The 144,179-nt window shown below is 43.5% G+C and overlaps 2 protein-coding genes across 5 annotated transcripts; both read left to right on the top strand.

Annotated features, from left to right (window-relative positions):
* The first annotated feature begins 9,380 nt into the window (after positions 1-9,380).
* Positions 9,381-12,772, top strand: LOC118371852 (slit homolog 1 protein-like). Its single transcript, XM_035757481.2, has one exon. It carries the CDS (start codon positions 9,577-9,579, stop codon positions 10,648-10,650), a length of 1,074 nt encoding a protein of 357 aa, XP_035613374.1. The 5' UTR covers positions 9,381-9,576; the 3' UTR covers positions 10,651-12,772.
* Positions 12,773-43,057: 30,285 nt separating this feature from the next.
* LOC118371850 (SH3 domain-binding protein 4) lies at positions 43,058-128,905 on the top strand. Of its 4 annotated transcripts, none has more exons than XM_035757478.2 (5): positions 43,058-43,202; positions 85,079-85,305; positions 85,475-87,864; positions 124,026-124,214; positions 127,256-128,905. In XM_035757478.2, exons 2-5 carry the CDS (start codon positions 85,182-85,184, stop codon positions 127,478-127,480), a joined length of 2,928 nt encoding a protein of 975 aa, XP_035613371.1. In that variant the 5' UTR covers positions 43,058-43,202; positions 85,079-85,181; the 3' UTR covers positions 127,481-128,905. The 4 variants fall into 4 exon arrangements, with proteins under 4 accessions (XP_035613371.1, XP_052378907.1, XP_052378905.1 ...); XM_052522945.1 differs by having other exon boundaries at positions 43,069-43,202; positions 85,058-85,305; XM_052522946.1 differs by lacking the exon at positions 43,058-43,202 and adding an exon at positions 79,107-79,241.
* Positions 128,906-144,179: the final 15,274 nt, after the last annotated feature.

The raw sequence follows: 144,179 nt of genomic DNA, 5'->3' as shown, positions 1-144,179 counted from the left end.
ACTTTCTGGCATTGTATTTATCATGATAATCTGTGAATTTTAAACATTTGGATTAAAGTTATGCTAACTCACTAAGGAACTCTGACCTCACACTTTACATCAAAAGAAGTGAAATACTAAATAGTGCATAGTAAGTGAAACACATACATTTGGCACTACCATATTCTATCTCAATCACGTCATGCTGCTTGCTTAGAGAGTATCGCTTCCTCCTGATTCGACTCACACAAAGGTTCGAACACAAGACATCTGCCTTGCTTGCACAATTGACTTGTCCTCCCGAAGCGTCTTACCAGCTATTCGGCGGTGCAAATGGGGACACTTCAGGCTGAGGAGTGAGTTTCATAAATCCCCATGTGCTGCAGTACATTCACCCCACAGACTTACTCCACAGTAACCCAAGTGTTGGGCTGAGTGGGTTACGGCACCATTTGTAACTGCCGTCACGATGCTTGCTTATCGAGTACCACTTCCTCCTGATTCAGATCACACCAAGGAACTCTGCCTTGCTTGCACACATGTCCGCACTCCCGAAGCATCTTAACCTACAAGCTAACTATTCAATGGCACAAATGTGGACACGTCATGCAGGCTGAGGAATGAGTTGCACACATCCCCATGTGCTATATCAGCACACAGTCCCAACCCACTGGGCAAAAACTGGTTGAATCATTGTTGTTTCAAACGTAATTTGTCAACATATTGAGATGCAGAATCCACGTGAAAAATACATTGGATTGAATAAAGTCGTCAACGTAAACTGTTGTTTTGAGGGTGAAATTTCAACCACAGGATTATGTCATCATGGTAACTAAATTTCAAAATAGAGAAACCTTGTATAAAATATATGGAATTTGGACATTTAAAACAACATCAGATATTCAACGTTATATCCACTACCAGGAAATAAAAAAACCTTAGGCTGGTCAACATCTCCTACTGGAGATTTAATATATCCACAGCTGCTCTTTGGTCTCCCATCCAGGGTTGCCCAGCTTAGCTATGATATTTGGCATTGACTATTACCAATTTGCTATCGTGTCAATGATTGTTGAGAAATATCCACTTAAACACTTTATAGATTCACTGTTGCTGTGTATGTCCTTCCGAAGGGTATGTTTATTAATAACAGAGCAAATTAAATCACTCATACATCATCAATGATGCTATTTAGGCCTACAGTATATAACATTTGCAAATCATCAACAGCTATTGTTTCAATTCAACCCATAATTATTATTATTATTATAATTAAACTAAAACTATACAATCAAATAGGCCTAGGTTTTCAAGCTCTGGTTGATTTAAAGTGTAATGATATTTAGTGATGTTGAATTGTGTTTGGTTGTCAACGCAACCAAATATTAACATTTGAAGGCTTTAATTCCAGTTAATAAATTAATAATTAATAATTAATATGTTGGATTCACGTCTCCATCCCAACCAAAAATCTTATTTAAATAATACGATTTTTAAATAAAATTGAAATAAGATCATCTAAATGTATTTAGAGCAGTGTTTCCCAACCCTGTTCCCCAACAGTACACATTTTAGTTGTAGCCCTGAACAAACACATCTCATTCAGCTCACTGAGGGCTTGATGATTTGTTGACAAGTTGAATCAGGTATGCTTGTCCTTGGTTACAATACAAATGTGTACTGTTGGGGGTACTCAAGGACCAGGGTTGGGAAACACTGATATGAAGTACATGTAAAGTTTGATGTGATTTAGTGATTCAGATTTTTGGTTGAGAAGGAGATGTGAATCCAACATATAAATGATTCATTTGTAGACAAACTGGAATTATGGCAGACCAAATCAGTGGCTGAGATTGAAATCTCTACCAGATTTGAAATAGCCTTCAAATGTTGATATTTGGTTGTGTTGACAACCATACACAATTCAATAGGGCGGCAGGGTAGCCTAGTGGTTAGACCGTTGGACTAGTAACAGAAAGGTTCCAAGTTCGAATCCCCGAGCTTACAAGGTACATCTGTCGTTCTGCCCCTGAACAGGCAGAACGAGGCCGTCATTGAAAATAAGAATTTGTTCTTAACTGACTTGCCTCGTTAAATAAAAATATCACTTTTGAAATACAATAAATAGCCTATTAACTTGTCAAAATATTAACAAATGATTTCTGGCATTCACGTCTCCAACTCAAACAAAAATAACGATTACAGAATGGGTTTAAGCCAGATTAAGATACTTCCATCTGAGCGATGAAACTCTCCAAGCAGTAGACACATCTCCTTGATATTTGGTTGCATTGTCAACCAAACACAATTCATTATTACTTTTGTAATACAGTAAATAGACTAAAGTTAAGGCTGCCTTACAAACTAATGTAACATTCAACCTTAAAATGAGTAACACATCCATGGTCATATTCTGAGGTTACTATGTTGATATTTGGTTGTGTTGACAACCATACACAATTCAATAGGGCGGCAGGCTAGCCTAGTGGTTAGAGTGTTGGACTAGTAACCGAAAGGTTCCAAGTTCGAATCCCCGAGCTGACAACGACAGGTCTTCTTATGTAATCATATAAAGCATGCAGGTTAAATAAAGATACCATGCAGGTTTGTAGAGATCTTCACAATTGCTGCAATAATCTGGCAGAATCTCAAACAACATTGATCGCTTGCACCATGTACTTTTAATGCAATCTCAACTACAATCCAAGTTATTTGGTTCTGCTATGAGATGAAGCACAGTGATAACACATTCTTTTATTTAACCTTTATTTAAAACAGGGAGACAAATTGAGATTAAAATCTATTTTACAAGAGAGCCCTGTACACATTACAATAAAAACAGAATATTAAAACAACATACACATGTGTATAAAAGCAATCAATCATTTAAACTGCCTGAGTGACACCAGCACATCTAACTACAGTGAGCTTTGCTGATTATTCCACAAATTTGAAGGATAAAAACAAAACACAGATTTTCCCAAATCTGTAGAGACTGGAGGGACCTCTAGTGTTATCCAATCCTGTGAACAGGTTTGGTAAGTTATGATTTTTAAAATCTTAATTAATGATGTCACATATAAAGGGAGTTTCTGTAAGATTGCTTTGTAAATAAATGAAATAGAATTCAGCTTCCTTCTTACAAACAGAGAGGTCCATCCCACATTGTCCCCTGGGATAAAACGTATTGCTGAATGGTAGACTGTGTCCAAGGGTTTTAAAACAGAGGTTGTGTGTACAAATTATTACCAAAATCCAATACAGGGAGAAGTGTTGTTTGAACAATCGTTCTCCTATTTTTAATACTAAGGCATTATTTATTTCTATATAAAAAAACAATCTTAGCTTCTTAGTCAGATTTTGTATATATGCGTTACGAAGGGAAACCCAGGTACTGATATTGAGAAACAAGCTCAGTTTGGGCAACATTTATAGCACAGATATGCAGGTCCTCAGGGTCAACATTTCATGACCAAGAGAACAGCATGAGCTTGGTTTTTACTCAAACTAACTTAAAATCTGTAAGTGATTTCTGAATTGAATCAAAGTCATGCTGAAGTTCACAAATGGCCTGCTGCATCGAGGTGAAATACAAAACTGTGTCATCTGCATAGAGATGAATGTTACAAGTATTAAAAGTGTTTCCTATGACAGCAATATACAAAGTGAACAATAATGGACCCAAAATCGAACCCCGAGGAACACCTTTTTCAATCTCAAGAAATTCAGATTTAACCCCATTTATCAAGATGGCCTGAGTTCTGTTTCTAAGATAATTCTGAAACCTTAAACAGGCTGCACATCCCAGGCATATTCTTGATCATTTCCTCAGCAAAACAGAATGATCAACAGTGTTGAACACCTGTAACGATCTGAGTGTAGTGGGTGAGGAGTCAGGCGCAGGAAGCAGAGAGTTCTGGTGAGTGCTATTTTAATGCACAGACAAACAGCGAACATAAGCCAACCCTCACGAACACACAGGGCGTAATGAACAAACAAATGCCCCAAACAGGGGGACTTAAACTGTCCAGGGAAAACCCACAAAATGGGAAAAACACAAAACCCCATAGACGTGCACACAAGTACACTAAACAGATGGTCACAATAATTAATCCCGCACAAGGAACCCTGCGGGCCGGCTGACTAATAAAGACTTACTACCTAACTCAAAACAGGTGCACTCAATCAACACATAAGGAGGGGGAGGAAATAATCAGTGTGATTAACAAAAGGCTAAGCTGTGTCTCAATATATTTCATTTGTGATTTTCATGAATAGGAACATTTTCGAGGAAGATTTCTGTCTGCTGCGTTATGCTAATTAATTTGAGGCTACGTTATGCTCCCGCATGCGGGATGGGTAATATTAAGTTAACCATTCAAATATAAAGGGTAATATTAAGTTAACCAGGGTTTCAAGAATCTTAGCTTTAACAAGGTAGTCTTGAAATGGTGTGATAGTTGTCAAGATCATTTGTATCCCCACCCTTATGGAGTGTCAGCTCATATGCGGATATCCATGCTGTTGGAATACTTCCTGATAACAATGTTAAATTGAAAATGTGGGCTACCGAGCCAGCAATAAGGGGTGCTGCACACTTAAGAAGACAAGGCTCCAAATGCTCAGCCTCTGTAGATTTGTTTTTGTCTAATGTTAACATCCAGGACTTCTTTATCAGTGAATTTCTAAAAAGAAAACTCCTGACTAGTATTTTCAGAATCATTCAATATATTTTGACCATCTACATCCAAACTACTCTTTTCAAGAGCTGGCTTTGAAATACATTCAAATATAAAGCCTACAGAGATAAATGGTGATTAAATGCATTAATGATATCACATTTTGTCAGTAATAGGCCAGAATCTAAATACATTTAAGGGAAGAGAAGAGGAGACACAACACTTAAGTAATTTAAATAACAGCTTTCCAGAATTTAGCTGGGTTCCCTGTACATTAATCTGTTGTATTAATAAAACAAAGCTTTTCTATGGTTTTAAATAGTTTAAAGCAAGTTGATTGGAAATTCAACTAATTTTAAACTGTCTTTTTGAGTGGGTGAATATCGGTCGTAATCTCATTGTTCAATATCTCAACCAAATATTACCCAATTATCCACATTGAAATTATGTAATGTGCCCAGTGGGAAGCCTCACACTCAATTCTTCCTATGTCTAATGACAGCTCGACCAGCATTAATATCCCAAGCCCCAGATGGGATGGGTTAATTAAAAAGAGCTGGGAGAGCATGCATTGAAGCTGGGAAAAGTGCTGTACATTGTCAGTCATGGAGCTTAGTGCTCCTGTTCCACAGGTAGCAAACCTATGCTTTGTTCTCTGTCTACAGTATGTAAGAGAGCTCTTTATTTCAGAGGCACGTTCAATAGGCAGGCACATTGTTTTTAAACGTCCCTCTAGAGTCCTTGAGGACAGATGAGGAGTCAGCGTTAGATCCTGCCTCATTTAAGAGCTCAGATGAGGAGAAATGAAAAATCCACCCACAGCCCCAATTATCAGAAGAAAGAGACGCTTCATCGTCATTCATCTCATGCATGAGAGCTAATGACAGATGGTGAGACGTAACAGATAAGGAAATTACATTTTCCCCATGTGATCATTCATATCAGTCACAAGACAATAAGGAAAACGTCTATTCATTTTCATCTTTGTCATATCCAGATTGACCAGGAAGTTATGAATACGAAGTAGCTCTGTTTAAAGATTGCAACGTGCATAATTAACAGCAAATTGTCAAGAAGGGAGTGTTTTTGAGACTTGAATCTTAAACCTGCATCACATCGAAAGGGATCACACATTTTCAGACCAAGATTATTCTCAGGGCACACACCATTCAGGTAAACATTTCCTATTGAGCAGCACCTTGACATTGCTTTCTCCACATTAGTATTGTAGCTCTTAATCCATTCAGTCTCATCACTTGCCAAAAAGGACCAGACACCATATTGATTAGTCATCCTTTGAAATGTGCAATGGGATGAGAAATGTCCCAATGCCCTCGATTCCTGTCTGAACAGACACACATAGAGACTACAATCATTGTATCATGCTATTAGACTCCATTACTCTATGGAGAGCTCATTCTCTCTCATCTTCTGTGTTTTGCACCAAAGAATTGCCACAGTTATTCATCCCTCCCCACAGACTGCAGACAGTCTACCCAAACCTGCCCAGGCTCCAGTGCAGTCATAGCAGAGCCGTGTGAATATACTGGCCTCTCCACCCAGAGGGATCTCCTCCTCCACAAAGTCAGGGAGTGAAAACAACAGTGACTAATGCCCATACACAGAGAGAAAAGTGTTGTAATTCTGAATCATTTATGGCCCTGCTTCACTTGTATTGGCACGGGGCGCTGCAAAGATGCACATCTAAATCATTGATTTTGTGAAAAGTACACTTCAATGGTAAGTAAATGGATTTCATAAAACTTTGCGAGGTTGGACAGTGAGATGATATCTGCTAGAAGAGAGCACAGCGGCTCCATTTTTATATATTTTTCTCCTGAAAGCAAAAGCTTAAGAATCTGCATGTGCCTGTAGCCTTGAAAAGTCCCCCACTGAAGGACAAGAAGAAGCTTTAGCATCTGCCCTTGGTACAACTTACACTTTCCATTCTCAATAATCAATCCTGATCTAATTAAGTGTTAAGGTTATGTCCACCACTTTGCCTCTATCTCAGGTGTTTTTGATGTTGTCTGGTCTTATATTACTGCTGACTAATTTGAATGTGTTGGTGAGAGGGATGACTGGTGTTATTATCGATGCCGATGCTACTGTGTGATTCTTGACGTAGTTGTTTCTTTGAGGACAAAAACAAAAACTCAGCTTTTAGTTGACGGTACACTGAAAAGCTATTTTATACAATGCAGATCTATTTAGAACTTTTCCTTTCAACAGAGTAGCCTATGAAGTGAAATTAAACAACCAGTCTAATTTCATGTTGAAAGCTATCTGAAACCTAACCTGCCACAAACGGTGATGTATGTCATAGTTGTATACAGGATTACTGACATAGGACCAGGGGGGCCTTAACACACATCATACGAGCCCAGGTTCGAAGGGCCAGTGCTGACAGATTATCAATGAAACTATTATACAACCTGCCAAAGGAGATGACCGACAGCACTACCACCATGTCAGAACACAACAACTGGAAAAAAAACACCAACTTGAAAACACCAACTAGAAAACAAAAATTGGAAACGACAACTGGTAAACGCAACAACTGGAAAACAACTGGAAAACATTCCAACTGGAAAACAACAACTGGAAAATTCCAACCGGAATAAACAACAACCATCAAAACACAACAACTGGAAAATACCAACAACTGGAAAACAACAACAACTGGAAAACACCAACAACTGGAAAACACAACAACTGGAAAACAACAACAACTGGAAAACAACAACTGGAAAACACCAACAACTGGAAAACACCAACAACTGGAAAACAACAACTAGATTAAACAACAACTGGAAAAAACAACAACTGGAAAACAACAACAACTGGAAAACAACAACAACTTGAAAACAACAACAACTGGAAAAAACAACAACTGGAAAACATAAGAACTGGAAGATACAATAACTGGAAAACACAGGTTGTTGATTTCAGTCTTGTGTTTTTTGTTTTCAGTATCAACCCACTGGGCACACACTGGTTGAATCAACATTGTTTCCTCGTCATTTCGAAGAAATGACATTAAACCAAAGTGGAAGTGAAGTTGAATTGACATCTGTGCCCAGTGGGAACCTTGACAGTGGTAATACATTGAGTTACTTTAAATTAAAACATCTTTGTATTTGTTCGCATAATAGAAGATGCAACCATTGCAATAGTAATTGTTTTATAATGCTAATGGAGAATTAATAATTAATAGCTTTTTTATCGCATCTAGGTATAGAAGCGCTTTACATTGTATAGGAGTAACTATTGTTTCTGCACTCACTGGTTTCCTTTAGCTACTGCTGTACATGGAGAAAAGGTTCTGAACCAAACATTTATTCTCTTTCTCAAAACAAATCATTTTGGGGCAGTGCTTTGTATCATACTAGTTCTACTCAAAAGTGCTATTTGTATAGATCTATGAATTGCCGTAATAATGTCTTCCATTGCTAATTTAAAGTAGCTTTGTCTTTCTCTTTTTGCAAGTCAAGTGCTACCACGTGGCAATGCTGCCATCTGCTGTGTTTGTCTCTTAATGAAACCCACTCAGGAAGCCAGCACAACAGCCTTCAGTCTAAATACAAAAATAGATGGGTTAAATGTCATGGTGAAATGAATTGCAATTACACAATATCCTTGCTGATCACGCTGGTAGGAATTTCCTGGGTGGTCTGCATGTTTTCCCTGATAGAGTCTGGTTTGATATTCAGCACTCATCTGCTCCCATGGTGTTGTGCCCCAGCTCACAGTGGTTGAGTAATGAACCTCTTTTCCAATCATGTTTCCTCCACTTGATAGCTGGGCTGGGTTTAGCTGTGGGGATCCAGCACAGCACATCTTTATGGAGCAGAGGAGCAGCCGACTCCAGGATCCAGGCAGCTAGTAGCATACTCCTGCTCTGTGCTGGGTTTACAGAGTAAGCATGTGACTTCTAAATGACACGGAGTGAAATAAGGTCTAGTCTACAAGGAGTGGAATAACAATGTAGCTGAATTAACCACGTGTGCAACACTTAATGATGCTGGTAAAGATAACAGACAGCTGCTGTGTCTGTCATTGGCTAGTCTACTGTAGACACCTGCTGTGTCTGTCATTGGCTAGTCTACGTAGACCTTACTATCGAAAGTGTTGTTTATTGATGCAGTGCCATGTCTTCCTCCTCTTTCAAATCAAATCAAAAGTTTATTGGTCGCATACACAGTTTAGCAGATGTTCTAGCGGGTGCAGTGAAATGCATAAGTTACTAGCTCCTAAGAATGCAATAAAGAACCACTCCACCGCCATCACTTCCATCTCCATTGGTACAGTATGTGACTTTGACCAGGCAGGGTGGAAAGTCGACTCTCTTCCTGCCACTGTGTGAATTATTCACACTGCCATTGTCAGAGTGGCCCTCACCTGTCAACAGGTGCACTAGAGAGGAGTGGAAAGGTTGAAGGGTGGAGGGGGAGGGGGGATGTGAGGAGACCACCCCTTCTTTTCAGAGGTTGACAGATGGATAAGGTCAGCTGTCTGGTCTGTCTGCTCCGTGTGGTTCATCTGCTGGCAGTCCGGGATAGACGCAGACATATGCTCCATGGTGTGCTGACTTTTACAATTAAGCTACCGCAGACAACAGGTAAGGCGTGGGTTCTTCGTCTTGTTTTCTTTGCTTAATAGTGTGCTAAAATAAATGGCTGTTCCTGTCGCTTTGTCTGTTTGACATAACTGTTGTTAATTACAGGCTAACACTCTAAACCAACTCAAGGTATATACAGTTGTTGTTTTTAGAAAGGGTAAAGTATCTGATGCTTTTCTCAAGCTTGTGGGAGTAGTGTTCACATAAACACGAACAAATAATTCACCTTCATATCATTTTTCAGGATATGTTGTGAAATGCATAAGCCTTTGTTCTTTTATTTATTTCAGGAACAGGATGGATCCATCCCATTGGTTCATATTCATCATGTATGTTATCACTTTTACATTCAAGAAAATTACTGCATGCTATGACGGGTGCAGCTGCCTCACAGATATAAAATATATCAACTGTTCGGGTGGGAATCTTACCACTCCTCTTAGGAATGTCCCCCACAACACAGAGTACCTGGACCTGTCCAGAAACCTGTTGACAGTGGTCCAAGCAGGTTCATTTGGGACCCTGTGGAGCCTGAGGGTGCTCCTTTTAAAAGAGAACAACCTCAGCCATGTAGATGACGGAGGTTTCTCCTCCCTCCAGGGGCTGAGGAGGCTGGACCTGAGCCGTAACCACCTTTCTGCCCTGGGGCCTGGCTTCTCCCTGGGCCTTGAATCCCTAACCGAGCTCCTGCTGGATCACAACCATCTCACCGTCCTGGAGAGTGGGACCTTCCACAGCCTGGATAGCCTCCAGAAGCTGGACCTGAGCAGCAACCTAATCTCCACAGTTAAGCCCAGAGCCCTGGGTTACCTGACTGGCCTGCGCCAGCTCCACCTGGAGGGGAACCATCTAACCTCCCTGGGTTCAGGCCTCTTCTCCACACTGCGCTCCCTGGAGGTGCTGGGCCTTCGGGGGAACTTGATCAGCTCCACTGAGCCAGGAGTCTTCGCCCCTATGTCTTCCCTAACTCTGCTGGACCTGGCCCTCAACCGTCTAAGCACCTTGGGCTACAGGACCCTGTTGAGCATCCACACGCCCAGCCTCCATGTCCTGTTGGAGGGCAACCCCTGGCACTGTGATTGCGACCTGCAGAGGGTGTTCAGGAAGTTGTCCAGCATCCACAGGGTCTTCCTGGATGACTACCAGGAGCTGAGGTGCAGCCAGCCTACCGAGCTACAGGGCAGGTCTATGGGAGAAGTGGATGATGAGCTGTGTGTCGGAGAGACTGTGACAGTGCTCATTCTGACGGTCACCGTGGTGATCACCGTGGTAGCTGCCATTATCATGGCGGAGAAGAACAAGAAGAATAGCGTGGCTAAGAACTGGGAGGAGAGCGTGGGGTTGGACACCTACTGTGACAATTACAATTAAGGCTGTCACCTCCTCATGATACAATAATGAAAACTCACTGTGCCTCAGTTCCCAATGTGGTTAGATCTGATCTGATTAACAACATGGAATGCAAGCAGATTTTCTTTAGATAACTATAACTATTCTCAAAGAGATTCACCCTCTTAGCTTGTAGAATAGGAAATCTCGTATTGATTCCCTATATAAGGCAGTGAAAGACTTGCTTGACAAGTTACTATTTTGCTGTGACAGTTGACATGGCCACCGTTAGGGGCAGGATAACTAACCCACCAAATGCCATAAGACTGTTCTTTAGTAATGCAATCATTACAGTACAATAAGGGAAGATGAGAGTTTAAAAGTTATTGACAAATTCCAATCATGCATAATCATTTCCTACACCTCAAAATGACAATGTTGAATATATCCTTTACAGTGCCTACAAAAACTATTAATACCCATAGAATGATTCCACATTTTGTTGTGTTGCAGCCTGACTACAAAATGGTTTAAATAGAGTTTTTCTCTCACCCATCTCCAAACAATACCCCATAATGACAAAGTGAAAACATGTTTTTAGAAGTGTTTGCAAATTTATTGAAAATGAAAAATAGAAATATCAAATTAAAGGAAAATCCAAATTTTTGTCCATTAAAATAACATAAAATTGATCAGAAATACAGTGTAGACATTGTTAATGATGTAAATAACTGTTGTAGCTGGAAAACGGCTGTTTTTTAATGGAATATCTACATAGGCGTACAGAGGCCCATTATCAGCAACCATCACTCCTGTGTTCCAATGGCACGTTGTGTTAGCTAATCCAAGTGAATCATTTTAAAAGGCTAATTGATCATTAGAAAACCCTTTTGCAGTTATGTTAGCACAGCTGAGTACTGTTGTTCTGATTAAAGAAACAATAAAACTGTCCGTCTTCAGTCGAGTTGAGTATCTGGAGCATCAGCATTTGTGGGTTTGATTAAAGGCTCAAAATGGTCAGAAACAAAGAACTTTCTTCTGAAACTCGTCAGTCTATTCTTGTTGTTTGAAATGAAGGCTATTCCATGTGAGAAATTGCCAAGAACTGTACTACTCCCTTCACAGAACAGCCACAAACTGGCGCTAACCAGAACAGTAAAAGGAGTGGGAGGCCCCGGTGCACAACTGAGAAAGAGGACAAGTACATTAGAGTGTCTAGTTTGAGAAACAGATGCCTCATAAGTCCTCAACTGTACTTGTCCTCTTGCTCAGTTTAAAACATTAACAATGTCTTGTGGCGTACAGCAGGTCAGCCACCAGGGGGAGACTCGTCGAGGCGATGGGTCCCTCTGCTGGACGTGCCAGGTCTCGACGGGCTCTCCTGCCAGGACTAATTGGGGCTGATTGTGGTTTGTGGGTAATCAAGGACTGATTGCTCACCAGCTGTATGAGTCCCATAAAGCTGCCAGAAGGGCAGCACACAAGGAGAGGGATTGGGGGAAGAAAGGTGACTTCTGTATAGTTTGAGACGGTGCCTGAGCTAAAAGGAGGGAGTTCAGTTTTTGTGGCCGACAGGATACAGCAAGACTCGGACCCCAGAAGACGGTATCCTGGATACGGTCTCATGTGGGAGACCTATCCTTTTGATTTATTTTTTAAATAAACACCCTTGAAACCGAGCTAATCCTACTCCGTCCGTGTCTGATCTGTGTAAACGTCTTGAACAAACCCCCTGGTCTGCCACATTCTACAGTGTATTTCTGATTCATCTGATGTTATTTTAATGGACTTTTTTTAATCAATTCTATCAAAAACAAGGACATTTCTAAGTGACTCCAAACTTTTGAACAGTAGTGTAAGTATTCACACCCCTGAGTCAATACTTTTTAGATCAACATTTGACAATGATTACAGCTGTGAGTCTTGCTGGGTATGTCTGGATTGTGCCCCATTTGCGCATTAATAAAATGATTCAAGCTTTGTCAAATTGGTTGTTGATCATTGCTAAACAACTATTTTCAGGTCTTGCCATAGATTTTCAAGTAGATTTAAGTCAAAACTGTAACTTGGCCACTCAGGAACATTCACTGTCAACTTGGTAAGCAACAGCAGTGTAGGTTTTAACTTGTGTTTTATGTTATTGACATGCTGAAAGGTGAATTAATCTCCCAGCGTCTGGTGGAAAGCAGACTGAACAAGGTTTCCCTCTAGGATTTAGACTGTGCTTAGCTCCATTCCATCGATTTCTTTTTTTATTTTTATTTTTTATTTTATCCTGAAAACTACCCAGTCCTCAATGATGACAAGCATACAAATAACATGATGATGCCACCACTATGCTTGAAAATATGAAGAGTGGTACTCAGTAATGTGATGGATTGGATTTTCCCATAACATTCAGTTGAAATTTAAAAAATTAAAACTCATTTTTCAACCACTCCACAAATGTCTTGTTAACAAACTATAGTTTTGGCAAGTCAGTTAGGACATCTACTTTGTGGATGACACAGTCATTTTTCTAACAATTGTTTACAGACAGATTATTTCACTTATAATTCACTGTATCACAATTCCAGTGGGTCAGAAATTTACATACACTAAGTTGACTGTGCCTTTAAAGACAATTTAAAGACAATGCTACTAAATACTAATTGAGTGTATGTAAACTTCTGACCCACTGGGGGGTAAAAAAAATAAATAATAATTCTCTCTACTATGACATTTTCACATTCTTAAAATAAAGTGATTATCCTAACTGACCTAAGACAGGGAATATTTCCTATTATATGTCAGGAATTTTGAAAAACTGAGGTGTAATGTATCTGGCTAAGGTGTATGTAAACTTACGACTTCAACTGTAACACTTTTTATTGAGGACAAAAAGTGAAATGCTTTGCCACATTAGCAATTTTACTTTAAAACCTTGTTGCAAACAGGCTGGATGTTTAGGAATATGTTTTATTCTGTACAGGGTTCCCTCTTTTCTCTCTGTCATTTAGGTTTGTATTGTGGAGTAACTACAATGGTGTTGATCCATCCTCAGTTTTCTCCTATCACAGCCCTTAACTTTGTAACCATTGGCCTCATGGTGAACTCCTTGACCGGTTTCCTTCCTCTCCGGCCACTGAGTTAGGAAGAACACCTGTATCTTTGTAGTGACTGGGGGTATTGATGCACCATCCTAAATGTACAGTAACTAAGAACTTCACAATGCTCAAAGGGATATTCAATGTTTGCTTCTATTAATTTTACCCACCATGTTAAACACAATTATTGCACAAAGAGTGAGTTCATGCAACTTATTATGTGACTTGTTAAACACATTTTAACTCCTAAACTTATTTAGGCTTGCCTTATTTAGGCTTGCCTTATTTAGGCTTGCTTATTTAGGCTTGCCTTATTTAGGCTTGCTTATTTAGGCTTGCTTATTTAGGCTTGCCTTATTTAGGCTTGCTTATTTAGGCTTGCCTTATTTAGGCTTGCCTTATTTAGGCTTGCCTTATTTAGGCTTGCTTATTTAGGCTTGCTTATTTAGGCTTGCCTTATTTAGGCTTGCCTTATTTAGGCTTGCCTTATTTAGGCTTGCTTATTTAGGCTTGCTTATTTAGGCTTGCCTTATTTAGGCTTGCTTATTTAGGCTTGCCTATTTAGGCTTGCTTATTTAGGCTTGCCTTATTTAGGCTTGCCATAACAAAGGAGTTGAATACTTATCGACTCAAGACATGTCAGCTTTTAATTTTTAAATAATTGATCAATTGAAGAAGAAAAAAATGTTTAATTCACTTTGACATTATAGGGTATTGTGTGTAGGCCAGTGAATAAAAAAAAAAGTTTAATCCATTTTAAATTCAGGCTATAACACAACAAAATGTGGAAAAAGTCAAGGGGTGTGAATACTTTGGCAGTAAACTCCATTATAATTAAAAAGAGGAAGAATGAGATGCATGGGAAAAAATAGTCTTTGGAATCCTTTCTATGACCCAACCATCCATTACCGTATAATGTATGATTAATAAATGTATAATGACTTCTTTTTTTAATAACCGGGTCATTCGAGCCCTGGATGCTGATTGGCTGAAAGACGTGGTATATCAGACAGTATACAACGTGTATGACGCAAAACTACTTGTTTACTGTTCTAATTACGTTGGTTACCAGTTTATAATAGCAATAAGGTTCCTAGAGTTTGTTGTCTATGGTCAATATACCACAGCTAAGGGCTGTATCCTGGCACACCGTGTTGCATCATAAGAACAGCCCTTAGCTGTAGTATATTGGCCATATACCACACCCCCTCGAGTCTAATTGTTTAATATCACACATAATGCTATAACCATTCATTACCTGACATCTGGTTCATATAGGCTAAACATGCATTACACACAGACAAAATTCATTGAATTGGTAATCAAGGGTTTTAAGATATCAAATGACCTTTTTTTCCCCCTCACCTAATGGCATCTTGATTAGAATTGTGTTAGTCTGGTACTTGTATCTGAATTATTGATCTTACTCTACTTCAGCCTGCATGTTTTATCATCATGCCCCATATCGCTGCTACCGCATCCTGGTTGGCTCGCATCCAGCATGTTTCACAGCTCTACTTTGCATCTCAGAGAGTGGTCAAGGTGTTTCCAATAATTCGCACAACATTACATAATTAACTCTGCTTGTTTCAAGTCAGATATATAATTAAATATGGGGGTATTTATACAATTTGCATTTGAACTTGGCCTGCATGAAATCTTAAAAATGTCAATAAATGAACAATTGAAGAAAGCACCCTGACTTATCTAGGAAAGTTTTTCATAGATGCGTATGTCTAACCAAATCCAATCTAACCAAATGCAAATGTATATAGGTTTTATATAAGTAGTCTTAACCTTTTGGTTAACAGATTAACTAACTTTTCGCAGAGGTTGGTGTAATATCATTTCTCAACACCAGAGGTCACTAAAGATGGTCATACCATATATTTTTATTCAAGGACTTATTTGACTAAATAGTGTACCATCCAAGATTACCACTAGAGGGTAGTAGATCTTAAAGTGTGAGAGGCATACATATCCTACCTGTATTCCAGGAGCTGGTGGTCCTTCACTTCCTTGATTCTATTGCTGCTTGCTGCTTTTGAATTACAGGATGATCCAAATCAAGTGACTTTAAGGAGAGTTTGACACGGATGCAACTCGGCACAATTTGGCACGACCATCTGTAAAACACACAATCAGCGGTTAATCCACTTCAGAGGGCACAATACGAACAGGATATCCTTTCATAACAACAACATCCGATGTGGGGGCAGGCCACAGATTTTTGCATCATGATCATTTAAACCTTTTATTGGCCACCATACTATTTGGATTCACACTCTAGAAATGCCAACAACAACAACAACAGAAACACTCAGATTAGACGCCAAGACATTCAGTGTAGCCTGTGTCCTTGTCTCCCAGCTGACAGGAGCGAAGATAACTGATCAGGTAAGTATGTTGTTGTCTGATGAAGGATGTTAAATGGAATGACTGGAATCCTCACAACACTCTGGCAGACAGACAGTGTATTGAATGTTGTCTCTAAGATTAAGACTGAAGCATTATTATTATTATATATTACTGAAGCAAACAGGGGAAATCACTGAGAAACCCCTTCAATGCATCTGCATTTTGTGAGACAAATGACTTGTGCATAATATCTCAAAATCCATCACTGAAGGCTTTCTTTGTGTTTCAATCCGTTCAGCTGCTAAATTATCGCCAATCTTGCAAAGTAACTCAAATCTGTTCATGGGTTGTTATTTCAAATGAAGACAATTTATCCAAATAATATATACTTGTGAGACTGTTTGATATTTGAGATTACTCAGGTAAAGATAGATTAAATATTTTGTGATTGTGCATGGATGTGAAATAACAAATGGTTATTGCTTTCCATTTTATATTGCAAAATGCAATTTTCTGTCTGAGATATTGAGCGAGAATACAGCAATATACGTTGACACCAGCTGTAGACAGGATGAGAAAATCCACTTAAATGTAATAAAGTCACATGAAACTTTTCTATCCGCACGGCATTAAAGACCAAAATTGGCTAAAGAAAATTGTGATAAATAAAAAAAAGTACAGCAGTTTAATTTAAGAACCAAAAAATTGACAGCTGTGCTATATAGATCTCAAAATAGTTGGGAAGAGAGTTTCCATGTAACAATTCCTTTGGTACATGGTTTATGAACTGATACAGAAAACAACGCTGGATTCAAAACATAGAGTTTTTCTATTGAAATGATGATAAACATTCTTGCGAACAATAGAATGTTATATATATATATATATGTGGGATACAACCATCCCAGCTCTGCAGATTTAGCTGTGAAGAGATAGAATCATTAGATCATTTGTTTTGGTACGGTCCATGTGTAGCTTGTTTTTTGTCACAGAGGAATGGCTGAAGAATTGCACAATTTACCTCTGCAAATAACACTCCTGGGTGATTTAAAAAGTCATAGTCAATCAATAAATATTATAATAATACTCTTAGCAAAAAAGTTTTCACCTCCTTGGCATTTTTCCTATTTTGTTTGTATCATTCGATTTACACAAACATGCCTACCACTTTGAAGACGCAAAATATTTTTCGTTGTGAAATAGACAAGAAATAAGACAAAAAAAACAGAAAAGTTGAGTGTGCATAATTATTCACCCCCCAAAAAAAAAAAAAAGTAAATACTTTGTGGAGGTACCTTTTGGCGTATGTCTCTATAAGCTTGACACATATTATATTATCTAGCCACTGGGATTTTTCCCATTCTTCAAGGCAAACCTGCTCCAGCTCCCTCAAGATGGATGGGTTCCACTGGTGTACATTAATCTTTAATTCATAACACAGATTCTCAATTGGATTGTGGTCCATGTTTTGACTAGGCCTTCCAATACCTTTAAATGTTTTCCTTTAAACCACTCGAGTGATGCTTTAGCAGTATGCTTGGGGTCATTGTACTGCTGAAAGGTGAACCTCCATCTCAGTCTCAAATCTCTGGAAGATTGAAACAGGTTTCCCTCAAGAATTTCCCAGTATTTAGCGCCATCCACCTTTCCTTCAATTCTGACCAGTTTCCCAGTCCCTGCTGATGACAAATACCCCCACAGCACTACCTGCCACTACCATGTTTCACTGTGGGGATGGTGTTCCGGGGTGATGAGAGGTGTTGGGTTTGCCCCAGACATAGTGTTTTCCTTGATTGCCAAAAAGCTCCATTTTAGTCTCATCTGACCAGAGTGCAGTCTTCCATATGCAAATGTTTTTCTTTAAACAATGGCTATTTTCTGGCCACTCTTCTGTAAAGCCCAACTCTGTGGAGTGTACGGCTTAAAGTGGTCCTATGGACAGATACTCCAATCTCCGCTGTGGAGCTTTGCAGCTCCTTCAGGGTTATCTTTGGTCTCTTTGTTGCCTCTCTGATTAATGCCCTCCTTGCCTGGTCTGTACATTTTGGTGGGCGGCCCTCTCTTGGCAGGTTTGTTGTGGTGCCATATTATTTCCATTCTTTAATAATAGATCTAATGGTTCTCAGTGGGATGTTCAAAGATTATGATATTTTTTTATAACCCAGCCCTGATCTGTACTTCTCCAAAAATGTGTCCCTGACCTGTTTGGAGTGCTCCTTGGTCTTCATAGTGCCGCTTGCTTGGTAGTGCCCCTTGCTTAGTGGTGTTGCAGACTCTGGGGCCTTTCAGAATAGGCGTATATATACTGAGATCATGTGACAGATCTTGTGACACTTAGATTGCACACAGGTGGACTTTATTTAACTAATTATGTGACTTCTGAAGGTAATTGGTTGCACTAGATCTTATTTAGGAGCTTCATAGTAAAGGGGGTGAATACATACAGTATGCAGGCACCATTTTTCAGTTTTTTATTTTTTAGAATTTTGTAATTTTTTTCATTTCACTTAACCAATTTGTACTATTTTGTGTATGTCCATTACAAGAAATCCAAATAAATATCAATTTAAATTACAGGTTGTAATGCAACAAAATAAGAAAAACGCCAAGGGGGGTGAATACTTTTGCAAGGCACTGTAGAGTCTATGAGAATAGAAAGGTTCAGAACTTTTGTGTAACATTACAGCACAGTTTAAAAATACATGGCAAATATAAATTAAAACGTGATGGTCTTCAGAGATAGATAGGAGGGGTTAAGTGGCGCTGAAGGTTGGGACTAAAAACAAACAAAACTATTGTAAAATATACTTTGTCTGTAAAATATATAGTATGTACAGTATTTGTTGGAAGTAGAAGCCTAAGAGTTGTTGTCCATTAGTTTACTCCAATAAGGGGAGGGATGGTAGGGTTAGGAGAAAATAATAAAGGAAAATATATATATTTGTAACGTCGTTCTTCTTTGTTGAAAGAGAGTCGGACCGAAATGCAGCGTAGTGGTTACTCGTGACTTTAATGAACAAAGCGACACATTAAATAACTTATACATATACAAAAACAACAAACGGAACGTGAAACCTATTACAGCCTATCTGGTGAAACTACACAGAGACAGGAACAATCACCCACCAAATACACAGCGAAACCCAGCTACCTAAATACGGTTCCCAATCAGAGACCACGAGAATCACCTGACTCTGATTGAGAACCGCCTCAGGCAGCCAAGCCTAACAACACCCCTACTCAGCCGCGATCCCAAATACTACGAACCCCAATACGAAAATACAATAACCCCATGTCACACCCTGGCCTGAACAAATAATTAAAGAAAACACAAAATACTAAGACTATGGCGTGACAATATTAATATATACAGTATATACATATTTATATATATATTTACAAAACAATATATGGGGGATTGCAAATGATGCAGACAATTACATTGATGGAAGCCACAATCTATCTGCAATATTAAAGCTGATCTACCCCCTGAAAAACAATTGTAATAAAATAAAGTCCCTTGGTATATCTTCTTACTTATGAGGAACAGGGGCGGCAGGGTAGCCTAGTGGTTAGAGAGTTGGACTAGTAACCGAAAGGTTGCAAGTTCGAATCCCCGAGCTGACAAGGTACAAATCTGTCGTTCTGCCCCTGAACAGGCAGTTAACCCACTGTTCCTAGGCCGTCATTGAAAATAAGAATTTGTTCTTAATTGACTTGCCTAGTAAAATAAAGGTAAAAAACAACAATTAGTATTACTCAGATCACAGAGAGAAGTAGGACTGAAAGAATGATGGAGAAATGTCAACATAGACAATCACAATTAGTATTACTCAGATCACAGAGAGAGTCAGAATGAAAGAATGATGAAGAAATGTCTACACAGACAATCACAATTAGTATTACTCAGATCACAGAGAGAAGTCGGACTGAAAGAATGATGGAGAAATATCTACACAGACAATCACAAGAGCAGACTAATGAGCCTGTTGATGTTTGCTTTGGTTTTACGCTAGTCTACAATAAGCTCACTTAGGCCATTCCGTGTTATTTATCTGGCTATAAGAGGCCCTTCACTCTTGTGTTAGTTTAATGGACAAACGACCACTCAGCAGAATCCGCCGCAACAAGTCTAAGGGAATAATATAGTCTCTCCGTTTCTGGGTCCCAGTGGTCAGAATGAAACAGTGGAGAGAAACACCCTCTGCAGCCTGGTCAAGCTCCTTACAACTAGGACCTATAATTCTCTCAGGGCATTTAACTCAACCCTAGCCAGCAAACATGCCACTAACTCAAAGGATGGATACGAGTAGGACAATGCCAACCCAATAGAAAGTAGTGGCATGGCCTTTATTGAGTATTGATGAACCTGAAGAGTACCACAAGCATCTTCTCTGCTGCACTTGACCAGAGTGAAAGATGGTTACAAACACCCTTCCTTAGATTGTAAGGACACTTGAAGAAAAAAGTGTATGTTGAATTGTCCTGTAATCTGGTACTTCATCCCGTACAGCCTATTGTTTACATTGATATGAACAACATTCCATGACATTCCATGACATTCTTAGGCTGTGAAGTATGATATAATTTAGTGGACTTCCTGCCTTTTCCACTCCTGAGCCAGCAATATGTCACTCTATCATCAAGCCGGGCGATATGGCCAAACATTTATATAACAATAAATTGACTGAATTTTCACCATAACAATAAACTGAATTATACGTTTATTTAAAAAAATTGTATAATACCCTTAAAACAACTACTAAAACTTTGAATGTTGTAGCTATCAATTTTCACATTGACAATCAACCATAGCAAATTAATTTCATTTATTTCATAGGGCCCTATAGATTGTTTATGGTAATGAACGATATCAGCAAACTGTCCACGATAAGTGGTCGATTTATCATCCCAGTTCTACTCTATCACTGTCTATTCCTCGTGGTCTGTGCCTGGTCGTGGCATCCACCTTTCACAATCCTCTATCCTGGCCACCAATCTGACTCTCCGGTTACACTAAGCTGTCACTGTCACCATGCACGGTGGGACAGCTCTGTTGTTGTTATTGTTTTGTTCGTGGCTGTTTCTTTGCCTGGCTGGGAGCATATTGGCCTGCTGTGGTCTGCCTGGCTGGGAAAGCTACGATTCAGTATGACATGTTGCTGGAATACACTACTTTAAAATTATTTTTAGAGCCCAGATCCAGAAGGTCCAGATGCTCAAAGACTTGAATCAGAGGCTTCAGTGTTACAACTACCATTCTGTTTTCTTGTTCTGAATCTTCCCTAAATGTCTAGAGGTGCGTTAAGGACTGTAACCTTTACCCATGCTGTTGACTTATACTCTGTGATCTATTCCCTCTGAACTTGTCAGGCAAACAGAAGAGAAGGGAGGATGAAAACAAGCAGTTCAAAGCATTCAAATGATTTGACTTCTCACCAACGTGGGGTCTGGCCTGGGCCTGGGAACTTCTATTGTCAAAAACTGTCAAAAGGAAATGTCACATCGCCAAAGTCACATCCAGCCTGAGTGTAACCGACATCAAGCCATAGGCTGAATATTGACTCAGTTAGCCCCTTGGCTCCCGTGTCCATAGCAACAGCTGAGGAGGTAGTTGTCACAGCTTGTTTGGCCTCAGTGGGCTAGCATGTTTCCTCTAAAAAGACCCTTGTTTCCAAATCGGGTCAGAGAGAGCACCGAGGAGTGGAGTGAAGTTTGAATGCCCTTGTGTCCAAGGGCTGAGATTCCATTCTTGTTTTGTTATTGTAATAGTTATAGTGTGTACTTTTACATGACCAGACATAAGCTACAGTATGTATGGATGTTTGTTTGATTTACTGTTATTAATGACCTTGAAGACAAGCTCTGGAAATAGGTAACTTATCCAGATTGTTGCCCTTGTTACGCCTTTCTTATTTCTCAGGACTACTTTTATTCAATAGTGCATTGATTTGGTATTCAGGAAGTGAACCCATTTAGCAACAGGAACCACATGAAGCACGCATTATCTATTATCACAATCTATCAGGAGGATTAACAAAAACAATACCTCTTTGGCCTTCCCACACATCTCTAACCTTTTCTTTCAAAAGCGTTCAGCAAATAGTCCTAATACCACTCACTTGTTTGCAGATGATTGTGAATACCACTAGCTCTTCCGTTTTTAATGAACAAACAGTGTAAAACTCTACAGGGTAAACTAAGTGTTTTTAGTGAATGTAGGATAGAGAAAATAATACATGACTGTTCTTTTTAATGTACTAACACATCAATATGTTTTTCTTCGACTAGGAGTACTGCACGGGTGTGTGTGTGTGTTGACAGGTGTCTCCTTGTCGAAGAGGTCCCTGAACAGAACCTGTTCCTACGAGGCTCCTGGTGACGTGAGAAGTTTGCACTCTTCCCATCTCCTGTGAGAGCGCTTGAACTCCAATTTCCTGAGAGACATGCTGTACTTCTGCTAGTACTGTGATCAGAATTTCAATGATTTTGGCCTTGCTGCGAGTGCGGATATTTCTCATATCACCACTCAGTGAGTGTCTTAGGCTATATCCACTACATGAACAGACTGCTATGGGACTGGTGTCGAGTAAGGGACAGTGATGGATAAAGAGGAGGGCAAGTTTATACGTTTGCTTTTACTGCAGGATGAGATTGAACTATCATGGGCGAACACTGATCTGATGATTATTCCCCTTGCAGAGTTAACATCCAGCTGTCAGTATTTCCTTGAAATGTATTGTGATGTAATATGTAATGTATTGTGATGTAATATGTAATGTATTGTGATGTATTATGTTATGTATTGTGGTGTATTATGTCATGTATTGTGATGTATTATGTAATGTATTGTGATGTATTATGTAATGTATTGTGATGTATTATGTAATGTATTGTGGTGTATTATGTAATGTATTGTGATGTATTATGTAATGTATTGTGATGTACTATGTCATGTATTGTGATGTATTATGTAATGTATTGTGATGTATTATGTAATGTATTGTGATGTACTATGTCATGTATTGTGGTGTATTATGTAATGTATTGTGGTGTATCATGTAATGTATTGTGATGTATTATGTAATGTATTGTGATGTATTATGTAATGTATTGTGATGTATTATGTAATGTATTGTGATGTATTATGTAATGTATTGTGATGTACTATGTCATGTATTGTGGTGTATTATGCAATGTATTGTGATGTATTATGTTATGTATTGTGGTGTATTATGTCATGTATTGTGATGTATTATGTAATGTATTGTGATGTATTATGTAATGTATTGTGATGTATTATGTAATGTATTGTGGTGTATTATGTAATGTATTGTGATGTATTATGTAATGTATTGTGATGTACTATGTCATGTATTGTGATGTATTATGTAATGTATTGTGATGTACTATGTCATGTATTGTGGTGTATTATGTAATGTATTGTGATGTATCATGTAATGTATTGTGGTGTATTATGTAATGTATTGTGGTGTATCATGTAATGTATTGTGATGTACTATGTCATGTATTGTGGTGTATTATGTAATGTATTGTGGTGTATTATGTAATGTATTGTGATGTATTATGTCATGTATTGTGATGTACTATGTCATGTATTGTGGTGTATTATGTAATGTATTGTGATGTATCATGTAATGTATTGTGATGTATTATGTAATGTATTGTGATGTATTATGTAATGTATTGTGATGTATTATGTAATGTATTGTGATGTATTATGTAATGTATTGTGGTGTATTATGTAATGTATTGTGATGTATTATGTAATGTATTGTGATGTACTATGTCATGTATTGTGGTGTATTATGTAATGTATTGTGGTGTATCATGTAATGTATTGTGATGTATTATGTAATGTATTGTGATGTATTATGTAATGTATTGTGATGTATTATGTAATGTATTGTGATGTATTATGTCATGTATTGTGATGTACTATGTCATGTATTGTGGTGTATTATGTAATGTATTGTGATGTATCATGTAATGTATTGTGATGTATTATGTAATGTATTGTGATGTATTATGTAATGTATTGTGATGTATTATGTAATGTATTGTGATGTATTATGTAATGTATTGTGGTGTATTATGTAATGTATTGTGATGTATTATGTAATGTATTGTGATGTACTATGTCATGTATTGTGGTGTATTATGTAATGTATTGTGGTGTATCATGTAATGTATTGTGATGTATTATTATTATTATTATATTATATATTATAATAGGATATCCTATATTATTATATATTATTATATTATTATATTATTATATTATTATTATTATATTATTATATATTATTATGTAATGTATTGTGATGTATTATGTAATGTATTGTGATGTATTATGTAATGTATTGTGGTGTATCATGTAATGTATTGTGATGTATTATGTAATGTATTGTGATGTATCGTGTAATGTATTGTGATGTATTATGTAATGTATTGTGATGTATTATGTCATGTATTGTGATGTATTATGTAATGTATTGTGATGTACTATGTCATGTATTGTGGTGTATTATGTAATGTATTGTGATGTATCATGTAATGTATTGTGATGTATTATGTAATGTATTGTGGTGTATCATGTAATGTATTGTGATGTATTATGTAATGTATTGTGATGTATTATGTAATGTATTGTGATGTATTATGTAATGTATTGTGGTGTATTATGTAATGTATTGTGATGTATTATGTAATGTATTGTGATGTATTATGTAATGTATTGTGATGTATTATGTAATGTATTGTGATGTACTATGTCATGTATTGTGGTGTATTATGTAATGTATTGTGATGCATTATGTAATGTATTGTGATGCTTTTTGTAAATATAGTGTGATCAAGTACAGTGCATTTGCAAAGTATTCAGACCCCTTGAATTTTTCTTCATTTTGTTACGTTACAGCCTTATTCTAAAATGTATAAAATATAATTTTTTCTCATCAATCTAAACACAATACCCCATAATGACAAAACAAAACAATAATTTTTTATACCATTTTTGAAAATGGATTAAAAATAATAACAAAAATACCTTATTTACATAAGTATTCAGACCCTTTGCGATAAGACTTTAAATTGAGCTCAGGTGCATCCTGTTTCCATTGATCACTCTTGAGATGTTTATACAACTTGATTGGAGTCCACCTGTGGTAAATCCAATTGATTGGACATGATTTGGAAAGGCACACACCTGTCTATATAAGGTCCCACAGTTGACAGTGCATGTCAGAGAAAAAACCAAGCCATGAGCTCGAAGGAATTGTCCATAGAGATCCGAGACAGGAAACATTTCTAAAAAACAGTTTTGCTTTGTCATTATGGGGTATTGTGTGTAGATTGATGAGAAATACAACAACAGTTCATCCATTTTAGAAGACGGCTGTAACGTAACAACATGTGAAAAAAGTCAAGGTGTCTGAATACTTTCAGAACGCATTGAATACCATTAATATATGAAAGTGTAGTTAATCTGTAATATAAAAACGTGGTTACACACTTTCGTCCTCACTGTCCTCTGTGGTATTTGGCAGTAATAGCTCCATTACATTCTGTATCTGTGGCACTTCCACATTTGTCATTGAAGTACAGAGCATAGATCCCAGAGGATTGACAGAAGAGGGTTAAGGTAAATGCATACGCAGCTGACTGAGATTCTTATTACCCTTCCTCTATTTTCCAGTTACTTAAAAAGTCAATTAAAAAGGCCATTATCTTTTCATTTTCCAAATGAAATAGGAAAACAAATTAATTTGACCCTCTGGTTTTTTGCTGGCATTACGTTCGGTTTTTGTTTTTGTTTACTATTTTTCATCTATCTGGTTTATGAGCTGTTTATAGAACTGGACCATTATTTTTCTCTAACTCCCCAAGGTGAGGTTTGATGTCTCTCCATCCTTTTTATTCCCACTTGTCCAACACTCAATGTCATCTAAATGTGTTTTTGTCTTTCTATATTCATGATATCCCATTTTATACTCTTCGACCAATTTCGTTGAAATTGCAATGGAGCAAATTGTGTGGATATTTAATAGAAAAAAGAAAAGTCTGACTTCACATACTGAACACAAATATAAACGTACCATGCAACAATTTCTAAGATTTTACTGAGTTACAGTTCATATAAGGAAATCAGTCATTTGAAATAGATAAATTAGGCCCTAATCTATGGATTTCACATGACTGGGCAGAGGCGCAGCCTGGGGGGGCCTGGGGGGGGCATAGGATCACCCACTGGGGAGCCAGGGTCAACCAATCAGAATAAGTTTTTCGCCACAAAAACGGATTTATTACAGACAGAAATACTCCTCAGTTTCATCAGCTGTCCGGGTGGCTGGTCTCAAGATGATCCCACAGGTGAAGAATTCCACTCCAGCCATTACAACTAGCCCATCATCCTACAGCTCCTCCCACCAGCCTGCGCTGCTGCTGGTCTGTGGATGTTTGGATCATGTTGCTGAGGACCTCCTCAACTTTTTGAATATATTTTTTTGTAGTCATGCTGAGACAAAGGACGCAATTCTATCAGGTCCGCTTTAGCCAACATCCGCATAGCGATTGTTTTCGTAGTGTCAGAGTTTGAACTTTGTTTGAGCTGTCAAATCCACAAGTGTCTCCTGGCATTCAACTTAAAGCGGGCATTGCCATTGTTGCATAAAGATAAATCCCATGAAGCCTTGTTTACAAGTCCGAACAATGGAATGTGAGATGTAATCTACACCTCCATTAGGATTATATATATCCTCATTATTTTGTTTAGTGATTTTCAATTTCAGTGTAAACATTTCTACATAGCCACCACTTTCTCATTTTGAACTTCTAAGCGAGTGGGGCGGATGCGACTTTGTGACAATGATCACAAGAGCAGCTGCACAACGATTTGAGGATCCAACCTCGAACTCCATTATCAAATTCACTGATAACACGACAGTAGTACCCTGATCACTAAAAATGACGAGACAGCCAACAAGGAGGAGGTAGGCACTTCTGACGGTGTAATTCCAGGTAAACAACCTCTCCCTCAATGTCATCAAGATAATGGAGCTGATTGTGGTCTTCAGGAGGAACCAGGCAGGGTATGCCCCCATCCTCATCAACTGGGCCGCTGTGGAGACAGTCAAAAACATCAAGTTCTTTGGCATACACATCTCAGAGGAGCTGAAATGGTCAAACTACATGGACACCGTGGTGAAGAAGGCACGACAGCAACTCTTTATCATCAGAAGGCTGAAGAAATTCAGCCTGTCCCCGAGGGCCCTTAGTGTTCTATTCGAGCACCATCGAGAGCATACTGTCGGGCTGCATCACAGCCTCTTCTCCCCACATCCATCACTCAGACGCAAACAGTACTGGAGTATAATGGCTAAAAGTAACAGACTAGCCAATAGCTTCTACCATCAGGTTGCTGAATAGCCACCACAAGTCAGGAACTTGCTCCCCCTGTCCCCCTCCTGCACACACCTCCATATGAAAACAGCAAATTTGAGGTATTTGAAGTTGAGAGATTGTTATATACGTAAAAATACAGTTGAAGTCGGAAGTTTACATATACCTCAGCCAAATACATCTAAACTCAGTTTTTCACAATCCCTGACATTTAATCCTTCTAAAAATTCCCTGTTTTAGGTCATTTAATTAAGATCACCACTTTATTTTAAGAATGTGAAATATCAGAATAATAGTAAGAGAGAATGATTTATTTCAGCTTTTATTTCTTTCATCACATTCCCAGTGGGTCAGAAGTTTACATAGACTTAATTAGTAATTGGTAGCATAGCCTTTAAACTGTTTAACTTGGGTCAAATGTTTTGGTTAGCCTTCCACAAGCTTCCCACAATAAGGTGGGTGAATTTTGGCCCATTCCTCTTGACAGAGCTTTGCTTTTTCAGTTCTGCCCGCACATTTTCTGTGGGATTGAGGTCAGGGCTTTGTGATGGCCACTCCAATACCTTGACTTTGTTGTCGTTAAGCCATTTTGCCACAACTTTGGAAGTATGCTTGGGGTCATTGTCCATTTGGAAGACCCATTTGCGGCCAAGCTTTAACTTCCTGATTGAGACTGTCTTGTTGCTTCAATATTCCCACATAATTTTTCTTCCTCATGATGCCATCTATTTCGTGAAGTGCACCAGTCCAACATGATGCCGCCACCCCCATGCTTCACGGTTGGGATGGTGTTCTTCGGCTTGCAAGCCTCCCCCTTTTTCCTCCAAACATAACGATGGTCATTATGGCCAAACAGTTCTATTTTTGTTTCATCAGACCAGAGGACATTTCTCCAAAAAGTACGATCTTTGTCCCCATGTGCAGTTGCAAACCATAGTCCGGCTTTTTTTTATGGCGGTTTTGGAGCAGTGGCTTTGCTGAGTGGCCTTTCAGGTTATGTCGATATAGGACTCGTTTTACTGTGGATATGGATACTTTATTACCCGTTTCCTCCAGCATCTTCACAAGGTTCTTTGCTATCGTTCTGGGATTGATTTGCACTTTTCACACCAAAGTATGTTCATCTCTAGGAGACAGAACGTGTCTCCTTCCTGAACTGTATGACGGCTGCGTCGTCCCATGGTGTTTATGTTTGCGTGCTATTGTTTGTACAGATGAACGTGGTACCTTCAGGCGTTTGGAAATTGCTCCCAAGGATGAACCAGACTTGTAAAAATGGAGACAGAAATACCTTATTTACATACGTTTTCAGACCCTTTACTATTAGAAATTGAGCTCAGGTGCATCCTGTTTCCATTGATCATCCTTGAGAGGTTTCTAAAACTTGATTGGACATGAGTTGTAAAGGCACACACCTGTCTATATAAGTTCCCACGGTTGGCAATGTATGTCGGAGCAAAAACCAAGCAATGAGTTTGAAGGAGTTGTCCGTATAGCTCCAAGACAGCATTTGGTCGAGGCACAGATCTGAGGAAGAGTAGCAAAACATTTCTGCAGCATTGAATGTCCCCAATAACACAGTGGCCTCCATAATTCCTAAATGGAAGAAATTTGGAACTACCAAGACTCTTCCTAGAGCTGGCCGCCTAGCCAAAATGAGCAGTCAGGGGAAAAGAGCTTTGGCCAGGGAAGTGACCAAGAACCCGATGGTCACTCTGACAGAGCTCTAGAGTTCGTCTTTGGAGATGGGAGAATCTTCCAGAAGTACAACCATCTCTGCAGCACTCCACAAATTGGGAGTTTGCCAAAAAGGAACCTAAAGACTCTCAGACCATGAGAAACAAGATTGTCTGGTCTGATGAAACCAAGATTTAACTCTCTGGTCTGAATGCCAAGCGTCACGTCTGGAGGAAACCTGGCACCATCCCTATGGTGAAGCATGGTGGTGACAGCATCATGCTGTGGGGATGTTATTCAGCAGCAGGGGCTTGGAGACTAGTCAGGATCGAGGCAAAGCTGAACGGTGCAAAGGACAGGAAGATCCTTGATGAAAACTTGCTCCAGAGCGCTCAGGTCTTCAGACTGGGGTGAAGGCTCAACTTCCAACCGGACAATGACCCTAAGCACACAGCCAAGACTACGCGGGAGTGGCTTCGGGACAAGTCTCTGAATGTCCTCGAGTGGCCCAGCCAGAGCCCGGACTTGAACCCGATCAAACATCTCTGGAGACACCTGAAAATAGCTGTGCAGCGACTCTCTCCATGCAACCTGACAGAGATTAAAAGGATCTGCAGAGAAGAATGGGAGAAACTCCCCAAATACAGGTGTTCCAAGCTTGTTGTGTCATACCCAAGAAGAATCGATGCTATAATTGCTGCCAATGGTGCTTCAACAGGGTACTGAGTAAAGGGTCTGAATACTTCTGTAAATGTATATTATTATTATTTATTTTTGTCTAAATTCGCAAATGTTTTAGCTTTGTCATTATGGGTGTTCAGATTGACGAGGGGGGAAAAAACGATGTAATCAATTTTAGAATATGGCTGTGGAAAAGTCAAGGGTTCTGAATATTTTCCGAAGGCACTGTATATATGTATAGATAGAGAGAGAGAGAGAGAGAGAGAGAGAGAAATAGAGAGAAAGAGAAAGCGGGAGGGTGAGAAAGAGAGAGAGGGGGTGGGGGAGAGAGAGAACGATAGAGAGGGGGGAGCTTTAGGTAAGTGATACATTAATTTGGAGATGATATTCAGCCATTGGGCTATAAACTCCAAAGCACCTCTACAACTCCAGAGCACCCCTACAACTCCAGAGCACCCCTACAACTCCAGAACACCCCTACAACTCCAGAGCACCCCTACAACTCCAGAGCACATCTACAACTCCAGAATACCCCTACAACTCCAGAGCACCCCTACAACTCCAGAGCACATCTACAACTCCAGAGCACCCCTACAAATCCAGAGTACATCTACAACTCCAGAGCACCTCTACAACTCCAGAGCACCCCTACAACTCCGGAGCACATCTACAACTCCAGAGCACCCCTACAACTCCAGAGCACATCTACAACTCCAGAGCACCTCTACAACTCCAGAGCACCCCTACAACTCCAGAGCACCCCTACAACTCCAGAGGACCCCTACAACTCCAGAGCACATCTACAACTCCAGAGCACCCCTACAACTTCAGAGCACCCCTACAACTTCAGAGGACCCCTACAACTCCAGAGCACATCTACAACTCCAGAGCACCCCTACAACTCCAGAGCACCCCTACAACTCCAGAGCACATCTACAACTCCAGAGCACCCCTACGACTCCAGAGCACCCCTACAACTCCAGAGGACCCCTACAACTTCAGAGCACCCCTACAACTCCAGAGCACATCTACAACTCCAGAGGACCCCTACAACTCCAGAGCACATCTACAACTCCAGAGCACCCCTACAACTTCAGAGCACCCCTACAACTTCAGAGCACCCCTACAACTCCAGAGCACATCTACAACTCCAGAGCACCCCTACAACTCCAGAGCACCCCTACGACTCCAGAGCACATCTACAACTCCAGAGCACCCCTACGACTCCAGAGCACCCCTACAACTCCAGAGGACCCCTACAACTCCAGAGCACATCTACAACTCCAGAGCACCTCTACAACTTCAGAGCACCCCTACAACTTCAGAGCACCCTACAACTCCAGAGCACATCTACAACTCCAGAGCACCCCTACAACTCCAGAGCACCCCTACAACCCCAGAGCACATCTACAACTCCAGAGCACCCTACACTCCAGAGCACATCTACAACTCCAGAGCACCCCTACAACTCCAGAGCACCCCTATAACTCCAGAGCACCCCAGAGCACCAGAGCACCCCTACAACTTCAGAGCACCCCTACAACTCCAGAGCACCCCTACAACCTAGAGCAACTCAACAGAGCACCCTACAACTTCAGAGCACCCCTACAACTAGAGCACCCTACAACTTCAGAGCACCCCTACAACTTCAGAGCACCCCTACAACTTTTTACAACTCCAGAGCACCCCTACAACTTCAGAGCACATTTACAACTCCAGAGCACATCTACAACTCCAGAGGACCCCTACAACTCCAGAGCACATCTACAACTCCAGAGCACCCCTACGACTCCAGAGCACCCCTACAACCCTCCAGAGGACCCCTACAACTCCAGAGCACATCTACAACTCCAGAGCACCTCTACAACTTCAGAGCACCCCTACAACTTCAGAGCACCCCTACAACTCCAGAGCACATCTACAACTCCAGAGCACCCCTACAACTCCAGAGCACCCCTACAACCCCAGAGCACATCTACAACTCCAGAGCACCCCTACAACTCCAGAGCACATCTACAACTCCAGAGCACCCCTACAACTCCAGAGCACCCCTATAACTCCAGAGCACCCCTACAACTCCAGAGCACCCCTACAACTTCAGAGCACCCCTACAACTTCAGAGCACCCCTACAACTCCAGAGCACCCCTACAACTCCAGAGCACCCCTACAACTTCAGAGCACCCCTACAACTTCAGAGCACCCCTACAACTCCAGAGCACCCCTACAACTTCAGAGCACCCCTACAACTTCAGAGCACCCCTACAACTTCAGAGCACATTTACAACTCCAGAGCACCCCTACAACTTCAGAGCACATTTACAACTCCAGAGCACATCTACAACTCCAGAGCACCCCTACAACTCCAGAGCACCCCTACAACTCCAGAGCACATCTACAACTACAGAGCACCCCTACAACTCCAGAGCACATCTACAACTCCAGAGCACATCTACAACTCCAGAGCACCTCTACAACTCCAGAGCACATCTACAACTCCAGAGCACATCTACAACTCCAGAGCACATCTACAACTCCAGAGCACCCCTATAACTCCAGAGCACCCCTACAACTCCAGAGCACCCCTACAACTCCAGAGCACCCCTACAACTTCAGAGCACCCCTACAACTTCAGAGCACCCCTACAACTCCAGAGCACCCCTACAACTCCAGAGCACCCCTACAACTTCAGAGCACCCCTACAACTTCAGAGCACCCCTACAACTCCAGAGCACCCCTACAACTTCAGAGCACCCCTACAACTTCAGAGCACCCCTACAACTTCAGAGCACATTTACAACTCCAGAGCACCCCTACAACTTCAGAGCACATTTACAACTCCAGAGCACATCTACAACTCCAGAGCACCCCTACAACTCCAGAGCACCCCTACAACTCCAGAGCACATCTACAACTACAGAGCACCCCTACAACTCCAGAGCACATCTACAACTCCAGAGCACATCTACAACTCCAGAGCAACTCTACAACTCCAGAGCACCCCTACAACTCCAGAGCACCCCTACAACTTCAGAGCACCCCTACAACTCCAGAGCACCCCTACAACTCCAGAGAACCCCTACAACTCCAGAGCACCCCTACAACTCCAGAGCACCCCTACAACTCCAGAGCACCCCTACAACTCCAGAGAACCCCTACAACTCCAGAGCACCCCTACAACTCCAGAGCACCCCTACAGCTCCAGAGCACCCCTACAACTCCAGAGCACATCTACAACTCCAGAGCACCCCTACGACTCCAGAGCACCCCTACAACTCCAGAGGACCCCTACAACTCCAGAGCACATCTACAACTCCAGAGCACCCCTACAACTTCAGAGCACCCCTACAACTTCAGAGCACCCCTACAACTCCAGAGCACATCTACAACTCCAGAGCACCCCTACAACTTCAGAGCACCCCTACAACTTCAGAGCACCCCTACAACTCCAGAGCACATCTACAACTCCAGAGCACCCCTACAACTCCAGAGCACCCCTACGACTCCAGAGCACATCTACAACTCCAGAGCACCCCTACGACTCCAGAGCACCCCTACAACTCCAGAGGACCCCTACAACTCCAGAGCACATCTACAACTCCAGAGCACCTCTACAACTTCAGAGCACCCCTACAACTTCAGAGCACCCCTACAACTCCAGAGCACATCTACAACTCCAGAGCACCCCTACAACTCCAGAGCACCCCTACAACCCCAGAGCACATCTACAACTCCAGAGCACCCCTACAACTCCAGAGCACATCTACAACTCCAGAGCACCCCTACAACTCCAGAGCACCCCTATAACTCCAGAGCACCCCTACAACTCCAGAGCACCCCTACAACTTCAGAGCACCCCTACAACTTCAGAGCACCCCTACAACTCCAGAGCACCCCTACAACTCCAGAGCACCCCTACAACTTCAGAGCACCCCTACAACTTCAGAGCACCCCTACAACTCCAGAGCACCCCTACAACTTCAGAGCACCCCTACAACTTCAGAGCACCCCTACAACTTCAGAGCACATTTACAACTCCAGAGCACCCCTACAACTTCAGAGCACATTTACAACTCCAGAGCACATCTACAACTCCAGAGGACCCCTACAACTCCAGAGCACATCTACAACTCCAGAGCACCCCTACGACTCCAGAGCACCCCTACAACTCCAGAGGACCCCTACAACTCCAGAGCACATCTACAACTCCAGAGCACCTCTACAACTTCAGAGCACCCCTACAACTTCAGAGCACCCCTACAACTCCAGAGCACATCTACAACTCCAGAGCACCCCTACAACTCCAGAGCACCCCTACAACCCCAGAGCACATCTACAACTCCAGAGCACCCCTACAACTCCAGAGCACATCTACAACTCCAGAGCACCCCTACAACTCCAGAGCACCCCTATAACTCCAGAGCACCCCTACAACTCCAGAGCACCCCTACAACTTCAGAGCACCCCTACAACTTCAGAGCACCCCTACAACTCCAGAGCACCCCTACAACTCCAGAGCACCCCTACAACTTCAGAGCACCCCTACAACTTCAGAGCACCCCTACAACTCCAGAGCACCCCTACAACTTCAGAGCACCCCTACAACTTCAGAGCACCCCTACAACTTCAGAGCACATTTACAACTCCAGAGCACCCCTACAACTTCAGAGCACATTTACAACTCCAGAGCACATCTACAACTCCAGAGCACCCTACAACTCCAGAGCACCCCTACAACTCCAGAGCACATCTACAACTACAGAGCACCCCTACAACTCCAGAGCACATCTACAACTCCAGAGCACATCTACAACTCCAGAGCACCACTACAACTCCAGAGCACACCTACAACTCCAGAGCACATCTACAACTCCAGAGCACATCTACAACTCCAGAGCACCCCTATAACTCCAGAGCACCCCTACAACTCCAGAGCACCCCTACAACTCCAGAGCACCCCTACAACTTCAGAGCACCCCTACAACTTCAGAGCACCCCTACAACTCCAGAGCACCCCTACAACTCCAGAGCACCCTACAACTTCAGAGCACCCTACAACTTCAGAGCACCCCTACAACTCCAGAGCACCCCTACAACTTCAGAGCACCCTACAACTTCAGAGCACCCCTACAACTTCAGAGCACATTTACAACTCCAGAGCACCCCTACAACTTCAGAGCACATTTACAACTCCAGAGCACATCTACAACTCCAGAGCACCCCTACAACTCCAGAGCACCCCTACAACTCCAGAGCACATCTACAACTACAGAGCACCCCTACAACTCCAGAGCACATCTACAACTCCAGAGCACATCTACAACTCCAGAGCAACTCTACAACTCCAGAGCACCCCTACAACTCCAGAGCACCCCTACAACTTCAGAGCACCCCTACAACTCCAGAGCACCCCTATAACTCCAGAGAACCCCTACAACTCCAGAGCACCCCTACAACTCCAGAGCACCCCTACAACTCCAGAGCACCCCTACAACTCCAGAGCACCCCTACAACTCCAGAGCACCCCTACAACTCCAGAGCACCCCTACAGCTCCAGAGCACCCCTACAACTCCAGAGCACATCTACAACTCCAGAGCACCCCTACGACTCCAGAGCACCCCTACAACTCCAGAGGACCCCTACAACTCCAGAGCACATCTACAACTCCAGAGCACCCCTACAACTTCAGAGCACCCCTACAACTTCAGAGCACCCCTACAACTCCAGAGCACATCTACAACTCCAGAGCACCCCTACAACTCCAGAGCACCCCTACAACTCCAGACCACATCTTCAACTCCAGAGCACCCCTACAACTCCAGAGCACATCTACAACTCCAGAGCACCCCTACAACTCCAGAGCACCCCTATAACTCCAGAGAACCCCTACAACTCCAGAGCACCCCTATAACTCCAGAGCACCCCTACAACTCCAGAGCACCCCTACAACTCCAGAGCACCCCTACAACTTCAGAGCACCCCTACAACTTCAGAGCACCCCTACAACTTCAGAGCACATTTACAACTCCAGAGCACATCTACAACTCCAGAGCACCCCTACAACTCCAGAGCACCCCTACAACTCCAGAGCACATCTACAACTCCAGAGCACCCCTACAACTCCAGAGCACATCTACAACTCCAGAGCACATCTACAACTCCAGAGCACCTCTACAACTCCAGAGCACCCCTACAACTCCAGAGCACATCTACAACTCCAGAGCACCCCTACAACTCCAGAGCACCCCTATAACTCCAGAGAACCCCTACAACTCCAGAGCACCCCTACAACTCCAGAGCACCCCTACAACTCCAGAGAACCCCTACAACTCCAGAGCACCCCTACAACTCCAGAGCACCCCTACAACTCCAGAGCACCCCTACAACTCCAGAGCACATCTACAACTCCAGAGCACCCCTACAACTCCAGAGCACCCCTACAACTCCAGAGCACATCTACAACTCCAGAGCACCCCTACAACTCCAGAGCACCCCGACAACTTCAGAGCACCCCTACAACTCCAGAGCACCCCTACAACTCCAGAGCACATCTACAACTCCAGAGCACCCCTACAACTCCAGAGCACCCCGACAACTTCAGAGCACCCCTACAACTTCAGAGCACCCCTACAACTCCAGAGCACCCCTACAACTCCAGAGCACATCTACAACTCCAGAGCACCCCTACAACTCCAGAGCACATCTACAACTCCAGAGCACCCTACAACTCCAGAGCACCCTACAACTCCAGAGCACATCTACAACTCCAGAGCACCCCTACAACTCCAGAGCACATCTACAACTCCAGAGCACCCCTACAACTCCAGAGCACATCTCCAACTCCAGAGCACCCCTACAACTCCAGAGCACATCTCCAACTCCAGAGCACCCCTACAACTCCAGAGCACCCCTACAACTCCAGAGCACCCCTACAACTCCAGAGCACATCTACAACTCCAGAGCACATCTACAACTCCAGAGCACCCCTACAACTCCAGAGCACCCCTACAACTTCAGAGCACATCTACAACTCCAGAGCACCCCTACAACTCCAGAGCACCCCTACAACTCCAGACCACATCTACAACTCCAGAGCACCCCTACAACTCCAGAGCACATCTACAACTCCAGAGCACATCTACAACTCCAGAGCACCCCTACAACTCCAGAGAACCCCTACAACTCCAGAGCACCCCTATAACTCCAGAGCACCCCTACAACTCCAGAGCACCCCTACAACTCCAGAGCACCCCTACAACTTCAGAGCACCCCTACAACTTCAGAGCACCCCTACAACTCCAGAGCACCCCTACAACTTCAGAGCACCCCTACAACTCCAGAGCACCCCTACAACTCCAGAGCACCCCTACAACTCCAGAGCACCCCTACAACTTCAGAGCACATCTACAACTCCAGAGCACCCCTACAACTCCAGAGCACCCCTACAACTTCAGAGCACATCTACAACTCCAGAGCACCCCTACAACTCCAGAGCACCCCTACAACTCCAGACCACATCTACAACTCCAGAGCACCCCTACAACTCCAGAGCACATCTACAACTCCAGAGCACATCTACAACTCCAGAGCACCCCTACAACTCCAGAGAACCCCTACAACTCCAGAGCACCCCTATAACTCCAGAGCACCCCTACAACTCCAGAGCACCCCTACAACTCCAGAGCACCCCTACAACTTCAGAGCACCCCTACAACTCCAGAGCACCCCTACAACTCCAGAGCACCCCTACAACTCCAGAGCACCCCTACAACTCCAGAGCACCCCTACAACTCCAGAGCACCCCTACAACTCCAGAGAACCCCTACAACTCCAGAGAACCCCTACAACTCCAGAGCACCCCTATAACTCCAGAGCACACCTACAACTCCAGAGCACATCTACAACTCCAGAACACCCCTACAACTCCAGAGCACATCTACAACTCCAGAGCACCCCTACAACTCCAGAGCACCCCTACAACTCCAGAGCACATCTACAACTCCAGAGCACCCCTACAACTCCAGAGCACCCCGACAACTTCAGAGCACCCCTACAACTTCAGAGCACCCCTACAACTCCAGAGCATCTCTACAACTCCAGAGCACATCTACAACTCCAGAGCACCCCTACAACTCCAGAGCACCCCTACAACTCCAGAGCACCCCTACAACTCCAGAGCACATCTACAACTCCAGAGCACCCCTACAACTCCAGAGCACCCCGACAACTTCAGAGCACCCCTACAACTTCATAGCACCCCTACAACTCCAGAGCACATGTACAACTCCAGAGCACATCTACAACTCCAGAGCACCCCTACAACTCCAGAGCACCCCTACAACTCCAGAGCACATCTCCAACTCCAGAGCACCCCTACAACTCCAGAGCACCCCTACAACTCCAGAGCACCCCTACAACTCCAGAGCACCCCTACAACTTCAGAGCACCTCTACAACTTCAGAGCACATCTACAACTCCAGAGCACATCTACAACTCCAGAGCACCCCTACAACTCCAGAGCACCCCTACAACTCCAGAGCACATCTACAACTCCCGAGCACCCCTACAACTCCAGAGCACATCTACAACTCCAGAGCACATCTACAACTCCAGAGCACCTCTACAACTCCAGAGCACCCCTACAACTCCAGAGCACATTTACAACTCCAGAGCACCCCTACAACTCCAGAGCACCCCTACAACTCCAGAGAACCCCTACAACTCCAGAGCACCCCTACAACTCCAGAGCACCCCTACAACTCCAGAGCACATCTACAACTCCAGAGCACCCCTACAACTCCAGAGCACCCCTACAACTCCAGAGCACCCCTACAACTCCAGAGCACATCTACAACTCCAGAGCACCCCTACAACTCCAGAGCACCCCGACAACTTCAGAGCACCCCTACAACTTCAGAGCACCCTACAACTTCAGAGCACCCTACAACTCCAGAGCACATCTACAACTCCAGAGCACCCCTACAACTCCAGAGCACATCTACAACTCCAGAGCACATCTACAACTCCAGAGCACCCCTACAACTCCAGAGCACCCCTACAACTCCAGAGGACATCTACAACTCGAGAGCACATCTACAACTCCAGAGCACCCCTACAACTCCAGAGCACCCCTACAACTCCAGAGCACCCCTACAACTCCAGAGCACCCCTACAACTCCAGAGCACACCTACAACTCCAGAGCACATCTACAACTCCAGAGCACCCCTACAACTCCAGAGCACCCCGACAACTTCAGAGCACCCCTACAACTTCAGAGCACCCCTACAACTTCAGAGCACCCCTACAACTCCAGAGCACATCTACAACTCCAGAGCACCCCTACAACTCCAGAGCACATCTACAACTCCAGAGCACATCTACAACTCCAGAGCACCCCTACAACTCCAGAGCACCCCTACAACTCCAGAGGACATCTACAACTCGAGAGCACATCTACAACTCCAGAGCACCCCTACAACTCCAGAGCACCCCTACAACTCTAGAGGACCCCTACAACTCCAGAGCACATTTTCAACTCCATACTGTGTGAGGTAAAGTGTATGATCGGGACTCTCTCCTTGCCTCATAGGGGGGAAAGCAAGGCCCTGGGGATTCCTCAATCAATATTTAATGTTGTTTTTCAGCATTTCACTCAAGGCAGGCCTTTTTCTTCCTTGCGAAGCGATAACTGCTTTTATTACCATTTTGAAAAGTGTTCCAATATTATCTGCGTTAAAGCATGTCCGCTGTCTCGCAGACTACTTAGGCGAGAGGAGACTAAGGCTATGTTTAAAAAGGCATCCCGATTCTTGATCATTTTTCCACTAATTGGTCTATGACCAATCACTTCAGATATTTTCACGTCAGCTCTTTTTCAGTGCTTATCTGATTAGTCAACAGACCATTTATCATGAAAATAAAAAGATCAGATTTGGGCTGCCTGTCTAAGCGCAGCCATACAGAAACTTTTGGAAGTTGTATAATTATTTACACTGCAGCACTCAGTTCTAAAGGTAGGTATTGTGTGTGTGTGTATGTGTGTGTGTGTGTGTGTGTGTGTGTGTGTGTGTGGGGGGCTATATTTTATATTTTATTCTACCGTACCTTGTTAATGACCTAATTCAATTTGAGTACAGCAGGAAGTGGAGAAAAGCACAATGTGTGTTGCTTATCAATGGCTGTGGAGGGGTTGGTGTTCCTGTTCTTTGTGCGACTGCTTCCACCTTTTCATCCAGACGTGGTACAGTAGTTTCCCTCTCTTAGGTTATGCCAGATGTAATGAGTTTTTTTAAATGGCCATGTTTACGATTGTTCACCACTGTATCTTGCCTATGCCGCTCTGTACCATCACTCATGCATATATCTTTATGTACATATTCTTTATCCCCTTACACTGTGTATAAGAGAGTAGTTTTGGAATTGTTAGTTAGATTACTTGTTGGTTATTACTGCATTGTCGGAACTAGAAGCACAAGCATTTTCGCTACACTCGCATTAACATCTGCTAACCATGTGTATGTGACAAATAACATTTGATTTGATTTGTTGTTGTTTTATGTCCTCAAATTCAGCTATGAAATGTGCTATTGAATATACTAAATCAAATCAAATCAAATCAAGTATGTATCTACAGTATGGCTGGAGTGCCGTTCGACAATTTACCAATTTCACATAAACAATCCTTTAACCTGTAGAGGTTTACTCGCAGGACAAGAACCGATACCGAAAACTGAGTCAAACACTTAGACATGAGTGATGACACTCACAGTTTATGCTCCAACATAAGCAAAACCACAAACCAGTTTTGAGGACATGACAGAACACGTGCTCCCCACTGCGTTGTGTAATTCTGCCCATGCACATATTGCACCTGAGCAGCTCCACCTCCTTGCAAGGGTCACATCCACAAGTACAGTGGAATGCCCATAATAGTGTCAGTTGTATCTGTATAACGGATTCATTAGCTAATCAATCACACAACTGGCAATATTTTAATCTGAAATGCAACAATTACCATGTGAAACAAGACTAAGATCAACTGTATATCAACTTGAATACCACACTCTCTCTGCCAAGGAAGACAGTGGTCCCACCCAGAAACACTTCCATTGAATTTAATTTGGATTGAATTGGGCTTTCAGTCCGTAGAAATAGAATAAGTATATATCTATGCCTCAGACTTTACACAGGCGGCATCAGGTGTCTGTCTTCCTGTCTTTGTTCTGTGAGCTCAGTTCCATTGCTGGCGCAAGCCTGCTGCTGTTGTATGTTTAACTAGCAGTTCTGTCACTCAGGATGTGGTGTCAGACAAGCAGCCAGGTCCCACTCTCTGGTTGATTAGACACTGGCTCCCAAAGCCAATTACTCAACACATCCCTAACTCGTCATCTATCAACCGACCCAGCTGATTTAAAACGTTTGTATAATTTCACCCAGTAGTTTTAAAAGTGGTGCTCATGAGCCAACATTTTTGTTGTTGTTGTGTACTACGTCATCCAAATGTGTAACACGTGTCATCCATTTACCTACCATGTGTCATCCAATTGTGTACTACGTCATCCATTTACCTACCATGTGTCATCCAATTGTGTACTACGTCATCCATTTACCTACCATGTGTCATCCAATTGCCTACCATGTGTCATCCAATTGTGTACTACGTCATCCATTTACCTACCATGTGTCATCCAATTGTGTACTACGTCGTCCATTTACCTACCATGTGTCATCCAATTGTGTACTACGTCGTCCATTTACCTACCATGTGTCATCCAATTGTGTACTACGTCGTCCATTTTGTATGATATGTTACGTCCTGCAATTTTTAGCAATTCTTATTATATGTTATTATATGCTGCTAATGTCTAGTTGATTAACCTACATGTCACATTGGTTTTGCAAACACCATTTGCATATGGTCAGATAAGCCTATTTTGCCAAATTGCAGCCAAATAGGTTCTGTTACTCCTGCATACTCCCAAAAAGAGAAATCAAGTAATCTGCAATGAATTTTGACATTTTCTGCCAAGGAGGTTTTAGTCGCAAAATGTTACATCAAAATTTGACATCCAGCTAAGATGTTTGTTGCAGTATTTCTCAAGTGAAAAAAAGCTGCATGAAAACTAGTCGTCTCTCATTGAATGACAAACAAACACTTAATTGAAGAATCCTCTCCATAGTTCCCGCTCTTACTGGGAGTAGTACTGTTGACCAATCACAGATGAAGGTGAGTAGACTTTGGTCATCGAACTTCGACTTGCCTTAAGAAAAACATGTGGTGGGCGCAAACAGCTGAAAAAAAAACCTACCGAACACATAAACTAACAAAAAAGTCACAAAATGTGGTTATAATACTGTATATGCACAAACTATTTCGATTGGGAAGCCACAGGCATTATAACCTCCCTTGTCTGTCAGACACAGGTTTGGCCCTGCATGCCTTTATCTCACCTCATTTGCACACACTGTATATAGACTTTTTCTACTATATTATTGACTGTATGTTTGTTTATTACACGTGTAACTCTGTGTTGTTGTTTGTGTCGAACTGCTTTGCTTTATCTTGGCCAGGTCGCAATTGTAAATGAGAACTTGTTCTCAACTGGCCTACCTGGTTAAATAAAGGTGTTCTCAATTAGCCTACCTTGTTAAATAAAGGTGAAATGAAAATATATAAATAAATGCCTGATCGGTAATCTGGCCATGGGTACGCTACCCTTCCTTCCTACTATCCTCACTCACACCTTCCCATAAACCCAGAATGGGCTACTAATGGTTAGCAATAAACAATATCATAGCCTACACTGCAAACAAATCAAGTAAAAAAAATCAAGTATGTTATTTAATGGAATTACTTCCAAGAACCTGTTTCTTCTTCTCTCTTGCATAAAATACAGGAAGATTGGTTGGATAGTGTGATTCACTGAGAATAAAATGCAACCAGACATTACCAAGATAGTCATAGCTCTAGCTCCTGATAAAGTACTTCTGTACTTCGTACATCTGATTTTGACATCCAATGGGTCTGTTTATGAGAACTATATGCCTATTGATCTTACAAATCTCTTCCGTGGTATTTTCAAACAGTGAGGTATGATGAGAATGAGAGTAGTAGGCCAGTATATTATATCTTTTTTTATGACATTACAGTAGTACAGTGAAAAGTAATCTGAAACTCCTAAACTGACATCATATCCATATGAAAGTACTCTGATCCATGCCCCTCCCTCGCGGTGACATCAGCAGGGTCCTGCTCTCTCTTCCCATCGCCAAAGACTCACAAAGGACTACAACTGGATAGTCGGGAACTCGCAAAACTACGCCCGTTTGATGCATTTATTCCAAAGGATTTATTTAAGGGACTTTTACTAGGTGAGCTAAGATTTTAAAGTTCTTATTCCCACGTTTTCAAATGTTAAACTTATGCTCTCATCCAAACAGAAGTGCTCGCGTCGACAAAAACAGTTTGCATGATGTAGTTGCGTTCTCATAGTTTAGGAACCTCATTAGCTCATTTATGAATAACTTTAAAAAACAATCAGAATGGAGACCGTCGTTGTGATGTTATTTTAATGGAAACTATTATAATTTTTATGGCTGGATATTTTTACGAGCCGAAGGGGCAGTGTAGCCACTTAGCTGACCAAAGGTGGGTGGGTTTTTCTGTCTTTGCGGTGCTAATTTGTAGTTCTTACCTACATTGTTTCTTCTTACCACGTCATGCACCCTATAAATCACTATATCTCTCTGCCTCCACACAAGTTTTGCTGCCAATTATAAAAACAGTTTTGCCTTGAGTAATAGCAGTCATAAATTGTCGAAATTGTCTCCACTCTCCATCACCTATTGAAAACAACAATTTAAAACGTTTTAAGAGTGGTGCATTAGCAACATTGATGTAATGCAGTGACAGTCGGTGCCGATCAAGATTAGGGAGGTCGATTTTTTTTAATGATCATTATTTCTATCACAATATATTGGATGACTGATTAATATTCCATTCACCCAGCTCAAGGCTCCTCGAATATGCTGTATACCCATCATGAGCTTACTAGAACCTAGCCTACAACTGAAAGTTTATAATTTAGGTGAACAGGTCTATAGATAAATTGGGAGTAATCAAGGTGACACATTCCATAATGCCTTGTATAGTCTTGCCTGTATCGTGCTGATCTTGTCTGTAAACATTAGTACAAACAGTTGAAATTAGAGTTTCTATTGGAAAAATTAATATAGGCCCCTCCCCGTTTCATTCCGTTTGCTTCCGTTTAAGAAACATTTTCGGCAGGAATGAATACACCCCTAATCACCTGCGTGCGCACACAGTTCTTTCGTAGCAGCCACATTCAGCATTATCACTTTGCTCAATGTAAACTCAGCAAAAAAAAATAACATCCTCTCACTGTGTTTATTTTCAGCAAACTTAACATGTGTACATATTTGTATGAGCATAGCAAGATTCAACAAATGAGACATAAACAAGACATGAACATGTTCCACAGACATGTGACTAACGGAAATTGAATGTGTCACTGAACAAAGGGGTGTCAAAATCAAAAGTAACAGTCAGTATCTGGTGTGGCCACCAGCTGCATTAAATACTGCAGTGCATCTCCTCCTCATGGACTGCACCAGATTTGCCAGTTCTTGCTGTGAGATATTACCCCACTCTTCCACCAAGCCACCTGCAAGTTCCCAGACATTTCTGGGGGGAATGGCCCTAGCCCTCACCCTCCGATACCAACAGGTCCCAGACGTGCTCAATGGGATTGAGATCCGGGCTCTTCGCTGGCCATGGCAGAACACTGACATTCCTGTCTTGCAGGAAATCATGTACAGAAAGAGCAGTATGGCTGGTGGCTTTGTCATGCTGGAGGGTCATGTCAGGATGAGCCTACAGGAAGGGTACCACATGAGGGAGGAGGATGTCTTCCCTGTAATGCACAGCGTTGAGATTGCCTGCAATGACAACAAGCTCAGTCCGATGATGCTGTGACACACCGCCCCAGACCATGATGGACCCTCCACCTTCAAAACGATCCCACTCCAGAGTACAGACCTCATAATCGTGGTATACAGTCTGATCTACCACAGCTGTCATCCAATTACCATTCAGGGCTCGAACCAACCAGTTTATAATTCCTTCTTGCATCTACTCTCCTCCTCTCACATTTTCCTTTCGCTTGTGGACTTCAGTGCACAACACAACAGCTGTCTTTGACCAGGTGCAAAAACCTGTTCAAGCCAAACCTTCATACCTTAACCGCTAACCACTACACAGCCTACATCATTGCTACTAGGTCCTGGACCATACTAGTATCACTATACTTATTAGTATTGTGGCAAGGAAACAAAATACAAAGCAAATTTTACTTTTTTAGGAAAATAGCCCTAATGAGAAAAAAAGAAACAACAAACATAATTAAATTGTCATCCAGAGTCACATTTATTTCCCAAGCTATAGAACACAGTACTTTTACATACTGCAGGTTTTTTTGATGGACCATAGAGTTTGGTCTGCTTCATGTTTGACTTTTTGCCATGGAACAAATATTGCAATACTGGGATCTTTTGGTATCAAGTTGTAACCATATTAACGTTATAGTCAACAAACTAGAACTAATGCATTAGTAAACCTACTATCCAATAGCACTCCTCTATGTCTGAGTCGGGTTGTTGAGTAGGCTAGAGTAGCTGCATTCCCTAAGGGAAGGTCAATTAAGAAGAATAGAAAATACCACACAATAATAGCTCTCTTTCTCTCTGCTGCTTCTCCTTTATTTAAGAACTTAATTTGTTCAAATCTGTTCAACTATTGTCTTTCTCTCTGAGTAAACTACTCACCACACTTTATGCACTGCAGTTCTAGCTTGCTGTAGTTTATTTGTTCAGTTCTAGGTTCCTTCTCTGGTCCTTTCATTGGATGGACAACATGTCAGAGAGTGCTGTTGAGGCTACTGTAGAACTTCATTGCAAGAGAATATTTTAAGCTGTTATTTGGTGAATATTTTTAGTATTAGTAGTTTTATCCAGAAAGGATTACTTTTTTAAATGTTTCACTATTTTTCTTTTCATAAAATTCACTGAGGAGGATGGTCCTTCCTTTCCTCCTCTGAGGAGCTTCCACTGACGGAATCAAGTCTCCCCGCCATTGAAAAGCTGGTCAAACAGCACTGGCTCGCATGCATGATATTCGTTGCCATGGTATCAATCAAACCAACTCACGCAACATGTAAATTAGGAGTTTGAATAGGAGTGAAATTGTGTCATATGGATATGGTGCACTTTCTCCTGTGATGTGTACGCCGAGGAACTTAACTTACTACCCTCTCCACTACTGTCGTGGCCATGCACGCCTCCAACTCAATCATCAAGTTTGCAGACGACACTACAGTGGTAGGCTTGTTTTTTGGTTACATCCACCTGACAGGCGTGACATATCAAGAAGTTGGTTGTACAGCATGATCATTACACAGGTGCACCTTGTGCAGGGGACAATAAAAGGCCACTCTAAAATGTGCAGTTTTTCCCACAACACACAACGCCACAGATGTCTCAAGTTTTGAGGGAGCGTGCAATTAGCATGCTGACTGCAGGAATGTCCACCAGAGCTGTTGGCAGAAAATGTAATGATCATTTCTTTACTATAAGCTGCCTTCAATGTCGTTTTAGAGAATTTTAATGCACAGAAAAACTGTGCCAAGATCCTGTGGCCCATTTTAAGGTATCTTTGACCAAAAGATGCATATCTTTATTCCCACACATGTGAAATCCATAGATTAGGGCCTAATTCATTTCAAATGACTGATTTCCTCATATGAACTGTAACTCAGTAAAATCATTGAAATTGTGGCGTTTTTAGATTTTTGTTCAGTATAAAATAAATAACTTATCTTGGAGCAACATTAATCCATGTTTTTGCACAAGACAGGGATCTATTTCAATGGATTAAAACGTTTTTCAGTTTGTGGGCCTGAGAAGAGTCTTGTTCTTTTACTTGGACTGAAGTTCATATTGAATAATGCATAGACTTGGTTAGTCCTTGTATGTTTTATTTCGTCACCCGGGGCAGAGCGTCTTCGTGCACTAACGGGTGACATGGAGATTTTTGACCCCCTTTTTTTTCTCCCCAATTTTTCAACGGGAGGCGATGGTTGAGTCATGCATCTTCCAATCTTCTGTTGAGTCACTGCACTTCCTAATACCCAGTCCTCTTAACCCGGAAGCCAACCGCACCAATGGTCACTTGTATAATACCAACGTCTCTGCCTACTTTCTGCTATTTCTCAGGTCACTTGTATAATACGAAGCCTCTGCCAAAGCATAACTAATTTTTCCGTCTTTCAGAGCTCCCTCTTGAGTGACAAATGATTTAAATGGAGTTCATTGTGTGAGTGAATGTGCATGTGATTCTAGATAAGCTGCTCCCACAGTGAGAACGTGCCTCTCCGCACTCTCTCTCTCTCGCTCCGCACTCTCCCCGTGGACATTAGTGCTGGGTCCAGCTGGTTATTTACACCGTCCTTTACAACAGAGGGCACACTGGCACAATTGGAATCAGACAGTGCAGCTTTGTTCGCCCCGGGGCACCCTGGGACCCTGTCTGACTCATGGATAATAGTCACTTTTTGCCAGGTGTCACTCATACTAGAGGTTTGGTTGGGTCATTCTGTATGGTTCCATTCCGCCTGGGTTGTAAGTGATTGTGTTCTCTAAGTGTTGAACAGTTTTAATCAACAGTGATTTCTTAAGATGGAGGAAGCCGATCCCTCTAGTAGCTTCTGTTTGATTGTGTCCATGTTTCTAGTGCCCGTGTCCACAGGGATGTATTAACTGGATTACCCAGGCAACACTTCTCTCAGCTTTGTTTGTGTAACATTAGCCCCATCAGCTTTGTTTGTGTAACATTATCCCATCAGCTTTGTTTGCGTAACATTAGCCCATCAGCTTTGTTTGCGTAACATTAGCCCATCAGCTTTGTTTGCGTAACATTATCCCATCAGCTTTGTTTGCGTAACATTAGCCCATCAGCTTTGTTTGCGTAACATTAGCCCATCAGCTTTGTTTGCGTAACATTATCCCATCAGCTTTGTTTGCGTAACATTAGCCCATCAGCTTTGTTTGCGTAACATTAGCCCATCAGCTTTGTTTGCGTAACATTAGCCCATCAGCTTTGTTTGCGTAACATTAGCCCATCAGCTTTGTTTGCGTAACATTAGCCCATCAGCTTTGTTTGCGTAACATTAGCCCATCAGCTTTGTTTGCGTAACATTAGCCCATCAGCTTTGTTTGCGTAACATTAGCCCATCAGCTTTGTTTGCGTAACATTAGCCCATCAGCTTTGTTTGCGTAACATTAGCCCATCAGCTTTGTTTGCGTAACATTAGCCCATTAGCTTTGTTTGCGTAACATTAGCCCATCAGCTTTGTTTGCGTAACATTAGCCCATCAGCTTTGTTTGCGTAACATTGGCCCATCTGCTTTGTTTGCGTAACATTGGCCCATCTGCTTTGTTTGCGTAACATTGGCCCATCTGCTTTGTTTGCGTAACATTAGCCCATCTGCTTTGTTTGCGTAACATTGGCCCATCTGCTTTGTTTGCGTAACATTAGCCCATCAGCTTTGTTTGCGTAACATTAGCCCATCTGCTTTGTTTGCGTAACATTAGCCCATCTGCTTTGTTTGCGTAACATTAGCCCATCTGCTTTGTTTGTGTAACATTAGCCCATCTGCTTTGTTTGTGTAACATTAGCCCATCTGCTTTGTTTGTGTAACATTAGCCCATCAGCTTTGTTTGCGTAACATTGGCCCATCTGCTTTGTTTGTGTAACATTAGCCCATCAGCTTTGTTTGCGTAACATTAGCCCATCTGCTTTGTTTGCGTAACATTATCCCATCTGCTTTGTTTGCGTAACATTAGCCCATCTGCTTTGTTTGCGTAACATTAGCCCATCAGCTTTGTTTGCGTAACATTAGCCCATCTGCTTTGTTTGCGTAACATTAGCCCATCTGCTTTGTTTGTGTAACATTATCCCATCTGCTTTGTTTGTGTAACATTAGCCCATCTGCTTTGTTTGTGTAACATTATCCCATCTGCTTTGTTTGTGTAACATTATCCCATCTGCTTTGTTTGTGTAACATTAGCCCATCTGCTTTGTTTGTGTAACATTAGCCCATCTGCTTTGTTTGTGTAACATTAGCCCATCTGCTTTGTTTGTGTAACATTAGCCCATCTGCTTTGTTTGTGTAACATTAGCCCATCTGCTTTGTTTGTGTAACATTAGCCCATCTGCTTTGTTTGTGTAACATTAGCCCATCTGCTTTGTTTGTGTAACATTAGCCCATCTGCTTTGTTTGTGTAACATTAGCCCATCTGCTTTGTTTGTGTAACATTATCCCATCTGCTTTGTTTGTGTAACATTAGCCCATCTGCTTTGTTTGTGTAACATTATCCCATCTGCTTTGTTTGTGTAACATTAGCCCATCTGCTTTGTTTGTGTAACATTATCCCATCTGCTTTGTTTGTGTAACATTAGCCCATCTGCTTTGTTTGTGTAACATTAGCCCATCTGCTTTGTTTGTGTAACATTAGCCCATCTGCTTTGTTTGTGTAACATTAGCCCATCTGCTTTGTTTGTGTAACATTAGCCCATCTGCTTTGTTTGTGTAACATTAGCCCATCTGCTTTGTTTGTGTAACATTAGCCCATCTGCTTTGTTTGTGTAACATTAGCCCATCTGCTTTGTTTGTGTAACATTAGCCCATCTGCTTTGTTTGTGTAACATTAGCCCATCTGCTTTGTTTGCGTAACATTAGCCCATCTGCTTTGTTTGCGTAACATTAGCCCATCTGAAATAAAAAAAAAAAAAAAAAAAAAAAAAAAAAAAAAAAAAAAAAACGCCCATCTGCTTTGTTTGCGTAACATTATCCCATCTGCTTTGTTTGTGTAACATTAGCCCATCTGCTTTGTTTGTGTAACATTAGCCCATCTGCTTTGTTTGTGTAACATTAGCCCATCTGCTTTGTTTGTGTAACATTAGCCCATCTGCTTTGTTTGTGTAACATTAGCCCATCTGCTTTGTTTGTGTAACATTAGCCCATCTGCTTTGTTTGTGTAACATTAGCCCATCTGCTTTGTTTGTGTAACATTATCCCTTCTGCTTTGTTTGCGTAACATTATCCCTTCTGCTTTGTTTGCGTAACATTAGCCCATCTGCTTTGTTTGTGTAACATTATCCCTTCTGCTTTGTTTGTGTAACATTATCCCTTCTGCTTTGTTTGTGTAACATTATCCCTTCTGCTTTGTTTGCGTAACATTAGCCCATCTGCTTTGTTTGCGTAACATTAGCCCATCTGCTTTGTTTGTGTAACATTAGCCCATCTGCTTTGTTTGTGTAACATTATCCCTTCTGCTTTGTTTGTGTAACATTATCCCTTCTGCTTTGTTTGTGTAACATTATCCCTTCTGCTTTGTTTGTGTAACATTAGCCCATCTGCTTTGTTTGTGTAACATTAGCCCATCTGCTTTGTTTGTGTAACATTATCCCTTCTGCTTTGTTTGTGTAACATTGGCCCATCTGCTTTGTTTGTGTAACATTAGCCCATCTGCTTTGTTTGTGTAACATTAGCCCATCTGCTTTGTTTGTGTAACATTAGCCCATCTGCTTTGTTTGTGTAACATTAGCCCATCTGCTTTGTTTGTGTAACATTAGCCCATCTGCTTTGTTTGTGTAACATTAGCCCATCTGCTTTGTTTGTGTAACATTAGCCCATCTGCTTTGTTTGTGTAACATTAGCCCATCTGCTTTGTTTGTGTAACATTATCCCTTCTGCTTTGTTTGTGTAACATTAGCCCATCTGCTTTGTTTGCGTAACATTAGCCCATCTGCTTTGTTTGTGTAACATTAGCCCATCTGCTTTGTTTGTGTAACATTATCCCTTCTGCTTTGTTTGTGTAACATTATCCCTTCTGCTTTGTTTGTGTAACATTATCCCTTCTGCTTTGTTTGTGTAACATTAGCCCATCTGCTTTGTTTGTGTAACATTAGCCCATCTGCTTTGTTTGTGTAACATTATCCCTTCTGCTTTGTTTGTGTAACATTGGCCCATCTGCTTTGTTTGTGTAACATTAGCCCATCTGCTTTGTTTGTGTAACATTAGCCCATCTGCTTTGTTTGTGTAACATTAGCCCATCTGCTTTGTTTGTGTAACATTAGCCCATCTGCTTTGTTTGTGTAACATTAGCCCATCTGCTTTGTTTGTGTAACATTAGCCCATCTGCTTTGTTTGTGTAACATTAGCCCATCTGCTTTGTTTGTGTAACATTAGCCCATCTGCTTTGTTTGTGTAACATTAGCCCATCTGCTTTGTTTGTGTAACATTAGCCCATCTGCTTTGTTTGCGTAACATTATCCCTTCTGCTTTGTTTGTGTAACATTAGCCCATCTGCTTTGTTTGTGTAACATTAGCCCATCTGCTTTGTTTGTGTAACATTAGCCCATCTGCTTTGTTTGCGTAACATTAGCCCATCTGCTTTGTTTGTGTAACATTAGCCCATCTGCTTTGTTTGTGTAACATTAGCCCATCTGCTTTGTTTGTGTAACATTAGCCCATCTGCTTTGTTTGTGTAACATTAGCCCATCTGCTTTGTTTGTGTAACATTAGCCCATCTGCTTTGTTTGCGTAACATTAGCCCATCTGCTTTGTTTGTGTAACATTAGCCCATCTGCTTTGTTTGTGTAACATTAGCCCATCTGCTTTGTTTGTGTAACATTAGCCCATCTGCTTTGTTTGTGTAACATTAGCCCATCTGCTTTGTTTGTGTAACATTAGCCCATCTGCTTTGTTTGTGTAACATTAGCCCATCTGCTTTGTTTGTGTAACATTAGCCCATCTGCTTTGTTTGTGTAACATTAGCCCATCAGCTTTGTTTGTGTAACATTAGCCCATCTGCTTTGTTTGTGTAACATTAGCCCATCTGCTTTGTTTGTGTAACATTAGCCCATCTGCTTTGTTTGTGTAACATTAGCCCATCTGCTTTGTTTGTGTAACATTAGCCCATCTGCTTTGTTTGTGTAACATTAGCCCATCAGCTTTGTTTGTGTAACATTAGCCCATCAGCTTTGTTTGTGTAACATTAGCCCATCTGCTTTGTTTGTGTAACATTAGCCCATCTGCTTTGTTTGTGTAACATTAGCCCATCTGCTTTGTTTGTGTAACATTAGCCCATCTGCTTTGTTTGTGTAACATTAGCCCATCAGCTTTGTTTGTGTAACATTAGCCCATCAGCTTTGTTTGTGTAACATTAGCCCATCTGCTTTGTTTGTGTAACATTAGCCCATCAGCTTTGTTTGTGTAACATTAGCCCATCTGCTTTGTTTGTGTAACATTAGCCCATCTGCTTTGTTTGTGTAACATTAGCCCATCTGCTTTGTTTGTGTAACATTAGCCCATCTGCTTTTGGGGTGTTCCAATTCTGAGTCTTGAATGTACAACCGGTGTTGTTTATAACCTGGAACACGCAGTGTCTTTTAGAACGGGAGATTTAGGAAGTGAAACCAGAGGCTACATTTCCCTTTTTGGATTCCAATGTTACCATAGCATTCCTCCTACTTCATGGTGAGACTAGCGATGTGTTGAGAAGAGAATTCTACTTAAATGTCTGATTTTATAAAGCCTGCATTGACAGTTGGAAGACACCCTATTTTTTTTATTGAAAGAATGATTCCTTTTCACTTCATCCCTTGTGCCAATTCACAATGAAATATGTATGTTCAAAGCTTTCAAGTGAATGAAGTGGAGAGGGATAGCCAAAGCTAGTAGCCATTTTCCCCTCTTTTTAGCAAAAAGGGGTTTTCCACAGTCATTTAATAAGGCATAATGCCAGTTTTAGACTCTTTGCAATGTGATACACAACCACAACATAGTTTTAATGCATTTTCAGTTAAAGTGTTGAAAGGAAATTGTATTACCATGTATGATTTGCAAGATAGAAGTTTGCATGCATAGAAATGTCGGGCTATTAGACAAATGTTTACCAACCCATTCAAATCTCCTCACTGGCTGTAAACCAATCTTAGTACCATGTGAGACAGATGATGTCACTGAATAATCTAGAATCTGATGCTGTCATCAGAATCAGTCAATGTACACAGTGAGGCTTCTGTTATGGTTCTCCGTCAATATTGGTCTTTGATTACATTATCTTTGACTGGCCAATAGTCAATAGAGCCACACATAGTGTCATGAAGAGTGTCTCTGTATTATGTTGGAGCTAAATTTGTAGAAAGTTTTATGGTCTCCTAGACCACCGTTTATCTGCAGGCTATAAGGACCACAGGGTGGTTATAAAACTCACGTCACCGAGGACTCTAGACCGCTGCTGAAACATTCACCTCTGGGATAACACCTATTCTTTAGTGCAGGGATCAAATCAAATGTGTCACATGCGCCAAATACAACAGGTGTGACCTTTCAGTGAAATGCTTACTTACAAGCCCTGAACCAACAGGTGTGACCTTACAGTGAAATGCTTACTTACAAGCCCTGAACCAACAATGCAGTTTTAAGAAAAATAAGTGTTAAGTAAAAAATAACAAATGGTTAAAGACCAGCAGTAAGATAACAGTAGCGAGGCTATATACAGGGTCAGTGTAGAGACTATATACAGGGTTTTACGGTACAGAGTCAATGTGGAGGTTATATACAGGGTGTTACGGTACAGAGTCAATGTGGAGGCTATATACAGGGGGTACCGGTACAGAGTCAATGTGGAGGCTATATACAGGGGGTACCAGTACAGAGTCAATGTGGTGGCTATATACAGGGTGTTACGGTACAGAGTCAATGTGGAGGCTATATACAGGGTGTTACGGTACAGAGTCGACGTGGAGGCTATATACAGGGGGTACCGGTACAGAGTCAATGTGGAGGCTATATACAGGGGGTACCGGTACAGAGTCAATGTGGAGGCTATATACAGGGGGTACCGGTACAGAGTCAATGTGGAGGCTATATACAGGGGGTACCGGTACAGAGTCGATGTGGAGGCTATATACAGGGGGTACCGGTACAGAGTCGATGTGGAGGCTATATACAGGGGGTACCGGTACAGAGTCGATGTGGAGGCTATATACAGGGGGTACCGGTACAGAGTCGATGTGTGGGGGCACCAGTTAGTCAAGGTAATATGTACATGTAGGTAGAGAAAGTGACTATACATAGATAACCAGAGAGTAGCAGCAGTGTAAATGTGCGGAGAGTGGGCACACAATACAAATTGTCTGGGTAGCCATTTGATTAGCTGTTCAGGAGTCTTCTGGCTTGGGGGTAGAAGCTGTTAAGAAGCCTTTTGGACCTAGACTTGGCGATCCGGTACTGCTTGCCGTGTGGTAGCAGAGAGAGCAGTCTATGATTAGGGTGTCTGGAGTCTGACAAATTTTAGGGCCTTTCTCTGACACCACTTGGTGTAGAGGTCCTGGACGGCAGGAAGCTTGGCCCCAGTGATGTACTGAGCCATACACACTACCCTCCAATATCCAGAAGGTCTTTTTAGTCATGAGATGGTGGCAGAAACATTGTGTAAAAAATAAGTTACAAAAACGTGAAAAAATACACACAGTAGAACAATTGGTTAAGTGCACAAAAAACGGCAGCCATCTCCTCCAGCGTCTTTTTTTCCAAAATCATATTTTTCTTGAGTGGGTGGTCGGGGTGCCAGAACATAATATATTTTTACACTGCAAATTGACCGCAAGAAGCATAAACCGATGTAATATTTGAGTAAAACACAATACTTTCAAACCAATTTTGATTATATTTGGCAACATTGTTCTGCACGGTGGCGTCTTTCGGATGGGACGTTAAAACGGGTGTCCTGACTCCGTGGTTATTCAAAATCACATGGTGCTAATTGTAAGAGTAGGGGTGATCACCCTGGTGTCATGGCTGTATTCAAAACCTTGCGCATTCCATCATGGCAACCTAATCTTCCCCCTCGTTCCTAATTGGCATATACTGTATCACTCCTCACCTCTCCACCTGATAGCTGATGTGTGGTGAAAGTTCTGGCACAAAAATGGTCTCTGTGAATCACCCAGGTGGGTGCTACACATTGATGGTGGATGAGGTGAGTTTCTCCCTACAATATAAAGTGATTTAAGTACCTCAGGTGGTAGAAAAGTGCTATATAAATCCAATCAATTACTGTGCCTTGCAAAACTATTCACCCCCCTGGCCTTTTTATGCACAAAATAGTCCAAATTGTTTAAGTGAAATGAAAAAAAATAACTTGTTTCAAAAAATTATTAAAAATGGAAAAGTGGTGCGTGAATATGTATTCACCCCCTTTGCTATGAAGCCCCTAAATAAGATTTGGTGCAACCAATTACCTCCAGAAGTCACATAATTAGTTAAATGAAGTCCACCTGTGTGCAATCTGTCACATGATCTGTCACATGATCTCAGTATATATACACCTGTTCTGCAACACCATAAAGCAAGGGGCACCACCAAGCAAGCGGCACCACCAAGCAAGCGGCACCACCAAGCAAGCGGCACCACCAAGCAAGGGGCACCACCAAGCAAGGGGCACCACCAAGCAAGGGGCACTATGAAGACCAAGGAGCTCTCCAAACAGGTCAGGGACAAAGTTGTGGAGAAGTACAGATCAAGGTTGGGTTGTAAGAAAACATCAGAAACTTTGAACATCCCACATTAAAAAATGGAAAGAATATGGCACCACAACAAATTTGCAAAGAGAGGGCCGCCCACCAAAGCTCATGGACCAGGCAAAGAGGGCATTGATCACCAAAGCTCATGGACCATGCAAAGAGGACATTGATCAGAAAGACAACAAAGAGACCAAGATAACCCTTAAGGAGCTGCAAAGCTCCACAGCGGAGATTGGAGTATCTGTCCATTGGACCATTTTATGTTGTTCACTTCACAGAGCTGGGATTTACGGAAGAGTAGCAAAACAAAAATAAGCGAACATGTTTGTTGTTTGACAAAAGTCATTTTTGGAGACCCAAACATATGGAAGAATGTACTCTGGTCAGATGAGAATCAAATTGATGAATCAAGGAAAACACTATGTCTGGAACAAACCCAACACCTCATCACCCTGAGAACCCCATCGGCAGGGACTGGGAAACTGGTCAGAATTGAAGGCATGATGGATGGCGCTAAATACAGAGACATTTTTGAGGGAAACCTGTTTGTCTTCCAGAGATGAGACTGGGACGGAGGTTCACCTTCCAGCAGACCCTAAACATACTGCTACAACAACACTCGAGTGGTTTAAGGTAAAACATTTTAAATGTCTTGGAATGGCCTAGCCAAAGCCCAGACATCAATCCAATTGAGAATCTGTGGTATGACAAAGATTGCTGTGCACCAGCGGAATCCATCCAACTTGAAGGAGCTTGAGCAGTTTTCCCTTGAAGAATGGGCAAAAATCCTAGTGGCTATATGTGCAAAGCTTATAGAGACATACCCCAAGAGACTTGCAGCTGTAATTGCTGCAAAAGGTTTCTCTACAAAGTATTGACTTTGGGTGGGTGAATAGTTATGCATGCTAAAGTTTTTTTTGTGTGTCTTATCTGTTATGTTTCAGAAAATATATTTTGCTTCTTCAAAGTAGTAGGCATGTTATGTAAATCATGTGATTCCCCCCCCCCCCAAATAGGAAAAATTCCAAGGGGGGTGAATACTTTCACTAGCCACTGTATTCATATTATTATTATTTATTTACAATCACATACCTCTCTATTATGTGTGGGAATACTTGGGAACAGATTTCCTAAATTAAATCCATTGGACGTGATTTCCTGGTGTCTTACACTCTGATGTCCAACTATGAAAACTCATCCGTTTTTTTTTTTTTCTGCTCAGAGTACTTGGGGGGCCAAATAAAACCATGCACAAGCCAAATTCGGCCCACAGGCCACCAGTTGGGGGACCCTGCTTTACTGTATGCTTTCAGTAGATTTGTGGTAGCCAAAGATAATCAAGTTTCAGGAAGACTGGTTACAATGTATTTACAAGTGAGCTTATCATTATTTTCAACTTTATTGCCTTAGATTTTTTAAAAACTTCTCAATATTGGCTTGCAGTTTATTTTTAATTTGCAAGAGCTGAGAACAATGCACAGTCAAGCTGAGTCACAGTTGAAGTCAGGGGATGTTTTGGAGGAGACAGTGAGGCGCATGGGGGATCTGGCTTCCCCTCATCACAAAGGCATTTCCTTCTTGTTGTTGCTCCTCGGGCATGAACATGAACAGCCCTCTTTAGACAGAGGCAAGAACCTCCTCTGTTCCTATGTTCTAGGGATGGACATTTTAAATTATTTCACTATTCAAACAATATCATAGTATTTTAGGGGGATATTCCGATAGTTGAAATGCATGTTTGAAAGACATGTTTATTTTATTAATTGTTTTACTTCAATGGGGGCTTGTTTGAGCGACTCAGAGGCAATGCACTCAGCATGTTGTTAGACTCGCGCAAGTTAGACTAACGTGTCACTGCAATAGGTTATCAATAGGTTGTCTATAGGTTACCTATCATCTCATCTGGTAGGGTCTGTCTTGACTGCATCAAATCGATGTAAACAATCTTCAACAATAACAAGATAGGTGTGAATAGTGTTTAGGCTACCGGCAATGGTGTAAAGTACTTAAGTAGAAACACTTTAAAGTACTACTTAAGTAGGTTTTCGGGGTATCTGTACTTTTTTGACAACTTTTACTTCACTACATTCCTGAAAATATTGTACTTTTTACTCCATACATTTTCCCTGACAACAAAAAGTACTCTTTATAGTTGGAACGCTTAGCAGGACAGGAAAATGGACAAATTCAAGCACTTATCAAGAGAACATGTGGTCATTCCTATTGCCTCTGGCCTGGCGGACTCACTAAACACAATTGCATCTTTTGTAAATACTGTCTGAGTGTTGGAGTGTGCCCAGGGCTATCTGTACATTTCACAAAACAATAAAATGGTAGTCTGCTTTGGTTATTATTATACTATATTATTTATACTTTTACTTGTATTTTTTAATACTTAAGTATCAAAAGTATGGGTTAGGGTTAGGGGGTGGCAGCATCATGTTGTGGAGGTGCGTTGCTGCAGGAGGGAGTGGTGCACTTCATGAAATAGATGGCATCATGAGGAAGGAAAATGTGGGAATATTAAAGCAACATCTCAAGACATCAGTCAGGAAGTTAAAGCTTGGCCGCAAATGGGTCTTCCCAATGGACAATGACCCCAAGCATACTTCCAAAGTTGTGGCCAAATGGCTTAAGGGCAACAAAGTTAAGGTATTGGAGTGGCCATCACAAAGCCCTGACCTCAATCCTATAGAACATTTGTGGGCAGAACTGAGAAAGCGTGTGTGAGCAAGGATGCCTAAAAACTTTTAAAAATATTTTTATTTCACCTTTATTTAACCAGGTAGGCTAGTTGAGGACAAGTTCTCATTTACAACTGCGACCTGGCCAAGATAAAGCAAAGCACTGCAACACAAACAACAACACAGAGTTAAACATGGAATAAACAAACAGCCAATATTACAATAGAAAAAGTTTATATGCAGTGTTTGCAAATGGGGTAGGATAATGGAGGGAAGGCAATAAATAGGCCATAGTGGCGAAATAATTACAATATAGCAATTAAACACTGGTGTGGTAGATGTGCAGAAGATGAGTGTACAAGTAGATATACTGGGGTGCAACGGAGCAAAAAATAAATAAATAGATAACAGTATCGGAATGAAGTAGTTGGCTATGTACAGGTGCAGTGATATATGAGCTGCTTTGACAGCTGGTGCTTAAAGCTAGTGAGGGAGATATGAGTCTCCAGCTTCAGTGATTTTTGCAATTTGTTCCAGTCATTGGCAGCAGAGAACTGGAAGGAAAGGCGGCCAAAGGGGAATTGGCTTTGGGGGTGACCAGTGAAATATACCTCCTGGAGCGTGTGCTACGGGTGGGTGCTGCTATGGTGACCAGTGAGCTGAGATAAGGCGGGGCTTTACCTAGCAAATACTTATAGATGACCTGGAGCCAGTGGGTTTGGCGATGAATATGAAGCGAGGGCCAGCCAACGAGAGCATACAGGTTGCAATGGTGGGTAGTAATATGGGGCTTTGGTGACAAAACGGATGGCACTGCGATAGACTGCATAACATTTGCTGAGTAGAGTGTTGGAGGCTGTTTTATAAATGACATTGCCGAAGTCAAGGAGTGGTAGGATAGTCAGTTTTGCGAGGGTATGTTTGGCAGCATGAGTGAAGGATGCTTTGTTGTGAAATAGGAAGCTGATTCTAGATTTAATTTTGGAATGGAGATGCCTAATGTGAGTCTGCAAGGAGAGTTTACAGTCTAACCAGACGCCTAGGTATTTGTCCACATATTCTAAGTCAGAACCATCCAGAGTGGTGATGCTAGTCGGGCGGGCAGGTGTGGGCAGCGATCGGTTGAAGAGAATGTATTTAGTTTTACTTGCACGTAAGGAGAGTTGAATTGCAACCGTGAAGCACGTGGTTAGAAGCATCATGTTGTGGGGGTGGTTTGCTTTAGGAGGGGAGGGACTGGTGCACTTCACAAAATAGATGACATCAAGTGGAGGGAAAAGTATGTGGATATATTGAAGCAACATCTCAAGACATCAGTCTGGAAGTCAAAGCTTGGTCACAAATGGGTCTTCCAAATGGACAATGACCCCAAGCATACTTCCAAAGTTGTGGCAAAATGGCTTAAGAACAACAACAGTCAAGATATTGGAGTGTCCATCACAACACCCTGACCTCAATCCTATAGAACATTTGTGGGAAGAACTGAAAATGCATGTGCGAGCAAGGAGGCCTACAAACCTGACTCAGTTACACCAGCTCTGTCAGGAGGAATGGGCCAAAATTCACCCAACTTATTGTGGGAACGTTGTGTAAGGCACCCAAAACGTTTGACCCAAGATAAACAATTTAAAGACAATGCTACCAAATACTAATTGAGTGTATGTAATCTTCTGACCCACTGTGAATGTGATTTTAGAAATAAATGCTGAAATAAATCATTCTCTCTACTGTTCTGCCATTTCACATTCTTAAAATAAGTGGTGATCCTAACTGACCTAAGACGGAATTTTTACGAGAATTAAATGTCAGGAATGGTGAAAAATTGATCTAAAATGTATTTGGCTAAGACCTATGTAAACTTCCGACTTGAACTGTATGTATTACTAATGAGGTACGCACAAGTGAAATCTCATCACTGGACCGCTCTGTCCATCTGGTGCCAGTAAACATTTTTGGAGCACAATCTGTCAGGGACACAGTGCCACTGTCAATAGGGAGCAAACAATGAGCCAACACAATGTATCCTCCAACAGAAGAATAGCTCTACATGGAAGGCGAACCACATCACCTTGGTATATGAGTCTTTATTCTGTGTGGAGGGTGATGGGGGAGTATGTCAAGGGCCTTTTAATTTTTAAATCAAACAGCAAAATGATCCCTAGTATGACTTTAAAACATTTCCATATAGCTTAGTAGGACCACCCCCTCCCATGGTGTATGAGTCCAAATCCTGTGTGGAGGATGATGGGGTATTGAGAATAGCTTTATACCTGAAGACATACTTGTTTAGGTGGAAATGACTGGAAATGATGTCATTGTTGTTTTGACTGTTGGAAACATTACACAGTACACAATATCCTTTGTAGGCATTGTTTTACTTTGTTTCCTTTGGACACGTCATCCCTTTGAAATGTGATAGCAGGGTCACACTTCTCTTCCCTATTTCAGTTGGACCTCTCAAGACCTCTTCACACTAATCCTCTAATAAACTGTAGGGCTGCTATCTTTTTCCATTTTCACATTCAGCAGATTCAGTATGAGAACAGAAAGTAACCTCGCTATGCAGGAGAGCTGGATAGATATGGTGCCAATTCAAGAACACTGTTTCAGGGATTCTTTAATTATCTTTTCACTTTCTTATGCACCTATGGTTTTTGTGAGCATAAATATATTCCTACAGTATGAATAATGTCAGCACCAGGGCCCATTTCATTTACATTTCAGTGGACATATTGATGACTTTTTTTTTTTTTGCAGGATCTATTTAATGACATATTTCCTCATGTCACACCTTAGATGAGGAATATGAGCACCTGTATCTGACCTGGAAGTAAAAGACAGGCGTAGTATCGTCATCCGCTCCTTTGTAATAAAACCCACTTGCACCAGCGCTCCCCTGGGGGCCAGAACACAGCAGGAACCAAATCACTGGATAAAATGAGTGGTTCTGGAGGAGATTCATAGTGTGTTTCCTCTGTGGGGATTTTTAGCGAAAAGGGACAGAGCATTTTGGCTGTTCTGTCATAGCCTCAGAGCTGTATCAGAGTTTGATAGGCTAATCCGCTTACGCTGCCTTCCTGGTGCTGCGGTTGAGTTACCCGCCACCATCTAGCTGCCTGCCACTCTTCTCTCTCACTCATTCTTCCCTTTGAACGTAGGTTTAAACTCACTAACACATACACAGGCAACAGGCTACACACGCTGTAGACAGATCTTGGCAGGCAGAGTTATAAGGCAGCCATTTGAAGTTAAGACTGCTGACTGGCCTGCAGTAATGGTAGATATCAGGTTTACTATGAGGCGATGGCCTGCAGTAATGGTAGATATCAGGTTTACTATGAGGAGATGGCCTGCAGTAATGGTAGATATCAGGTTTACTATGAGATGATGGCCTGCAGTAATGCTAGATATCAGGTTTACTATGAGATGATGGCCTGCAGTAATGCTAGATATCAGGTTTACTATGAGGCGATGGCCTGCAGTAATGGTAGATATCAGGTTTACTATGAGGAGATGGCCTGCAGTAATGGTAGATATCAGGTTTACTATGAGATGATGGCCTGCAGTAATGCTAGATATCAGGTTTACTATGAGGATATGGCCTGCAGTCAAGATTTAATTAAAGGCATCACCTTTAGGTTGATTTGATTTGTTTTAAAAGACAAATGAAGAAACCTCATGCAAACCGCATCCCCCTCACTGTCATTCATTAGTCCAATTCATTTTGTTTTGTAAACATTGGCTACTACCGCTTGCCTGACGATTCATCCTGCATTTAATTCCACTGCTCTATCCATCAGTTTGAATGTGTTGTCATTCCAAAAGTCATCGTGGAAAGGAAACGTTAGAGGGTGTGGCGTTTGACCAGCGCCATGTGGAAGGGTAGCCAGGCAGTATTACCACTGTCTAAGGGAGTTATTTTGACTGACAACGTGTCATATTTAAAGCATATTTTTTTTAAATATGCACTTTTCTTAAGTTGTGGGCTAGAATAGATGCTGGTGCTTTGAGAGCAAGACATGGGAGAAAACATGTAAGGAGCAGTTCATCCTGTGCTACGTTGCTGTAATATCCTGCTAAAGCATGAAATAGTCACAAGATAAATCCCTGATTAGTTGTATGAAGTAGCCATATTAACTTTCTCCCTATTAGGTGAACCAAGGAGGCAGAAAGACAGGCTAAGCAGAGCAAAAATTGTGTCCCACATCCAGTGGGACTCCAGGCGACATGAAACCTCATTTAGCTCTCTCTCCAAACGCTTTGTTACGGAGTGTGCTACATTTGCAAATACTTAGATTGAAGTCTCAGGTAACATCCTTACGAGTTGTTTCTGTTTGTTGAATTCCAGACGCCACTTCCCGCTATTGTCCTTGAACTGCTGCTGTGAGGTCAAGTATGGTATGGTGTCACTGGTCAAGGCCAGGGGATGGTCTAGAGATGTACATTGGCTTGCGAAAGTATTCACCTCCTTAGCATTTGTCCTATTTTGTTGCCTTACAACCTGGAATTAAAATGTATTTTGGGGGGGTTTGTGTCTTTTGATTTACACAACATGCCTACCACTTTGAAGATGAACAATATATTTTATTGTGAAACAAACAAGAAATAAGATTAAAAAACAGAGCTTGAGCGTGCATAACTATTCACTCGCCGAAAGTCAATACTTTGTAGAGCCACCATTTGCACCTTTCACTCGAGTGTTGCTTTAGCAGTATGTTTAGGGTCATTGTCCTGCTGGAAGGTGAACCTCAGTCTCAAATCTCTGGAAGCCTGAGACAGGTTTCCATTTACATTACATTTAAGTCATTTAGCAGACGCTCTTATCCAGAGCGACTTACAAATTGGTGCATTCACCTTATGACATCCAGTGGAACAGCCACTTTACAATAGTGCATCTAAACCTTTTAAGGGGGGGGGGGGTGAGAAGGATTACTTTATCCTATCCTATCCTAGGTATTCCTTAAAGAGGTGGGGTTTCAGGTGTCTCCGGAAGGTGGTGATTGACTCCGCTGTCCTGGTGTCGTGAGGGAGTTTGTTCCACCATTGGGGAGCCAGAGCAGCGAACAGTTTTGACTGGGCTGAGCGGGAACTGTACTTCCTCAGTGGTAGGGAGGCGAGCAGGCCAGAGGTGGATGAACGCAGTGCCCTTGTTTGGGTGTAGGGCCTGTTCAGAGCCTGGAGGTACTGAGGTGCCGTTCCCCTCACAGCTCCGTAGGCAAGCACCATGGTCTTGTAGCGGATGCAAGCTTCAACTGGAAGCCAGTGGAGAGAGCGGAGGAGCGGGGTGACGTGAGAGAACTTGGGAAGGCTGAACACCAGACGGGCTGCGGCGTTCTGGATGAGTTGTAGGGGTTTAATGGCACAGGCAGGGAGCCCAGCCAACAGCGAGTTGCAGTAATCCAGACGGGAGATGACAAGTGCCTGGATTAGGACCTGCGCCGCTTCCTGTGTGAGGCAGGGTCGTACTCTGCGGATGTTGTAGAGCAGGGGTGTCAAAGTCAAATGGACGGAGGGCCAAATAAAAAATTTAGCTACAAGCTGAGGGCCGGACTGTTCGAATGTTCATTGAAAATTTTTTAAATGACGCATATAGTCTAGTGAACCTAATTGAACCTACTGAAAACCTAACAAATATATTCCAATATGATCAGATAAATAAAGCAATATTTTCTTATGGCTCTGTCAGTAATCTTTAATTTTCAACAGACACAAAAGACAAATTTCCTTTATATAAAAATCCCCATAACATGAACATTAAATGAAAGAAACCGGTATTCAAGGCACCATCAGTAGCCTATATTTTCTATTTTAGCAAAAGTGGGCTAAATTTACTTCAAAGAAAAAAACAATAATAGCAATTTTCTATCATCCACTCAACTGAAATATTTTTAAAATATAATTGGATTGAAATACAATAAAATAAAGTGCAAAAATCTATTAATCAAAAACAACACTTTGTTTAAGGAGAAGTAACATGCAGTGAAAACAAATATTAAACTTGAACTTTTAAACTTGAACTGAGTAAAAACTCTAAATATGTGATTGCACAGTAATGTTCACTTGTTTGAGGTTGAGGGTGATACTTGGTGGTGTCCCATCTTTTCCACAAGTTCATCAATGTTCGGGGTAAGGCTCTGAGCTGAGGAAATCCTCAGAATTGAGTGGAGGTGTTCAGCAGTAAGTCGACTTCTGTGTGATGTTTTGTTCAAGTTCATCAAAGAAAACAGTTGTTCACACAGGTATGTGCTGCCAAACATAGACAACGTTTGAGCAGCCTGGATGCGCAGCTGGGGCATTGTGTCGGGAGGAAACGGGCGAACTCCGCAGCACCCACTGCCGCATATTTTGCCCTCAGTGCATCATTGCATTGGAGGTCAATCAACTCCATTTGGAGGTTTGGTGGTGAGCTTTCCACGTCAACAGCAAATGGGTTACCGAGCAGTTCCAACCTGCTTTTTTGTGCTTCAAAGTCAGCAAATCGGCGTCGAAAGTCAGCGGCAAGCATACCTATTTTATCAGCCAACTGTGCGCTCGGGAACGCACTGGTAGAGAGCTTCTCTTTCATGGTCTGGCAGCTGGGAAAGTGGCTCAAATTTTCTTTCCGCATCTGCGTCTCCCACAGAGTCAGTTTGGTTTTAAATGCCTTCACTGTACTGTACATATCAGAGATGACACGATCCCGACCCTGCAGCTGCAAGTTCATTGCATTCAGATGACTCGTAATGTCACACAGAAAAGCCATTTCACACAGAAACATTTCGTCTCGGAGTTGTGTTGTGTCTTTCCCTTTGCTGTCCAAGAACAGACAAATCTCCTCACGAAGCTCGAAACATCTTTGAAGCACCTTTCCCTGGCTTAGCCATCGCACCTCTGTGTGATAAGGCAAATCACCATGCTCCGTTTCTAACTCCGTCAGAAATGCCTTGAACTGGCGGTGATTCAAACCTTTGGCTCTGATAAAGTTAACTGTGCGCGTGATGATGCTCATTACATGCTCCATTTTCAAGGCTTTACCGCACAACGCTTCCTGGTGTATGATACAATGATAAGCTGTCAGCTCACCTGTCGCGTTTTCCTCTTGCATCTTTTCCCGTATCTTCGCCACCAGTCCGCTCCTGTGTCCACACATCGCAGGTGCTCCGTCGGTTGTCAAACCCACGAGTTTTTCCCAAGGCAGCTCCATCTCATTTACACATCTTGACACCTCTTCATACAAATCATGCCCCGTAGTTGTGCCATGCATAGGACGTAAAGCCAAAAACTCCTCTGTCACGCTTAGGCTGGAGTCCACTCCGCGGATGAAAATTGACAACTGGGCAATGTCAGAAATGTCGGTGCTCTCATCCACAGCCAAGGAATATGCAATGAAATCTTTTCCCTTTTTCACAAGCTGCTCTTTTAGATTGATGGACAACTGGTCTACTCTCTCGGCAATGGTGTTTCTGCTCAGACTCACATTTAAAAAGAGTTGCCTTTTTTCTGGGCAAACTTCGTCACAAACTTTAATCATGCAGTTTTTGATGAAATCCCCCTCCGTAAATGGCCGGGCTGATTTAGCGATCTCTTCTGCCAAAATAAAACTGGCCTTGACAGCAGCCTGGCCTTGTGATTTGGCTTTTTTGAACAGAGCCTGTCGAGATTTGAGGCCTCGTTTTAATTCCTCTGCCTTTTGTAGCCTTTGTTCCATGTCCATATTCTTGTTTTTGTCCGCGTGTTTCGTTTCATAATGTCGTCTCAGATTATACTCTTTCAGTACCGCCACACTTTCTCCACACAGAAGACACACAGGTTTTCCAGCTACCTCCGTGAACAAATACTCCGACTCCCACCTTGTTTGAAACCCCGGTTCTCAGTGTCCACCTTCCGTTTTGCCATTTTTGATGGGTATCTGAAAGTTAATTTTACTGTGATGCTGACAACTGCTGTGCCAATAAATATTGAAATGAAGCAGCCTACTGCTCGGTGCGTCACCGTTGCATTGTGGGAAATGTAGTATTGGTGCGTGTAAAAGATCTGCGGGCTGCCGGCTTGCTGCGGTCTGCGGGCCGGTTCTAATAATAAATCAAGATCATCCCAGGGGCCGTAAAAACCTTCTCGCGGGCCGGATGTGGCCCGCGGGCCTTGACTCTGACATATGTGTTGTAGAGCATGAACCTACAGGAACGGGCCACCGCCTTGATGTTAGTTGAGAACGACAGGGTGTTGTCCAGGATCACGCCAAGGTTCTTAGCGCTCTGGGAGGAGGACACAATGGAGTTGTCAACCGTGATGGCGAGATCATGGAACGGGCAGTCCTTCCCGGGAGGAAGAGCAGCTCCGTCTTGCCGAGGTTCAGCTTGAGGTGGTGATCCGTCATCCACACTGATATGTCTGCCAGACATGCAGAGATGCGATTCGCCACCTGGTCATCAGAAGGGGGAAAGGAGAAGATTAATTGTGTGTCGTCTGCATAGCAATGATAGGAGAGACCATGTGAGGTTATGACAGAGCCAAGTGACTTGGTGTATAGCGAGAATAGGAGAGGGCCTAGAACAGAGCCCTGCGGGACACCAGTGGTGAGAGCGCGTGGTGAGGAGACAGATTCTCGCCACGCCACCTGGTAGGAGCGACCTGTCAGGTAGGACACGATCCAAGCGTGGGCCGCGCCGGAGATGCCCAACTCGGAGAGGGTGGAGAGGAGGATCTGATGGTTCACAGTATCGAAGGCAGCCGATAGGTCTAGAAGGATGAGAGCAGAGGAGAGAGAGTTAGCTTTAGCAGTGCGGAGCGTCTCCGTGATACAGAGAAGAGCAGTCTCAGTTGAATGACTAGTCTTGAAACCTGACTGATTTGGATCAAGAAGGTCATTCTGAGAGAGATAGCGGGAGAGCTGGCCAAGGACGGCACGTTCAAGAGTTTTGGAGAGAAAAGAAAGAAGGGATACTGGTCTGTAGTTGTTGACATCGGAGGGATCGAGTGTAGGTTTCCCTCAAGAATTTCCCAGTATTTAGTGCCATCCATCATTCCTTAAATTCTGACCAGTTTCCCAGTCTCTGCCGATGGAAAAACACCCCCACAGCATGATGCTGGTTCTTGGGATGATGAGAGGTGTTGGGTTTGTGTCAGACATAGCGTTTTCCTTGGTGGCCAAAAAGCTACATTTTAGTCTCATCTTACCAGAGTACCTTATTCGATATGTTTGAGGAGTCTCCCACATGCCTTGACCCAACCCTGATCTGTACTTCTCCACAACTTTGTCTCTGACCTGTTTTGGAGAGCTCCTTGGTCTTCATGGTGCCGCTTGCTTGGTGGTGCCCCTTGCTTAGTGGTGTGGCAGACTCTGGGGCCCTTCAGAACAGTATATATACTGAGATCATGTGACTTAGATTACACACAGGTGGACTTTATTTAACTAATTATGTGACTTCTGAAGGTAATTGGTTGCACCAGATCTTATTTAGGGGCTTCATAGTAATGGGGGTGAATTCATATGCACGTACCACTTTTCTATTTTTTATTTTGTGAAACAAGTTTATATTTTTAATTTCACTTCACCAATTTGGACTATTTTGTATGTCAATTACATGAAATACAAATACAAATCCATTTAACAGGTTGCAAGGAAACTAAATAGGAAAAAGGCCAAGTGAGTGAATACTTTTGCAAAGCACTGTAGGCCAACCAGGGTTAGTGTGAAAGTAGATGGACACATGCATTTGATACAGACCATCAAATTCCCCCAAACTCTTTATCAAAGGCTTATGTTGGCAGTCGTAGGACAGAATGGGCTCATCTTTACCACTTTGTGGAGCAACGCTGCATTCCTCTTCTTTCACAGCCTGGGGGAGTAGAATCACTCATGCTTTAGTAAAAACATATCAGTGGTATCATAAGTCATTTCTCCCATGAAAAAGAGGTTATTGAATTATAGATGGGATGTAAAAAAGCTCAGAGTAGTTTGTTGGTATGTGTCGAGACAGAGCTGGGTTCCATTGACCCACATCTGGTTTCAAAGATAGGCCAAGAGTTAAGAGATACAGGTAAAATAATGGAAAAACACTAGAATAAATGAGGGATACAAAGTAGGGATGCACGATATATCAGTGAACATATCGGAATTGGACGATATTATCGAAAAATGGCAACATCGGTATCGGCCCGATGTCTATTTTAACGGCAATGTGAAAAACCGATGTCAAATCTGACGTGCATACCTATATAACGTAGATACATGAAATATGACGCCACATAAAATGTTGCGCTACACGTGCAAAACACCATTCCTAACCTAGCCCACAATGTCTGCTGTGTGGATTGAGCGGTCAACAAGTCGAGCAGTCAACAAGTCAAGCAGTCATTTGAAAGAGTAAGAACATTTCAGAGAGACAACTCAAAGGTGAAATCCATTAACGACAAGATAATTGTATTCATTGCCCTTGACAATCAACCGCTCTCTGTCGTGGGTGATGTTGGCGAACGGGTGATGTTGGCGAACGGGTGATGTTGGCGAACGGCCCAGCACATCACTGGGGCCAAGCTTCCTGCCATCCAGGACCTCTATACCAGGCGGTGTCGGAGGAAGGCCCTAAATATTGTCAAAGATTCCAGCCACCCTAGTCATAGACTTTTCTCTCTGCTAATGCACAGCATGCGGTACTGGAGCGCCAAGTTTAGGTCCAAGAGGCTTCTAAACAGCTTCTACCCCCAAGCCATAAGACTCCTTAACACCTATTCAAATGGCTACCCAGAGTATTTGCATTGCCCCCCCTCTCCCCCTCTTTTACACAAAATCCAAATCAAATTTATTTATATAGCCCTTCGTACATCAGCTGATACAGAAACCCAGCCTAAAACCCCAAACAGCAAGCAATGCAGGTGTAGAAGCACGGTGGCTAGGAAAAACTCCCTAGAAAGGCCAAAACCTAGGAAGAAAGGCTATGTGGGGTGGCCAGTCCTCTTCTGGCTGTGCTGGGTGGAGATTATAACAGAACATGGCCAAGATGTTAAAATGTTCATAAATGACCAGCATGGTCGAATAATAATAAGGCAGAACAGTTGAAACTGGAGCAGCAGCACGACCAGGCGGACTGGGGATAGCAAGGAGTCATCATGTCAGGTAGTCCTGGGGCATGGTCCTAGGGCTCAGGTCCTCCGAGAGAGAGAAAGAAAGAGAAGGAGAGAATTAGAGAACGCACACCTAGATTCACACAGGACACCGAATAGGACAGGAGAAGTACTCCAGATATAACAAACTGACCCTAGCCCCCCGACACATAAACTACTGCAGCATAAATACTGGAGGCTGAGACAGGAGGGGTCAGGAGACACTGTGGCCCCGTCCGAGGACAACCCCGGACAGGGCCAAACAGGAAGGATATAACCCCACCCACTTTGCCAAAGCACAGCCCCCACACCACTAGAGGGATATCTTCAACCACCAACTTACCATCCTGAGACAAGGCTGAGTATAGCCCACAAAGATCTCTGCCATGGCACAACCCAAGGGGGAGTAATATGATCACATTTTTTGGTTCTAGTCAGGATTCTAGCAGCCGTATTTAGCACCAACTGAAGTTTATTTAGTGCTTTATCTGGGTAGCCGGAAAGTAGAGTAGTCTAACACCGCTGCTACTATTATGTTATCATCTATGCATAGTCAATTTAATAACTTGAATAACTCTACCTTCATGTACATATTGGTTCAAAATGGTGCCGGAAGAAATGGCAGCAGTTTTACCGGTGCCTAACCAATTGTGCCCTTGTGCTTACGGCAAAAAAAGAGCTTCTGGATATCAGGACAGCGATCACTCCCCTCAGATTAGAGTAAGATGTTTTCTTCAACAAGCAGGAAGCACAGGATATACTGCGAACACGCAACAAGGCCGGCATCCCCGTTATTGGCAAGAGAAAGAGAGTTACAAGAGGACACAGAGCGGGGTGCCTCATAAGGATCCGGAGAAGAAGAGTGGGAAAACTGCCATTATCGTCAATATTACTTGCCAACGTACAATCATTGGACAATAAATTAGACGAGGTAAGATCATGAATATCCTACCAACGGGACATCAAAAACTTGTAACATCTTATGTTTCACGGAACCATGGCTGAATGATGACTAGGATATTCAGCTAGCAGGATATATCGGCTAGATAGAACAGCACACTCCAGTAAGATGAGGGGGGGAGGTCTGTGCGTATTTTTAAACATCAGATGGTGCACGAAATCTAAGGAAGTCTTGATTTTGCTTGCCTGAAGTAGAGTATCTTATGATAAGCTGTAGGCCACACTATTTACCAAGAGTCTTTTCATCTATACTTTTCGTGGCTGTTGATTTACCACCACATACGGACGCTGGCACTAAGACCGCACTCGGTCAGCTGTATAAGGAAATAAGCAAACAGGAAACCACTCACCCAGAGGCGGTGCTCCTAGTGGCTGGAGACTTTAATGCAGGGTAACTTAAATCAGTTTTACCTAATTTCTATCAACATGTTAAATGCGCAACCAGAGGGAAAAAAATTCTAGATCACCTGTACTCTACACACAGAGACACGTACAAAGCTCTCCCTCGCCCTCCATTTGGTCAATCTGTCCACAATTCTATCCTTTTGATTCCTGCTTACATGCAAAAATTAAAGCAGGACGCACCAGTGACTCGGTCTATAAAAAAGTGGTCAGATGAAGCAGATGCTAAACTACAGGACAGTTTTGCTATCACCGACTGGAACATGTTCCGGGTTTCTTCTGATTGCATTGAGGAGTACACCACATCAGTCACTGGCTTTATCAATAAGTGCATCAAGGACGTCGTCCCCACAGTGACTGTACGTACATACCCCAACCAGATGCCGTGGATTACAGGCAACATTTGCACTGATCTAAAGGGTAGAGCTGCCACTTTCAAGGTGCGGGACTCTAACCTGGGAGCTTATAAGAAATCCCGCTATTAGACTACAAAGGTAAGCACAGCCGCAAGCTGCCCAGTGACACAGGCCTACCAGATGAGCTAAATCACTTCGGTGCTCGCTTCGAGGCAAGCAACACTGAGGCATGCATGACAGCATCAGCTGTTCTGGACAACTGTGTGATCACTCTCTCCGTAGCTGACGTGAGTAAGAAAGACCTTTAAACAGGTCAACATTCACAAGGCTGCAGGGCCAGAAGGCTTACCAGGACGTGTGCACCGGGAATGTGCTAACCAACTGGCAGGTGTCTAAACTGACATGTTCAACATGTCCCTGATTTGAGTCTGAAATACCAACATGTTTTAAGCAGACCACCATAGTCCCTGTGCCCAAGAACACTAAGGCAACTTGCCTAAATGACAACAGACCTGTAGCACTCACGTCCGTAGCCATGAAGTGCTTTGAAAGGCTGGTCATGGCTCACATCAACACCGTTATCCCAGAAACCCTAGACCCACTCCAATTTGCACAATGCCCAATCAGATCCACATATGATGCAATCTCCATTGCACTCCACACTGCCCTTTCCCACCTGGACAAAAAGCAACACCTACGTGAGAACGCTATTCATTGACTACAGCTCAGCGTTCAACACCATAGTACACTCAAAGCTCATCACTAAGCTAAGGATCCTGGAACCAAACACCTCTCTCTGCAACTGGATCCTGGAGGTGGTGAGGGTAGGTAGCAACACATCTGTCATGCTGATCCTCAACACTGGAGCCCCTTGTACTCCCTGTGCTCAGTCCCCTCCTGTACTCCCTGTTCACCCAGGACTGCGTGGCCAGGCACGACTCCAACACCATCATTAAGTTTGCTTACGACACAACGTGGTAGGCCTGATCACCGACAACGATGAGACAGCCTATAGGGAGGAGGTCAGAGACCTGGCCGGGTGGTGCCTATCCCTCAATGTAACCGAGACAAAGGAGATGATTGTGGATTACAGGAAAAGGAGGGCTGTAGTGGAGCAGGTTGAGAGCTTCAAGTTCCTTGGTGTCCACAGCACCATCAAACTATAATGGTCCAAACACACCAAGACAGTCGTGAAGAGGGCACGACAAAGCCTATTCCCCCTCAGAAAACTAAAGAGATTCGCCATCGGTCCTCAGATCCTCAAAAGGTTCTACAGCTGCAACATCGACTGGTTGCATCACTGCCTGGTATGGCAACTGCTTTTACCTCAAAGGCACAAGATTCCTGAACAACTAATCAAATGGCTACCAGGACTATTTGCGTTGTGCATCTTCGCCCCCCCAACCCTTCTTTTACACTGCTGCTACTCTCTGTTTATTATAAATGCATAGTCACTTTAACTATACATTAATGTACATACTACCTCAATTAGCCAGACTAACTTGTGCCTCTGCCCATTGGCTAATACTGCTACTCTGTTTATCATATATGCATTGTCACTTTAACCATACCTACATGTACACACTACCTCAATTAGCCTGGCTAACCGCTGCCTGTATATAGCCTCACTACTGTATATAGCCTTGCTACTGTTGTTATTCACTGTCTTTTTACTGTTGTTTTTATTTCCTTATCTATTGTTCACCTATTACCTATTTTTTTACTTGAATATTGCACTGTTGGTTAGGGCCTGTAAGTAAACATTTTGTATTGGGCGCAGGTGACAAATACGTTTTGATTTCCTCAACTAACCGGTCTCCCTGCATATTGACTCATATTGTACCGCTACCCCCCTGTCAGGTATCCCACTATATATAGTCTCGCTATTGTTATTTTACTGATGCTCTTTAATTACTTGTTACTTTTATTTCTTATTCTTATCCATTTAAAAAAAACTGCATTCTTGGCTAGTGGCTCGTAAGTAAGCATTTCACTCTACACCTGTTGTATTCGGCACATGTGACTATTAAAATGTGATTTCATTTGAAATAAGCTTTTAATTTGACATGTCAAATAACACTGTTCTATTATAGAATATTGTGTGTTCTGAATTTGCACGTGCAAGCTAAGCGCCACCCTACCAACAGTAGCTCTGTCAAAGCTGTTCAAAAAAGTCTGCAAACAAAAAAGCACCAGCCACGAACGATGTGTTTTACAATACCGCGTTGGTAATAAAGCATTATTTGTTCGACCGCAACTTCTGGGGTAGCTAGCATTAGCTTAGTACCTAGCTAGCACCAATACAACCAGCCTGAAAACAATGACCAGTAGAAACTGCAGACATTTTCACTATTCTTAGAAAATATTTAGAAATCCTTGTGAGTAAGTATTATCTAAGTAGCCCTTTGTTGTTTGCCTATTGAATTTGAACTACAGTTCATGAAAATAAATAGCTAGCCAGCTACTTACCCCTGTTGCCCAAAGCTAACGTTTTAAGCAGCCAGCTAGCTTCATCTGGCTAGTGAGGCTCGACCTGACCGGGTTATGTGTTGTGAAGCTAGCCACAATAAGTATTAGGCACAATCGTGGAATTTGCAGTTTGCCTTTCAAATAAAAGTACATCTTTGAAAGTGATGCAGAACGTTACAATTGGTGGAATCATGCCATGTTTAGGCTAGATAATGTTAAAGAAGGTTGGAATGTGAAGCAATGAAATGGGGTATGAGTCTACTCAGTGACACCCATAGAACACAACTGTGAAGAGTTATTAGCGTTGGAGCTCTTATCGCGTGACTGTATGAAATCACCTGTCCTGTCAGCCTATTGTGTCTGTTGACATTCATATTGCACTGTACAGCTTCACCCAAAGATTGGGGATCAATGAAATGGGGTATATATATATATATATATTCCAATATTTTTTCACAACGTCCTCAAAAGAGTTGTCAGACTAAAAAACATCCACTCAGTATTGTTTTTCCTCTGGAATAGTGTTCAATTCACATAGGTTGACAATAAATGTGGCTCGATTCACATTCATTTTTGTCAAATTAACAAATTATAATTTTTGTTGATTTTATATAACATTCCAACCTCGTTTAGCATGATCTATTCAATTATGGCATAATTATACTATTTGTATTCATTTGCATTACTGTCAATGACAATTTTATTTTGAAGGCTAACCGCAAAGTCCACTATTGTGGCTAGCTTCACATTGATGGGTCAGACCACCATTAATCAAATAAGAACTGTGTTAATTTCGAAGGTTATTTTAGATGATGACACCTAGCTATATAGTTAGCCAGCTAACTATAGCTACTATAGCATTGTCTTTTTGCTATGTTTTTGGGGAAGAACATTTTTTGCATCCATGAGCGAACTAGCTTTTTTATGACAATTTTACCAGCATCATAGCATGTGTCTCGATGAATCGTTGAGACATGAAATACGAGTGATAGTGTAATCAATGTGTAATAACTATGTACAATTATGAATGCGTTAAATTGTTGTGTGACATACAGTCATATTCAGGTCCTAATTAATCAACAAGCTTATTTGACACGTCATATAGTGTTATTTGACGTCTTTTTTCACATGCAAAGACCCAAACGGCGTTCCATAGAAATCCTGGTTGGGAATGAAACGTCTGAATAAATGAACAATGAAACAGCACAGCAAGTAAGTGAAATAATAAATAGGTTTTGATTATGTTTTTCTGGTAATGGGGACATACGTAAATGCCAACAAAATAACTTTTTGGTCTGTGTGGTGTGTGTGACTTTTATTGAACTAGGCAAGTCAGTTAAGAACAAATTATTATTTACAATGACGGCCTACCCCATCCAAACCCTGACAACGCTGGGCAAATTGTGCGCCGCCCTGTGGGACTCCCAGTCACGGCCGAATGTGATACAGCCTGGATTCGAACCAGGGACTGTAGTGACGCCTCTTGCACTGAGATGCAGTGCCTTAGACCGCTGCGTCCATGTATGTGTGTTAACTGTTTAACTGTACTAGAATGCTTTGAAAGGCTGCTAAAAATTTAAATATCGGTTATTGATATTGTTTTTTTGGGGGGGCAAGGAAAAAATGGATATCGATATCAACTAAAAATGTAATATCGGTGCATCACTAATACAAAGTATACTGTGTACAAAACATTATGAACACCTGCTTTTTCCATGACAAACTTACAGCACCCCCTGCAAAATAAAAATATTATAAAACAAAAATAATTATAAAAAATGTAAACAAAAATTAATTCTCTAAAATAGTTCACTGGGCCTTTTAACAAGTCTTGTATTAGCGGACTGATATAGCCGTCTGTAGCTCATTTCTTTAAAACATCTGAGACCCCTGTCCTCAATGCCCCGAAGCCGTATTACAGTTCAAATGGTTTATTTTGTCACATGCCACACCCACTGTGTGTTGTTTTCCTGACTGCACAGGGGAGCAGGCAGATGGGGGTTTTGGCACCTTACACAAACCACCTCTCCTTGAGTGTGGGAGAGGCAGCAGATGTGACTGTTGATTTGATGTTTTGCCATTTGGGTCATCCACAAAATATGTGTAAAGAAAACGGAGACTAGCTGAGATGAGGTCTGGCTTTTCAGTGAGTAGCAACACCTGGTCTGTTTTTGTTACAAGCAACAATAATTATAAAAAGGCTTTTTTTGTGCTTAGGTTTTTCTTGACCGGAAAGACATGTTCTAAAAAGTAGACTAGAATAAATATTTTGAACATTGAGCGAGCTTCGGCTCAAAGTGTTGTCTACTCCCCCTCCTGAAGGATCTGAGTCTGTCAGACAAAATGTTTACTTGAAATCAACTTGAGCTTTTTGGATATGCACTTCATTTATCATTCTGTTTCAGTATGGCTCTTTAGCTCTCCAATCTTCTTCCAGGTCTTTTTTCACATCTCTCTTAGTACAGAACCATCCTCTCCAAAGGATGATCAACGATCAAATGTTTCAGAGGGAATGGATATGGAAATTAGCTTGACATACTATTTTGAACTAATATACATATTCTAGAAATCCCTTTCACTGATATATCCTTGATGGTTAGATTTATTTCAAAGTACAGAGAACTGAGTGAAGCGAAATCTCAAACTGTTCAGACTCCAGGGTTTACTATTTCAAAGATTGTGCAACGAAAGGGCCCTACTAAGATCAACAGGATATATTTCCAAGACAAGAGGTACACCACTCTCACTTTACTTTTTCCTACTAGCTCTGACTTTGCCAAGCTACTTTGAGAAAAATGTGTACTTACTATGACATGTGGTTATCCCACCCAGGTATCTGAAAAACTTCTTGGGATAGGCGTCCCTCTAGCGGGACATCAGCCAACAAAATCTGGTGAAATTGGAGGGTGCGCAATTAAAATAAATAATTGTAATATTAAACATTCATGAACATACAAGTATCTTATATAATTTAAAAATGTATATTTTTGTCCGAATGTATATCTAACTGCGTTGTCGTCTTTACGGAAAAAGCGTACCATGCGATTGTCTGAGGACGGCGCCCCAGGTAAACATATTTTTCAACCAGCACAGGGTTCATAAAATCACAAATAGCGATTTAAATAAATCACTAACTTTTGAAGATCTTCCTCTGTTTGCAATCCAAAGGGTCCCAGCTACAACATGAATATAAAATCATTCTTAATATCCGAAAAAGTCTTAAGTTGGCACCAGCGATTTCAGTAATCCACTCATTCAACGCGCAAAAAAAAAAAAAAAAGCTACCGCTCAACTTTGTTCAAACAAGTCAAACGACATTTCTGTTTAGTCCTCAGGTACTCTAAACATTTTAATAAACTATAATATTTCATACAGAAAGTAGTATGTTCGATAGGAAAGCCAAATTAGTAAGTGCGCGCCCTCTCCCTTGCGTGCCCAAAGACTGATATTGTTCCGGTGCTCTTCTCACAAACTCAATTCTTGCATGTTTTTCAATAAACTAACCTGATACCTTGAATAAAGACTATTTATCTAGTGGAAGCCATAGGAATTGCAGTCTGGAAACAGAATTACATAGGAACAATAACATTCTATTATAAGAGCCTGGGACCTAAAAAAAAAAAAAAATTCTGGTTGGTTTTTCTTCAGATTTTTGCCTGCCATATCAATTCTGTTATAGTCTCAGACATTATTTTAACAACTTGAGAAACTTAAGTGTTTTCTATCCAATGCTACCAATTACATGCATATCCTGGCTTCTGGGCCTGAGTTTACTTTGGGCATGTCAGTCAGGCGGAAATTCAGGAAACTAGACCCTATCCCAGAGTTAAGATGAATGCACTATTTTATTTTGTATTTAATCTTTATTTAACTAGGCAAGTCAGTTAAGAACAAATGTATTATTTACAATGACGGCCTACCTCGGCCAAACCCGGACGACACTGGGCCACTAACTGTCACATGACTTAATTGCAAAAAAGAAATAAAGCTGTTGGTTCAATCAAATCAATCAAATGTATTTATAAAGCCCTTCTTACATCAGCTGATATCTCAAAGTGCTGTACAGAAACCCAGCCTAAAACCCCAAACAGCAAGCAATGCAGGTGTAGAAGCACGATGGCTAGGAAAACGCCATAGAAAGGCCAGAACTTAGGAAGAAACCTAGAGAGGAACCTGCCTATGAGGGGTGGCCAGTCCTCTTCTGGCTGTGCCGGGTGACCAGCAGGGTCAAATAATAATAAACACAGTGGTTGTAGAGGATGCAACAGGTCAGCACCTCAGGAGTAAATGTCAGTTGGGTTTTCATAGCCGATCATTAAGAGTACCTCTACCGCTCCTGCTGTCTCTAGAGAGTTGAAAACAGCAGGTTGCATTCTCTGTATTCTCACAATACCAGACTTTTCACTTTGCTACCAGGTTCAGTATCACAATACTCAATACTATCACGATTCTCAATACTATCACAATACTCAATACCAAAACGATTCAACATCATCAAAAGAAGGCATATTAGCAGGTCACAGTGGCATTTAATCCTGACAGATCTTTAGAGTACAAAAAAATGGGGGAGAAATGTATGCATTAATTAATCAATTATGCAATCATAGAATCAATTTGACTTAGTTTTGATTTACCATTCTAACTGCATAACATATTGGTTGTCATTTATTGTGATGGTAAATCTATATTGATAAACTGTGTAAATCAAGATGCAGCCTGCGCCAATTCACAATACAGGTGAATGCATATTTCCTAGGAGTGCGTGCATGCTTTCAGTTATTGAACTTGTTTTGGCTACTTTCATGGGGCTACAGATGACAAACAATCTTTTCCCCTTCCATTTGGGATTACTTATTTTCTTGTACTAGGCCTGGTTTCCCAATAGCAATGGAATGAAGGCTTACGAGTGTTTTAACAATGCATCATTCCTACAACACCATGCAGACAGAACGGTCACTAAGTGCTTCATTCGAGCATGTCAATTACTGATGGGGTCGAAAGAAAGGGAGCGCTGCTTTCGAATCACATTTCTCCATTCAAATATTTCCTTAAAACCTGTTGTGACTAGGGGGCAGTATTTTCATTTTTGGAAAAATAACGTTCCCAAAGTAAACGAGATATTTTGTCAGAACAAGTTGCTAGAATATGCATATAATTGACAGCTTAGGATAGAGAACACCCTAAAGTTTCCAAAACTGTAAAAATATTGTCTGTGAGTATAATAGAACTGATATTGCAGGCGAAAGCCTGAGACAAATCCAATCTGGAAGTGACTCATGTTTTGAATGCTCTGCGTTCCGATGCGTCCCTATTGAGCAGTGAATGGGCTATCAACCAGTTTCCTTTTTCTACGTATTCCCCAAGGTGTCCACAGCATTGTGACGTAGTTTCACGCCTTTATGTTGAAGAATACCCGTAAGCGGCTACATTGCGCAAGTGGTCACCTGATGGCTCTGAGTGATTTTTGCGTAAAATACAGAGGTAGCCATTTTTCCTCTCGCTCCTATTGAAAAACCAATTGTCCCGGTGGATATATTATCGACTAGATATTTGAAAAACACCTTGAGGATTGATTATAAACAACGTTTGCCATGTTTCTGTCAATATTATGGAGCTAATTTGGAATATGTTTCGGTGTTGTCGTGACCACAATTTCCCGTCGATTTCTCAGCCAAGCATGAAGAACAAACGGAGCTATTTCGCCTACAAAAATAATATTTTGGGAAAAAGGAACATTTGCTATCTAACTGGGAGTCTCGTGAGTGAAAACATCCGAAGCTCATCAAAGGTAAACTATTTAATTTGATTGCTTTTCTGCTTTTCTGATTTTCGTGACCAAGTTACCTGCTGCTAGCTGGACATAATGCTATGCTAGGCTATCGATAAATTTACACAAATACTTGTCTTGCTTTGGCTGTTAAGCATATTTAGAAAATCTGAGATGACAGGGTGATTAACAAAAGGCTAAGCTGTGTTTTTAATATATTTCACTTGTGATTTTCATGAATATGATTATTTTCTAGTAATTATGTCTGTTGCGTTATGCTAATTAGTGTTAGATGATGACAATGATCCCGTTCACAGGATGGGAGTAACAACAAGTTAACATTATAATTATTTCACAATACTGATGACGGATCAGCTCCCTCGCATGTTAGAATTCAGATCATTAGATATATAGAAACAACTGGCCTACCTTGTTAAATAAAGGTGAAATAAATAAAAAAGTAACAAAATAGAACTCAGTTGATTGATCATGAAATGTATTTCAATATGATTGAAGGAGGCCTATAGCCTGATTGTTTTAATGCTCGTCTCGGTTTTCATTTGAAGCACCTTTTTATACGTCGCTTGTTTGTATCAATTGCAACGACATCGGCAACTTTGTATTTTTTGTCAACTTTGGTCTGAAGTTGTCGGCTGTCACAAAGATGCGGATACGATTTTTTTGGCTGTATAAAGTGACAGGAGGGCAAAAAAGCATCTACCGATGGGACTTTACTGATCTACGAGTGGTCTGAGGCAGGCGTTCGAAAATGTGTTTTAATGTGCAATGCTAATAAGGATGGTTTTTGGAAAAAACTTGGAGATTTAACAATGCTGGTACAAAGGTTCTGACGATGAATTTATCCTTAAGATGATTTTGGGAAACTGGGCCCTGATCAACAAAATTTGCACTTACAATAGTGTGCTCTGTATCTTTTGCACTCTCTCTTTAAGACCCATGACCTCATTCACATACACAGGCTTGAGTAAAGATGATCATGACTGGGAGAGACGTGAGGCAGGGGAGACAAAGTTAAAGAATGTTTTTGGTGAGCATTTGAAATCTGAAATATTTTTCATTATGGTTACGGTACTCGGCAGTGGTGTGAAGTAGTTTTTAAAAACTTTTACTTCACCACATTCCTTAACAAAATAATATACTTTTTACTCCATACATTTTCCCTGACACACAAAGGCACTATGCTTAGCAGGACAGGAAAATGCTCCAATGCACACACTTGTCTAGAGAACATCCCTTGTCATCCCTACCTCTGCTGATCTGGTGGACTCACTAAACACACATTTGTTTGTAAATTATTTTTAAGTGGAGTGTGGCCCTGACGCCCAATCTAAGTAACATCATTTAAAAAAAAATCCCCATCAAAATCTGTCAATTTCGCACTTCTGCATCTCACAAAAATGTCTTTAGCGTCCGAACAGTTTAACCTAGTAACTAGTATGACTGTCACGAACATGATGGTGTTCGCAGTTTTGTTCTACGACCCCTACAGGTGTCTTGGGACTCGTATAAAGGTAGTTTTGTGCCAACCCCTGAAGAAGGGTTAAATCAAATCAAATTTCAAATCAAATCAAATCAAATTTATTTATATAGCCCTTCGTACATCAGCTGATATCTCAAAGTGCTGTACAGAAACCCAGCCTAAAACCCCAAACAGCAAACAATGCAGGTGTAAAAGCACGGTGGCTAGGAAAAACTCCCTAGAAAGGCCAAAACCTAGGAAGAAACCTAGAGAGGAACCGGGCTATGTGGGGTGGCCAGTCCTCTTCTGGCTGTGCCGGGTAGAGATTATAACAGAACATGACCAAGATGTTCAAATGTTCATAAATGACCAGCATGGTCGAATAATAATAATAAGGCAGAACAGTTGAAACTGGAGCAGCAGCACAGTCAGGTGGACTGGGGACAGCAAGGAGCCATCATGTCAGGTAGTCCTGGGGCACGGTCCTAGGGCTCAGGTCCTCCGAGAGAGAGAGAAAGAAAGAGAGAATTAGAGAGAGCATATGTGGGGTGGCCAGTCCTCTTCTGGCTGTGCCGGGTGGAGATTATAACAGAACGTGGCCAAGATGTTCAAAATGCAGTTGAAGTCGAAAGTTTACATACACCTTAGCCAAATACATCAGTTTTTCACAATTCCTGATGTTTAATCCCAGTAACAATTCCCTGTATTAGATAAGTTAGGATACCCACTTTGTTTTAAGAATGTGAAATAATAATAGTATAGAGAGAAGGATTTACTTCAGCTTTTATTTCTTTCATCACATTCCCAGTAGGTCAAAAGTTTACATACACTCAATTTGTATTTGGTAGCATTGCCTTTAAATTGTTTAACTTGGGTCAAACGTTTCGGTTAGCCTTCCACAAGCTTCCCACAATAAGTTGGGTGAATTTTGGCCCATTCCTCCTGACAGACCTGGTGTAACTGATTCAGGTTTGTAGGCCTCCTTGCTCTCACACACTTGTTCAGTTCTGCCCACAAATCTTCTATGGGATTGAGGTCAGAGCTTTGCGATGGCCACTCCAATACCTTGGCTTTGTTGTCCTTAAAGCCATTTTGCCACAACTTTGGAAGTATGCTTGGGGTCATTGTCCATTTGGAAGACCCATTTGCGGCCAAGCTTTAACTTCCTGACTGATGTCTTGAGATGTTGCTTCAATATATCCGCATAATTGTCCTCCCTTATGAAGCCATCTATTTTGTGAAGTACACCCTCCTGCAGCAACGCACCCCCACAACATGATGCTGTCACCCCTGTGCTTCACGGTTTCCGATTGTGTTCTTCAGCTTGCAAGCCTCCCCATCTTTCCTCTAAACATAACAATGGTCATTATGGCCAAAAAGTACGATCTCCGTCCCCATGTGCAGTCGTAGTTTGTTTTGCTGGTGGGTTTGGAGCTTCACAGTTGGGATTGTGTTCTTGGGGTTGTACTCATCCTTCTTCTTCCTCTAAACACGGCGAGTGGAATTTAGACCAAAAAGCTCTATTTTTGTCGCATCAGACCACATGACCTTCTCCCATTCCTCCCCTGGATCATTCAGATGGTCATTGGCAAACTTAAGATGGGCCTGGACATGCGCTGGCTTGAGCAGGGGGACCTTGCGTTTGCTGCAGGATTTTAATCCATGACGGGGTAGTGTGTTACTAATGGTTTTCTTTGAGACTGTGGTCCCAGCTCTCTTCAGGTCATTGACCAGGTCCTGCCATGTTGTTCTGGGCTGATCCCTCACCTTCCTCATGATCATTGATGCCCCACGAGGTGAGATCTTGCATGGAGCCCCAGACCGAGGGTGATTGAACGTCACCTGAACTTCTTCCATTTTCTAATAATTGCACCAACAGTTGTTGCCTTCTCACCAAGCTGCTTGCCTATTGTCCTGTAGCCCATCCCAGCCTTGTGCAGGTCTACAATTTTATCCCTGATGTCCTTACACAGCCCTCTGGTCTTGGCCATTGTGGAGAGGTTGGAGTCTGTTTGATTGAGTGTGTCGACAGGTGTCTTTATACAGGTAACAAGTGGAGAACAGGAGGGATTCTTAAAGAAAAACTAACAGGTCTGTGAGAGCCGTAATTCTTACTGGTTGGTAGGTGATCAAATACAATAAAATGCGTATTAATTACTTAAAAATCATACAATGTGATTTTCTGGATTTTTGTTTTAGATTCCATCTCTCACAGTTGAAGTGTACCTATGATAAAAATTCTACATGCTTTGTAAGTAGGAAAACCTGCAAAATCAGCAGTGTATCAAATACTTGTTCTCCCCACTGTATACACATCTCATTCCAAAATCATGAGCATTAGTATGGAATTGGTCCCCCCTTTGCTGTTATAACAGCCTCTGCTCTTCTGGGAAGGCTTTCCAATAGATGTTGGAACATTGCTGCGGGCCAGTCACGTTCTTCCAAACCTTTTCTTCGCTTTGTGCATTGGGGCATTGTCATGCTGAAACAGGAAAGGGCCTTCCCCAAACTGTTGCCACAAAGTTGGAAGCACAGAATTGTCTAGAATGCCATTGTTAGCTGTCGCGTCAAGATTTTCCTTCACTGGAACTAAGGGGCCTAGCTCGAACCATGAAAAACCATTAATCTCTCCACAGGACGCATTTCCACTCCTCCAGAGTCCAATGGCAGCAAGCGTTACACCACTCCAGCTGACGTTTGGCATTGCGCATGGTGATCTTAGGCTTGTGTATGGCTGCTCGGCCATGAATACCCATGAAGCTACCGACAAACAGTTATTGTGCTGACTTTGCTTCCAGAGGCAGTTTGGACCTCGGTTGTGAGTGTTGCAACCAAGGACAGATCATTTGTACGCGCTTCAGCACTCGGCTGTCCCTTTCAGTGAGCTTGTGTGGCCTACCACTTCGCAGCTGCGCCGTTGTTGCTCCTAGACGTTTCCACTTCACAATAACATCACTTACAGTTGACCGGGGCAGATCTAGCAGGGCAAAAATATGACAAACTGACTTGTTGGAAAGGTGGCATTCTACGACGGTGCCACACTGAAAGTCACTGAGCTCTTCAGTAAAGCCATTCTACTGCCAATGTTTCTCTATGGAGATTGCATGGCTGTGTGCTCGATGTTATACACCTGTCAGCAAGGGGTGAGGCTGAAATAGCCAAATCCATTCATTTGAAGTGTGTTCACATACTTTTGAATGTATAATAAACATCTATATAATATTTCCTGAACTTTCTTATATATCCTAGATATAGGGACAAATCACTTCAAAACCTTGTTTCTTATGATACATTTTTCGGCATTCATGAATGTGTTATTCAATGCGTTTCTCTGGGCTATAGAAGTAATGGCCAAATTATTATTATTTTTTTAAAGATTCCTAAACGGGTCCTAAAATTCCATATCAAATAGCTTGTTTTGTAATGAAGTTTCAACATTTCTATATGCCTTGTTGCATTATTCAGTTGTGTTCTGTGTAGAATAAGAGGCGATGCAGCCCAGAATTCCAGTGAGTTCAGTGGTTCCTCAGGACAGTATGGGAGGTTGATCTAACACGATGCAGCCCAGACTCCCAGTGAGTACAGTGGTTCCTCAGGACAGGGTAGAGCTAGCAATGAGTAAGTGGAGTAGTCATGGTGCTCTAGCACTATAAAGGGACATGAGTTGTGCTGATAGACAGACTTCCTCCTCTCTCAATCAGTAGATGACGTGAGACTCATTTTACAGAAGTGCCGAAAGTAACAAATTCTAGTACCTAACCGTAGTTCATGTTCTATTATTGTAAACAAGTACATCCGTTTTGGTATACCATGCCACTACTCTCAGGACGACCTGTCTGTTGGTATAGTTTAACAGAATGTAGAATTTCAAGATTGTAGACCAATGAGAGATGAGATTAAGACAATTCAGTGTCTACAGAGTTTCACATGAATGTTCAATAATACTCTTTGTCATTCTATTGGAAATGATCATGCACTCTTTGGAGTCTCACATTGAATGTCCTCTCCACCCACCTCGAGGAAGAGAACTTTGTGTGCAGGAATTACGTGGTTAGAGACACAACTCTCTCTCACACACACACACACACACACACACACACACACACACACACACACACACACACACTAGGGACTAGGGGTGTTTTTCTTTCACTTGCCACATTCAAATTCCTGCCACATGTGAAACTTGCAAATATCTGGGGGATATTTACATCCTGTCAGCATTTGGTAATCCATTATTTGTTCCTCTTGATTATATTAGTGAGCAGGTTGCAATTCTGATTTATTTTTCTAATCAGAATGCATCTGCCCCATTTAATGAGATTGTCAAGTGTAGCTAAAAGCTAATTAAATGCAGTTTTTTCTCTCTCTCCTCCAGACACCATGGAAGGCTGTTGATGGCTAACTCTGCCTTCGGCTAAAACGTAACTCAGGAGAGCAGCATGAACACATAGGTTGGGTGTGCAGGGAAATAACCAACAATGGCCGCCCATCGAATCAGAGCGACAAACAACAACATTGCACTGCCGCGCTGCAAGTCAGAGGGGACACTCATTGACCTCAGTGATGGAGTGTCTGAATCCAACTGTCTCACAGATGTCAAAGGTACGCTATGAGGTTGATTATTACGTGTTAATTAACTGAGTAAAAAAACAACGTTTTGCTTGTGTAAATGTACTGTCATCACATGACTACGGTAAACCTTTATGTTGAGATATTTGTCGTAATATTGGTTCTCTGATTTACCAATTTTTTTAATGTTCTGTTTTTCTAGTGCCTTCTCCCAGTGCCTTAAGACTGGACGCCTCTGCCTCCTTCGGCACTGCCAGGGAAGTCGTTGCTATTAAGGATTACTGTCCCTCCAGCTTCACAACCCTCAGGTTCTCCAAGGGAGAACATCTCTTTGTGCTGGACACATCGGGTGGAGAGTGGTGGTACGCCCACAACAGCACTGAGATGGGTTACATCCCTGCGACATACGTCCAGCCCATCAACTACCGGGACTCCTCCTTCAGTGACAGCGGTATGATTGACAGCCTAGGAGACTGCTCTGTTGAGGAGGGAGCCAAGGAGCTGGACCTCCTTGGAGATTGGACCGGGGTGATGCTGAAACCTACTGCCCCCCAAAACGGGAACCCCTTTGCCCCCCATCACCAGCACCTTAGCCGTAGCTCCACTAACCCTTTCCTCAATGGGGCCCTTCAAGGTTCTTTGGATCAGAACAGTAATGAGAACAGTAAGTCAGTGGACCTTCTTCTTTTTGACAACCTTGTCTCCTCTGTCCCACCAAACTCTACCAGCAGTAGCATCAACATCAACGGCTTTGGCAGCGGCATTTTCGATCTGAAACCCATCAGCCCCAGTTTGGGAGTGGGCCAGATGTTACGCAGGGACAATCCATTCTTCAGGAGCAAGCGATCCTACAGTCTCTCTGAACTTTCAATCCTGCAAGCTCAGAATGACGCCCCTCAGGCATCCTCAGGTTTTTTTGGAGGCCTGAAAGCCCCTGCACCTGAACAGTTCCAGAGCAGAGAGGACTTCCGGGCGGCGTGGCTCAATCACCGCAAGCTAGCCAGGTCCTGCCATGACCTGGACTCCTTGGGTCAGAATCCAGGCTGGGGACAAACACAGCCAGTGGAGACCAACATTTTGTGCCGTTTAGACAGTTCTGGAGGGGCCGTCCAGCTTCCAGACACCAGCATCAGCATCCACATCCCAGAGGGCCACGTGGCCCCTGGAGACTCCCAGCAGATCTCCATGAAGGCCCTGCTGGACCCACCGCTGGAGCTCAACAACGACCGTACAACGACCGTAAGCCCTGTGGTGGAGATCAAGCTCGGTAACATGGAGACCAAAACCACAGTCACCCTTGAGATGACAGTGTCCGTTGTGGTGAAGAAGGAGAGCAGGCAGACGACAAAGGTCATATGTGTGAGGAGTGACTGCAAGGAGGGGCCCTACACACCAATCCCCCAAGCCTATATGTATGGGGACACCATCCAGGTCTGTCTGGATAACCTTGAGCCCTGCATGTATGTGTCTGTTGTGGCCCAGGCCCAGTCAGTTGCTCCAGAAACCACTGTTTGGGACAACGTGGTGAAGAAGGTCACCCTCGGTGTCTATGGTCCCAAGCACATTCACCCATCCTTTAAGGCTGTGGTGGCCATCTTTGGCCATGACTGTGCCCCAAAAACATTACTGGTGAGTGAAGTAGGGAAGCAGGCCCATGCCACCCCTCCAGTGGCTCTTCAGCTCTGGGGGAAGCACCAGTTTGTCCTGGCAAGGCCCCAGGACCTTCGGGTTGGTGTTTACTCCAACATGGCCAACTATGAGGTAAAGGCCAGTGAGCAGGCCAGGGTGGTTAGGGGTTTCCAGGTCAAACTGGGAAAGGTTAGCCGGATAGTCTATGTGATCGCCTCACGCACTGCTGATGATGTCTCAGATTTCACATTACGTGTCCAGGTCAAGGATGACCAAGACTGTATTCTCGCCCAGTTTTGTGTTCAAACTCCAACACCTCCACCCAAGACCGGTCCACAGACATCTGTGCAGAGGCGCTTCCTGAAGAAGAAGGAACTAGGGAAAATTGTCTTGTCTCCTCTGGCCATCACTACCAAATACCCTGTGTTCCATGACCGACGAATCCGCAACCTGAAGTTTGGCAAGTTGATCAAAACAGTCATCCGTCAGACCAAGAACCAATACTTACTGGAGTACAAAAAGGGGGATTACTTTGCCCTTCTGAGCGAAGAGAAAATCAAATTGAAGGGACAGTTGTGGACTAAGGAATGGTACATCTGTTACTATCAGGGTAGAACAGGGCTTGTACATGCAAAAAATGTTCTGTTGGTGGGCAAAGTAAAACCCATTTACTTCAGCGGGGCTGAACTAACCACTGCACTCTTACTGGATCAGATCCTGAAGCCCTGCAAGTTCCTGACGTACATCTATGCCTCTGTGAGGACTATACTGATGGAGAACGTAGGAAGCTGGAGGGCGTTTGCCGATGCCCTGGGTTACGTTAACCTACCGCTCTCACACTTCTGCCGTGCAGAGCTGGACAGCGAGCCTGAGAGGGTGGCGTCTGTTCTGGAGAAGCTGAAGGAGGACTGCAATAATACAGAGGGCAAGGAGAGGAAATCCTTCCAGAAGGAACTCATGACAGTAAGTTAGCATTTCCTTTCAACTATTATTCAGTCGGAAATGGGTGCTTTTGTCTGTCTTTTTGATGTGTGATTAACTTTTTTGTTTGTGTGTTTCGTCTAGTGTGCAACTTTGTTTGTCTGTTTCATCTAGTGTGCATGCTTCAGCCCCTTATCTACTTCCAGCTGCTTGAGGCTATGGTCCAGTGGGCTAATCCTGTTGAGAGTGCAGTCAATAAGTGCTGTGTGGGCATCGACATCTAAGGAGTTGTGGAGAGCAGCAGAATATTTTGGCGTAGTCCAACCCCCACCGTTTCTTTCTTGTAAATCACATTGAGTTAGAGATGTGCTGAGGGCTCAGCCTGCCTAGATAATGCTCTGTCTTCATTTCTTGTGTAAATCAAAACCTACCAGAAAACAACAGTACTGTCAAACTATGTTTCTGAAAAAGTGCCTGCCTTTTGTCATTGGTTGATTTTGGAAGTCATATTCAGTGTTCTGACCATTGTGGAGGGTGTGGTGAATACTATTATGTGACTTAACATGATAAACTCAGACACACTGAAGAAGTGATCCATAGAAACGTCTCTACTCGAGGTCGACCGAATATGATTTTTCAACGCCAATATCAATTATTGGAGGACCAAAACAAGCCGATACCGATTAATCTGACATTTTTATATATATATATATAAATTGTCATATTTATATAGTCATTATTACAAATAAATATATATATATTTGTAATAATAACAATTACAACAATACTGAATTAACAAGTAACACTTTTATTTGAACTTAATATAATACATTAATACATTCAATTTAGTCTCAAGTAAATAATGAAACATGTTCAAATTGGTTTAAATAATGCTAAAACAAAGTGTTGGAGAAGGAAGTAGAAGTGCAATATGTGCAGTTATTATAGGACTATTTCTCTCTATAACATTTCTATTTCTTAAACCTTTGACTATTGGATGTTCTAATAGGTACTTTAGTATTGCCAGCCTAATCTCGGGAGTTGATAGGCGACGAGCTGCTGGCATACGCAGTAAAGTGCTGTTTGAATGAATGCTTACGAACCTGCTGCTGTCTACCACCGCTCAGACAGACTGCTCTATCAAATTACAGACTTAATTATAATATAATAACAAATAGAAATAGGAGCCTTGGTTAATGAATATGGTCAAATCCGGAAACTATCATTTCGACAACAAAACGTTTATTCTTACAGTGAAATACGGAACCGTTCCGTATTTTATCTAACGGGTGGCATCCATAAGTCTAAATATGGCTGTTACATTGCACAACCTTCAATGTTATGTCATAATTACGTAAGTCTGGCAAATTAGTTTTGAGCCAGCCGGCCCAAACTGTGACTCTGCGTGCAATGAACGCAAGAGAAGTGACACAATTTCCCTAGTTTAACATTGCCTGCTAACAAATTTATTTTAACTAAATATACAGGTTTTTAAAAATATATTGATTAAGAAAGGCATTGGTGTTTATGGTTAGGTACAGTCGTGCAACGATTGTGCTTTTTTCGCAAATGTGTTTTTGTTAAATCATCCCCGGTTTGACGAAGTTGGCTGTCTTTGTTTTGAAGAAATGGTCTTCACACAGATCGCAACGAGCCAGGCGGCCCAAACTGCTGCATATACCCTAACTCTGTTGCACAGAACACAAGAGAAGTGACACAATTTCATTAGTTAAAAGAAATGAATGTTATTAGGCAATATTAACTAAATATGCAGGTTTAAAAATATATATACTTGTGTATTGATTTGAAGAGTTACCAACAGGGACAGTGATGACTGAATAATGCAGATGTTTAAAATGCTTAACCCTGATTGTTCCTGGTAGTCGCTCTGGATTAGAGTGTCTGCTAAATGACTAAAATGTCAAAAGTAATGACACTAATAGTTATGTCTTGTGTGTGGCCTCCCATCTCAAACACATCTTAGGGGAAACAGTCAATAATATCTCAGCTATCAAAGAGAACAGGGAGCATAGTGATGCTTTCTGAAAGGGGCAGTAGAGACTAGAGGTCGACCAATTCATCGGAATGGCCGATTAATTAGGGCCGATTTCAAGTTTTCATAACAATTGGTAATCAGCATTTTTGGACACCGATCATGGGCGATTACGTTGCACTCCACGAGGAGACTGCTGACTACCTGTTACGCCAGTGCAGCAAGGAGCCAAGGTAAGGTGCTAGCTAGCATTAAACGTATCTTATAAAAATCAATCAATCTTAACACTGTGGCCTCACCCCACTAGACCAGAAACCAGCTAGTTTGGGCCTGACTGCAAAACTTTCCTGCAAACCCAACCCTTTGTCTGTTTCCCTTTCTCACACTATCGTGTGGAAAGATGTTGGTCTTGAAATCGTTTTGTTCAGTATTGCCGTTGGCAAAATTGACAACAGGTCCCGCAGTAAGTTTCTACACAAACCAATATTGAAAAGTCAATATGAAGTCTTTCCTTCCCTCATTATGTTTCAGTGTTGACAACATCTAAGAGATGTGATATTGATTTGATAATCATCAATGTTGTCATCTGCGTGTCAATTTCATTGAATTTTAGATACACTGTGTGTGTGCTATTTGAAAATTCTGACATACTTAAAGTGCAAGAAAACTTCAGCCTCCCTCACTCTCTGTACCTCATAATACATTGTTCAAAAACATTGAAGTCATGGACTTAGAGGTATGATGGAACATAAGCTATAATTTAAGTTGGGTTGTAAACACCAGTTACAACCATTTATAGACATAGGGGAGCTTCAGTGTGGAGAAGAAGAACTGAATATAAAGATGTGTCCATGGTGGTGAATAAAAGGCCCAATTTCTCAGGGCCTTGTTTAATTCAGTTGTTTGGTGTACACGTTTTAATTATGTGATACAATCAGCATTAAGCGTTTTCCCTTTTCATATGTACATAGAACATCTTGGCAAATAGGATGTACCTCATTGGGTGGATCTTTGGAAGCGATGGTGCAGCAACCAATAATACTGATGTTATTACAGAATTCCAAAGTATACACAAAACAAGTGGCATGCTTATACCAAATTCCTTCAGCCTTGCATTCATAGAATGTACTATTCCTGATGGATGACTCCCAAAGACCTTAACATTCACTCTTATAGTTTATTTATGGCAAATATCGCAGCGTAAACAACTTCACACAATGTTATTTGGTGCTTATGCAGAGTGGAAAAGGAAAAAGTTAATCCACTTCCTTCCACTGAGGATGTTAGTTTTATGAGGCTCCACTGAGTTAGCCCAAGGTACAAGGGAGCTGAAACTTGCAGGATGGATATTTCTTAGCAATTGTGTTGTGATCTACATGTCAGTCATTTAGCAGACACTCTTATCCAGAGCGACATACAGTAGAGTACAGTAAACTGGTCCCCTGTGGGAATTGAACACACAACCATGGCTTGGCAAACGCCATGCTCTACCAACTGAGCCACACAGGACCCATCAATGTATATGCATCTTTACTCGTTAGGATTAATACCTTAAGGCTAATCCAATGTAGGTAATCACTTTTCTTGTGTACACAACAATAACAACAATAACAAAACTGTTGTTGCTTTTTTCACTGTTGTATTTCAAGAGCTTTTTAAATGCATAGACGATCAGCCATTTTAAGAGAAGCATCTTGTGTGTGTATCCTCCAAGATATTACATTTCATACATCGTGGTGGGCCTCCGTTGTGGTCTTCCGAAGCTTAGTATGTGGCTGTGAATTGAATTACCATCTCCTATGTCTCTCGCCAATTAAGTGTTTTCACTGACACTGAAAACAATTCTTCCTGACTTATTTGCATGTCATATGACGGAGAGCTGAGAGTGTATTTTTAGATACAAAGCAAAGGAATTCAAAAGTGATTGTGTGCGCCTCTGAAAGGGAGATGACAGCCTTTGTGCTCAAGCATCTGAATGCATGCAGAGTGAATCTGTGTTAGACATGGGACTATACCCACTATACCCACTCCTCCCAAATAGAGAGAGAGATTCCTCACATTTTCTCCCTCTGCCTTCCCTATTTTACCTTCTCTGAGTTAGTGGAACTGCATTGCCTGTAGTTATTGCTTGTTGAAGCATAATGCAATTAATTAGAAACACTTTCTATCTAAAAAAAAAAAGATGGATAATGAGTCTGCGTACGATAATAGCAACCACCAATTGAACATCACTGCTAAAGCACAAAACGGCAGTACCCATGTTAAATCTATATCTTGCAACAGGCCAGTGAACTTAACTTTCTTTTAATGAAATCTGTGATGCCTATGGGGTTAGCTTAATACCATGTATAAGAAAATATGTTTAGTGCATTCTGTTAATTTTGCATGTTTATTTTATGCTAGGCTCCAGCTAATTTGACTGATTTTGTAGGAGTTTTGCTGTGGATGTATATTTCAGAGCTAGGGTAGTAGAATATAATTTGTACTTTATCTTGAGTCTTGTCTAAACTACATTTGAACCAAAACACCCTGATGTTTATCCTGATAATTGAGCTGAGCAGACCATTATTTTTCTGGTACGTAGGCTACAATCCTCCAGGTTTTTCTGAATAAGCCCCCAGATTCAGTGTAGACTGTCAAAAGCCCAACGTGTTGATGATACGATGGGCTATTTATTACAAACACAAAGCCTGAAGCATGCTAAGCATAAAGATTGGAATGCCCCACTCTGTCACATCAGATATCCTTTCGGCAACAATACATTGCAACATTGATAGAACTCAAAAATATACACTGCTCCAAAAAATAAAGGGAACACTTAAACAACACAATGTAACTGGAAGTCAATCACACTTCTGTGAAATCAAACTGTCCACTTAGGAAGCAACACTGATTGACAATACATTTCACATGCTGTTGTGCAAATGGAATAGACAACAGTTGGAAATCATAGGCAATTAGCAAGACACCCCCAATAAAGGAGTGGTTCTGCAGGTGGTGACCACAGACCACTTCTCAGTTCCTATGCTTCCTGGTTGATGTTTTGGTCACTTTTGAATGCTGGTGGTGCTTTCACTCTAGTGGTAGCATGAGCCGGAGTCTACAACCCACACAAGTGGCTCAGGTAGTGCAGCTCATCCAGGATGGCTCATCAATGCGAGCTGTGGCAAGAAGGTTTGCTGTGTCTGTCAGCGTAGTGTCCAGAGCATAGAGGTGCTACCAGGAGACAGGCCAGTACATCGAGATGTGGAGGAGGCCGTAGGAGGGCAACAACCCAGCAGCAGGACCGCTAGCTCCACCTTTGTGCGAGGAGGAGCAGGAGGAGCACTGCCAGAGCCCTGCAAAATGACCTCCAGCAGGCCACAAATGTGCATGTGTCTGCTCAAACGGTCAGAAACAGACTCCATGAGGGTGGTATGAGGGCCCGACGTCCACAGGTGGGGGTTGTGCTTACAGCCCAACACTGTGCAGGATGTTTGGCATTTGCCAGAGAACACCAAGATTGGCAAATTGGCCACTGGCGCCCTGTGCTCTTCACAAATGAAAGCAGGTTCACACTGAGCACGTGACAGTCTGGAGATGCCGTGGAGAACGTTCTGCTGCCTGCAACATCCTCCAGCATGACCGGTTTGGCGGTGGGTCAGTCATGGTGTGGGGTGGCATTTCTTTGGGGGGCCGCACAGCCCTCCATGTGCTCGCCAGAGGTAGCCTGACTGCCATTAGGTACCGAGATGAGATCCTCAGACCCCTTGTGAGACCATATGCTGGTGCGGTTGGCCCTGGGTTCCTCCTAATGCAAGACAATGCTAGCCCTCATGTGGCTGGAGTGTGTCAGCAGTTCCTGCATGAGGAAGGCATTGATGCTATGGACTGGCCCACCCATTCCCCAGACCTGAATCCAATTGAGCACATCTGGGAAATCATGTCTCGCTCCAACTTCCGGGTTGGAGCGAGCGGTCGCATTCGCACTTCGGTCCGCAGGTAGTATTACTTTTCATTACTTTTCATTACATTTCATTATAGTACAACGGTTTGATTTGTCTAATCTTAGCAATTTCTTCTTAGCTAGCTACATAGCCGTCTTTGTATCAAAGATAATTGCGTAATTATCGTATTTCGTCGTCCTAACGTAGTCTACTGCCCAGCAGCTAGCCACATAGCTAATGTCCACCGTATAGCAGCACTGTAGAAACTATTACACTCAACTGAACGACTTGATTAGTGTAGTGTTAGCTAGCTACATAGTTGTCTTCGTATCCAAGATAATTGTGTAGTTTAGAGTGTGTAGTCTTAGAGTGACTATCTTAATTTACCGAGGTTAGCTAGCCAGCTATTTGTCGTCCTTAACGTAGGAGACACTGCTAGCTAGCTAACAGCTAGCCAACGTCTACCGAATATAACTTCTGCACTCAACAACCCGGTCGCATTCCGCTTCGCTCCACAGGTAGTATCACATTTTCATTTCATTTCATTACAGCACAACGGTTTGATTTGCTTGATCGTAGCTAGCTACATAGCTAGCTACATAGCCGTCTTTGTATCAAAGATAATTGTGTAGTCTAGAGCGATTTTGTAGGTTAGCTAGCCAGCTATTGTCGTTCTTTAACGCAACGTAACGTAATCAACACTGCCAGCTAGCCCCCGAATAGCTGCACTGTAGAAACTATTACACTCAACGGAACGACTTGATTAGTGTAGTGTCAACAACGCAGCCACTGCCAGCTAGCCTACTTCAGCAGTACTGTATCATTTTAATCATTTTAGTCAATAAGATTCTTGCTACGTAAGCTTAACTTTCTGAACATTCGAGACGTGTAGTCCACTTGTCATTCCAATCTCCTTGCATTAGCGTAGCCTCTTCTGCAGCCTGTCAACTATGTGTCTGTCTATCCCTGTTCTCTCCTCTCTGCACAGACCATACAAACGCTCCACACCGCGTGGCCGCGGCCACCCTAATCTGGTGGTCCCAGCGCGCACGACCCACGTGGAGTTCCAGGTCTCCGGTAGCCTCTGGAACTGCCGATCTGCGGCCAACAAGGCAGAGTTCATCTCAGCCTATGCCTCCCTCCAGTCCCTCGACTTCTTGGCACTGACAGAAACATGGATCACCACAGATAACACTGCTACTCCTACTGCTCTCTCCTCGTCCGCCCACGTGTTCTCGCACACCCCGAGAGCTTCTGGTCAGCGGGGTGGTGGCACCGGGATCCTCATCTCTCCCAAGAGTGGTCACTCTTTCTCCCCTTACCCATCTGTCTATCGCCTCCTTTGAATTCCATGCTGTCACAGTTACCAGCCCTTTCAAGCTTAACATCCTTATCATTTATCGCCCTCCAGGTTCCCTCGGAGAGTTCATCAATGAGCTTGATGCCTTGATAAGCTCCTTTCCTGAGGACGGCTCACCTCTCACAGTTCTGGGCGACTTTAACCTCCCCACGTCTACCTTTGACTCATTCCTCTCTGCCTCCTTCTTTCCACTCCTCTCCTCTTTTGACCTCACCCTCTCACCTTCCCCCTACTCACAAGGCAGGCAATATGCTCGACCTCATCTTTACTAGATGCTGTTCTTCCACTAACCTCATTGCAACTCCCTTCCAAGTCTCCGACCACTACCTTGTATCCTTTTCCCTCTCGCTCTCATCCAACACTTCCCACACTGCCCCTACTCGGATGGTATCGCGCCGTCCCAACCTTCGTTCTCTCTCCCCCGCTACTCTCTCCTCTTCCATCCTATCATCTCTTCCCTCTGCTCAAACCTTCTCCAACCTATCTCCTGATTCTGCCTCCTCAACCCTCCTCTCCTCCCTTTCTGCATCCTTTGACTCTCTATGTCCCCTATCCTCCAGGCCGGCTCGGTCCTCCCTCCCGCTCCGTGGCTCGACGACTCATTGCGAGCTCACAGAACAGGGCTCCGGGCAGCCGAGCGGAAATGGAGGAAAACTCGCCTCCCTGCGGACCTGGCATCCTTTCACTCCCTCCTCTCTACATTTTCCTCCTCTGTCTCTGCTGCTAAAGCCACTTTCTACCACTCTAAATTCCAAGCATCTGCCTCTAACCCTAGGAAGCTCTTTGCCACCTTCTCCTCCCTCCTGAATCCTCCTCCCCCTCCCCCCTCCTCGCTCTCTGCAGATGACTTCGTCAACCATTTTGAAAAGAAGGTCGACGACATCCGATCCTCGTTTGCTAAGTTAAACGACACCGCTGGTTCTGCTCACAATGCCCTACCCTGTGCTCTGACCTCTTTCTCCCCTCTCTCTCCAGATGAAATCTCGCGTCTTGTGACGGCCGGCCGCCCAACAACCTGCCCGCTTGACCCTATCCCCTCCTCTCTTCTCCAGACCATTTCCGGAGACCTTCTCCCTTACCTCACCTCGCTAATCAACTCATCCCTGACCGCTGGCTACGTCCCCTTCCGTCTTCAAGAGAGCGAGAGTTGCACCCTTTCTGAAAAAACCTACACTCGATCCCTCCGATGTCAACAACTACAGACCAGTATCCCTTCTTTCTTTTCTCTCCAAAACTCTTGAGCGTGCCGTCCTTGGCCAGCTCTACCGCTATCTCTCTCAGAATGACCTTCTTGATCCAAATCAGTCAGGTTTCAAGACTAGTCATTCAACTGAGACTGCTCTTCTCTGCATCACGGAGGCGCTCCGCACTGCTAAAGCTAACTCTCTCCTCTGCTCTCATCCTTCTAGACCTATCGGCTGCCTTCGATACTGTGAACCATCAGATCCTCCTCTCCACCCTCTCCGAGTTGGGCATCTCCGGCGCGGCCCACGCTTGGATTGCGTCCTACCTGACAGGTCGCTCCTACCAGGTGGCGTGGCGAGAATCTGTCTCCTCACCACGCGCTCTCACCACTGGTGTCCCGCAGGGCTCTGTTCTAGGCCCTCTCCTATTCTCGCTATACACCAAGTCACTTGGCTCTGTCATAACCTCACATGGTCTCTCCTATCATTGCTATGCAGACGACACACAATTAATATTCTCCTTTCCCCCTTCTGATGACCAGGTGGCGAACCGCATCTCTGCATGTCTGGCAGACATATCAGTGTGGATGACGGATCACCACCTCAAGCTGAACCTCGGCAAGACGGAGCTCCTCTTCCTCCCGGGAAGGACTGCCCGTTCCACGATCTCGCCATCACGGTTGACAACTCCATTGTGTCCTCCTCCCAGAGCGCTAAGAACCTTGGCGTGATGCTGGACAACACCCTGTCGTTCTCAACTAACATCAAGGCGGTGGCCCGTTCCTGTAGGTTCATGCTCTACAACATCCGCAGAGTACGACCCTGCCTCACACAGGAAGCGGCGCAGGTCCTAATCCAGGCACTTGTCATCTCCCGTCTGGATTACTGCAACTCGCTGTTGGCTGTGCCATTAAACCCTTACAACTCATCCAGAACGCCGCAGCCCATCTGGTGTTCAACCTTCCCAAGTTCTCTCACGTCACCCCGCTCCTCCGCTCTCTCCACTGGCTTCCAGTTGAAGTTCGCATCCGCTACAAGACCATGGTGCTTGCCTACGGAGCTGTGAGGGGAACGGCACCGCAGTACCTCCAGGCTCTGATCAGGCCCTACACCCAAACAAGGGCACTGCGTTCATCCACCTCTGGCCTGCTCGCCTCCCTACCACTGAGGAAGTACAGTTCCCGCTCAGCCCAGTCAAAACTGTTCGCTGCTCTGGCCCCCAATGGTGGAACAAACTCCCTCACGACGCCAGGACAGCGGAGTCAATCACCACCTTCCGGAGACACCTGAAACCCCACCTCTTTAAGGAATACCTAGGATAGGATAAGTAATCCTTCTCACCCCCCCCCCTAAAAGATTTAGATGCACTATTGTAAAGTGGCTGTTCCACTGGATGTCATAAGGTGAATGCACCAATTTGTAAGTCGCTCTGGATAAGAGCGTCTGCTAAATGACTTAAATGTAAATGTAAAATCCACCAACGCCAAGTTGCACACAGATTGTTCAGGAGTTGGTGGATGCTTTAGTCCAGGTTTGGGAGGAGATCCCTTAGGATCTTTTAATCTTAATCTTAATCTTTTAATTTTGAGCGTGACTCCAAATCCAGACCTCCATGGGTTGATTAAGTTAATTTCCATTGATTAATTTGTGTGATTTTGTTGTCAGCACATTCAACTATGTAAAGAAAAAAGTATTTAATAAGAATACTCAATTCTTTCAGATCTAGGATGTGTTATTTTAATGTTCTCTTTATTTTTTTGAGCAGTGTATATTTATTGCATATTTTTATCATGTACATTCTTGCCCGAACAGATGAAACTGTGGTGGACTACTGTATACCTCAGCAAAAAAGCATATATATTCTGGCACAGAACGTAAGACAGAAACTAGTCATGACCCTCAGTGGTGAAAATATTGAAACTGATTTTGTTTGTTTGAAAATCATTGTACTCCGAATGTATCCAGTGCCAGCTTTTTTTCTCATTCAACCCACTGAGAAGAATGTCACATTACTTCTCTTTCATCAGGAAGAGTAAAGCTCTTTGGAAGCAGGGCTTTTGCCCAGAGCTTGGCCCTCATCTGTCAGTCATGCTGTTCTCTCGTAGCTAGCCAAAAGGGGTAATACAACACAAAAGTACTTGATCCAATATGATCCCTGCACTGGGCAGAGTTACACCTACCCCAGCTTAACCTGCACTCAGTCATTTTTCTCCAATATCCATGAGTCAACAAAGCTCAGCAGTCTGGGTCAACATAGGTATTAGGCTTGGTGGTATAGCTTATATACCGTATACTGGGGTATTTGGAAAAAGCCACCGAATGGTTTTTCAATACTGTCAATTTCGTCAGAACTATTTCTTTGAAGTGTTTCAATAAATTTGAATATTAGTAGCTACTTTTTAAGTTAATGCCTGCAGACAAATTGCACAATAAGTTAGGCGATAATATTGCGATCTTCATTTCACAGGTCACATTATTTTACTTTATGAAGTTTACCATAGTTCCCCAGAACAGTTGAGACATTCACATGTTTGTTGTAAAGAGCACAACAAGAGAAAGTGGGAGCTGGTGAGTCCATAGTGTTCTATGGGCGAATCTCTGCTGGTGAGTCCATAGCGTTCTATCGGCGAGTCTCTGCTGGTGAGTCCGTAGCGTTCTATGGGCGAGTCTCGTGCGGCTCACACAAGGTGATGTTACACTTGTACGCCGTTCACTACTAAATGTTTGCCATCGGATATCTTAACCTCTTCAGACTCTAGGGGCAGTATTTCATTTTTGGATAAAAAGACGTGCCCGAGATGCTCGACTATGCATGGAATTGATAGCTTTGGAAAGAAAACACTCTGACGTTTCCAGAACTGCAAAGATTTTCACTGTGAGTGCCCTAGAACAAAAGCTTCAAGCAAAACCAAGATGTTTCTGCAACCAGGAAATGAACAGGATTTCTGAGGCTACGTTTTGCATTATCTCCTTATATGGCTGTGAATGCGACAGGAATGAGCCTACCCTTTCTATCGTTTCCCCAAGGGGTCTGGAGCATTGTGACGTATTTGCAGGCATATCATTGGAAGATTGACCATAATAGACTACATTTGACAAGTGTCCTGCATGGAAATTGGTGCGCAAAACTCAGCTGCTGGTATTTTTCCATGGGATTCTGAGAAAAACCATGCTTCCACGAACGGCATATCAATGAAGAGATATTTGACAAAACACATTTACATTTAAGTCATTTAGCAAACACCTTGAGGATTGATTCAAACAACGTTTGCCATGTTTCGGTCGATATTATGGAGTTAATTCGGAAAAAAAGTTTGAAGTTTAGGTGACTGAATTTTCGGTTCGTTTCCGTAGCCAAATGTGTAGTAACAAAACGGAGCGATTTGTCCTACACAAATAATCTTTCAGGACAAACTGGACATCTGCTATGTAACTGAGAGTCTCCTCATTGAAACATCTGAAGTTCTTCAAAGGTAAATTATTTTATTTGATTCCTTTGCTGGTTTTTGTGAATATGTTGCGTGCTAAATGCTACGCTAAATGCTAAGCTAGCCATCAACACTCTTACACAAATGATTGATTTTCTATGGTTCAAAAGCATATTTTGAAAATCTGAGATGACAGTGTTGTTAAGAAAAGGCTAAGCTTGAGAGCAGGCATATTTATTTCATTTCATTTGCGATTTTTAGAAATCGTTAACGTTGCGTTATGGTAATGAGCTTGAGGCTGTAGTCATGATACCGGATCCGGGATGGCTCGGCGCAAGAGGTTAACAGCTTTCTGCGTTGTTTTAGAAATCAGCTCTGTTATCTGAGTTAACTGTACAGCTTCCATTTCTCTGTGCTTCCTACTAGTGTTTTTTTCCTTTTTGAAAAGTATGCATCACAACTTGGTTTATTTGCACAATTACTCTCATTCACTTCAAATCAAATTTTATTTGTCACATACACATGGTTAGCAGATGTTAATGCGAGTGTAGCGAAATGCTTGTGCTTCTAGTTCCGACAATGCAGTGATAACCAACAAGTAATCTAACTAACAATTCCAAAACTACTGTCTTATAAACAGTGTAAGGGGATAAGGAATATGTACATAAGGATATATAAATGAGTGATGGTACAGAGCAGCATACAGTAGATGGTATCGAGTACAGTATATACATATGAGATGAGTATGTAGACAAAGTAAACAAAGTGGCATAGTTAAAGTGGCTAGTGATACATGTATTACATAAGGATGCAGTCGATGATGTAGAGTACAGTATATACATATGCATATGAGATGAATAATGTAGGGTAAGTAACATTATATAAGGTAGCATTGTTAAAAGTGGCTAGTGATATATTTACATAATTTCCCATCAATTCCCATTATTAAAGTGGCTGGAGTTGGGTCAGTGTCAATGACAGTGTGTTGGCAGCAGCCACTCAATGTTAGTGGTGGCTGTTTAACAGTCTGATAGAAGTTGTTTTTCAGTCTCTCGGTCCCAGCTTTGATGCACCTGTACTGACCTCGCCTTCTGGATGATGGCGGGGTGAACAGGCAGTGGTTCGGGTGGTTGATGTCCTTGATGATCTTTATGGCCTTCCTGTAACATCGGGTGGTGTAGGTGTCCTGGAGGGCAGGTAGTTTGCCCCGGTGATGCGTTGTGCAGACCTCACTACCCTCTGGAGAGCCTTACGGTTGAGGGCGGAGCAGTTTCCGTACCAGGCGGTGATACAGCCCGCCAGGATGCTCTCGATTGTGCATCTGTAGAAGTTTGTGAGTGCTTTTGGTGACAAGCCAAATTTCTTCAGCCTCCTGAGGTTGAAGAGGCGCTGCTGCGCCTTCTTCACGACGCTGTCAGTGTGAGTGGACCAATTCAGTTTGTCTGTGATGTGTATGCCGAGGAACTTAAAACTTGCTACCCTCTCCACTACTGTTCCATCGATGTGGATAGGGGGTGTTCCCTCTGCTGTTTCCTGAAGTCCACAATCATCGCCTTAGTTTTGTTGACGTTGAGTGTGAGGTTATTTTCCTGACACCACACTCCGAGGGCCCTCACCTCCTCCCTGTAGGCCGTCTCGTCGTTGTTGGTAATCAAGCCTACCACTGTTGTGTCGTCCGCAAACTTGATGATTGAGTTGGAGGCGTGCGTGGCCACGCAGTCGTGGGTGAACAGGGAGTACAGGAGAGGGCTCAGAACGCACCCTTGTGGGGCCCCCGTGTTGAGGATCAGCGGGGAGGAGATGTTGTTGCCTACCCTCACCACCTGGGGGCGGCCCGTCAGGAAGTCCAGTACCCAGTTGCACAGGGCGGGGTCGAGACCCAGGGTCTCGAGCTTGATGACGAGTCGATGAACAGCATTCTCACATAGGTATTCCTCTTGTCCAGGTGGGTTAGGGCAGTGTGCAGTGTGGTTGAGATTGCATCGTCTGTGGACTTATTTGGGCGGTAAGCAAATTGGAGTGGGTCTAGGGTGTCAGGTAGGGTGGAGGTGATATGGTCCTTGACTAGTCTCTCAAAGCACTTCATAATGACAGAAGTGAGTGCTACGGGCGGTAGTCGTTTAGCTCAGTTACCTTAGCTTTCTTGGGAACAGGAACAATGGTGGCCCTCTTGAAGCATGTGGGAACAGCAGACTGGTATAGGGATTGATTGAATATGTCCGTAAACACACTGGCCAGCTGGTCTGCAGCATGCTCTGAGGGCGCGGCTGGGGATGCCGTCTGGGCCTGCAGCCTTGCGAGGGTTAACACGCTTAAATGTCTTACTCACCTCGGCTGCAGTGAAGGAGAGACCGCATGTTTTCGTTGCAGGCCGTGTCAGTGGCACTGTATTACGCCTGAATTTTTTTCCTCACACTGAAAATTATATTCAGTATCTATTAGCTACGCTTGTATACATTTATGAGCTGGATTTGCCTGTCTTTGCAATTAGCTAAATGCTAATGAGAAAATTAACATATAAACTAACAGCATCTGTGTGATTTCGCTATTGCTTGTGCTAATCTTGTTAGCATGTTGGTTAAAGCACCTCCTTGTATGCAATGCCGGTAATACTATAAATCCCAGGATGGCAGAGGAATGGTATGAAAATTTGGATACCACCCAAGCCTAATATGTATTGAACAGGATGTTTCTCAGGAAAAGTGTAATCGGCCACTGCTTTTGACACACGTGCGTGCGTGTATTTGTATTTATTAGGGATCCCCATTAGCTGTTGCCAAGGCAGCAGCTACTCTTCCTGGGGTCCAAACATGTTAAGGCACTTACATGACATATAAAACAAAAGATAAAACAGTACATCATATAACATTATTACACCACTACATATCTACAATAGAAAATGTATAATACCACCATACAATAATATTACAATGTACATGTGTGTGTAGATGCGTGTGGTAGCACTTGTATACGTGTGTCTGTACCTTCTGTGTGTGTGTGTCTCTTCACAGTCCCCGTTGTTCCGTAAGGTATGTTTTTACCTGTTTTAAAAATAATTGTATCTAATTCTACTGTTTGAATCGGTTACCTAATGTGGAATAGAGTTCCATGTAGCCATAGCTCTGTGTAGAACTGTGTGCCTCTAGTAGTTTAAACCGACAGCTTGGTACATTTAGCTTGTCAACACTTATAAACACTTATAAAACAAGTAGTGATGAAGTCAATCTCTCCTCCACTTTGAGCCATGAAAGACGCATATCATTAATGTTAACTCCCCATGTACTTTTAAGGGCCAGCCATGCTGCCCTGTTCTGAGCCAAATATAATTTTCCTACATCCCTTTTTGTGGCACGTGACCGACCACACGACTGAACAGTAGTCATGCAGGTGCGACAAAACTAGGACCTGCCTTGTTGATAGTTTTGTTAAGAAGGCAGAGTATTGCTTTAATATGGACAGACTTCTCCCCATCTTAGCTACTGTTGTATCAATATGTTTTGTCCAAGCAGTTTAGGCACCTCAACTTGCTCATTTCCACATTATTTATTACAAGATTTAGTTGTGGTTTAGGGTTTAGTGAATGATTTGTTCCAAATACAATGATTTTATATTATAATATTTAGGACTAACTTATTCCTTGCCACCCATTCTGAAAATAACTGCAGCTCTTTAAGTGTTGCAGTCATTTCAGTTGCTGTAGTAGCTGGTGTGTATAGTGTTGAGTCATCTGCAAACACAGACACGCTGGCTTTTCTCAAAGCCAGTGGCATGTCGTTAGTAAAGATTGAAAAAAGGTAAGGGGCCTAGACAGCTGCCCTGGGGAATTCCTAATTCTACTTGGTTTATGTTGGAGAGGCTTCCATTAATAAACACCCCTCTGTGTTCTGTTCGACATTTAAGTCATTATCCACAATAAAGCAGGGAGTGTAAAGCCATAACACGTTTTTCCAGCAGCAGACTATGATCAATAATGTCAAAAGCTATACTGAAGTCTAACAAAACAACCCCCACAATCTTTGGCTGAGAGAAATTGATGATACAATCATCAGTCATTTGTGTAAGTGCTGTGCTTGTTGAATGTTCTTCCCTATAAGTGTGCTGAAAGTTGGTTATCCATTTTTTATACTGTAAAATAGCATTGTATCTGGTCAAACGCCATTTTTCCAAAAGTTTACTAAGGTTTGCTAACAGGCTGACTGGTCGGATTTTTGATCCAGTAAAGGGTTCTTAACTATTCTCCGGTAGCGGATTGACTTTTGCGTCCCTCCAGACCTGCGGCACACACTTTCTAGTAGGCTTAAATTGAAGAAATGGCAAATAGGAGTGGTAATATAGTCTGCTATTTCCCCCAGAAATGTTCCATCCCCAGTGGCTTGTCATGTTGATAGTCAACCATTTTTTTCACCTCTTCCGCATTCACTTTACAGAATTAAAAAATACAATGCTTGTCTTTCATAATTCGGTCATATATACTTGATGTGTAGTGTCAGCGTTTGTTGCTGGCATGTCATGCCTAAGTTTGCTAATCTTGCCAATGAAACAAATAATAAAGTAGTTTGCAATATCAGTGGGTTTTGTGATGACTGAGCCATCTGATTCAATGAATGCCAAGTTAGCTTTTTTTTCCCTAAATTTAATTTAAGGTGCTTTTTACTATCAAACTTTTATGTAATTTATTTTTGTTTCACAGTATAGTTTATTTTTATTGACTTTAGTCGCATGATTTCTCCATTTGCAGCATGTTTGCCAATCGGGTGTGCCAGACTTATTTGCCAAGCCTTTTACCTCATCCCTCTACACCATACAATTTTTAAATTCCTCATCAATCCAAGGGGATTTATGTTTAGTCATTTTCTTAATGGTTGCATACTTATTAGTAACTGGAGAAAGCAATTTATTTCTAGTTGCTAACACACTACAGACTAGCGAATATCCTTTACATCATCAACTTAAGAATCACTACAGAACTTCTGATATGACCTCTTATACAATATATTATTACGTCCAAGATATGGCTACTTTATTTTAATCACTACGTCCTGTGTGTGTGATCACTACATATAGTGTGTGTGTGTTGTAACCCTGTATGGGTTCTTGTGCCCTGCTTTTTAACAATGTTTTGTTTTACTTTCTCCATGGCATTTGTTATATCACAGACTCCCACTTAGGAAGGAAATGACAAAGCTTCTAAATCAGTTTATTTAACAACCTGATCAACTCTATATGAAGGAGATGTCGTGCTACATGAAGCAAATGGTGGTAACAGCCGATACTGACTGTTTTTTAAGGTATCTGTGAACAACATGCATATCTGTATTCCCAATCATGTGAAATCCATAGATTAGAGCTTAAATTCTTTATTTCAATTGACCGATTTCCTTTTATGAACTGTAAATCATATACTCTTGTTAAGTGTATTTGGGATGACATAAAACTGACAGACAAAGCAAAGCGCAAGAGAGTGTCTTCTAAAGGAATTGTTTTTGTCATTATTATCCTGTTGCTGTGCATCTTAAAAAACAGTTAGCAGACCGAGGCTAAATGCTGAGAACAACTTAGCATTAAAATGTTATCTAGACTCTCAAGTGCTGTAATGGTCAAATCAATAGAAGAGCCTTACTGCCAAGCGTTGATGTGATGAATATTGCACACATACTATGCAAAGTGTGACTATTAAAACCTTATTTAACCAGAAACTGTGGATTGATGGCAGCATTAACGCAAAACCACCGCTTTTAATCATGGCAAGGCGACTGGAAACATGACTGAATACAAACAGTGCAGCTATTCCCTCTGCAAGGCAATCAAACAAGCAAATAGTCAGTATAGAGACAAAGTAGAGTCGCAATTCAACAGCTCAAAGACGAGACGTATGTGGCAGGGTCTACAGTCAATCATGGATTACAAAAATAAAACCAGACCCATCGCGGACATTGATGTCTTGCTCCCAGACAAATTAAACAACTTCTTTGCACACTGAGGACAATACAATAACTCAATACCACAATACCTTCTCCATGGCCAACGTGAGTAAAACATTTAAACTTTCTGGGATCATTTACTTCAGCTCGGAAAACATGGGACCAAAACATTACAGGTTGCATTCAAATTTTTGTTCAATGTAGAACGAACCCAATTCTCTGTAAGCTGTACGGATGTTCTCACTCACTCTTTGTGTATGAAATCAAGCCTCAGCTGTGATGTCTGAGCTCTGCTCTGCAACATCAAACAGCCAGCCAGGTCACTGACTGAGAGACAAAAAAATAATCACACTATTTGGTGTTTTATGTGTATTGCGTCTTCTAGACTCTCACAAATGTAGGCTCTTAATTTGATCACTGAGAGAAATGTAAAACGTGTAGTATATTGGCGTTTTAAAAAGGCTTTAATTTCCACTTTGAAATTTTACTTGATTTTCTCTTACGAAAAATATAAACCTCTACAAAAAGGTCAATTTGATTAATTTCACAGAATCCTGTTGCTGCAGGATCATTTTCCTGCTGTAGCAAACTGGCTCACATGATGATCCTACATCTGCACATAACAATAATGTGGGCTTGTATCAACCCCATTCTGATAACCAGAGGTCTGTGTGTAATGACCATGGAGTTTGGTGTATGATGGACGTGGGCCAGGTTATGTCTCTGTGGAGGATCACAGCCCCACAGATGTTTCCTGTCTCATTGTTAACAGGCTAAACAGAAGCGGCAGTTATGGACCAAGAGGCGCCTGCTGTCCACTTGACCTCCCCTTTACCCCTCTACCTCAGCCCAGCTATTACCAGACAACCTGTGTGTATACTATTCAGTTTTCAGATGGGCTCTGACCTAGACACCTTTGCACCCGTTCCATTCTGCAAATAGAATTTGGGAAAAAAGGGAAAATCTGGAGAGGTTCTAAACCGTGTAAGTGGGCACCCCAATGTGTCCTGCGCTTAGAGGGATTTCGTTCCCAACTCTGTAGCAGACCCCTACTCTACTCTTTGAATTATTTGCGGAGAGGGAGATCCCATGCAGTTGGTAGTACTCAGGAGTAATAATAACAATCTGTTTCTGGAAGACTACTTTGAAAGTTGGAAGCGGCCATCGAGATGATTATGTGCGGTTAGCTCTGTGCTTTGCCATTTTTGTACACAGCTCCCCTTTTTTCCCCCAGCATCCCTAGACTCAATCTTCTGTTCTTCACTTTCTGATCAACGCTCTTCTGTTCTCCCACCCTTCCTTCCCTCCTTCAGCAGTAAGGTGTGGCCAACTACTGTGATGGTGCAGTTGACAGCTCTCCATATCTGTTTCCCTCCGGAGATTTGAGACATTTGTTTGTTTTCACTCATCTGCCAGTCTGGGTAGAATGGAGGGGGTTCATGCAGAAGGGTGGAGTGACACAATCAGAACCCAGAATTCTCTAATCGCAGCTAAGCAGACACTTGTTTTGGTTGAGGGTATGGAGGCGTTCAGTTGGATATGTGTATTCAAAAAGGAAAACATGAAGAGCGCCTACAGGTTGAAAGGGAAAAGTAGAACTAAGAACAAGAGCGTGACTAAAATGAGTGAGTGGCTGAGATGGCTGAGATGGAACGAGGGAGCAGAAATGGAGAGCGAAATAGAATAGGTGGATAAGATGGAAGTAGAGAGACTGACAAAGCCGATATACACAGTACATGAGTAATGGGAGATTATATACATTTAAAAAAAAAAATACTTTTAGTTAAGAACAAATTCTTATTTGCAATGATGGCCTACTTCGGTCAAATCCTCCCCAAACCCGGACAACGCCGGGCCAATTGTGCGCCGCCCTATGGGACTCCCAATCACAGCCAGTTGTGATACAGCCCAGGATCGAACCAGTGTTTATAGTGAAGCCTCTAGCACTAAGATGCAGTGCCTTAGAACAATGCGCCACTCGGGAGCCCTCGGGATGTTTAGAGAATAAGGAGTCTAGAGAGACGAGAGATATCGCTATTCTTCAAGAAGCATCACATTCCTCAAATTAACTCCCTCAGTTCTCAACCTGCCATTGATCACTCGGAGCTATCCTTAGATCTTGCTTTCATACACTTTGTTTACAAGTAGTAAACGATCGAGCTAAGACTGATTCATGCTGTGTAAAGCCCCGCCTGCCCCTCAGAAATATGCTTGCCGGAGTTGCATTCAGTGAGATGATTTATGCAGTGCAGAGTTTGCGTACTGGTACTGGCTGCTGTAAACAATCGTTGTGACATTTAGCTAAACCACTCGCACACACATTCAGAAACACACACACATCACACACAAAACAACAATCCTTTATTCCTCAGTGACATTTGAGGATAACAGCACCACGTATAATTCCTCTTCAGCTGTCTGCGATTGTCAGCTTCAGGCCACAGACCATTATGCCCTGCGTGGATTTAACCCATTGTCTATTGGTGGAAAATTATTAAGTAGAAATTGACTTCATACCATAAACAATTTAAAAATGTTTGCTCAAACTTCCTTGAATCCTGTCCCAGTACCGAGATGTTATCATACGACTCTTGACAAACAATTTACCTGTATTTAACTAGACAACAATTTTCAATGACGGCCTAGGAACAGTGGGTTAACTGCCTGTTCAGGGGCAGAACGACAGATTTGTACCTTGTCAGCTCGGGGATTTGAACTTGCAACCTTCCGGATACTAGCCCAACGCTCTAACCACTAGGCTACCCTGCCCCCCCCCCAATGTAAATACATGATTTGTGTCACGCATCATAACAGTATTAACACTGTCCCTTAATAACATGTATTTGTATGCCATCTGAAAATACATTTGTAAAATTATGAGCCTAGTTGGTTTAGCCACAGAGAAAGACAGCAATCTTCCAGTGGCTTTTTTGAAAGATATCACAGAACTGCAAAAGCATTGCTCTCCACTTTCTGGAGGACCGAGTTTTGAAACCAGTGGAATTTGAGTATAATAGCTAAGGAGATGTAGAAAATTATTCTGGTTGTTTGCAAATATGGCATCTGTGACAGAAAGGGAGAAGTGTCCATCCATATAAACGGGTAAGATAGTCTAGCAAGCAACAACATTTTCAGATATTACATGTTTCGAATTTTGTCAAAGGAGTTTTCATTTCAAGTTGGTGTACTGTTAGCTAATGTTAAGTGCATGATCTGTGTAGTTATATTATTATTTTCTCAGAGCCATTTGAAATTGCTAGTTAAAATCTATTAGCTAGCTAACATTGAACCTGGTTGGTTATCTACCTGCAGATTCATGCAGGGTAGTGATCTGAGTTGGGATTATGGTTCATTGTTTAGCTCGCTAGCTACATGGCTAAACAAAAGACTCCACTATACCATTTCAGTAACCATTTCAATAGAATATTAATGATGTCATTGTGACAACTGTCGATATACGTAGCTGGTAAATTTGCTCAGGCTCTCTACTCCAATTTCAGAGAACTCTCGCTCGTCTGACAGTGTGTTACGCACGCCTCTATGAAGAGGGAACGCAACACCCTGCTACAACTAAACTCTCTGTGAAGTGAAAAAGGTATGGACTGTAGGTGCAAGTAAGAATGACAACAGGCAGAATGTGGTACCGTTTACAAGGACTTTATTCCTTTACACGGTAATATGGGGAAAAGGGGCTGGACGGAACCAAAGCAAAGAAAGTAAATCTCAAAGCCCCCCCCCCCCCTCTCCTTACTTACCTAATTTAGCACCACCTGGTGCCCTAACCAAAATATAGGGGGTGGTCCGCCCAGGTCTTACCGAGTGTGCCTAGACAGCGAATATGCTACGGGTATATGTATGCCCGCGGGCCTCTTGCCTAAGCACTCCCTAGGTGCCTTCCCTTCCCCCCCCTGGGAACAAATGAAACAGAATATTAGAATATTAAACAATTTTACAAACAAACTAAGAAACAAAGGACATCAAATAAGCTCTCTCTGAGCAACAAACTCACAAAACATACCAACTCTCAGCAAAATCAACCTCTCCAGCAAAATCAACCTCTCCAGCAAAATCAACCTCTCCAGCAAAATCAACCTCTCCAGCAAAATCAACCTCTCCAGCAAAATCTCTGCAATGACCTCCCAGCAAATCTCTCCTCCTGAACAGAACACTGGCTTTTATGTAGCTCTTGACGAGGGGGCGGGGTCAGCTCTCCAATTAGCCATGGAGTCGACCAATCAGCTGCTTGAGGGATTTCAGGAAGCCATTTCCTGAAATAAACACATGCAAACTACAACACAAACTGGGGAACGTAACAGAGTGCAGAATAACTGACAAATTTACTAACACTTAACACCCGTTGAATATGGCCGGTGTCAGTAAACATTGGCATAAAATAGTAATTAAATTGTTGCCAGCTGCACAATTGCAGTCACCAACACTCTGGATAACATAAACAGCCAAACCAGCTTTGCTAGGGTGAGTAAAATGGTCAGTGAGCCGTTCTCTCATTTGTGTCTGGAAGTAGCTAGCAAGCTAGCCAATGTTAGCTTGGGTGCTTGACTGCTGCTGTTTTGGTCAGAACACTCGGATCAACCCTACACCTCGGCCAGAGCGTCCAGTGTGCGCTCTGAACGCTCCGAGAGCGAAACACTCTGAATTTATGAACTGACAATGCCCAGAGAGCGAACTCTGATCACACTGGCACTCCAGATTAAATTTCCAAACACACCCATAGTATAAACCAGCCTTTAGTCTTGAAATCTTTGGTTGTTTAGCACATGGCCTCACATGTGAATCCTTAAAACGATGGGTGGGGCTAAGGCTTAAGAGGGTGTGAACAATGTGGCAGATAGCCTAGTGGTTAGAGCATTGAGTTCCTGGATCGAATTCCCGAGCTGACAAGGTAAAAATCTGTCGTTCTGCCCTGAACAAGGCAGTTCCCCGGTAGGCCGTCATTGTAATAAGAATTTCTTCTTAACTGACTTGCCTAGTTAAAGGTTGCATTTATTTTCAAAAATGAATGGTTGTAGACAAAGAAGAGCTCTCCAGAAGGTACCAAATATCCAAGGACCCTTTTCTCAAAAGTGAGGTTACAAGTTTAGCAACTTTCAAAACAGAATTACTTTCCCATTGTTCCTCAACTGTAGTGTATGATATACCATCTAGCCTCTACTTTTATCCAATAGAAAAAAAACTTTCAAATGTTGCTACGTAAGACCAAATCAAACCGGTCGGTCGCATATTGTCTTTTGATTATGTAGCTATATTCATTATGCTCTGTGCTCATAAACTTTCACCCCACATCCACTCCTCAACAATGGATATATTGACGACTATGTCCAACCCTTAGTCAATAATTGTCATTTCTTACCTTCCACCCGCACCTGGGATATGGATGCCTGATGAAGACCTAAGGGTCCAAATGTTGTAAATAAATATCACCTGGGAGCATGAGCAGCAGTGTGCTCGTTCTTATTTTCTGACTCCAATGCTTCCCACGGTTGTGTCAAGTTGGCTGGATGTCCTTTGGGTGGTGGACCTTTGTTGATGCACGGGAAACTGTTGAGCATGAAAAACCCAGCAGTGGTTCAGTTCTTGATACACTCAAACTGGTGCGCCTGGCACCTACCACATTACCCTGTTCAAAGGCACTTAAACATGTTGTCTTGCCCATTCACACTGCATGGCACACATACACCAATCCATGTCTCAATTGTATCACGGCTTTAACATCCTTATTTAACCTGTCTCCCCTTCATCTATACTGATTTTGAAGTGGATTTAACAGGTGCCATCAATAAGGAATCATAGCTTTCACCTGGATTCACCAGGTCAGTCTGTAATGGAAAGAGAAGGTGTTCTTAATGCTTTGTGTACTCAGTGTAGGTCAACACTGAAACGGTTTGTGTTGTGTGCAAAGTCAACTTTACTGGCTCTATATGTGCAGTATTATTGTATGTCTTTTAGGACCAGGACTCCTGGCTGGGTCAGGTGTGAGCAGAGCACCAGGACTCCTGGCTGGGTCAGGACCTAGCTGAAGGTGACTTGGGAAGCAATCTCCTTGATTCCTGCAGGGAATTTCCTGTTGCTGTTATCCAGAGAGGAAGCAGGTGCTTGTCTCAGGTCTTACTTATCCTGTACAAATGCACACAGATGGGAACAGAATCCTTCTTTTGAATGTCCTTGTTATTCTCTCTGGAGGAGGGTATATATAATGTAGACTGGGCTGAAGTGGAAACTCCCTCTGCTATTGAACTCTGATCTGGGCTGAAACTGTGCATTCCTGGGTAGACGTTAGCAGGAACTCCAGGCATCCATCCCGCTATCTTATGCTCTTGTCTGTAACCTGTCTATGTCTCTGTACACACAGAGAGAGAGAGAGAGAGCATCTCCACCAACCACAACCCCCCCACCCTGCCTGTTTCCTGTCATTCCATGTATTCCTGCCCATGGAACAAATAAGAGCTTTAGTTGGCGGAGCTCTGAGTCTGCTAGTCAGAGAACGGATCAGTCACGAGTCACTGAGCTTAACCATGTGTGCTGTGATTGCTCAGTATCAGTAAAGGATGAGTCTTTGGCATGTATGTGTTTGTTGTGTGTTCATATATGTGTTTGGGTGAATGACTTTGCATGCTGCACTTCAGTCATGCCCTATGATTCTCTCTGCCTGAGGCTGTGCTACATGAAAACATATTCAGATTCCATGAGCACAGGCATAGTTTGCTTTCACCTCAACTTGACAAGACTGAGGGTTTCAAAGGGCGAGTTGTTGGTCTGGGCGATACTCCAAACAGATTAGATGTACAGAAACAAGCCTGGCTACACTGCCACAAAATACTTTCAGACTCCTAATTATCCTTACAGCTCTGAAGACTAGCCACTCCCATGCCAGTCGGAAGAACTAAGGTGTTTTGCATGTTGTTGCTCCAAACAAATTATTCAATATTTTAATAAGATCTTTAAAATACGGTGAAAAAAACTTGACTGTAAAGAAATCATTACAACAATTGATTTTTTTTTTTTTTTTAACTTTCAAACGAAAGGAATCTTCTTGGCAGGGAAAAACACATTTGAATAAATGTGGGTTTTAACAGTCTTTTGTAGGTGTCATAATATACACTACATTTCTAATAAAAAATATAAAACATTTATAACATAAAACATATAAATAAAAAATGATATATTCCCAAACCCCTTCCAAAAAATACGTAATGAAATAACAAAAAAATGACAAGCTCTCAGCGGTGTAATACACGTTTATAAAAAATTTTATACGGAATATTAAGACAATTTATTAAAAAAAATATATAAGTACTAAAGAAGAGGATGTTCTGTGTATATGTAAGGCTGGGTGAGTGAGTGGGAGTCGGTGCAATAAGTCTCTTGAGGAGCAAGTGTGAAGAGTCAGTGAAAATAGTCTATGGTCTATTGCACATTCGGTTGTTTTGGGTAAGGCTGCGTTTGACATGGACGGTTGCTCCGGTTTTCATTCTGACTGCGCTTTTTCTCCCCATAAGCTTGCTTGGCCCTTTTCCGTTCTGCTGACGCAATCAGGTCCTAAAACTCTGGGGAGTGCCAGGGTGGGAGGTTATTAAAAACGCATCCGGATACTCTTCAGCAGAGCGTCTGAGAGTCTGTGACATTACAGGAGACAATAAGTTATTGTGCAACAACAACAAAAAAAGCACACATTAAAATCTGTGGAACAAGTCTGAACTTTTCAAAACTCGGTACTGTATTGAAAATGTATGGATTGGTTTACATGTCTAATTAAACCTGTCTCTGGCGACGCCACCTTTTGTCCCATTCCTTTGCTCTGGCCCCCCAATGGTGGAACAAACTCCCTCACGACGCCAGGACAGCGGAGTCAATCACCACCTTCCGGAGACACCTGAAACCCCACCTCTTTAAGGAATACCTAGGATAGGATAAGTAATCCTTCTCACCCCCCCTATAAGATTTAGATGCACTATTGTAAAGTGGCTGTTCCACTGGATGTCATAAGGTGAATGCACCAATTTGTAAGTCGCTCTGGATACGAGCGTCTGCTAAATGACTTAAATGTAAATGTAATGTAAATGTGTCCGACGACTTATGCCCCTCAATCAGTCCAATACCGATGTTACATCTGAGGAGTCAGTGTGGTGTATTATCAATGGTTATATGCATCAAAATCACCTGAGGAGTCAGTGTGGTGTATTATCAATGGTTATATGCATCAAAATCACCTGAGGAGTCAGTGTGGTGTATTATCAATGGTTATATGCATCAAAATCACCTGAGGAGTCAGTGTGGTGTATTATCAATGGTTATATGCATCAACATCACCTGAGGAGTCAGTGTGGTGTATTATCAATGGTTATATGCATCAACATCAATGGTTATATGAGAAAGTGTGGTGTATTATCAATGTTGCATCAAGATGTGTGGTGTAGATATGCATCAACATCACCTGAGGAGTCAGTGTGGTGTATTATCAATGGTTATATGCATCAACATCACATGTTGTATTATCAGTCCATGTTTTTACTCACCTTCAACTTAAACTCTGCCATGCTTCACTTTCCATCTGTGTAGCTTAACCTCAGCTGATATGCATCAAAATCACCTGGAACAGCTGACAGTACATGGGTGTTGTGCAGAGTGTTCTTCCTGAGACATGACAAAGAAGCATGATATTCACACAACTATTTCATGTTGTGGTGTACATATTTGACAATGCTAAGATTACTATCCTACAACAACCAGATTGCTTGGTTGGATGTCATTTTTTAATTATATATTTATACAGGACCAGTCAAACGTTTGGACACCTATTATCAATCATTTCAAGGGTTTTTCTTTATTTTACTATTTTCTAAATTGTAGAATAATAGTGAAGACTTCAAAACTATGAAACAACACACATGGAATTATGTAGTAACCAAAAAAGTGTTGACCAAATCAAAATATTTTTTATATATGACATTCTTCTAAGTAGCCACCCTTTGCCTTGATGACAGCTTTGCACACTCACTGTCTGTTGGGAAGCAGATTGAACCAGATTTTCTTCGAGGATTTTGCCTGTGCTTAGCTCTATTCTGGGTTTTAAAAAATAAAATAAAACTCCCGAGCCCTGGCCGATGACGAGCATATCCATAACTTGATGCAACCACCACCATGCTTGAAAATATGTACTCAGTGACATGTTGGATTTGTCCCAAACATAACGTTTGTTTTGAGTACAAAAAGTTAATATCTTTGCCACACTTTTTTTCAGTATTTCTTTAGTGCCTTATTGCAAACAGGATGCATGTTTAGGAATATTATTTTGTACAGACTTTCTTTTCACTCTTTCATTTAGCTTAGAATTCTGGAGTAGTTTTCTCCTATCACAGCTATTAAACGTTGTTTTAAAATCACTATTGGCCTCATGGTGAAATCCTTGAGCGATTTCTTTCCTTTTCTTTCCACTGAGTTAGGAAGGATGCCTGTATCTTTGTAGTTACTGGGTGTATTGATGCACCATCCAAATCGTAATTAATAACATCATGCTCAAAGGGAAATTCAGTGTCTGCTTTCTTTGTTTTTTTTCCCATCTGCCAATTGGTGCCCTTCTTTCCAAGGCATTAGAAAACCATCCTGGTCTTTGTGGTTGAATCTGTGCTTGACATTCACTGCTCGACTGAGGGACCTTATAGATAATTATTGTATGTGTGGGGTATAGAGATGGTAATCATTCAAAAATGACTTTAATATTATTGCAAACAGTGAGTCCATGCAACTTATTATGTGACTTGTTAAGCTTATTTTTATTCCTGGACGTTTTAAGGTCATAAAAAATACTTATTGACTCGAGAAAATTGTATTAATTAGTAAAAAATTCTCTAAACAAAATTCCACTTACTTTGTGGGGTATTGCGTGTAGATCAGTGGCCCAAAATCTACATTTTATCCGCTGTATAGTCTAATACCGTTCTGTACGGTGAGTGTTGTGTACTTCATGTAATTTAATCAAATTCTTTACATGCTTACTGACAAGCAATATAAGGTTTGTGAATTAAAGAAATATACACTGCAGTCAATTTGCATTCAGTAAGAATTTTTGTGGACCATTTAATCACACTTGTTACAATTCCATGTTGCACAATCACAAATAATACAAGGTACAGGTACAAGGGCATGAAGTAATGGCAAACAACCAATCATATCCCATATGCTGCAAAAACACCTTCTCATTGTCGTAGCCTATGCATTCACTACTGTACCTGGTTATATTTTGAGAACCTCACAAAAATACAAAATAAGTATTGTGAGTGTTAGGAAGAGCTTGGGCTTGTATCTAATATTTCTGTATCAGGATATTCATTCCTCGGGACATGTTGATCACGTGAATGATATAAAAAAGTGGATTTTTTTATATCATTCACTTCATCGGCAATAACGAAGGCGAATTCCATGTCTGCCATTAGCGGTTTCCTAGAAACATCAGAAGTTATTCGACTTCCTGACGGTGCATATGTACATCCCCCGACCGGTGTTGCCAACTAATTTTCAGGGTAAGTTGCTAGAGGCAGGTTGATTTGATGCTAAAAGTTGCTTAATGACGTTGTGATGTCATTGCGTGATAACGTAAAACTGCGTCATTACGTAGAATACACAATAACGTTACTCAAATTGACTGGCCATCTCGGCAAAAAATATGATTTGACATTTGTTCAGCTACACACTCCCACTCTTTTCTGTACTTCTGGCTGTACAATTTTGATTGACACATGTTGATTGATGTTGAAAGTTCTGTTCAAGATCAAACATTCGTGACCAACAATATTCATTGGGTTTGGCTCGTCGAACCCGCACTACTGCTGTTGCAGTCAGCCAACAATGATTTGCAATTTACTGAAATTGCTGCTGGCCTGCTGCTGCCTGTGTACGAGCTGAGCGCCTGCTGCTGCCTGTGGACGAGCTGAGTGCCTGCTGCTGCCTGTGTAGGGTGGCATTCCAGAGGGACATCAGAGACTGCAACGTTCTCTGCTTCACGGAAACATGGCTTACTGGGAAGACGCTATCCGATGCGGTGCAGCCAACGGGTTTCTCCACGCATCGCGCCGACAGAAACAAACATCTTTCTGGTAAGAAGAGTGGCGGGGGCATATGCCTCATGACTAACGAGACATGGTGTGATGAAGGAAACATGCAGGAATTCAAATCCTTCTGTTCACCTGATTTAGAATTCCTCACAATCAAATGTAGGCCGCATTATCTTCCAAGAGAATTCTCTTCGATTATAATCACAGCCGTATATATCCCCCCCCAAGCAGACACATCGATGGCTCTGAACGAACTTTATTTAACTCTTTGCAAACTGGAAACCATTTATCCGGGAGGCTGCATTCATTGTAGCTGGGGATTTTAACAAAGCTAATCTGAAAACAAGACTCCCTAAATTTTATCAGCATATCGATTGCGCAACCAGGGGTGGTAAAACCTTGGATCATTGTTACTCTAACTTCCGCGACGCTTATAAGGCCCTGCCCCGCCCCCCTTTCGGAAAAGCTGACCACGACTCCATTTTGCTGATCCCTGCCTACAGGCAGAAGCTAAAACAAGAGGCTCCCACGCTGAGGTCTGTCCAACGCTGGTCAGACCAAGCTGACTCCACACTCCAAGACTGCTTCCATCACGTGGACTGGGACATGTTTCGTATTGCGTCAGATGGAAATATTGACGAATACGCTGATTCGGTGTGCGAGTTCATTAGAACGTGCGTCGAAGATGTCGTTCCCATAGCAACGATAAAAACATTCCCAAACCAGAAACCGTGGATTGATGGCAGCATTCGCGTGAAACTGAAAGCGCGAACCACTGCTTTTAATCAGGGCAAGGTGTCTGGTAACATGTCCGAATATAAACAATGCAGCTATTCCCTCCGCAAGGCTATTAAACAAGCTAGCGTCAGTACAGAGACAAAGTGGAATCTCAATTCAATGGCTCAGACACAAGAGGCATGTGGCAGGGTCTACAGTCAATCACGGACTACAAGAAGAAACCCAGCCCAGTCACGGACCAGGATGTCTTGCTCCCAGGCAGACTAAATAACTTTTTTGCCCGCTTTGAGGACAATACAGTGCCACTGACACGGCCTGCAACGAAAACATGCGGTCTCTCCTTCACTGCAGCCGAGGTGAGTAAGACATTTAAACGTGTTAACCCTCGCAAGGCTGCAGGCCCAGACGGCATCCCCAGCCGCGCCCTCAGAGCATGCGCAGACCAGCTGGCCGGTGTGTTTGCGGACATATTCAATCAATCCCTATACCAGTCTGCTGTTCCCACATGCTTCAAGAGGGCCACCATTGTTCCTGTTCCCAAGAAAGCTAAGGTAACTGAGCTAAACGACTACCGCCCCGTAGCACTCACTTCCGTCATCATGAAGTGCTTTGAGAGACTAGTCAAGGACCATATCACCTCCACCCTACCTGACACCCTAGACCCACTCCAATTTGCTTACCGCCCAAATAGGTCCACAGACGATGCAATCTCAACCACACTGCACACTGCCCTAACCCACCTGGACAAGAGGAATGCCTATGTGAGAATGCTGTTCATCGACTACAGCTCGGCATTCAACACCATAGTACCCTCAAGCTCTTCATCAAGCTCGAGACCCTGGGTCTCGACCCGCCCCTGTGCAACTGGGTACTGGACTTCCTGACGGGCCGCCCCAGGTGGTGAGGGTAGGCAACAACATCTCCTCCCCCGCTGATCCTCAACACGGGGGCCCCACAAGTGCGTTCTGAGCCCTCTCCTGTACTCCCTGTTCACCCAAGACTGCGTGGCCACGCACGCCTCAACTCAATCATCAAGTTTGTGGACGACACAACAGTGGTAGGCTTGATTACCAACAACGACGAGACGGCCTACAGGGAGGAGGTGAGGGCCCTCGGAGTGTGGTGTCAGGAAAATAACCTCACACTCAACGTCAACAAAACTAAGGAGATGATTGTGGACTTCAGGAAACAGCAGAGGAACACCCCCATCCACATCGATGGAACAGTAGTGGAGAGGGTAGCAAGTTTTAAGTTCCTCGGCATACACATCACAGACAAACTGAATTGGTCCACTCACACTGACAGCGTCGTGAAGAAGGCGCAGCAGCGCCTCTTCAACCTCAGGAGGCTGAAGAAATTCGGCTTGTCACCAAAAGCACTCACAAACTTCTACAGATGCACAATCGAGAGCATCCTGGCGGGCTGTATCACCGCCTGGTACGGCAACTGCTCCGCCCTCAACCGTAAGGCTCTCCAGAGGGTAGTGAGGTCTGCACAACGCATCACCGGGGGCAAACTACCTGCCCTCCAGGACACCTACACCACCCGATGTTACAGGAAGGCCATAAAGATCATCAAGGACATCAACCACCCGAACCACTGCCTGTTCACCCCCGCTATCATCCAGAAGGCGAGGTCAGTACAGGTGCATCAAAGCTGGGACCGAGAGACTGAAAAACAGCTTCTATCTCAAGGCCATCAGACTGTTAAACAGCCACCACTAACATTGAGTGGCTGCTGCCAACACACTGTCATTGACACTGACCCAACTCCAGCCACTTTAATAATGGGAATTGATGGGAAATGATGTAAATATATCACTAGCCACTTTTAACAATGCTACCTTATATAATGTTACTTACCCTACATTATTCATCTCATATGCATACGTATATACTGTACTCTACATCATCGACTGCATCCTTATGTAATACATGTATCACTAGCCACTTTAACTATGCCACTTTGTTTACTTTGTCTACATACTCATCTCATATGTATATACTGTACTCGATACCATCTACTGTATGCTGCTCTGTACCATCACTCATTCATATATCCTTATGTACATATTCCTTATCCCCTTACACTGTGTATAAGACAGTAGTTTTGGAATTGTTAGTTAGATTACTTGTTGGTTATCACTGCATTGTCGGAACTAGAAGCACAAGCATTTCGCTACACTCGCATTAACATCTGCTAACCATGTGTATGTGACAAATAAAATTTGATTTGATTTGACTTTTGCAGCCAGGCACGTGTGTTCTGACTGAGTGTGTGACATAGAAAATTATTTTTGTTGGAAAACCACATCAGTGGCCGACTTTCAGCTGTAGCAGATGCAGTTCCCCCGACTTCACTCCTCGACTTTCATCTGCTGTAGATTGCTTCAGCCTTTACCACTCAAACAAGCACAGAAACTCTGGGCGTCGCTAGTTACCACAGTCACAAAGCCATAAATTCACTCAATGGACAGTTGAACAGCAAGATACAGCCACCTTTCCAGAAGGAAGACAGCCACCTTTCCAGATGATTTGCCATTGCAGCCAGAACAGACCCAGGAGTCATTTTGGCAGGATGAACATGTTTTGTGTGTGTTTATTATTACAGAGTTGTTTGCGTCTCTGTAAAAGCGTTAATAATATTGTCTCCGAGTAGCCTATTCTTCAACTAACAACTAGTATACATTGGTGACATTTCATAACAGTTTATACAGTTGGCTACTTTATTGCTAAGCCTTTCAGGCCCCTGTTTATTTTCAATGTCATTTCATTAGAAACTTTTTTTTTCTCTTAATGTTATGTGTTTAACTTCCATGTAGTCTACTTGAGATTTCACCACCATGTTTGTATCTGCTCAACAACACAGATCCATGTCAAGCTCACACAGGTTGCAGCAAATGCTTGCAGACTTTTCCATGGAACTGGGGTAAAAAAAGCAGATTACTCCGTCATGCACTGGACAGACAACTGTGTACTACAACATCAGAATGAAGTTCAGAAAATGCAACAGAGTATGTGGACACAGGCAAAGACCAAGGCACACAGGAAAACAATAGAGACTGAAACTGAGATTCTCAGAGCTATTTAAATTGCCGTATTTCATGCCCATGGACATGGCCTTAGTGGACTCTGGGCATCAAAACACATTTTTACCGTCTGGAAGAATATTGGTGTGCTGGATGATGGAATGATAAGAAATATTCAGTTTAAGTTGGCCACCTGCTCGCTAAAATCTCATCAGGGTTTTCTCATTTCAATGCACATGAATGTAAAAATGTGACATGGGTTTACTCCTTATTCGCTCTGTTATGATTGCTGGACCTATTTTGTCAACGCCTGTACCGGCTTATGTACAAAATGTATCACAGTGGAGCGAGTTGGCTCTTTTCCACTTGCAACAGTTATGTGAGAACTTTGCAAGGTTGTATGGAAAACAGTATTGCACATAGAATATGCACCGCCGTAGCCACTTGAAGAAATGCTTTTTGGACTATAGTACACAATGTGTGACCAACCGGCTCAAGTCGGTCTAATGTAGCCTAACAGAGCTACAAAATGGTATATCATACACTGTATTTGAGGAACAATGGAAAAGTCATTTTTCTTTGAAAGCTGATTAAACTTGTAAACTTCATTTTTCGATAAAATGGCCTTTGAATGTTTTGGTACTATTACTGGAGAGCCCTTCTTTGTCTACTCACATTCGGCATCATTCACACTCTCTTAAGCTTTAGCCACACCCATCTCTTTAAGGGTTGATCAGAGCATTCAGTACTAACAGCAGTCAAGCACCCCTGTAAAGACCTTTTGTTATAAACAGATTCAAAATAGCTATTGATATCAAATGTGTATTTTGTGCTTGTGACTCGGGAGTCTTGACCTTTTTATTTTTGGACTGTTCTTATGTCAGAAGATTTTGGCGTGAGTTAGAAGATTTTATTTTCAAATAAACTAGAATTAATGTTAGTTTGAAAGACTGATATTATGTTTTATTTTGATTGAAATTATATGGACCCTGATTTGAACTTTCATTGTTAATTTGTTTATTTTTCATGGCAGATTCTTTATCCATAAAATGAAGTGGGCGGAAGACAAACCCCTCTTCACATAGAATTTAAATATTCTTTTTGAAATGATCAGTGTAAGTGTAAAAACAAAAAAGCAATATGTACCATAAAACTTTTTGAAGAATTGAAAATGTATCTCAATATGTAATACCCCTGTGTGTTAGGTTTATGTACTCTTGTATTTGTTTTGTTCATAATAATATATATTTTTTTTTTAAATAGCAGTCAAGCACCCAAGCAAACTTGCTAGCTACTTCCAGTCAGAACAGCTCACTGTACATTACTCACCCTAGCAGAGCTGGTTAGGCTGTTATGTTTTCCAGAGCGCTGGTGACTGCAGCTGTGCTGTCAGATTGTCAGTTCGTAAATTCAGAGCGTTTCGTTCTCGGACCGTTCAGAGAGCACGCTGGACGCTCTGGCCGGTGAGTAGGGTTGATCCAAACGGCAGTCAAGCACCCAAGCTAACTGGCTAACATTAACTAGCTACTTCCAGACACAAATGAGAGAACACCCAACTCTGACCATTTTACTTGTCCAAGCAGAGATGGTTAGGCTGTTTTCATGTTATCCAGAGCATTGGTGACTGTAACTGTGCTGCTGGAAATAATGTAATTCTGCTTTTTTTGCCAACGTTTACTGACACCGGCCATATTCAACGGGTGTTGAGCGTTCGTAAATTCTTCAGTTATTCTGCACTCTGGTACACTCAGACGAGAGTACTCTTAATTGGCCAGACTGAATTTACGAACGCACCCGAATTGGTTACTTGCATAGTGGGTTATTTTGTTAAGATGAACAATGAACCATACTCCCAACTCATGATGTTACTACCCTGCATGAATCTGCAGGTAGTTAACCAACCAGGTTCAATGTTAGCTAGCCAAGCAAATGGTTCTGAGATACGTATAATAAGATCATACACGTAATGTTAGCTAGCGAGCCAGCCAGCTAACGTTAGTTGGCTAACAGTACACTTTAACTTGAAATGAAACCCCTTTTTTATAGATGGATGCATCTCCAGTTGCAGATGCCATGGTTGCCCTTAGTTTGAAGATGTAATCCGGAGATAGGTGTTTTCTCCATCTCCTCAGCTATCATACTCGAATTCCACTGAACTCAGTCCTCCAGAAAGTGGAAAGCAACACGTATGCAGTTTTAATACCCAAGTTAAAAGCAGGGTTAGACAGGAGTACCAATACATACTGACCAGCTCAAATAGACAGAAGCGTGCTATATGGCCAAACTCATCTCTCAGCATGTCCAGCCCACTCATTATCTCAGCCAATCATGGCTAGCGGTAAGGTTGCTTTCGTTTTCTGTGGCTAAACCAACTGGACTCGCAATTTGAACTATTTTATTCTTATTTACAGATTGCATACAAGTTTGTTATTAAGGCACATGAATGTTCACATGTTCATGTTATTGTTTTAAGTGTGTTACTATTTTAAATGTAAATTTGATTTGATATTAGACCTTTATTGATGATTGTATGAATATAGAAACCATATATACCATATATTAACTTTATAGTCTATACTTCTTGTTAAGACATGAAGAAAACAAATATGTACTAGGTTATAAACCTACTAAATACATGTTTGGAGTAGTTTGCCTGCTGAGCTGAACTGGGCCGTGATATGAGGACAATAGACAAGCTGTTAGAGGCTATTAGCGTGTGTAAATATCCATGACCTTCCAGAGCCGATTGGTAAGACTGTTTTTGTTCTGACTTCTCAATACTGCTTTTCTACTTCTTATCATTAAAGATATTCTCTGATTTACACTTGGAAACAGGCCATTTTACACAGTGCTAGCCAGTCAAAGGTATCTTTCTCCATTTGAAGTAGTGTAAAAAAAAGCATGGGTTTTCTGCTGTTTGCTGTGCTCCATTTTGGCACATTGTCCCCTGGTCTGCTCTCCTGCCTATCGCTGAGTTAATCAAACAAGAATCGCTCTCCTCCTCTCAGCCCAGCAGCATAGACAGCTACTGTACCTAGCTGGAGCCAGAGAGTTGGAGCCTGCATGGGTCTGGAATGCTGTAGCCCTCCTGGTGAGGTGGTGCCTAGAGAGCCAGAGAGTTGGAGCCTGCATGGCTCTGGAATGCTGTAGCCCTCCTGGTGAGGTGGTGCCTAGAGAGCCAGAGAGTTGGAGCCTGCATGGCTCTGGAATGCTGTAGCCCTCCTGGTGAGGTGGTGCCTACCGCTGTAGAGGCTCTGTTCCCGTCAGGCCCTCCGGAATACATCTGAAAAATAACAGACCTGAGATTATGGGAAATTACACAGATTTGAGATTATGGAAAATTACACAGATTTGAGATTATGGGAAAGAGGATATTTAGGAACAATGGGAAGCATATCCAAGAAACAAAACTCTTAATCTTGTGTTCTTGTGTGTGTTTGTTCCTGTGGGTTTTGTATATTATCCTGTCCTGACCAGCTCTCTCGTGGAATTGTACTGGCAAGAATGTACAGTTTGTGTTTTTATTTTTTAACCATTCTCTGTCTTCCCCCCTCAGGCGTTGCTGAAGATGGACTGCCAGGGCCTGGTGGCCAGGCTGGTGATGGACTTTGTCCTGCTGACCACGGCGGTGGAGGTGGCTGGGCGGTGGCGGGAACTGGCTGAAAGGCTATCCAAAGTGTCCCGTCTGCAGCTGGATGCATACGAGGGACCGCACAGAGACAGGAACGGAGTGGTGGACAATGAGGTGAGGCTAGGTTCTGATCTGGCATTATTGAAATACTACACACAGCTTTTGGAAATGACATGACCTGTGAACTGGAAATGGTTAAAGACTTTTTGTGCTTTACATACTTTTGGATTGATATACTATGAATGTCAGAAAACAATAACCATTGTTAAACTGGTGGAGCATAACATGCCAGTTCCATGTGATTTTATTGTCACCCTCACTTCAATATGTATACCCTTCAATTACCACCCCACATCGTCCTCTGTCCTTATCTCTCCCTGTGCTGCACTGTGGGTAAGCCAACAACATCATTATGACCATAGTAAGTAAATAACCTTGCACGAGCGTTTGCTTGTGCGAGCTAGAACAGCTCATAGGAGCAGGAGCCTATCTCCTGTTTTCTGTAGCGTGAGGCAGCTTGATGTACAAGTACACCCCCTGGACAGATAGGACGCTAGTCTACCACATTCTATATCCTTAATGCTGAGTGCGACGCAGAGACGTGTTGAGTCCCATTTTTACAGTCTTTGGTATGAAGCGGCCGGGGAATCGAACTTCCAACCTCAGGGCGGGCAATCTAATTACATTTACATTACATTTAAGTCATTTAGCAGACGCTCTTATCCAGAGCGACTTACAAATTGGTGCATTCACCTTATGACATCCAGTGGAACAGCCACTTTACAATAGTGCATCTAAATCTTTTAAGGGGGGTGATAAGGATTACTTTATCCTATCCTAGGTATTCCTTAAAGAGGTGGGGTTTCAGGTGTCTCCGGAAGGTGGTGATTGACTCCGCTGTCCTGGCGTCGTGAGGAGTTTGTTCCACCATTGGGGGCCAGAACAGCGAACAGTTTTGACTGGGCTGAGCGGGAACTGTACTTCCTCAGTGGTAGGGAGGCGAGCAGGCCAGAGGTGGATGAACGCAGTGCCCTTGTTTGGGTGTAGGGCCTGATCAGAGCCTGGAGGTACTGAGGTGCCGTTCCCTCACAGCTCCGTAGGCAAGCACCATGGTCTTGTAGCGGATGCGAGCTTCAACTGGAAGCCAGTGGAGAGAGCGGAGGAGCGGGGTGACGTGAGAGAACTTGGGAAGGTTAAACACCAGACGGGCTGCGGCGTTCTGGATGAGTTGTAGGGTTTAATGGCACAGGCAGGAGCCCAGCCAACAGCGAGTTGCAGTAATCCAGACGGGAGATGACAAGTGCCTGGATTAGGACCTGCGCCGCTTCCTGTGTGAGGCAGGGTCGTACTCTGCGGATGTTGTAGAGCATGAACCTACAGGAACGGGCCACCGCCTTGATGTTAGTTGAGAACGACAGGGTGTTGTCCAGGATCACGCCAAGGTTCTTAGCGCTCTGGGAGGAGGACACAATGGAGTTGTCAATCGTGATGGCGAGATCATGGAACGGGCAGTCCTTCCCGGGAGGAAGAGCAGCTCCGTCTTGCCGAGGTTCAGCTTGAGGTGGTGATCCGTCATCCACACTGATATGTCTGCCAGACATGCAGAGATGCGATTCGCCACCTGGTCATCAGAAGGGAGAAAGGAGAAGATTAATTGTGTGTCGTCTGCATAGCAATGATAGGAGAGACCATGTGAGGTTATGACAGAGCCAAGTGACTTGGTGTATAGCGAGAATAGGAGAGGGCCTAGAACAGAGCCCTGGGGACACCAGTGGTGAGAGCGCGTGGTGAGGAGACAGATTCTCGCCACGCCACCTGGTAGGAGCGACCTGTCAGGTAGGACGCAATCAAGCGTGGGCCGCGCCGGAGATGCCCAACTCGGAGAGGTGGAGAGGAGGATCTGATGGTTCACAGTATCGAAGGCAGCCGATAGGTCTAGAAGGATGAGAGCAGAGGAGAGAGAGTTAGCTTTAGCAGTGCGGAGCGCCTCCGTGATACAGAGAAGAGCAGTCTCAGTTGAATGACTAGTCTTGAAACCTGACTGATTTGGATCAAGAAGGTCATTCTGAGAGAGATAGCGGGAGAGCTGGCCAAGGACGGCACGTTCAAGAGTTTTGGAGAGAAAAGAAAGAAGGGATACTGGTCTGTAGTTGTTGACATCGGAGGGATCGAGTGTAGGTTTTTTCAGAAGGGGTGCAACTCTCGCTCTCTTGAAGACGGAAGGGACGTAGCCAGCGGTCAGGGATGAGTTGATGAGCGAGGTGAGGTAAGGGAGAAGGTCTCCGGAAATGGTCTGGAGAAGAGAGGAGGGGATAGGGTCAAGCGGGCAGGTTGTTGGGCGGCCGGCCGTCACAAGACGCGAGATTTCATCTGGAGAGAGAGGGGAGAAAAAGGTCAGAGCACAGGGTAGGGCAGTGTGAGCAGAACCAGCGGTGTCGTTTGACTTAGCAAACGAGGATCGGATGTCGTCGACCTTCTTTTCAAAATGGTTGACGAAGTCATCTGCAGAGAGGGAGGAGGGGGGATTCAGGAGGGAGGAGAAGGTGGCAAAGAGCTTCCCAGGGTTAGAGGCAGATGCTTGGAATTTAGAGTGGTAGAAAGTGGCTTTAGCAGCAGAGACAGAGGAGGAAAATGTAGAGAGGAGGGAGTGAAAGGATGCCAGGTCCGCAGGGAGGCGAGTTTTCCTCCATTTCCGCTCGGCTGCCCGGAGCCCTGTTCTGTGAGCTCGCAATGAGTCGTCGAGCCACGGAGCAGGAGGAGGACCGAGCCGGCCTGGAGGATAGGGGACATAGAGAGTCAAAGGATGCAGAAAGGGAGGAGAGGAGGGTTGAGGAGGCAGAATCAGGAGATAGGTTGGAGAAGGTTTGAGCAGAGGGAAGAGATGATAGGATGGAAGAGGAGAGAGTAGCGGGGGAGAGAGAGCGAAGGTTGGGACGGCGCGATACCATCCGAGTAGGGGCAGTGTGGGAAGTGTTGGATGAGAGCGAGAGGGAAAAGGATACAAGGTAGTGGTCAGTGACCCTAATCACAGGGTCACTGAGTTTATTTAGTTATTACCATAGAAACATCAGAAAACAGCATGCAATTCCCATGTGATCTATTGTCAGTCCAATATGCTCCCTTCAATCGCCACCTCTCTCTTTCTCCCTGTGTAGGCCATGTGGAAGCCAGCCTATGACTTCCTACTGACGTGGGCTGCCCAGATTGGGGACAGCTACCGGGATGTGATCCAGGAGCTCCACATGGGCCTGGACAAGATGAAGAGCCCCATCACCAAGCGTTGGAAACACCTGACGGGAACGCTCATCCTCGTCAACTGCCTGGATACACTCCGGAGCTCAGCCTTCAGCCCCGCCTCTCAGGACGACTGTGCCATATAGACCAAACTGACCATAATCATTGTCATCATCACTCATAGGGTGCAGCTTGTCTCCTTCCCTTATATCTCCGCTAATTGGAAAGCAATTTATTTCCCACTCGTATAGATGAAATATAGAAGAGGATGAACCTTTGGACTGTTAATATAGACTCCACCTCCTGCTGTCCTTCCTATGTCCATCACCATCCTATCCCCACCCTTGACCCAACCCCTAACCCCAGGTCTGACCCTACCCTTGTGGATCATTTTTGCATATCTTCCTAAGCTCCACAACCTTATTCCCTGTTTGTATTGAAGATTCTGAACAACAGCTGTCTGTCTGGTCCTTCTGAGTCTTGCTTCCTCTGAATCTGCCTTTAGTCCTCATGGGGGTGAGGGGCTGGACTGCTAGACTACTCCCAGGAGGATTAGACTGCTAGACTGTCCCCCCTCACCCCTAGAAGGACTAGACTCCCCCTCACCCCTAGGAGGACTAGACTGCTAGACTGTCCCCCGTCACCCCTTGGAGGACTTGACTCCCCCTCACCCCTAGGAGGACTAGACTCCCCCTCACCCCTAGGAGGACTAGACTCCCCCTCACCCCTAGGAGGACTAGACTCCCCCTCACCCCTAGGAGGACTAGACTCCGCCTCACCTCCAGGAGGACGAGACTCCCCCTCACCTCCAGGAGGACTAGACTGCTAGTCCTCAACCACCCATCTTTGTATAGCCACCAGCCAAACTACACAATGCTACAGTCTCAGTATTCACAAAGACTATTTTAATCTTCATTGTCTGGCATCGTATGTATTTTTTTTAACTCTAAATATGGCACAGCATTTTTTAAAGACACTTTGACACCTTTCGTTCATAACTGTGGACTCGATCCAGTGCAAAGACGACGTTTGTTAATGGTATCCCTGTTCTCTAGCCTTGTCACGTGTGTCAAACGAGCTAAATATAAATGTGTTTATTTATAAAGCGTCGGAGTTGTTCAGAAGAAAGCGCTCTCTTATTGTTTCCTCCTACTGTGGTCCGTTTTTATTTCAACTACTTTGTTAGTGAACATATTTCTAAGGACAGAGTGAATAACTGTGCATAACTCACAGATTAACTTTGTTCTTTAATTTCAAATAAATTCATCTCTGACCGCTTTTTCACCTCTCTTAACTATCTTTTAAAAGGAAACCATATGGCCTGCAGTTATTTATATACTAGACTTAGTGAATATAGTGTACCGAAGCTGGTCACCAGTTAATATGAATCTACATATAACTACATATATGCCTCATTCAATATCCAACCACTGTTACAATGCTAAAACTCTGTTAAGGATTCTGGGTATGTTTTCTCCCCTGTTTGTGTTGTTAATACACATTTCACATCTGTTTTGTGACTGCATACTTTTGTGGAGAATATAAATAAAATGTGAATATTTTTTACGCAATTCATTATGCTGATTGCTGAACGATCGGATTTCTTTACCGCAGTAGCAATAATTTATATTCATGTTAGATTTGTTTGTGTTCTTGAATTACATTTTCCCTTACAAGCGTGGAAATTACAAGCGTGGAATTAATATTAGTGATGCAACAGGTTATGTTTGGTTTTCTAATCAGCATTATGTTTGTGCTGACCACCCAACGACATCCCAGAGAATACAGCATGTTCTGTTGAGAGGAGACAAAAAGGTAAGATGGGGGTGAGACACTAACAATTAATTATCTGATACAGATGAAGTGAAAGAGAGGTTGAAATACACCAGCGAGAGCTAGACACCCATGAAAGAGAGGAGAAGGAATAGATGGAGATGGATGGAACGGAGGAGGAGTTTAATTTTTGGATGACCTCCAGCAGCCTGTTTGTTTGTCCAACTTTCTGCTTTGCCAAGCATTCCCATCACTCCAAAAGTCTGATGTTGAAAGCAACCATCAAACCGTTTACAGCTCCAACAAAATGGTTCCAAAGGTCTCTCTCACTGCACAATAGGTCTCTCTCCCTGCACCATACTGTAGGTCTCTCTCCCTGCACCATACTGTAGGTCTCTCCCTCTCCCTGCACCATACTGTAGGTCTCTCTCACTGCACAATAGGTCTCTCTCCCTGCACCATACTGTAGGTCTCTCTCCCTGCACCATACTGTAGGTCTCTCCCTCTCCCTGCACCATACTGTAGGTCTCTCTCACTGCACAATAGGTCTCTCTCCCTGCACCATACTGTAGGTCTCTCTCCCTGCACCATACTGTAGGTCTCTCTCCCTGCACCATACTGTAGGTCTCTCTCACTGCACAATAGGTCTCTCTCCCTGCACCATACTGTAGGTCTCTCTCCCTGCACCATACTGTAGGTCTCTCCCTGCACCATACTGTAGGTCTCTCCTCTCCCTGCACCATACTGTAGGTCTCTCACTCTCCCTGCACCATACTGTAGGTCTCTCCCTGCACCATACTGTAGGTCTCTCCCTCTCCCTGCACCATACTGTAGGTCTCTCACTCTCCCTGCACCATACTGTATGTCTCTCACTCTCCCTGCACCATACTGTATGTCTCTCACTGCACAATCGGTCTCTCTCCCTGCACCATACTGTATGTCTCTCCCTGCACCATACTGTAGGTCTCTCACTCTCCCTGCACCATACTGTATGTCTCTCACTCTCCCTGCACCATACTGTATGTCTCTCACTGCACAATAGGTCTCTCTCCCTGCACCATACTGTAGGTCTCTCACTCTCCCTGCACCATACTGTAGGTCTCCCACTCTCCCTGCACCATACTGTATGTCTCTCCCTGCACCATACTGTAGGTCTCTCACTCTCCCTGCACCATACTGTAGGTCTCTCACTCTCCCTGCACCATACTGTAGGTCTCTCACTCTCCCTGCACCATACTGTATGTCTCTCCCTGCACCATACTGTATGTCTCTCCCTGCACCATACTGTAGGTCTCTCACTCTCCCTGCACCATACTGTAGGTCTCTCACTCTCCCTGCACCATACTGTAGGTCTCTCACTCTCCCTGCACCATACTGTAGGTCTCTCCCTACACCATACTGTATGTCTCTCTCCCTGCACCATACTGTAGGTCTCTCACTCTCCCTGCACCATACTGTAGGTCTCTCCATGCACCACACTGTAGGTCTCTCACTCTCCCTGCACCATACTGTAGGTCTCTCCCTGCACCACACTGTAGGTCTCTCACTCTCCCTGCACCATACTGTATGTCTCCCTCTCTGCACCATACTGTAGGTCTCTCCCTACACCATACTTTATGTCTCTCGCTCTGCACAATACTGTAGGTCTCTCTCTGCACCAGACTGGAGGTGTGTCTCTCCCTGCACCATACTGTAGATGTTTCTCTATGCACCATACTGTTTCTCTCTCCCTGCACCATACTGTATGTCTCTCTCTGCACCAGACTGTAGGTCTCTCTCTCCCTGCACCACACTGTAGGTGTTTCTCTCTGCACCATACTGTAGGTCTCTCCCTGCACCATACTGTAGGTCTCTTGCTCTCTCTCCATGCACCATACTGTAGGTATCTCTCTCTCTCCTTGCACCATACAGTAGGTATATCTCTCTCTGCACCATACTGTAGGTCTCTTGCTCTCTCTCACTGCACCATACTGTAGGTCTTTAGCTCTCTCTCCCTGCACCATACAGTATGTCTCTCTCCCTGCACCATACTGTAGGTCTCTCTCTCCCTGCACCATACTGTAGGTCTCACTCTCCCTGCACCATACTGTAGGTCTCTCACTCTCCCTGCACCATACTGTAGGTCTCTCACTCTCCCTGCACCATACTGTATGTCTCTCCCTGCACCATACTGTAGGTCTCTCACTCTCCCTGCACCATACTGTAGGTCTCTCACTCTCCCTGCACCATACTGTATGTCTCTCCCTGCACCATACTGTAGGTCTCTCACTCTCCCTGCACCATACTGTAGGTATCTCACTCTCCCTGCACCATACTGTAGGTCTCTCACTCTCCTGCACCATACTGTATGTCTCTCCTGCACCATACTGTAGGTCTCTCACTCTCCCTGCACCATACTGTAGGTCTCTCACTCCCTGCACCATACTGTATGTCTCTCCCTACACCATACTGTATGTCTCTCCTGCACCATACTGTAGGTCTCTCACTCTCCCTGCACCATACTGTAGGTCTCTCTCTCCTGCACCATACTGTATGTCTCTCCCTGCACCATACTGTAGGTCTCTCACTCTCCCTGCACCATACTGTAGGTCTCTCCTGCACCACACTGTAGGTCTCTCCCTGCACCATACTGTATGTCTCTCTCTCTGCACCATACTGTATGTCTCTCACTCTCCCTGCACCATACTGTAGGTCTCTCCTCTCCCTGCACCATACTGTAGGTCTCTCACTCTCCCTGCACCATACTGTATGTCTCTCCCTGCACCATACTGTATGTCTCTCCCTGCACCATACTGTAGGTCTCTCACTCTCCCTGCACCATACTGTAGGTCTCTCACTCTCCCTGCACCATACTGTAGGTCTCTCCCTGCACCATACTGTAGGTCTCTCACTCTCCCTGCACCATACTGTAGGTCTCTCCATGCACCACACTGTAGGTCTCTCACTCTCCCTGCACCATACTGTAGGTCTCTCCCTGCACCACACTGTAGGTCTCTCACTCTCCCTGCACCATACTGTATGTCTCCTCTCTGCACCATACTGTAGGTCTCTCCCTACACCATACTTTATGTCTCTCGCTCTGCACAATACTGTAGGTCTCTCTCTGCACCAGACTGGAGGTGTGTCTCTCCCTGCACCATACTGTAGATGTTTCTCTATGCACCATACTGTTTCTCTCTCCCTGCACCATACTGTATGTCTCTCTCTGCACCAGACTGTAGGTCTCTCTCTCCCTGCACCACACTGTAGGTGTTTCTCTCTGCACCATACTGTAGGTCTCTCCCTGCACCATACTGTAGGTCTCTTGCTCTCTCTCCATGCACCATACTGTAGGTATCTCTCTCTCTCCTTGCACCATACAGTAGGTATATCTCTCTCTGCACCATACTGTAGGTCTCTTGCTCTCTCTCACTGCACCATACTGTAGGTCTTTAGCTCTCTCTCCCTGCACCATACAGTATGTCTCTCTCCCTGCACCATACTGTAGGTCTCTCTCTCCCTGCACCATACAGTATGTCTCTCTCCCTGCACCATACTGTAGGTCTCTCTCTCCCTGCACCATACTGTAGGTCTCACTCTCCCTGCACCATACTGTAGGTCTCTCACTCTCCCTGCACCATACTGTAGGTCTCTCACTCTCCCTGCACCATACTGTATGTCTCTCCCTGCACCATACTGTAGGTCTCTCACTCTCCCTGCACCATACTGTAGGTCTCTCACTCTCCCTGCACCATACTATAGGTCTCTCACTCTCCCTGCACCATACTGTATGTCTCTCCCTGCACCATACTGTAGGTCTCTCACTCTCCCTGCACCATACTGTAGGTATCTCACTCTCCCTGCACCATACTGTAGGTCTCTCACTCTCCCTGCACCATACTGTATGTCTCTCCCTGCACCATACTGTAGGTCTCTCACTCTCCCTGCACCATACTGTAGGTCTCTCACTCTCCTGCACCATACTGTAGGTCTCTCACTCTCCCTGCACCATACTGTATGTCTCTCCCTGCACCATACTGTATGTCTCTCCTTGCACCATACTGTAGGTCTCTCACTCTCCCTGCACCATACTGTAGGTCTCTCTCTCCCTGCACCATACTGTATGTCTCTCCCTGCACCATACTGTAGGTCTCTCACTCTCCCTGCACCATACTGTAGGTCTCTCCCTGCACCATACTGTAGGTCTCTCACTATCCCTGCACCATACTGTATGTCTCTCCTGCACCACACTGTAGGTCTGTCCCTGCACCATACTGTATGTCTCTCTCTGCACCATACTGTATGTCTCTCTCTCTGCACCATACTGTATGTCTCTCCCTGCACCACACGGTAGGTCTCTCACTCTCCCTGCACCATACTGTATGTCTCTCTTTCTCTGCACCATACTGTATGTCTCTCTTTCTCTGCACCATACTGTAGGTCTCTCTCCCTGCACCATACTGTAGGTCTCTCACTCTCCCTGCACCATACTGTAGGTCTCTCCATGCACCACACTGTAGGTCTCTCACTCTCCCTGCACCATACTGTAGGTCTCTCCATGCACCACACTGTAGGTCTCTCACTCTCCCTGCACCATACTCTAGGTCTCTCCCTGCACCACACTGTAGGTCTCTCACTCTCCCTGCACCATACTGTATGTCTCCCTCTCTGCACCATACTGTAGGTCTCTCCCTACACCATACTTTATGTCTCTCTCCCTGCACCATAGTGTATGTCTCTCTCTCTGCACCATACTGTTGGTATCTCTCTCTCTCCCTGCACCATACTGTAGGTCTCTTGCTCTCTCACCCTGCACCATACTGTAGGTCTTTCGCTCTCTCTCCCTGCACCATACTGTAGGTCTCTCACTCTCCCTGCACCATACTGTATGTCTCTCCCTGCACCATACTGTAGGTCTCTCACTCTCCCTGCACCATACTGTAGGTATCTCACTCTCCCTGCACCATACTGTAGGTCTCTCACTCTCCCTGCACCATACTGTATGTCTCTCCCTGCACCATACTGTAGGTCTCTCACTCTCCCTGCACCATACTGTAGGTCTCTCACTCTCCCTGCACCATACTGTATGTCTCGCCCTACACCATACTGTATGTCTCTCCTTGCACCATACTGTAGGTCTCTCACTCTCCCTGCACCATACTGTAGGTCTCTCTCTCCCTGCACCATACTGTATGTCTCTCCCTGCACCATACTGTAGGTCTCTCACTCTCCCTGCACCATACTGTAGGTCTCTCCCTGCACCACACTGTAGGTCTCTCCCTGCACCATACTGTATGTCTCTCTCTCTGCACCATACTGTATGTCTCTCACTCTCCCTGCACCATACTGTAGGTCTCTCACTCTCCCTGCACCATACTGTAGGTCTCTCTCTCCCTGCACCATACTGTATGTCTCTCCCTGCACCATACTGTATGTCTCTCCCTGCACCATACTGTAGGTCTCTCACTCTCCCTGCACCATACTGTAGGTCTCTCACTCTCCCTGCACCATACTGTAGGTCTCTCCCTGCACCATACTGTAGGTCTCTCACTCTCCCTGCACCATACTGTAGGTCTCTCCATGCACCACACTGTAGGTCTCTCCCTGCACCATACTGTAGGTCTCTCACTCTCCCTGCACCATACTGTAGGTCTCTCCATGCACCACACTGTAGGTCTCTCACTCTCCCTGCACCATACTGTAGGTCTCTCCCTGCACCACACTGTAGGTCTCTCACTCTCCCTGCACCATACTGTATGTCTCCCTCTCTGCACCATACTGTAGGTCTCTCCCTACACCATACTTTATGTCTCTCGCTCTGCACAATACTGTAGGTCTCTCTCTGCACCAGACTGGAGGTGTGTCTCTCCCTGCACCATACTGTAGATGTTTCTCTATGCACCATACTGTTTCTCTCCCCTGCACCATACTGTATGTCTCTCTCTGCACCAGACTGTAGGTCTCTCTCTCCCTGCACCACACTGTAGGTGTTTCTCTCTGCACCATACTGTAGGTCTCTCCCTGCACCATACTGTAGGTCTCTTGCTCTCTCTCCATGCACCATACTGTAGGTATCTCTCTCTCTCCTTGCACCATACAGTAGGTATATCTCTCTCTGCACCATACTGTAGGTCTCTTGCTCTCTCTCACTGCACCATACTGTAGGTCTTTAGCTCTCTCTCCCTGCACCATACAGTATGTCTCTCTCCCTGCACCATACTGTAGGTCTCTCTCTCCCTGCACCATACAGTATGTCTCTCCCCTGCACCATACTGTAGGTCTCTCTCTCCCTGCACCATACTGTAGGTCTCACTCTCCCTGCACCATACTGTAGGTCTCTCACTCTCCCTGCACCATACTGTAGGTCTCTCACTCTCCCTGCACCATACTGTATGTCTCTCCCTGCACCATACTGTAGGTCTCTCACTCTCCCTGCACCATACTGTAGGTCTCTCACTCTCCCTGCACCATACTATAGGTCTCTCACTCTCCCTGCACCATACTGTATGTCTCTCCCTGCACCATACTGTAGGTCTCTCACTCTCCCTGCACCATACTGTAGGTCTCTCACTCTCCCTGCACCATACTGTAGGTCTCTCACTCTCCCTGCACCATACTGTATGTCTCTCCCTGCACCATACTGTAGGTCTCTCACTCTCCCTGCACCATACTGTAGGTCTCTCACTCTCCCTGCACCATACTGTAGGTCTCTCACTCTCCCTGCACCATACTGTATGTCTCTCCCTACACCATACTGTATGTCTCTCCTTGCACCATACTGTAGGTCTCTCACTCTCCCTGCACCATACTGTAGGTCTCTCTCTCCCTGCACCATACTGTATGTCTCTCCCTGCACCATACTGTAGGTCTCTCACTCTCCCTGCACCATACTGTAGGTCTCTCCCTGCACCATACTGTAGGTCTCTCACTATCCCTGCACCATACTGTATGTCTCTCCCTGCACCACACTGTAGGTCTGTCCCTGCACCATACTGTATGTCTCTCTCTCTGCACCATACTGTATGTCTCTCTCTCTGCACCATACTGTATGTCTCTCCCTGCACCACACGGTAGGTCTCTCACTCTCCCTGCACCATACTGTATGTCTCTCTTTCTCTGCACCATACTGTATGTCTCTCTTTCTCTGCACCATACTGTAGGTCTCTCTCCCTGCACCATACTGTAGGTCTCTCACTCTCCCTGCACCATACTGTAGGTCTCTCCATGCACCACACTGTAGGTCTCTCACTCTCCCTGCACCATACTGTAGGTCTCTCCATGCACCACACTGTAGGTCTCTCACTCTCCCTGCACCATACTCTAGGTCTCTCCCTGCACCACACTGTAGGTCTCTCACTCTCCCTGCACCATACTGTATGTCTCCCTCTCTGCACCATACTGTAGGTCTCTCCCTACACCATACTTTATGTCTCTCTCCCTGCACCATAGTGTATGTCTCTCTCTCTGCACCATACTGTTGGTATCTCTCTCTCTCCCTGCACCATACTGTAGGTCTCTTGCTCTCTCACCCTGCACCATACTGTAGGTCTTTCGCTCTCTCTCCCTGCACCATACTGTAGGTCTCTCACTCTCCCTGCACCATAGTGTATGTCTCTCTCTCTGTACCATACTGTAGGTCTCTCCCTACACCATACTGTAGGTCTCTCACTCTCCCTGCACCATACATGTCTCTCTCTCTGTACCATACTGTAGGTCTTTCGCTCTCTCTCATTGCACCATACAGTAGGTATATCTCTCTCTCTGCACCATACTGTAGGTCTCTTGCTCTCTCCCTGCACCATACTGTAGGTCTTTCGCTCTCTCTCCCTGCACCATACAGTATGTCTCTCTCCCTGCACCATACTGTAGGTCTCTCTCTCCCTGCACCATACTGTAGGTCTCTCTCTCCCTGCACCATACTGTATGTCTCTCTCTCCCTGCACCATACAGTATGTCTCTCTCCCCTGCACCATACTGTAGGTCTCTCTCTGCCCACCATACTGTAGGTCTCACTCTCCTGCACCATACTGTAGGTCTCTCTCTCCTGCACCATACTGTAGGTCTCTCACTCTCCCTGCACCATACTGTATGTCTCTCCTGCACCATACTGTAGGTCTCTCACTCTCCCTGCACCATACTGTAGGTCTCTCACTCTCCCTGCACCATACTGTAGGTCTCTCACTCTCCCTGCACCATACTGTATGTCTCTCCCCTGCACCATACTGTAGGTCTCTCACTCTCCCTGCACCATACTGTAGGTATCTCACTCTCCCTGCACCATACTGTAGGTCTCTCACTCCCTGCACCATACTGTATGTCTCTCCTGCACCATACTGTAGGTCTCTCACTCTCCCTGCACCATACTGTAGGTCTCTCACTCTCCCTGCACCATACTGTAGGTCTCTCACTCTCCCTGCACCATACTGTATGTCTCTCCCTACACCATACTGTATGTCTCTCCTTGCACCATACTGTAGGTCTCTCACTCTCCCTGCACCATACTGTAGGTCTCTCTCTCCTGCACCATACTGTATGTCTCTCCCTGCACCATACTGTAGGTCTCTCACTCTCCCTGCACCATACTGTAGGTCTCTCCCTGCACCATACTGTAGGTCTCTCACTATCCCTGCACCATACTGTATGTCTCTCCTGCACCACACTGTAGGTCTGTCCCTGCACCATACTGTATGTCTCTCTCTCTGCACCATACTGTATGTCTCTCTCTGCACCATACTGTATGTCTCTCCCTGCACCACACGGTAGGTCTCTCACTCTCCCTGCACCATACTGTATGTCTCTCTTTCTCTGCACCATACTGTATGTCTCTCTTTCTCTGCACCATACTGTAGGTCTCTCTCCCTGCACCATACTGTAGGTCTCTCCTCCCTGCACCATACTGTAGGTCTCTCCATGCACCACACTGTAGGTCTCTCTCCTGCACCATACTGTAGGTCTCTCCATGCACCACACTGTAGGTCTCTCACTCTCCCTGCACCATACTCTAGGTCTCTCCCTGCACCACACTGTAGGTCTCTCACTCTCCCTGCACCATACTGTATGTCTCCTCTCTGCACCATACTGTAGGTCTCTCCCTACACCATACTTTATGTCTCTCTCCCTGTACCATAGTGTATGTCTCTCTCTCTGCACCATACTGTTGGTATCTCTCTCTCTCCCTGCACCATACTGTAGGTCTCTTGCTCTCTCACCCTGCACCATACTGTAGGTCTTTCGCTCTCTCTCTTCCCCTGCACCATACTGTAGGTCTCTCACTCTCCCTGCACCATAGTGTATGTCTCTCTCTCTGCACCATACTGTAGGTCTCTCTCTGCACCATACTGTAGGTCTCTCTCTCCTGCACCATACATGTCTCTCTCTCTGCACCATACTGTAGGTCTTTCGCTCTCTCTCATTGCACCATACAGTAGGTATATCTCTCTCTGCACCATACTGTAGGTCTCTTGCTCTCTCCCTGCACCATACTGTAGGTCTTTCGCTCTCTCCCTGCACCATACTGTAGGTCTCTCTCCCCTGCACCATACTGTAGGTCTCTCTCTCCCCTGCACCATACTGTAGGTCTCTCTCCCCTGCACCATACTGTAGGTCTCTCTCTGCACCAGATTGGAGGTGTCTCTACCTGCACCATACTGTGATGTTTTCTCTATGCTCCTGCACCATACTGTAGGTCTCTCTCTCCTGCACCATACTGTAGGTCTCTCTCTCCCTGCACCAGACTGTAGGTGTTTCTCTCTGCACCATACTGTAGGTCTCTCTCTCCCTGCACCATACTGTAGGTCTCTTGCTCTCTCTCCCTGCACCATACTGTAGGTATCTCTCTCCCTGCACCATACTGTAGATCTCTCTCTCCCCTGCACCATACTGTAGGTCTGCTCTCTCCCTGCACCATACTGTAGGTCTCTCTCTCCCTGCACCATACTGTAGGTCTCTCTCTCCCTGCACCATACTGTATGTCTCTCTCTCCCTGCACCATAATGTATGTCTCTCTCTGCACCAGATTGGAGGGGTGTCTCTACCTGCACCATACTGTGATGTTTTCTATGCACCATACTGTAGGTCTCTCTCTGCCCAGATACTGTAAGTCTCTCTCTCCCTGCACCAGACTGTAGGTGTTTCTCTCTGCACCATACTGTAGGTCTCTCTCTCCCTGCACCATACTGTAGTTCTCTTGCTCTCTCTCCCTGCACCATACTGTAGGTATCTCTCTCTCCTTGCACCATACTGTAGATCTCTCTCTCTCTCCCTGCACCATACTGTAGGTCTCTTGCTCATTCGCCCTGCACCATACTGTAGGTCTTTCGCTCACTCTCCCTGCACCATACTGTATGTCTCTCTCTCTGCACCATACTGTAGGTCTCTCCCTACACCATACTGTAGGTCTCTCACTCTCCCTGCACCATACTGTATGTCTCTCGCTCTGCACCATACTGTAGGTCTCTCCCTACACCATACTGTAGGTCTCTCACTCTCCCTGCACCATACTGTATGTCTCTCGCTCTGCACAATACTGTAGGTCTCTCTCTGTACCATACTGTATGTCTCTCTCTGCACCAGACTGGAGGTGTGTCTCTCCCTGCACCACACTGTAGATGTTTCTCTATGCACCATACTGTATGTCTCTCTCTGCACCAGACTGGAGATGTCTCTCTCCCTGCACCATACTGTAGGTCTCTCTCTCTGCACCACACTGTAGGTCTCTCTCTCCCTGCACCATACTGTAGGTCTCTCTCTCCGTGCACCATACTGTAGGTCTCTCTCTCCCTGCACCATACTGTAGGTCTCTCTCTCCCTGCACCATACTGCATGTCTCTCTCTCCCTGCACCATACTGTATGTCTCTCTCTGCACCAGATTAGAGGTGTGTCTCTACCTGCACCATACTGTGATGTTTTTCTATGCACCATACTGTAGGTCTCTCTCTCCTTGCACGATACTGTAAGTCTCTCTCTCCCTGCACCAGACTGTAGGTGTTTCTCTCTGCACCATACTGTAGGTCTCTCTCTCACTGCATCGTACTGTAGGTCTCTTGCTCTCTCTCCCTGCACCATACTGTAGGTATCTCTCTCTCCTTGCACCATACTGTAGATCTCTCTCTCTCTCTCCCTGCACCATACTGTAGGTCTCTTGCTCTCTCGCCCTGCACCATACTGTAGGTCTTTCGCTCACTCTCCCTGCACCATACTGTATGTCTCTCTCTCTGCACCATACTGTAGGTCTCTCACTCTCCCTGCACCATACTGTATGTCTCTCTCTCTGCACAATACTGTAGGTCTCTCCCTACACCATACTGTATGTTTTTTTTTTTTTTACCTTTATTTAACCAGGCAAGTACTGAACATATTCTTATTTTCACCATACTGTAACTGCCTGTTCTGCAGAACCAGACTGTCAGCTCGGGGTCTCTCCCTGCACCACACTGTACGATGTATGTCTCTCGCTCTGCACCATACTGTAGGTCTCTCTCCCTGCACCATACTGTATGTCTCTCTCTGCACCAGACTGGAGGTGTGTCTCTCCCTGCACCACACTGTAGATGTTTCTCTATGCACCATACTGTTTCTCTCTCCCTGCACCATACTGTATGTCTCTCTCTGCACCAGACTGTAGGTGTGTCTCTCCCTGCACCATACTGTATGTCTCTCTCTGCACCAGACTGGAGATGTCTCTCTCCCTGCACCATACTGTAGGTCTCTCTCCCTGCACCATACTGTAGGTCTCTCTCTCTGCACCATACTGTAGGTCTCTCTCTCCCTGCACCATACTGTAGGTCTCTTGCTCTCTCTCACTGCACCATACTGTAGGTCTCTATCTCCCTGCACCATACTTTAGGTCTTTCGCTCTCTCTCCCTGCACCATACTGTATGTCTCTCTCCCTGCACCATACTGTAGGTCTCTCTCTCCCTGCACCATACTGCATGTCTCTCTCTCCCTGTACCATACTGTAGGTATTTCGCTCTCTCGCCCTGCACCATACTGTAGGTCTCTCTCTCCCTGCACCATACTGTAGGTCTCTCTCTCCCTGCACCATACTGTAGGTCTCTCTCTCCCTGCACCTGACTGTAGGTCTGTCTCTGCACCTGACTGTAGGTCTGTCTCTCCCTGCACCATTGTAGGTCTTTCGCTCTCTCCCCTGCACCATACTGTATGTCTCTCTCCCTGCACCATACTGTATGTCTCTCTCCCTGCACCATACTGTAGGTCTCTCTCTTCTGCACCATACTGTAGGTCTCTCTCTCCCTGTACCATACTGTAGGTATTTCTCTCTCGCCCTGCACCATACTGTAGGTCTCTCTCTCCCTGCACCATACTGTAGGTCTCTCTCTCCTGCACCTGACTGTAGGTCTCTCTCCCCTGCACCATACTGTATGTCTCTCTGCACCAGATTGGAGGTGTGTCTCGACCTGCACCATACTGTGATGTTTTTCTATGCACCATACTGTAGGTCTCTCTCTCCCTGCACCATACTGTAGGTGTCTTGCTCTCTCTCCCTGCACCATACTGTAGGTATCTCTCTCTCTCCCTGCACCACACTGTAGGTCTCTTGCTCTCTCGCCCTGCACCATACTGTAGGTCTTTCGCTCTCTCTCCCTGCACCATACTGTAGGTCTCTCTCTCCCTGTACCATACTGTAGGTATTTCGCTCTCTCGCCCTGCACCATACTGTAGGTCTCTCTCTCCCTGCACCATACTGTAGGTCTCTCTCTCCCTGCACCATACTGTAGGTCTCTCTCTCCCTGCACCTGACTGTAGGTCTGTCTCTGCACCTGACTGTAGGTCTGTCTCTCCCTGTACCATACTGTAGGTCTTTCGCTCTCTCTCCCTGCACCATACTGTATGTCTCTCTCCCTGCACCATACTGTATGTCTCTCTCCCTGCACCATACTGTAGGTCTCTCTCTTCTTGCACCATACTGTAGGTCTCTCTCTCTCCCTGTACCATACTGTAGGTATTTCGCTCTCTCGCCCTGCACCTGACTGTAGGTCTGTCTCTCCCTGCACCATACTGTATGTCTCTCTCTGCACCAGATTGGAGGTGTGTCTCGACCTGCACCATACTGTGATGTTTTTCTATGCACCATACTGTAGGTCTCTCTCTCCCTGCACCATACTGTAGGTCTCTTGCTCTCTCTCCCTGCACCATACTGTAGGTATCTCTCTCTCTCCCTGCACCACACTGTAGGTCTCTTGCTCTCTCGCCCTGCACCATACTGTAGGTCTTTCGCTCTCTCCCCTGCACCATACTGTAGGTCTCTCTCTCCCTGCACCATACTGTAGGTCTCTCTCTGCACCAGATTGGGGGTGTCTCTACCTGCACCATACTGTGATGTTTTCTATGCACCATACTGTAGGTCTCTCTCTCCTGCACCATACTGTAGGTCTCTCTCTCCCTGCACCATACTGTAGGTGTTTCTCTCTGCACCATACTGTAGGTCTCTCTCCCCTGCACCATACTGTAGTTCTCTTGCTCTCTCCCTGCACCATACTGTAGGTATCTCTCTCCTGCACCATACTGTAGGTCTCTCTCTCTCCCTGCACCATACTGTAGGTCTCTTGCTCTCTCTCCCTGCACCATACTGTAGGTCTCTCTCTCCCTGCACCATACTGTATGTCTCTCTCTGCACCAGACTGGAGATGTCTCTCTCCCTGCACCATACTGTAGGTCTCTCTCTCTGCACCATACTGTAGGTCTCTCTCCCTGCACCATACTGTAGGTCTCTTGCTCTCTCTCCCTGCACCATACTGTAGGTATCTCTCTCTCCCTTGCACCATACTGTATATCTCTCTCTCTGCACCATACTGTAGGTCTCTCTCTCCCTGCACCATACTGTAGGTCTCTTGTCTCTCTCTCCCTGCACCATACTGTAGGTATCTCTCTCCCTGCACCATACTGTAGGTATCTCTCTCTCCTTGCACCATACTGTAGGTCTCTCCTGCACCATACTGTAGGTCTCTTGCTCTCTCCCCTGCACCATACTGTAGGTCTTTCTCTCTCCTGCACCATACTGTATGTCTCTCTCTGCACCATACTGTAGGTCTTTCACTCTCCTGCACCATACTGTATGTCTCTCTCTGCACAATACTGTAGGTCTCTCCCTACACCATACTGTATTTTATTTTTATTTTTTTTACCTTTATCCTGCACCATACTGTAGGTATTCTTATTTTCAATGACCCTAGGTACAGTGGGTTAACTGCCTGCACCAGACTGATTTGTACCTTGTCAGTCTTTGAACTCTTCCGGTTACTGTCCAACACTCTAACCACTAGGCTACGATGCTGCCTGCCCTGTATGTCTCTCTCTGCCTGCACCATACTGTAGGTCTCTCTCTGCACCATACTGTATGTCTCTCTGCACCAGACTGGAGGTGTGTCTCTCCCTGCACCATACTGTATGTCTCTCTCTGCACCAGACTGGAGATGTCTCTCTCCTGCACCATACTGTAGGTCTCTCTCTCTGCACCATACTGTAGGTCTCTCTCCCCTGCACCATACTGTAGGTCTCTTGCTCTCTCTCCTGCACCATACTGTAGGTATCTCTCTCCTTGCACCATACAGTAGGTATATCCTCTCTCTGCACCATACTGTAGGTCTCTTGCTCTCTCTCTGCACCATACTGTAGGTCTCTATCTCCCTGCACCATACTTTAGGTCTTTTCTCTCTCTCCTGCACCATACTGTATGTCTCTCTCCCTGCACCATACTGTAGGTCTCTCTCTCCCTGCACCATACTGTAGGTCTCTCTCTCCCTGTACCATACTGTAGGTATTTCGCTCTCCCCTGCACCATACTGTAGGTCTCCCTGCACCATACTGTAGGTCTCTCTCCCTGCACCATACTGTAGGTCTCTGCACCCATGACTGTAGGTCTGTCTCTGCACCTGACTGTAGGTCTGTCTCTCCCTGCACCATACTGTAGGTCTTTCGCTCTCTCTCCCTGCACCATACTGTATGTCTCTCCCTGCACCATACTGTAGGTCTCTCTCTCTTCTGCACCATACTGTAGGTCTCTCTCTCCCTGTACCATACTGTAGGTCTTTCTCTCTCTCGCCCTGCACCATACTGTAGGTCTCTCTCTCTC

Source organism: Oncorhynchus keta, chromosome 7, assembly GCF_023373465.1.
Source record: "Oncorhynchus keta strain PuntledgeMale-10-30-2019 chromosome 7, Oket_V2, whole genome shotgun sequence".
NCBI classification, from domain to species: Eukaryota; Metazoa; Chordata; class Actinopteri; order Salmoniformes; family Salmonidae; genus Oncorhynchus; species Oncorhynchus keta.
Note: the sequence above shows the minus strand (reverse complement) of the source record. Positions and strands in the feature narration are given on the sequence as shown.

Bases quoted from the DNA above. Each gene is read 5' to 3' on its own strand.
- LOC118371852 (XM_035757481.2), top strand. From the start codon at position 9,577: ATGGATCCATCCCATTGGTTCATATTCATCATGTATGTTATCACTTTT.
- LOC118371850 (XM_035757478.2), top strand. From the start codon at position 85,182: ATGGCCGCCCATCGAATCAGAGCGACAAACAACAACATTGCACTGCCG. The intron at 87,865-124,025 runs GTAAGTTAGCAT...TTCCCCCCTCAG, and splicing joins TCCAGAAGGAACTCATGACA to GCGTTGCTGAAGATGGACTG. The intron at 124,215-127,255 runs GTGAGGCTAGGT...CTCCCTGTGTAG, and splicing joins ACGGAGTGGTGGACAATGAG to GCCATGTGGAAGCCAGCCTA.